The sequence below is a fragment of the Mya arenaria genome, chromosome 5, assembly GCF_026914265.1.
Source record: "Mya arenaria isolate MELC-2E11 chromosome 5, ASM2691426v1".
NCBI classification, from domain to species: domain Eukaryota; kingdom Metazoa; phylum Mollusca; class Bivalvia; order Myida; family Myidae; genus Mya; species Mya arenaria.
In genome coordinates, this window is record NC_069126.1 from 24,058,861 (window position 1) to 24,187,574 (window position 128,714).

Here is a 128,714-nt window from a genome sequence, read left to right on the forward strand (position 1 = left end):
AGTACATTGAAAATATTCATTTGATTCAATTGACTTTATTTTTTTTATAAATATGTTGCAATACATAACATACGTTTTTTTTATAATTGTTTACCCATGTTGAATTTTATTTGGCAAATTTATTAGAGATTTATATATGAAGAAACTCAGTTTTTTAGTATGTGAATGGTTTGGGCCGGCTTCCTCAGCCGCTAAAGGGGATATGTTTATGACATACTTTTTTAAATATTTCGAACTTGAGTTTTTGAGTGAATTTAAGCGAAGCGTACAGGGTTTTGAAAATGCATCTTTTACTTAAATTTTATAGATTGTTATTACGAAATAAAGTATTGTGAATCAAACTAAGAGTTAAAGCTAAGCTATTGATGGCTGGAACCCTAAATTTTGATATGTGCTAAAATATAGTCTTTGAAGTCCAAAATTTTGAAATGCGTTACAAACACGATTCAACAAAAGGCTGTTGCACAATCAGTTGATTGACATAATCTTCGAGTATGTGTTATCTGCACCGGCATGGGCTTGCTCCCATCTTTTTTAAAAATGCAACTGAAGTATAAAAGAAAATCAACCTGGTTACTATTATTTCTGCAAATTCAATACCAATGAGTAAAATAAATATAAGTGTTCAGATGCATTACGAGAAAAAAAATGTCTGGTGTCAAAACATGAGAGAGTCTCTTTAAACAGAAAAGTTTTGGCAGATACTCAGTCAGTCAGATGATCATAATTGTATAAATAATAGCTTTTAAACGTTGTCATTCCTGTTCATCAGAGGTCGGATGATAAATATAATGCATAGCATCATCGCACTGGAGTACGAGAACGTTGTATACAGAGTATGTTTAAACTAAACATGCGTCTGTTTATTTCGACGTTTAAACTGTTTAAAGGAACTATAACATTATGAAACAACAATTCTGATTACAGAAACTCATTGGCTCAATCTTTCAATCTTTCCACATCCGCCCCTCCTTCAGAACAGAAATTGAATGGCTTAAAATGTTGGGCCGGGGTAGGTGTACTCCTCTAATTTATAGTCCGAAATAGGGCATTTTTATCTTAATATTGTATTTTCCCCGATATTGACTGAGAATGTATAAACGGACGATTCAAAGGGGTGGAGGGACCGACCCCCCCCATGAATCTGCAATTGAGTACATGCATTAATCTCCGTAGCCTATTGGTTAAGGCGTAGCCTATTGAAGTCGTAGTCGTGGGTTCATTCCATGGTACATTTAGCTCGATCCCTTTGCCACGTTATGCCTGCCTCTCGGTACTTTAAGGATGAAAGTGGTTTAGTGGTGTAGGTTTCTGCTTCTTACCCACGACTATGTGGGTTCCATCCACACCAGGGGTACTATCTCATGGATGGCCTCTCAAAAATGACACAGTAACAGTTTCTAGCCAGGAAACGGACTCGAGAGTGATTTTATCAGCTTATCACCTTTAGCAATATCGAGCTTGTTTATTTTAGTTAGATTTAACCAATGAAAGTTGTACCCCTTCATCGGTGTTTTGAAAAATAATTAAAGGACCCTGTTTGAAGCAAGTGCTTGCGCTTTCACGGGTAATCCTTGACCGAGTGGTCTTAAGGAATACATTCAGTGTTCTCTAACCTTAAAGTCGATTAAAAATTCAATATTATAACCAAGTACCACCAGGAAGTATCTTTGGATTTTTTTTTTCCGGTTGAACATGGCCGATATTGTTTGAAAAACGTGGTCGTCAAAAACTTGAATATTGTTAACTTTCTGTTTGAAATAACTATCAGTGATTATTGCAGTATGAAGTATAAACTTTTCTCCATTGTATAAGCATATTTAAACATCAGCTCCCGAAAAGGTTCAAAATTCTCAAAGGAAGATCTTGACCAGGTTGCCCAAGCCACGAGGTTGCTTTTGGATTCAAGATTTGATACATTGGAGTCTATGATTGATGAGTGTGCGAAGTCGTCCGATTTGACAAAAGCTAAATCAAACATTTTGGTAAATGTGTACAAAATTGACAATAATGATCAGTATCAGAAAAGGGAAAATATCAGAATTGGCAATTTCATGCCAAGTGGTGATCTCGTTGATGAGGTTGTTAATTTACTCAATCACATGGTTGGCTTGAAGGAAAAGTCTGCTGGCTCCCAACCTGGTGAGAAAAATGAAGCTGTCCAAAGCTCTCAGTCTTTGTTTAATAGCCAGGTCGATTTATCGCTTGAGAAGAGTTTGGACACTGGGTCTCCTTCGGTAGATGGTCCTTTTTCAAGAGTGGACATTAGTGATTGCCATTTCACGAATCCCAAGAGTGGTAAGAAGAAACAGGTGATCATTCGTTTTGTCTCCAGGATGTCTGTAAGAACTGTGTATCGGCAAAGAGGAAGCTGCGAGATTCTCCAATTCCGGCGTATAAATCAGTATTTATTACTGATGATATCACCCCACTGCGGCTCAGGATGAAGAACGTAGTCAGTCAGATTCCAGGTGTGGAAAAAACTTTCTTTAGGGATGGAAACGTGCATTGTATTTTCAAAAAGAAACATTTTAAACTTAGTTCGCCCGATAACATTTTCAAGGAGTTAGGTGTGGAGATGACAGACGGAATGCTGCGTGACCTTGACCTTGATAAGTATGTCTAGGATGGGTCGGAGAGTGATAGTACCACGGTTGTGAAAGAAGTTGTCGGACATTTTCAGCCAACAGAGAGCTGCATCACTACTTCTTGTACTGACTCTTATGTTCACAATGATAGTGTTGATGTTCAACTTGTTGAATCTAATAATCTTACTAGTCAAAATTCTAATTTAAATGATGATATTGATGTTTTTTCTAGTCATAATTCTAATATTATTTTAGAACATAACTATTGTCATTTGTCAAATAATAATGTTATAGTCTTGCATATGTAAATGTTTGTGGTTTATGCTCAAAATTGAACAATCCAGATTTTATAGCATTTGTTAAGCAGTTTGACATTGTTCATTTTGCTGAAACTAAGTTAGACTGTTTTGATAGTCTTTCAGCTGATGGCTATGCATTTTTTGGAAATCTGGAGTTGTTGGTATTTTGATAAGAAATTGTTTACTTAAGCATTTATCTGTACTCAATGTTAGTAATGAAAATACTTTATGGTATAAGTTTAATGATGCTGACAATATTTTTGCAGTTGTCTATATTCCTCCCGAGGGTTCACCTTAAAGTTCTTAGAGATTTTTGATAGCATTGAAAGTAACATTGTTGATTTACATTCGCAGTATAACAATGCATCATTTACTATTTTTGGTGATTTTAATGCACACTGCGGCAAGCTGTTAGATTATGTTGAATTTGACCCTTATGTAGCAGATAATAATTTAGATGATATTGCTACTAGACAAATGTCAATTAAGAATCATTTGGATCTGGGTATTCCATTAGAAAGATTCTCATTGGATCAGAGTAATATTAATAACTATGGTTATCGCCTGTTGTATCTGTGCAAATCTACTGGTCTCTGTATTGCTAATGGTAGATGTGGAAACGATATGTACTTGGGTAAATGTACATGTAAAAACACGAGTTTGGTTGACTATTTGTTATTGTCACATTGTAATTTCCCAAATGTTGATAACTTTGATGTAAATGACTTTGATCCTATCTTATCGGATGCACACTCGTCTATTTCTTTAAAGTTTTGTTGTCATAATTTATCAGATATTACTGATAGTCAGAACATGATAATGACTTTGATGTTGACTTTATAGAAGATGAAGTTAAAAAACCGATCTGGGATAACACTGTAAAAGAGAGATTTTTGTCTAGCTTTGATGAAGATGCCTTATTAAATTTACAGTTAGAAGTTGATTCTATTTTTAACAATAAAAAGTATTGTGAAGATAGTATTAATAGTTTAACAAATAAAGTATCTGAACTCTTTGTTAATGCTGCTGATAACAGCAATCTAATTGTTGCTAAGAAGACCTCTATGTACAAACCACATACTTCTAAGAAGAAATCTTGGTTTGATGCTGACTGTGATACTGCTAGGAAAATATATTTACATGATAAGAATTATTATAGAAGGATAAAAACTGTGGATAGTTATGATACAATGGTTAATGTAGTAAATGTTATAAAAAGACAATTAACAAGAAAGTAAGATTGTTTAATAATGATGTAAGTAAAAAACTTATTAGTTTACGCTCTAATGATCCTAAAGCATTCTGGAATTTGCTAAAGAAGTATTCTGGTGATAGGAAAGATGCCGTTTCATAGATTTCTAGCCAGGTATTTTATGAACATTTTATCAAATTGAACCAGTCTGTTGTTATGATAATGATGTTGCATCCCAAGACTTTGATGATACTTCAGTTGAATATAGCAATGAGTTTTTAAATGCTGTAATAAGCATTGAAGAATTAAAAAAAGTTGTTAGACTGTTGAAAAATAATAAATGCCCTTCTTTGTTTGATAATGTTCTTAATGAGTTTATAAAACATGCAGACATAAATGATATTTTATCTATTATTTGTCAACTTTTTAATGTTATTTTGGATTCTGGTATTTTTCCTGATGTCTGGAGCCGCGGAGTTATATTACCTATGTATAAGAATAAGGGAGATGTTAAAGATCCAAATAACTATAGAGGTATTACTATTTTAAGTTGTTTTGGCAAGTTATTTACAAATATTATTAATGAATGATTAAATTGTTATTTAGAAAGTCATAATTTACTTTGTGAAGAACAAGCTGGGTTTCGTAAAAAGTATAGCACAGTAGATCATATCTTCTCACTAAAATTACAGGGAAAAAGTTATACTGTGCTTTTGTTGACTATAAAAAGGCCTTCGATTCTGTGAATCGCATTCATTTGTGGCAAAAACTTCTTGCACATAATATTGATGGGAAATGTATTAGAATCATTCGTAATATGTATGCTAAGGCAAAATCATGTGTTAAGGTGAATAATACAGTGTCTAACTTTTTAGTAGTCAAACTGGAGTACGCCAGGGTGAGAATTTGTCTCCAATTTTGTTCTCTATATTTTTGAATGATTTATCCCAATTTATGTCTACAAAGTTTGAAGGATTGGCCACTATGTCTAAGGTTACTTTTGAATGCCTTAGTGATGATGATGTTGAAGTTTATCTTAGAATTTTTATATTGTTATATGCAGATGACACGGTATTATTGGCTGAAAGTAGTCATGACTTACAAAATGCTTTAAATGCTATGTTTGATTACTGTACGTTATGGGATTTGCAAGTCAATGAGGATAAAACAAAAGTTGTTCTGTTTAGTAAATCAGAAGTTAAAAATAATGTAGTATTTTTCTATAACAATAAAATACTACAGTGTGTTGAAGAATTCTCTTATCTGGGAATACTTTTTAATTATAATGGCAGTTTTTGTAAAGCTAAGAAAATTAGTTGAACAAGCTAGAAGAGCTATGTTCTCACTTATTCAAAAGTCCCGAAAACTCAATCTTCCCATTTCAGTTCAGTTGCATTTGTTTGATTCTATGATTGCTCCAATTTTGTTATACTCTTGCGAAGTATGGGGTTTTGAAAATATCAAAATAATTGAAAAGTTTCAGCTGAAACATTGCAAATTAATACTCAATCTCAAGGCTTCCACCCCTAACTGCATGGTGTATGGTGAACTTGGTGTAAAACCCATAGCTTTACAAATTAAATCGAGAGTTTTATGTTATTGGAGTAAGATAGTGAACGAAAAAGATTGTAAAATATCTAAGTTACTATATAATACGGTTCTAAAACTACATAATAGTAATGTTATTGTTTCTTCATGGTTATCTTTCGTTAACAATACCTTAAATGAACTTGGTTTGTCTGATTATTTTAGAAGTCAAACAGTCGTTAGTTCTGGTAATTTTAAGTCAATTGTTAAAAGTAGACTGTATGACCAATTCTTATCAAACTGGACTAGTACTGTTGATAGCTCCTCCAAATGTCTTGTATATAGAATGTTTAAAAGTAATCATTGTTTTGAAGATTATCTTGACTTGTTACCTAGTAACCTTTGTAAAATACTTTGTAAGTTTAGGACCACAAACCATTCTTTGCCAATTGAAAAGGCAGGCATTTGAACATTGAGAGAAATCAAAGATTATGTCAGTTATGTACTAAGAATGTTATTGGTGATGAATTTCACTACTTACTTGAATGTAATCATTTTTCAATCATACGTAATTTATTACATTCGTCACCCTAACTCTTTTAAATTAGATGAACTTATGAACTGTAACAATAAACCTAAATTAATTAAGTTGGCATTGTTCTGTAAAATCATCTTACTGAAATTCAGATGACTCACTCTCCATACCCCGATTAACCAAAGATCTATTGATAATTACAATACCATTCCATTGTGCCTTATTACTTCATATATTCACTGATGTTGTTTAGAAAAATTTCTTCTTTTTTTTTCTTGTGTTTGACATGTTTGTTCACTGTTTTATTTGATGTTAATTAATATGTGTTTCATTGTTTTGTTATGTCACATGCATAATATATGCCTTGACAAATAAAAACTTGAAACTTGGAAAATGAAAAATTAAGCAAACAGTTTGATTTTTTAGATTTATTAGTGAAATATGCATTTTGATAAAACAGTTTTCTGAAAAGGAATAATAAAACTACACATCTGACGCAGTTTTATATAATAAAACTGCTTTAGACTGCACACAAGTTGAAAATGCCGATGGTATACACGACATCAGGTAACAACTAACATCTTGCATTGTTATTTTCTTGAATATTCTATCAATATTAAATTAATTAGCAATTATATATGACATATATATATTCCAACTTTTTTTAACCCAGCAGCTGTAATACTGTGGAAATCTTCAACTGGTGATTTCTCCAACTTCTGTGTTCTCCAACTTCTGTATTCTCCAATTGGTGAATTTTATCAATAGAAATTGACTGTGGAATTCTCCAATTGGAAATTTCTCCAATTGGAGAACCGTTTTTACAAAATCATATTTTTTATTTTTTTTTAGATTTTAATAAAGTTAATAACTCTAGTACTCAAAACATAAATAGAAATGTAATTTTCTGTTCCAAATTGTAATATTTGATTTTTTTTCAAATTGCTGATTTTTCCCCCGTTTCGCTTCATATGGAAAATTCTCCAATTGGAGTTTGCCAAAACCCCGCGGGGGACCTAAAATCCAACTGGTGGCCAACGGGAGAAATCAATTTTGGAAGTAAAATTTTCATATTTCTTAAAACTTTTTTTTTAATTTTACTTAAAATATTTCTAATTTAATGGGCAAACTTTCTATGTGTCGCTTTTGAAGTTGATATCTAAGATAATAAAAAAAAAACTAAGTTTGCAAGTAAACCGGATTTGCAAACTTATACCGGATGCTGTTTAATGTTGAATTATTTTTGCCATTAGTGAAACAGCGGCTGAAAGATAATTTCATATAGGATTGGTATGGTAGACTTAATGCATCGAGTAGAGCTAAATTTTATATTAATGTGTCAAGTTTTAGACTTCAGCCATACCTCAAAATATTAAATGTTCAAAGTTCCATAAGTCTATGTCTAAATTGCGGCTATCCTCACCCAGATTAAGCATTGAAACAGGTAGATGGAATAGACTGCAATCAAAACCATTAAACGAACGTATATGTACCATATGTAATTCATTAGACGACGAGTATCATTTCGTTTTGGAGTGCACATTGTATACTGAACTCAAGAGTTAATATCTACCTAGGTATTATAGACAACGTCCCATAATGCATAAAATGGAACTTTTCAATATCGAAAATGAAGCTATTTTGAAAAATGTAAGTGTGTATATTTTTAAAGTATTTGAGTTAAGAAACGCTACGTTATATGTTATGTAATTTGTATAGGTTTGTTGGAATTGTCATTTATTTGTTGGTAAAGAAGTACACAGTAACTGAATCAAGTGCCGTTATGAAGACAAAGATAAATATTAACTATTAGTGCACCCTTTTATATCTGCATAATTATGTATTTATTATTATAATTGATTTATATCATTCTTTTTCATAAATTGTGTTTATTGTGTTATTGCTGCTTTTGTCGCCATTCTATATTTACATTTTATTTTGACAGATGGGTCTATGAATTTCTTGGAAATGTCCTGTTCTGTTCTGTTCTATATCAAATTGTCTAAATTGTTTGATATATCTCTCACAAAAGCGACTTTATACTTGGTATTAAATTTATAATATTTATTTTTAGCATTGCTGCAACTGAAATCCCTGTGTACTGTATTTACATTGAATGAATACGCCAATAGTGTATGATTCGAAAACATATAAAATCACCCACTGAGAAATTCTCAAGCAGATTGAAATTATTATGATGTGTCAATAAATAATCAACAAGTCTAGCCCCATGTTTGATCTAGCTGTATAAAACATCAATAGTATACATATTATGGACCGGCGATGACACCGGAGCAATATATGTAAAGCAAATATATATTTACATCATCATCAATATGGAAAAAAGTATTCTCTAGTTTAACCCAAACAATGCAGTCTATTGAATTTTGTACAAGTTGTACTCGTGTTTTAATATTATCTTTAAACGAATGACCAACAAAAATAAGGGGAAAGAGAGGTTTAATCAAACAAACTAACTAACAGCTCCACTACAAATATATAAAAAGCGCGCATAATTAAAAGTAACATTAAACAAGTATTCAAAACATGTAAAAAGCGCGCACATACAAAATATGACATATTTAACACATAATGCAAAACGTGCAAATGACATTAGGATGAATATAAAACGCATGCCCAATGTATAGCTAGCTGTACTATACTAATTATCGTAAGTCCCAAATCCATAAGTAGGGGTATATAGAGTACCAGAAATAGGTGCCAAGAAGCAGTACCGAGTGACCTATGTTTGATGCTCGGCATTTTGGATTGCACGTTGCATACTTATAAAGGTATATCGCGTTGTGACATCATTGGAGATGTAGTTTTGATAACAATGGGATCGCCAGCCGCCTAGCAATTTAATAGCATCTGGAGAAAGTCCTATTTTAAAACAGAAAGTAGCACCACCACGTCTAAATGAGTGACTAGCAATATCTGAGGTATCTATCCCTGCGAGTCGTAAGGATTCATAAACACGGTCAATAAATTGTTCGCTTGTGAGGGGTCTAATTTCTCCAATATGCCTGTATACAAAGGCGGGTCCATCGATTTCAGATGTGATGACGTGCTGTGCCGCATTGAAGAGGGTCTGTAACGGGTGATCTTTCAGGCGCGGTAGAGGTAAATCAAAAGTTCGTGGCCCAAATTGTATCGTCTTACTCCAGCGAATCTGTAGCAGGGCACCCCATCGATGGTATATTATATCACAGCATCTAAGATGTTTATTGGGGTCGAACGCCACCCCCATGGTAGTTAGCACATTGCTATTACGTAATAATCTATAAAACATGCAGAGCACGGCGGCCCATACTGTCGAATCACGTGATTTTGATAAGTCGAGATGCGCTAGGATGTGATGTAACACGGCTGGAGTGATGGGCTTTTTACGGATCGTTGCATCGCCAAGATGTCGTCGGATACCTTGCAAGGTGCAATTAAGTATCAAATTGTTTGACAATGGATTGGGTAAATTCCATCCAGCGTGAAATATACGAACAATGTTCAGATATTGTTTTATAGAATTAAACTTCATCGATTTTGAGAGAAACGCAGCATAATGGCACAATGTTTGTGTGGATGCAGGTATAGCAAGGTATCCAAGCTGGGTGCAAAAGTTTATGTAAGAGTTTTTGTGTGACGTATACGTTCTTTTCGTATTATCCGAATACGCATTGCTGTAGAAGAACTGCGCAGCTTTATCAAGCTCACCTTCCGTTATAAATACCTGTAATGATAAAATCCGACTTTGGCCATTTTGTGATATTAACGTTGATCACCATTATGTTCATGCAAACGAAAAACATTGTCAGCCAAAATAGTATATCTCCCCGGATAGAACACAGCTTTTATTCGAAAGTTATAGTAAGCGCTCAACCAAAACACGCGCCGTAGAGAATCCATAGCAGTGGGATGTTAAGAAGAGCCTTTATTAATTATTGCACATGCTGCAACGTTATCGCAATGAATGTACACTAATCTATCTTTTCATAGATGAGACCATCTTCTGGCCGCTATTTCTAAGGATAAACTTCCAGGTAATTTATAGTTAGCAAGGCAGTCTTTGGGGCCCATGGCATGTAAATAAAATCTCCCTGATAAAAGGACCAACTCGCTGTCTAACAACGCATCGATACTAATTGACAAGGCCGATCTATCGTCAATAATCTTCATTGTTCCGTTGAACGCTTTCATAAACTCCAACCACCACAACATGTCTAATTTTATGTCCTGCGTAACTCGTCTTCGGTGCGAAAGATACTGAAGTTTATTTGCACTGTCTATAAGTCTCCGCATGTTAAAACCTTCCACCATAAATACAAGATGATAACCAATTAAGTTTGCCGACCACTAGTTGAATACTGCGTTTAATAACTTTCTTTGAACTTAACATAGTTTGTAACAACAGTTGTGTTTCATGAATTTTGATCTCGGGTATGCGTTTTGTCATGTTAACAGAGTCCAGCACAAGGCCAAGGAATGTGAGGTCCTCTGAAGGGCCTTCGATCTTGTTGTAATTAATTTGAAAACCTAATGCGCGCACTAAACGTATTAGTTCATGAAGGGCTTGCTGACATTCTTTGAAGGTATTTCCGAAGATGAGAAAATCATCTAGGTAGACAATTAACGTTTGATATCCCCTTTGTTGCATGATCACACGCACTGCCTGAGTTATTCTATGAAATATCATAGGAGATTTCGATGCACCGAAAGGTGCACCGAAAGGTAATCTTGTTTCTACCATGTATGTAAAGTTCTTATCAGTACTAAACTTCCATTTTAGTCCAGTTGCTTTATATTTGTTGGGTGAATTTTTACACTTCTATAAGCATTTTGCAAATCAAGTTTGGCCATATAGCAGTTTGGCGTTATCAATTTAATTGCGTCTTTGATAGATTGATATTTGAATTGTTCTGGGTGCGCGAAATCGTTAATGGCAAATCCTGGTGGCCGACTGCAATCATGAATTAATCTCACCTTTGATTGTTTCTTAGGAACTGTCCCTAATGCTAAACGGCTTTTCGTCGACAATTTTATAGTGCCCGTTTTCAAGTTCCGTCTTGATTTGGGTTTCCCTTTGCGCGCGCATTTGTATATTAGTGGCCGACGAATAATTTTCCATTTCAACACTGTACGACAATTCCTCCGTATTCACAATGTGAAATCCATGATTGATGCCCGACAGCAGAAATTCACGGTCAGGATAATCGGATGGCATATTTCGTTTCCATGCGTCAAAAATTAATGATGTAGATCGGGTTGGTAGTTTTTTTGTGCCGGAAGAATCCTTTCGCTCAACTTCCGGTGCGGTTGATTTGGAGGAGCGGTAGGGATTGTCTTTGGGCGCCTTAAGATAAGGAGCTGCATTTCCATATGAGGGGTAAACGTACCCCATTTGAATTGGTGTTGCGCTTGCAGTTCGCGGTAGTGAAAGTCATAATTAAGAACACTGTTCCATTCGTAGTTTGCAGAGAATTCGAATATCCGTGTTGAGTATGCGAGGTAAAACTCAATGTCCCCTCGTTCGATTTCCTTGGTGACTAGCAATGATTTAGTAGGCGCATGTTGGCAGCACCCCACTATTCAATCAAGATCCCAAGGTAAGGATGTTCATCCTCGGTTTTCAACACCAAGGTCTCCTCCGCATAGGACCGTAAAACGTGTACTCCTTGCGTCTGTTTTGGCGGCGTCGTTTTGATTTTTCTGATTAAAACTGTGTTATGTGAGCGGCTTTTCGCGACTGAGCCTTCAGTGTTAGAATTGATCGCGGATCCATGAAAAGGATTTCCGCGTTCGTTTGGGGAGGGGCAGTCTCAAGTTGTGGAATGCCGGTAGCTAGTAAATTATCAAGTGACCTACCAGCGCTATCTAGTGTAATCGCGTTGGACGTGCCTGCTGCTACTGTAGCTTTGTCTAAAGTTCGGGTTGACTGTTTTCACTTCTCCACAACTTTACCTCCTGAAGAAGGACTTTGATTGACCCAAATGGTAATCTATGGTTTTTAAATCCGATTCACTAACAAGTGTCAATGCTTCTTTAGTTACCAACTCCTCTTGGCGTAAGATGTGCATCACTTTTCTCGATAGTTTAATGTCTGTGGCCCACGTATCAAAGTTAAACCCGCTTTGAGGAACGTTTTCTTCTTCCATTGTACACTTTATCTTCACTAACAATCACTTAAATTAGTCCAAAATAACCATAATCCATTACATACAAATTCAAGTTGCTCAGTTGCTTAGCGCGCGAAGAATACCCACGCCGGACAAAAACGCTGATAAGCCCGCCAGAATCGCGTGATCCCCAGCAAGGGTACCAAGCAGGGAGCGCTATTGGCTATTCGTTTAAATACAATTAACTCTTAATTACACTTAATATATACAATAAGGCCTCCACTTGACCGTTTCGCTTTTCGATGTTGGTATTTACGGTGAAAATGATTAGGGTTAGACTATCCTTTTATGTCAATAATCGAGTTCGTATTTGTCTATGACTCACTCAGGCATATTATGTCATACTCACAGATGAGATCAACAAATCTTTCGACGACTTTTTTCTGAAGGATAAGTCTTTCTACGTTCCAGGAAAGGAACTTAAGATTATTCTCACATAATTCCTAACAGGGCCGCGGTAAAGGTGGTTGTTGATAAAGAGTTTATCGACCTTGATAAGCGCCGGGCTGGAGCTTGATGGGAATCAGTTTCCGGCGCTGATCCACAACCTGCTTGAGAAACTGTTCAGAGATTCCGTTCTGTGTCTCCTTTAGTTCCTTCGCCGCCCGACGAACTTTCTCACGATCAGGGGATTACTTGAGTAGCATTGTCTTTTTTAAGCTTTTCTTAAATAGTATCAAGTATCTTTTAATCCCAGTTTTCATCTTTTTCCTCAGGAATTTTGTGGAACAATAAATTGTCACACATAATGCGGCATTTTAAATCTTATATCTTAGATTTCAGCGTAGTCTCTGTTACTATGCTAATCGTCAAACGTCTTCATTTATTTGGATAAAGATATCCAAGGCTTTATTTTGTTTACTTTTTTCGGAAAAGGTTTGGCTGTCAAATTCGCGACATCGCTCAATGTACGCACCTTGCACTAGAGATCATTGACCTTTGCATCCCTGCTTTGTATTCGGGTATTTATGGTGTTTACCCTAGATTGAATGGAGTCTAGGCGAGCAAGGTTACTATCCATATTATCTAATCGCTTATTTTGCATAGTAACTATGTCGTTGTTCACTGACCCAGGTGAATTGGGCATTGTCTGTCCGATCCCCAGACCCGGTATGGGCTTGCTGCCATGTTCATATTTTGGGGATGCATGTACCCAGGGCAGCAATACTGTGATGGTGGGGTCTGCGATAGTTAATATTCGCTATTTGTAAAACCACTGTTACTACCATGACCCGTATCATTGCTTTTATCGTTGATAATGTCCATTGCTTGTTTTCGTTTGTGTTCCCTCCGTTTACTTGGAGTCTTTTGTCATTGTTCTCCTTGCAAAGCTTTTCAGTTCTTTCGTTCCCTTGTCATTACAAGTGATTCATAAGTCAATAGAGTACCACAGTAGCTAATTTAAATAAATATATCCTTTATAAAACAATAAGAAATCCATTTTTTATCACTGTTTGAATTTTGAACCGCCATTTTTCACGCATGCGCATACATATCTAATGATGATCGTAGAATAGCAAATTCCTTTTATCTGTCTGTTTTTGCAGTATAAACGATCGGAAGCGCACCTACATACCAACCTACATGCGGCATGAACGCACAACAATAGTAATTATTCCTTAGAAGACACTCTTATTTAATATCAGTCTATACACACATATAACCATCATGAATTTTGAGTGATACAACTTTAATAACTTATTTAATAATGCATTTATAGAAAATGTTACTTACTGATAACAGGATTGTAACCGTTTATTAAATAGCTGAAAACGCACAAATATTAAATGACTGGTGACTAATAAAGGATTTACAGTGATAAACTAACGTCTCATAAGGTAGAATTACCGTGTTGAATTGACCTTTCTTTTAAATTAAACACGGTATCCTTCATAAGATCTATTGTCTTCGTTAATTATTCATCCGTTTAGGTAAGTAAAAACATTTGTATTAATTGTGTTAGATATTTTTTGGGAGTAAGAGTGCATCGTCACAGGTCTTCTAAACATAAAGTCCATTTATACGTATATTTAAAAAAAAAAGTATTGCCCTGATTTCAGCTTGAATTTGAAAGTCTTATTTATAGTGCATTAATATCAAAAGCAACTCTGCATCCTTAACACATTTGGCGAATAATAATAGCGTACTAATTACAAGTTTCTAAAAGATGTCATCAATCTATGTTTACAATACATACATTAATGAAAATCCACAAGTTCTGGAGGCTGGTCACAACAGTTCAGCGTCAGTGTCATGTTAAATAATGATCATGATTTAGTGAGTTTGTAATAGTTGTCGAGCTCGCTTGCGGTTATCTCTACAAATCTGTCACAATGGCTGTTCCGTGGGTTAGTGTGTGTTTGTAAGTGCAGCCGTCCGAACTATATCTTAATCAAGTATAAAGGTTCACCATGACGACCATAGCGCATAAGAGCCAGATTTGTACGTCAGAGGTGAAGGGCACACTATAGGTTGAATGCCAAAATGAATACTGTCGACAAAACTTATTTTGACTGAACCTAGTCCGGTGTTTAACTTTACCATGCATTATAGGAATTTCATCCATCCATCCGGACAGAAACTTTTCCAGGCTTTTTCTATCATTTATAATAGGATTTTCAAATGGCTGTTGCCTTGAAGGTTCACCATTATGAGGCGGCGTGTCGTGCACATGAACAAGTCCTTAAGGTAACACTTAAAGGTCAACAGTTGAATGAGTACTGTTGAAATATTCATAAATTGTATACATATTAAATTACGAGGTTCGTTTCTATACATTACCATGTAGATCGTAATCAAATTAAATGTCATTATAAATATAATATTTTTCTGTTTACTGTTCAACGTAATGTCAGTATGTGTTGCAACAGCATGAAAGAATATTCTGCCTGTGTCTAAGTCTCTATTAGCGGGATTGACATGTATAAATACTGTTAAACTGCGGTCGTTCGAACAGGCGGCCGTTCGAGAACCGGCGGTCTCTCGAGGTAGGAGCTTCGTCCCGAACATCTTTCCTTCTATTTTCATATAAATAGACTAACGCTGCATCGAAACTGCATATAAACATAAATTCTACAAAGTGATTATCGTCTGGTTAAGATATTGAATACTTACAAATTTATGATGATAAATAAAATTCAAACAAATCTTAATTCTCCGTAAACTTATGTTGAAATTATTGTAATTCACTATATTGTGTTGCATGACAATGGCCTGTGTAAGCTTCATTTTAATCAAGAAATGTGTCTTATGCGATCCTTCCTATAAAGTCATAACAATCAATGTATATTTTTTGTCGCTTAGTTATTTTATATAAATACCTATGTGAAAAAATACAGAAACAATCTCAGTAGCCAAAAGTTTAAAAATATTAAACCCCCGTTTAATAGTACTGGGTAAACGCCAAAGACATAAAACACAAAAACAAAAAATCACAAAAAACAACATGGAATGACAGTACAAAACTCCACAAACAGCACAGTGCATATATACTATATAAAAAACACTAAGTATGTTTACCAAGGATTGTTAGGTACCGCCTCGTAACGGTCAATACACTGTAAATTTACTGGGAGTCTAAACCAGTTTACGTGCACAAACCTCACTCTTATCCCAACAACCATGAATAAAAAACCGTAAAAGGTTAATCTTATCAAAGTATGCATTAACTTGAGGAAATAAAAAAAAATATTAATAAACTAATAGATAAACCCCAAGTACTTAATAATATTGGATCCCACCTCTATCTGCATGCGGAGGAATACAATTCACAGCATAGTGCAAAAGCTTTTCAAAGATAAGATGCAGTCATTGTTTGAAACTATGAGCATCACACACAGTTTCATATTAGCTAATATTTTCTTCCAAATGATAACCTTTGTAAAAGATTTGAAGAAAATGACGTCGTCACATGCCAAAATATTCCATGCCAGTCAAATTCAGTATAAAGATAACGTGAATCTGCAAATTTTTCATAAACTCTGAAAGCTTAGTAGATTCAGCTAAAGACGGTTTTAAAGATAACGTGCAAAGCTTTCATTAAATCAAAGGACTAAAAGCTTATATAAGGCTGCTATATTCAATCCTCTGTTTTGTTTTATGAAGGCAAGTAATCTTCCAAGTATTGACTTTATATCCAGGGTTTAAATAATTAAGTTATTTATTGAGCCTACCTGCCCAACTAACGGCACCAGCTGCGCCCCCCCCCCCCCATCCCTTTAAATCTAAGTTTCCATGTTATGTCAATAAAGGAAAACAGTTATAAACTACGTTGAAATGCACCATTTCAGAATAGGAACTGTTAAGAAGAAATTGGGGAAGTAGCATCAACTTCCCATGCAAACACGTTATGTCCTATTGACTTTGGATCGGAGTGTAGGAGACGCAATTCAAAAGGATGCTCACATATATTGCACCTTCTTTAACGACAATTTCCCGATCCGCCTTTGAAACTTTAAACCCCACTAAAACCAGTTTTTTAGCAAATTTGGACAATCACTAAATGCTCATAAGACAAGGCTTATTTTATTCGTTTGGTCTTCTGTGTCTTTGACTGAGTATCGACCCTTGAAATGGTATAAGAAAATATATAAATGCCTGTCAACAACAAAAAATATTAATGTTTTGTAGAATTGACTAGTGTCTTAGCAGTTACTTGATGATAAATGGCTTTCAGACCGTCCGATATAACACGAACAAATTAAGCAAGCCAGTTAAGCACTGTCCTTTATGGGCCTCTGGTTATCATTAGTTTGCAATTATGTATTTTAATGTTAATGCACATAATTTCTATAATTAGTTTGATCATTGAAAAGCTTATGATATAGCTTGCAAAATAACACTATTTAATATTTATAAACATGGTGTAATATGGAAATGTATTACCTTTTAAACTTTTATCAAGTTATTCAAATATTATCATTGTGTACACAATGCTAATAAATATTAGCCAAACTTATACCGGTTAGTAAATCTAAAAGTTTTCTTTTCACAAGTAAAAGTTTCTTTTGTTTTCTTCATTTAAGTATTCACAACGTATGATATTAACAAAAAATATTCGACCCTTTATAACAATGCATATCTGTACTACCACTACAAAAGGAATATTAATAATCAGATTATATATAAACAAACCAAACCATCTTGTTTTTCGCCGTGCACTCTCCTTGCTGCATGTGAAGCAGTTTTTAACTTGTATGTTTTTATAGTTTATGATTTCATACCGAATTTTTTCTCATCATTACACATCAAAGTACTTATTTACCAAAAGTGCTCTGTAAGTGCCTATATAGGGACATTTCTAACATATATAAAATTGCATAAGAATTCTCGATTAAGAACGATTATCCTTTGTTATACTTTTTCTGAAAATGTTCAGATGCATTACAATTAAATGGTTTTTTTTACGATATTTGTTTGGTGTTGGTCAGAAATGTTCCTAATCACGGAGATGTTATATAAAATTTCTTCATAATAAACACTTTCAACATGCTTACTTTCTTGCAAGGAAATACACTGTCGATATATCTGAACCTAGCCTTAAGCTTTTAAAAAAGGTTTATTGAAAAGTGCATAGTAGATGTATCTAACAGTATCGGTTTATCAAATCAGCTACACCCGCGTTTTAAACTTCCTGATTGTGCACTTCATTTGTAGGATCATTTGTCATAGTTTATGAACAAAAGTATATGCAGTCATGTTGAATCAAAACTTACAGTTGATACTGGTTGTGTATTGGATAACAAACTTAGGTGAGAATTAAAACACCTATGATATATTTACGTTGACGTTTAACCTAAAATACTTATGTTCTTTTTAAGTAGATCCACATCGAAAGCTTAACGCTGATGAGATAGGCATTTACATGTTGATGTATTTTATAACATAACGAGGAAGTGAAAAGACAAGAGTAAAATCTTATATTTTGAGGAACAAGACTGTTTTACCTTGCAAAATAATTGACAACAATATAAAAAAAAAACAAAAAAAAAAACATTTTTCTTTATTTAAGTGTAAGGGATTCAATAAAAACACTTTTTGCAGTATGTAATCCAGATGTTTTACCAAAAGGTAGTTAAGCTGTTATGTGAAGAAATTATCTTGTTGTGTTATAGACGCACTAAGTTATATACTTTGTACCTTGCAACTTAGCTATTTATGTTCTATAACTTTTGGTGTTATAATAAATCTATGAATTAGAAATATACATATAGTGCTATTCAATCATTTTTATTCTAACATTCTAAACCTGACAAGTTTGTTTTCTGATTATAATTGTTGTTGAGTGCATATTAAGTTTTGTAAAATGCAAAATGTAACAGAAACTGAGCTTGTTTTCTGTAGCTTTTCGCATAAATATTATTTAGATATGCATTGTTTACTTTCATGTACATATACATATTAATTGATAATAATAATGAAAAGACGGTAACGCAATAAAACATAGGAATCATATTATAAACAGACATAACAAACGTATTATTTACAATGTGGCCTTCTATAAGAACATAAAACCTACCCACCCAAAACATTAAATGACACTAAGGGAAGTGATGCAATAATAAAACACAAATGAGAAATCACAGTTCACTACCGCGAAAATACGTAAAGATAAAAAGCATCATTACAGTTTTTTTTTCATCATGGCCCATAACAGGAATAAATGATCGTTTAGACATGAAAAAATGCTTAGAATGAAAACGTAAGCATCAATTGATGTTATTTTAAAGGTTATGTATTAAAATATAATACGAAAACTTAAAGAAACATGAATGCAATACATTAATTTAACACATCAAAACCTAACAATATATCAATTTGTACCTAAATGTTAACAAGAAATCTCATTAAAATTAAGCTGAGTAAGTAGGACAGTCACCAATGTATTAACACCTTACTCGAAATATGCATAATGTATAAACTATATGCATGGAAATATGGATACAATTCTTACAATGTTTTTTTGCAATTGATGATGTATAAAGAACTTCTTGCTGCAGGCTTAAAATGTCTTTTCCATGTTTGATTTACGTAATCCTTCTGGTAAAAAGTTCCAAACGTTCCCACTGTAGCATCGAACGAGTGCTTCTTGAATTGTTTTTACGTCTAATGTGGGAAATGTCTTGCGTAGAAGATCGTAATCCATATCTTGTATTGTTAGATATCTTAATAATGTATCTTATATTACTCGGTGCAAAATTGTTTATAGATCTATGAACTTCAAATTGGAGATATTTCTTTTAGTGTATTAATAATATATGTGCACTTGCGTCTTCATGTATTTTCTATGTAATTATTTTTGGAAAAATGACTTTCTAGCTTATATATTTCAATGTTTTTTGGGGTTTTTTATGACAAACAAAAAAAAACAATTTCATTTCCGATTACATTCTGTTAAAATATTTGTTTGCATCTTATCAATAATAAAAGAATCATTTTTTTATTAGACTGACATGGTGTTAATAGCAGATTTTTAATCGGATTAAGTAAGTCTAGAAAATAAAACGCCTGTCTGGAGAAAAGAGTACACGTATGAAGACACATTAAAGGCACATACCCGATCGCATTGAATTATTATGTAAAAATAACTTTGAGATATTATCTTATCCCGCGGCAATAGTGATATAAACATGTTTTATTAAATATTTCCCGTTTTAACGTATTTGTCATACGTTGCATGAAATACATACAGAACCCATCTGCATTATTTTCTTTGTATCTCATTTTCAACAAGTTTCTTAAGGTAGTTACTCCTTTAACAATTACATTATATTTGTGGTCGGAATAATCGCATTTATAAAGATTAATTTATTATGTCACGTCCGTTAACAAAACGATAACATGAAATATACTCTTTGAAGCTATTATCTTTAAATACTGATTTATATAAAGCTTTACTGACGTTAACTGTAATTGTACTACAATGTGCTCATTGGCGTTAAACATTTTATATCCATTTAAAACTCAAGCTCAAGCAGAAGGTTTTTAACATTTATTTCATTTTGATTTCATTTATTGGTTGTCTATGCTTGTATTCCTTTCTAGTGGGAATGTTCATGAAAATCCCAGTCCTATATCATCTCTATCGCCCTATTCTTCCAAAGCCTCTACTGCGGTTTATTGTAGTTTAAGTATAGTATATTACAATATGCAGAGTTGTTACGGCAAAAAGACATGTTGTATGCTGATTTACATACCTTTGATATATTAGCCTCAATTGAAACATGACTCGAGCCTAACATTAAATATTCTGAGTTGCCTTTTTCTGTCTGTCATCTCATTTTAGAAGAGACATGTTAAATGACCCCATAGAGGTGTCGGTGTCTTCATTAAATCTGACATATTTGTATAAGAGCGACGAGATCTTGAAGTCAATGATGTAGAATGTATTTTTGCAGACCCCCTAATTCCACCATATGTGTACTTGAATCCATTACCAACCCAATATCACTGGCCGTTGATAATGGTATAAAAGAAGTAGTCATTACAGGAGATTTAAACTTTGAATTGAATTAATCATTATCAGTCCGTATGTCAACATTTCAATCTGTCAGAAGTCAATCGTGGCACTACTCATTTCCTTACTTGGAATATCTTCTCGACTTAATCTTAGTTTCATCATCAGAATTTTTTTTAAATGTTGTCTTTGTGAGCCATTCCAGGATCAGTTGGTTTGCTATCACTGCCCTATATTTAATCCCCCTCCACGGAGTGGGGAGGGGATTATGGGAATGCACTTCGTCCTTCCGTCCGTCCGTCCGTCCTTCCTTCCGTCCGTCCGTCCGTCCGTCCGTCTGTCCGTTACATTTCGTGTCCGGGCTATAATTTACTTATGCATTACCATATTACTTGGAACAAAATTTGTCCTCATTAAGACGATGTGCTGTGACCTTGACCCGGGTCCATACCTCAATGGTCAAGGTCACACGAGAAAATTAAAGGTCAGAGTACACGTGCTCGTGACCACGCCATACATAACTTATGCATTGATGTATTACCATATTACTTAGTACAAATGTTGTCCTCGTTGTGACGATGTGAAGTTACCTTGACCCGGGTTCATACCTCAAAGGTTAAGGTAACACAAGACATTTAAAGGTCAGAGTACACATGCTTGTGTCCGCGCTATACCTCACTTTTGCATTGATGGATTACCATATTAATTGGTACAAATGTTTCCATTACCATATCCATCAGTCCACTCACGTCCAGGGAGGAATGAATGACCACTTATATACAAACATTGAGGTAAACTCTGGAGTGATTCCTTTGCCCTATACAGACCACTTCTTGCCATGGATTTTGCTATTTTACTGAATTAGTGTAATTGGTCAATAGTAGTTCAAACAACTGCAATATCACAACATAATTTAGCAGTGTAGACATGTCAATTCTTACTGAATTTTCTGACGTTATACATTTCATGTACTTTTAGCAACAATTACTGAATTTGATCCAAGAACTCGAACCAATTGCAATTTGTGCCAGTAATCCATCATGAAGTTTCGGGTCCATATTATAGCAATGCTATATAGAGGATAAGATATAAATGTTAATTGAAAGTGTTAAACAAGTTGCACAGATTGATACTTAGCGGACTTTATCAAGCATTATCATTAGGTGCAACAAGATTAATATTTAAAAAACAACAACAATGGACAAAAATGTAATTATATATTTATACAATGTGTTTTCTCTTCAAAAGCAGTAAAACAATGTTATGACGTCACCTCAATGTATATGTATCATTTTATCGAAACTACTTAAGGCTTGATATTTCATCGATGTTATAAATCAAGGATTCATTTTCCTTCTTTTTTAGCCAAAATAACCTTGACATTGATCGTACCTACACAACACAACATCCATAACTTCAACAAATATCCTTTTATAATAAATTTGTATATCCAAGAATAATTAGGTTACCGATCAAACAACTTGTATTTCCTATATTCCCACTCTTGATCAGTGGTTGTGTATAATTTTGGTCAGATTCAACGTACCAGTCAGGTTGCGAGAAAAACAAAATACACTAAAAAAAAAAAACGGCGGGGAATATAGCCGTCCTTTGACTGTCTTGTTTGTATAATAAAATTAAATTAAACGGTCGGATCATCATTTGAATGAAAATCTGATTTTTTTTTACTTAGGAACAATACCGAACTCCGATCGCTTGTGTCATCTTATGGCTGAAATTCCTATTTTCACACAAGTATCGATATGCAGGTTAATAATTCCACTGATATTTTGCGAAAGATGTATACCGTCAAAGCTTATAACGATTCGCACTCCGGATCCCATGGTTTTATAATGAAATTCGAAACTTATTCGTTACTCCGTCAAAGACGAAGATTATATTAAAGAGCCAGACGCTCTTATGATGAACACCACTTGCGAGCTTATTGGACAACACGTAACAATGCCAACCATATCATAAGACTAGCCAAACAAACACATTGTGAAAAACTTGCTTCGATACTTCGGGATAATACCTTCTCCTCTATAAAGTTTAGGAAAACTATTAAGAAATAACTACTCCTACATCGGTATCAACGCCAATTCCCCCTCTCATTCATGATGGCACCGTCTTACGAATCAAACATTCACAAGGCATATCTTTTGAATAACTTTTTCTAATCACAGACCATTCTTACTGTATCTTACAGACATCTTCCTAGTGTTTCTGATATCCGTTCCCTGCAAGATTTTAATATTTTCAGGCGATATGTCTTCGACCTAATAAATGTTCTTAAGACTGGCAACATTGAGAAAGTGGTATTTCGGGTTCCCTTTTAAGCCTTACTGATTATATCAGTGAAAAAAACAGTGTATTGTCTTGTCTGGTACTATGTCAAATACGGTTTCAATATCTGACGGAGTTCCAATAATTGGAATCTTACTCTTTCTTTTCTATATAAATGATATATTTCGTGAAATTAAATCACCAATAAGTCTTTTTTGCAGATGATACAATGATACAATGGGGTTATTGGTACTGCGTTTCGATCCGGGAGGTTGTATTCGGCTCTCGTGGATTTTTGCAGATTCTGGATTTCACGAGGAGTGCCGAATCTGCAAAGATCCACGAGAGTCGAATACAACCTCCCGGATCAAAACGCAGTACAAATAACCCTTTTATTATATACCCATGTCTGCATTAAAAAAAAAAATCAATTTCAGAACATTTTTAAAACGGACTATTTTTATGCTGTAAATTTGTTCCTATTAATTAGCGCGCAAGAATACATTTTTACAATTTCATATTTTGAACAAGACCAATCGTTAGTTTTCTCAAGGAACTGTCTTTAAAGTATAAGCATGACTTTAATGAATATTCAGCTAAATAAATAAGCTATTTCAAAGTTTTATTCCAGTGAAATTATAATATTTCTAAAAACAAACGAAACACGGTGACGTCATTTCGTGGGAAAAACATGTGTGTCAGCCATATTGTTCAGATTTAGTAACAGTGCAACACAAACAAAATGGATTTAACGGTTGTTTCGAGTGATTCTGGTGCATAATTTAATCGCTATCGCTGTCAATAACGCGGATCCTACGACGCGTCTGAGGTGAGGATCTGTACATATGGTTAACAACGATTTGACAGTTGTTTAGGGTTGCATTCTGAAAAATTGGTCCAAAATCATTGAGGGCTTTCATTCCCCAGACACTTTTTGTCACGCAGAGTTTTCTCCTCATCTAGAGATATGAGGTGGGAAACCTTTGGTCTATTTTCCTTGCCATTCATTTTCAGCTGTTTTCTTTTTTGAGGCAAGACTTGTTCTTGATTTACTGATTTCCTTGTCCTGCACCATACTGTTTGCATAGCTATTTTCCCTAAGATACCGGATAATCTCTCTATGATAACTTGTAAGCGTTTCCGGTAAATATTCGGAACCATCTGCTTTCCGAATAGATCCGATATAATTATCCAATCTGCCACCGGTACGTTTAGCATATCCCTGAACTGCAATCGAGGGGAATCTGTCAGCCATCTGCAATATAGAAAGCAATACTTGTCGCGATTCAAGAATAAACAAACATATTAATGTCTTTTGTGAAAATGTCATCAGCTCAAAAATATGCATTATAATACAAAATAAAACATTCACATATCATCATTTCTCTGGCTAAATTGCATTGGGTTCTAATGTCATATAAAAATTATGTTAAAATTTGGTCAAAACTAGTTTTCTTTTTGCCAGTGTCAATTTTTTTCACGCTGTATTTCTATTAATTTATATATTTATCAGATATAACACAAACAAGATCCTAGAATATTTATCTGTTCTACAATTTAATGGTCTGTTTTACATGTATGTATTTGTCCTGTAAGAAACATTCTACACTTCTCTTCTTTTTAAAAAAACAAACAAACTTATTTCTTTGTATTGTTGTAATAGTTGTGGTTATTTTTATAGTCTTAAATATTTACTTTTATCATTTGGAAAGCCTTCAAGATATCGATATGAAACTTGGTACACAAGTTTACAGTGACAAAGGGCAAGTTCAATCACTCTGGATAAACTATTTGTTGAGTTATGCCCTTGTTTAACTGAAAATGGACTAGCTTTGCGGAGCTAGCGTTTGAATCATTTTAATAAATCAATACATCAAACTGAACTACTGATTTAATATAGTTTCCAGTACTATTAACAAATATTGGACTAAAACAAAATTTTAATATTTTATACAGACCTTTGAAATTGCCGAATCGCTGTTAGAGTTTTCTTCATTGTGTTCGGATTCCTCATGTCTTTAATAAATATTTCCTTATCATTTTCATCAACAATGATGAAAATTGGCTGCTTAGATCCACAGTTGGCGCCGTTTTGAGGAGTCTCAGCATAGCCAGATGGTAGGGGCTCTTGAGCACAATTTAGTTCGTATACAACTCCATCTTTCTCTTCAGAATCAGTCGTTAGCCCCTGTTGTTTTGTTTTGTTAATTATCTAAATCATAGTTAGTATAAAACGTTAAGCTATTGATTTTATGATATATTTTTAGACATAAATCACAACTCCAATAGTTTTAACTCGTTGTCGTATTTATTTATTTACCGCTCACTATACATGTTTACTTGGTTTTCCATATTATATAAATAGATCCATGACCTAGTAATGAAAGTAGCATGCGCACTCGTCTTCGACGTCACTGGAGTGGAATACGCCCGTATTGCACTGGAGTTGAATACGGACAACCGTATGTTGACATTTGTATTGCTTGTGGATTCATGATGAGTATATAATATAACCACGTATATCATTGTCGATGACCCATTGTTTGCTGCTCAGTAACTAAATGGTGACATGAACATTATTTATATATGGCCAGAAAGGTGGCTTGTATCTTTCATCCCGACGAAAGCCGAACCTCTTCTCATCTCTATTAAATCAAATAGACATGCACATCCATTTATCTTTATGGGTATTGTTCAAAATGTGGAAGTAACTGCTGATAAACATAATTTATAGACGTCACACCCTCTGCATAGCATGAGCATATTCAGTCCGTCAAACCAAAGGCCTTGCAACATGTTTACTACATAGGTTCATTTAGATACGCCCTGGATCCCAAATCACAAATAGTTAGATATAAAGAATTTATTCAGCCATTGTTGTACTATTTAGATGTGGTTGGGACAATCTTGCTCAAACTGAAAAAAACAACCTTAAGAAGGTTTAGCATGAGGCAGCGGGGATCATCTCCGGAGCAACACGACTTGTTTCCATTTCAAATTTGTATATTGAAACAGGACTTAAATCTATCTTTCATTCCGACGAAAGCCGAACCTCTTCTCATCTCTATTAAATCAAATAGACATGCACATCCATTTATCTTTATGGGTAATGTTCAAAATGAGGAAGTATCTGCTGATAAACATATAGACTTCACACCCTCTGCATAGCATGAGCATATTCAGTCCGTCAAACCAAAGGCCTTGCAACATATTTACTACATAGGTTCATTTAGATACGCCCTGGATCCCAAATCACAAATAGTTCGATATAAAGCATTTATTCAGCAATTGTTGTACTATTTAGATGTGGTTGGGACAATCTTGCATAAACTGAAAAAAATACCTTAAGAAGGTTTAGCATGAGGCAGCGCGGATCATCTCCGGAGCAACACGACTTGTTTCCATTTCAAATTTGTATATTGAAACATGCCTAAAATATCTGAAGGACAGACAGAGTAAACATGTACTCCTACTTTTTACAAGATGTTTCATCTTCTTTCGCGAGCCTATTTCAATTTACTTTTTCCGTCCCGAGTAGGTGTTACAGCCTCCTACAATCTTCGGGATTCTGTTCGTAACATGTCTTGTAAAACTCCATTGTTATCGAATTCATTTATGCCAACTACAATATTCTCATGAAATGCACTTCCGCAAACAGTTGGTTCCTCATCCTTTTAGTACAGTCTTAACAAAAATAAAAGTTTCTTATTTCTACTATGAAAGTGAACGCAAATTGAGTTTTATCTATCCAAGGCTGGGAGTGCATTGTTACAGTAGTAATCTTAACATTTCTTCTATAAATAAAATCATCAAACGTCCAAATTGCCAAAGTTGTGAAATGATGGACAACTAACATTTTTTCTTTATCTGTCCCCTATATCATGCACAAGGGCATCATCTATTCGACCAATTGTCTGCTATTAGGCGTTTTATCACTTTCCTTACTACATTCGGTAAACTAAACGTTTTTGATCTCCTTAAGCTAATTTAAACAACCCTGACACTACAACTTTCTTGACCTATTCTTCTTCTTCCCCCTATTCATGCTCTTTTAGTAGTTACTCCCTTTGGCTACTTTCATACAACAAACGCATACTTCATATATTTGTCATTCACTTTTCAAATCACATCACATTGAAAGATAACATAAATCTTCAAATAGCTAGATAGTTACAACAATAACAGTATTACAAGCAGCTTGAAAGAGTGACAGAAGCGAGGCATAATATAAGTTAACAAGCTTTTCTCTCAATTCTGTCGAAATTATTCTGTTGTTGTTGTTTTTTGTGAATATATCATTGTTTTACCTGCATGTACTATTACCTCATAAAAATCGTTTTTATTGATTATTCTTTAACTTTGTGCATCCTAAAACTGCTCTTATGAAATAATTTTTGTTCAAACCAATTGATCTTATATTCACATTACGCTACATACCGGTTTCTGAACTACAGTGGCAATAAGAGAGTGTTCAGAGCCGAATGCAGTTTACAAAATTATCAAAGGGAACACGGCTGTTGGACTATGGGGTTGGCAACATTATTCCTAATTGCCTGTAGAAAATGTTTGCACTAAATTAACAATGATTGGAACCTAAGAAAACGAAATTGCCTGTAGATGTGATACTAACAGAGGTGGTTTGTTGGCACTATGACATATTTAAACAGCAATTAAATTGAACCATGACAATAACCTATATGATCATAATACTTACCGTACCTTCCATAATTATTTATCTGGGAAAACACGCTGAACATTAAAATCTCAAACTTATATCAAATGCGAAAGCTTAATACTAATGCTCGACTCAGACTGTAGATTGTTTGTAAACTAACTAGAACTAAAGCTTTAAATTTATAGAAAGATACATGTCCATTGATTACGAGCTTTAGGTATTGTCGAAACACAATTTCGTTACGGACTCAAACTGAATTGAAGCAGAGTATAGCAAACAGTGAACATATTGCGCCCATTATGACTAAATGATAATACAGTTATGAGTTAAAAACAGACTGATTAAAAATTGGATAAAACATATTTGTTTATCCACAGGGCAGTAGTTATATATATATATTAGTTTTGTGTTAAAAGGAATGTTTTAATTATATCATAATAATTTCGTCAATATGAGATGAATATATTGTGAGACCACTGTTTAAATAACTTTATTATGAACTGATTTTAATGGTCCTAATATGTAATAGTTAGATGATATGATGGAAATTCTAAATAATTAAGAATGGGCGGCGTGAGCGTTGCGAATGAGCCCTTCTTAACCATTAAGCTATTTCTTCAGGTACATTGTCACCAAAAAAATCTTACGCAATGAGTGTGTATCGGAAGAGTGGCAGAAAGCGGACCTTTAAACACGCGCGATAGTTGACATTTTTAATGAGTAAGTCTACTACTGGCCATTCGCTGAAAATGTAGAGGGTATTCTAAACATTTAAATAATGCATAAATTAAAAAGAAACACTTTTAAGTTTATATGAAATTTCTAAAATGAACGTGTGTTTGTAGCTTATTTGATAAAAAGTGACACAGAGAATATTTACTGTCTCTAATAACGCAAAGACATCTGAAAATATTGGTGAATTTGTAAACAGTCTAAGCTTTGTGAGATTATTGATACTCTTTGTTTGATATTATTTAAGAAAGATCTGCATATAGTCATATCAAGCCATTATGTAAGCAAATATTTATTTCATGATTATTCAAAGATTATAAGTCTGATTTGTATACACATTTAAATATTTAAATAAATGTAGAAACAAATGGTTCAAGCTAGTAGCGAATATGAAAAAAAACTGTTAGAATAAGAAATTCATGTAAGAAATCAAACAGAAAGAGAAGTTAGACCATAGTGAATTGCCAAATTCTAAGGCATATTTCAGAAAGTCAAAGGAAAATGTGAAAAGTATTAAAAATAAAGCTTAAGATAATCATAACCAAGTGTTGTCTATTTCATCATGGACCATAACCAATTGTTGTCTATTTCATCATGTTGAACAATGTGTTTTAATTATGTGGCGAATTGATAATGTTTGATGTGGTTGGCATACAATTTGCCATGTAAAGTTGCGTGTGTATGGTAACTATAAATTAAGAAACCATAACCATTTTGGGCAGAAACTATCAACGAATACGACAGGTATTATATTTGTGTTATATTTCACCAGTTACATGGAGCAAATGGTGTTGCGTAATAAGACAATGTGCACCCCCTCCCCTTATTTCAACTTTGAAAAACTTAATTCACAGTCAAACTTCAAGAATACAATATTAAATGGTATTGATAGCGTGAAAGAATAAGATGAAAACAAATAGAATTGTGTTAACATGTAAGAATGTATTTGTAAAATTGCAGTCATTTCTATGTTGTTGTGTTTTATTTTTGTTGCAGAAAACTAAAGATTGTGTTTAGTGATTTAAGGAGCTAATTTCTATAGTAAATAAATGTTTAGTCAACACTTATCAGTTTGGAAGATGTTTCGATGTGTTTTATTTGTCGTCGTTTAATATGTATTTTAAGACTATTAAAAAGACCACCTGTTATTAGTACATTCAGAATATTAAAAACATTGGTCTGTGAATCATGAACCGTTTGGCTAATGCACGCCGGGTAATCACTGGAGCCATAACATTTTGTTATGTTTTGGAAATGATCCAACGCGTCTTCCGTTATAGTGCCAATGAGTGGAATATGGATGTAAATAGTGAGTATGGTTTCTTATTTTTCATTTTTAGAGGTTTATAGGAGTAAATAAAAAAAATGGAGAATGTAGTTCCACATAGGAATGGCCATGAGTTGTTCTAAAGGTAACAGGTCTAAATAAAATTTAATATCTGATCGTCTAGAACTTGCATAGCTTGCAAGAAAAGGTATTTTACCGTCAATCACCTAAAATTAACAAGCACTCCCTTGCCATCTCAAAAAAAATATTCCTTCGTTTGCATTGGATGATTTTTCTTTTGTGGGTAGATAATTCAGCATGTATTATCGGCGATAGAAACCGTGCTCGTTTAGTAACTATCTTTTTTCCAATGCTGCAAGGGAGGAATATTTTTTTCTGAGATGGCAAGGGAGTGTTTGTTTATTTAGGTGAATGACTGTAAAATACTTTTTCTTGCAAAGTTTGAGCTACTGAGTGATTTATTTTCTCGACATGAATAGCCCCGCCTCCTTTTCCACCAATGTGACACACAATCGTTAGATTTTTGCCTTAAAATACCTGGAAATACATAATAAGGATTACGACGACCATTTGCTATTAAATATAAATTTATTAGACACCAAATGAACCTTAAAGTCCGCGAAGGTGTAGTAGGTCATACTTTAAAAAGATCGAAAATGATATTAATTCAGTTTACTGTTAATTTTCTTGTTATGAAATTACTTCAGTTTGTTCACAATTCGTTTCCTACTAAATTACTATTCATGAGCACCACAACCTATTCATTGGCACCACAACGTTCAGAAAATCGAGCAAGTATAACAAATAAAGTTCTAAAATTTGTAACGCGGCAACCTTTTGTCAATAAAAAAGCCACACACATGTAAAGAAAATGCTTAAACCTAAGGTATGTGAACAATTCTCACGAAAATCCAGATTTTTACGTTGTCAACACTAACGTCTAGCAAGTTATGCAAGTTCTAGACGATAAGATATTAAATTTTATTCAGAACTTTTACCTTAAGAACAACTCATGGCCATTCCTATGTGGAACTACATTCTCCATTTTTTTTAAATTTACTCGCATAAACCTCTAAAAATGAAAATAAGAAACCATACTCACTGTTTACATCCATAATCCACTCATTGGCACTATAACGGAAGACGCGTTGGAGCATTTTCAACACATAACAAAATGTTATGGCTCCAATGATTACTCGGCGTGTAATGGATCAGATCATATGTGTTGTGTGTTTTTTTCTTCGTGCTGCGGACGCATATACTTTTATTCGTTTTTGTTTGAAACGAGGATAAGTTCAAAGGTACAACTGAGTGCTACTGCGTGCATATGGAAAAGTTGACATAAAACAAATAATAAGTTTGTTAAAATTTCACAAAGTCTCGATGTGAAATATCCACGAGGGAAAACAGATTTCAAACAATTTAATTTCTTTTGATTTTCTTCACATTCAAGTTCCACCATCTTTCTTTTATGGCAGCTTTAAGACAATTAATTGATTCAAATATTTTGATGATAATTCTTTAAAAACCTTATCAATTATTTAAAATATATCAAATTGATGAAAATTTACACGTTTTTCAGCTATGGGTGTAACGTTGTCAGGGAACGGTACATCCGGAGGTTTCACAGTCCAGGAGAACTCATCCCTGCAGCTGACGTGCTCTACGTCTACCGATGTGAACTATGTTTCGTATAATGTAAGGCTATTGTCATTAACTAAAATAATAACCGCGGTAGGGTTCGGCCCATTAGGCTGTGCCACCGACCCCGCACCGCCATCCTACCTTAGCTGTTCCTGTGTTAGTCGAAGGGAGTACGTCTGTGTAATCCGGACCGTCACCAGAAACATGAACGGGGACGTTTGGTTCTGTTTACCTCCAGCAGGTGATTCAAACGACAACAGTGGTGACAAAACAATCGTCGTTACAAGTATGTATTGTCGTTGTTACGATATGTTGTATAGTCGTATCACAAATGGGAAAATTAATATTATTTTCAAAGTAACTTTCTTTGTGACAGGTAAGTGAAATAACATCATATACGTGCGTGTATGAGGGAATAAACACAGATCAGAATGCCAGCTAGAATACAATAATTGTTCCCGTGGTTTATATTCATTTATTATAATGATATTATGATAACATGTCAAACGAATAGTTTCTAATTCAATATGAAAGAGGTAATTATCCATTTTCTTGATATCAATTAATATAACTAAATCCTAAGAATACTAACTGTTCGTTTATGATTATTACGGTTTAATGTTTGAATTATTATTCTTGCATTCGGATTAGGAATTATTCTTTTAAGCGTTGATATCCGCGAAAGTTACTTGGAACTTTTTTTATATGACGCTTTTATAAAATGTATGCAGTTATTATTTGAAGTAAAAAACATGTACTAAGTTTAATCCAGAGTAACGTAAACATTTGCTATGACGTCTTATTTTCTCGAAGTATCCTGATAAAAAATAAACAATACGTGGCATTGCCAACTATGGAGAAATCCAGTAAAGCAAAAGTGCCTATAGAGTTGTATAGGGAAAAAATGGTTAAACAGTCTTCACGAATTATTCTTTCAACATATTACCTTACTTCCGACATATATGTTAGGATAATTCTTGCCCTTGAAGATGATGTCTTCGTTTTGATTGTATGATTTTTACATTTGGTCCTTTTTTAGGGTATTGTTGGTCGCCCAAAGTTACATTGAATAAAAAGGAGCTAAAATTGTTTTGCTATTTAAAAGTTATTTATAAACATCCGATCCCTTAGCTTTAAGCGGATTACGGTGAAGATTTTTTCTTTTTCAATTGCACTTTTCGAAAAACCTGAATTTTAAAAAATATTTTGGTCCTTTTTTTAATATTTTTACTATAAAATTGTGTTCTTGTGTTTTTTTGATGAGTGAATAGAGACAATTCCTTTGCGAAAACTATATTTGCTCGCGTTATTTTGTTCATTATGTACATTAAGTTACATGTGTTCGATGTTTTTCTGTTCTTAAGCAATGCATGTTTGATCTTTGTGGTCACACACTCCTTTAAAAACGTTGTGTTACACTTATATTTTGGGGACTATACCATTGTCATTTCGCATTATTGCGGAAATCCGTTCGTTTGCATGATTATACCGTTATTATGTGGCGTCCACAATGTAAATTGTAATGGAAAACATGTAGTGTTACATTCGACCCAAAAAGTTGTACGTTTTGTAATGACAATAGCTATTGGTTGTTATTAACCTAAAGCCCGCTATTCAGCTTCATATTTGAAGTTATGTTTTACGGTCGGCATAACTGCGGTGTCTATGGCTTTCCGGGCGGTCCGTTCCGTCTCTGTCATAGACAAGAAATGGTTAAACAGTTCTCACGAATTATTCGTTCAATATATCAACTTACTTCCGACATATATGTTAGGATAATTCTTGCCCTTGAAGATGACGTTTTTATTTTGATTGTATGCTTTATACATTTTTTTTCATTTTTTAGGGTTTTGTTGGTCACCCAAAGTTACATTAAATAAAATAGGTACTAAACTTGTTTCGCTGCTTATAAGTTATTCATAAAAATCCGACCCCTTAGCTTTCAGCGGATAACGGTGAAGATATATTTTCTCTTTCAATTGCACTTATCGAAAAAAATGAATTTTAAAAAATATTTTGGTTCTTTTTGAACATTTGTGTAAAATGAGTAGAAAATCGATGCCCAGAAATTGTGTACACAACTGTATGATAATGGTTTCATTGCACATCATGCAACGTTTTCACAGCAGGTGGCAGGGTTATGACACTTCGGGTATGACATGTGCAACAAAGTTTGTAATTTAAAGTAAAATCATATTCGATAACTATTTCGCTCCTTTGTTCGATCTGAAAATATTTTGTGATTTAGGCTTGAATGCAGTTTTCTGTTTTCATTGTTATTTGATTGAAAGAATGATACTCGATGTGAGACAGTTAAAAAGTAATTATTTGCTTATAAAATGTTAATGTTTTAAGCTTAATTGGCAATATTCGAAATAAATACGGGCTATGAATGTTCATTAGTAATGCCTAAGTTCTTATTATTTTTTATACATTTTGGTCTTTACTTTTGCACGCAACTCAACTTGTTTTGAAATACTATTTTTTATATGGCCAAAAATTCATTAAAAGGAAATTTTTTAAGCATGTTTTGTTAACAAGTGCACTTGGTGTTCATAACGTGTCGAAATGACATAACATTAAAGTGCTATAAAATAAGCGGTATACCTGTCTAAATGACAATACACAAGATAGAAGTCCAGAAAGCCACCATGAATACATGCATTTGCAACCCTTTTCATTTAATAATTTATTCCGTAGAACACAACTAAATAACTTCGTTTTGAATTATAAAAGTGTAATGATCATGGTAATCCGGAGACGTGGAAATCATTGATTAAAATGTTGAATATTGAAAATATGCTCCTATATCCATTCGTTTGAGGTTAATGTTTTTACGCTGTCTCTGTAATATTTGTTTGACTTGTTATCGCAAAAGACCGGTACTAAATGATAGCGACAGTAATTAATATTAAATTTTATTTGTCCCTTTCCTAAATTTCACACCCAACTTGTGTTAAACACTGTTATGAGAACAAATAAAAAACCGTTAAAGTAATAAAGATGTGGATGTGGCTTTAATTGATTTCGTATTAAAGATCAATTATAGTTTGCACAGAGACATGATTTATAAGATGAAGTTTATTAGAAATGATTTGAGATTTCAGTACTATATCAACGTAAGTTTCTCTAAGAGCTCTGCTCAATTAAGGATAATTCTTAAATCGTACAAATCTGAAATTTTCTAACAAACTTATTAAAGAGCCGGTCAACTTTATAACCCTCATAAATTCTTTAACTCTTATCTGCCTTATTCTAGCATCCTCGGCACCCCAGTGTACCATAATCTATATGATACCCTGGGCAAATTGGCTAGGGAAACTGTTGTTGTTGAGTTTATAAAGGTCTGCTCGCACCCTATAATGGCTGCATTATGGCTTGACCTCGTCACATCTCCAAGTGTCACTTAAATAAAAATTAAAGCTAAAAGGGGAGTTTTACCCCCATCGGTTGAAAGAAAGTCTGTTTTGAACGAAACTTACCTCCATGACATACCGTGTATTTGATTTTTTTTTAAAAACCTACCAACCCTACCTAGATTTGGGGATGTTACCCTGAACAAACATGTTTTGGCCTAAACGATTAAAAAAGATAACACACAAAAACACTATAATATAATATTATGGTTGCTTGAAATTAATTTCAGTTTAATCTATATTATCAATAAATGTTAATAATTGAAAAAGACTATTCACTAGTGTTTTAGAGACACTTTTGCGCAGATTAAGCAAATGTTATGTGACGACAGTGATGTGTTCCTGCTGGCTGTATCTGCTTTGCTTAAAAATTGAAATGATTTAGAAGTTCATTGTACTTTTCTTACTTGATAAATAAAACAAACAAAGAGAATGTATCATTTTGCTTCTTGACGTATTAAACATTGGCAAATATTCAGTTGAATTCGATGCAATAGGCTCGTGAAAGTATATCCTATAACTTATGAGATGAATCACGCATATTAACATTAATGCTAGAAAACTGACTGATTTTCATGTAATAAAGCAAAGGTAAATTTAAAACAAAGCCTGGAAATATTTTCCTCTGAGATGCTGTATTATGCTGCATTTTTTACAGACATACATGATTTTTATATTTTTATTCCCTCCTGTATAATGTACAATCCTGGACACTGTTTCGGCCAAACTCTAAATGTCGACCAAGGACCATTTAATTTTGATACGTCAAATGTATCTGTGTCTGCAAAGTAAAAATAAATTGGACATTCATTAAAATTGTTCAATTTACAAGCAAACGTTTTGATTATTGTAAGCTGAGGTCGACGTAAATGTGCGCGTTCCGCTGTAGAACATTTTACTCTTTATCTTGACGTAGTCTCATGAAAAAAGAACGATTTGCTTAAGTAAACTGAATACAATGCCCTTAAATTGCATACAATGCAAGCATTTGTAGTACTACACTTAATAGTCTGGGAAAAGGATAATAGGGTACTTTCGGAATTCAATTGTAACACATGGATTTCTTTATTATCGTGAAGGTTTTACTATAAAATTGTGTTCTTGGGTTATTTGGATGAGAAAAAAGAGACAATGCCTTTGCGAAAACTACATTTGCTCGCGTTATATTATTCATTATGAACATTAAGTTACATGTGTTCGATGTTTTTTCTGTTCTAAAGCAGTGCATATGTGATCTTTGTGGTCACACACTCCTGTAAAAACGTTGTGTTACACTTATATTTGGGGGACTATACTATTGTCATTTCGTGAGCATAATTATACCGTTATTATGTTGCGTCCACAATGTAAATTGTAATGAAAAACATGTAGTTTCACATTCGACCCGAAAAATTGTACGTTATGTTATGACACTATGCAGCTTCATATTTGAAGTTATTTTTTTACAGTCGGCATAACTGCGGTGTCTATGGATTTCCCGGCGGTCCGTTCCCTCTCTGTCATAGACAACACGGCAAGGCAATTCCGGTGTGCGACATCTGTCGGAAACCCCCAGGCCATCGTCGAGTGGTACAAGGATAACGGTACACCGAACAGAGCGGATGACACGGAAATTACTACCGGGAAGGAAACATACCCCATCCCAAGTGGTTCTCTGATTGTGACTATCGGTAAACTGACGTTGACTGTGCAGAGAAACGATCATGAGGTGGGCGTTTACTGCAGGGCGAACAACGGCGGGGACTGGGTATACTCCGTCAGCGTTTTCTTAGATGTTCAGTGTAAGTAATAATTGCTGATAATTTTAGTCACTTTCTGTAACAAAGCAAAACACAGGTCGTGCGTATTTAGGCAAACATTGGCGGGTTTTAGCTGTATTTTTACAGTGTTGTCTTAGGTGTTTTGTGTAACTATGTTTTTGTTTTAATTTTAGTCATCTTTGTTGTATGCTTTCCAATTATAGTCACACACACACAGGACCTGTGTTACATAGCTTACGGCTGCATACAAGTTGCCGAATTCCTCCAGTATATTTTTACATGGATTAAATGTTTGTAATGTTTGACTTGATTGCACGTTTGCCGGTTATAGTCGACATTCCCAAATGTGTATCTACTGTATAATACTTCAGCTATATTTATAGATGACCCGTCAACTCCGAAAGTATCGTACAAGAATGCCGATGTTACCTCCCAAGTGCGGGTAATATCTGGACGTCCTCTAACACTTACCTGTAGCAGCACGGGGAACCCACCCCCCACTTACATCTGGACGTACCCTGATGGAGACTCACATAGTGGCCCCACGCTCCAACTGGCCAGCGTGCTGCAAACACACACCGGAGGTGTTACATGTACAGCCATGAACACGTTGTCACCTACTGGAGGGACGGCGGTTGATAAGACAAGAGCAAAAACCATCACTCTTCAAGTTCTATGTAAGTGAGACTTAGTGCAACAAAACAGTGTACTATACGATAGAAAACATGTGCATGTCCATATAAACATTCTATAACAACAACTGTGTACTAACCGTGCTTCTTTAATTAAAAATATAGTAACATGTATTCGTTTAAACTGCATTTTCGGACATTTATATTACAACTGAATATGGGCAATATCTATCTCACCTCTTCAAACAATTGCATACTTTAAAATGTATTCAACTTTCTGACCGGAAACTTTGATATCAAAAGCATACTTTAATAAAGATCAAGCGATGTTATGGTGTGTTGTATAAAATATATATTTTCACTTATAAATGTTTTGTTTTTTTGTCATGAAATATTCGAAGTTGAAGTTGCTGTATAAGAAAACGTGCTCAGTGTTATCGGTAAAAGATATGTCATGATATTTGTTTTATTAAATGTGAGAAATTAGTATATTATAAATAATTTATTTTCTGACATGGGCTAATACGTACTCAAAACGACGTAATGAACATGTATTAAACAAATTAAATTATCTAACCAATACAGCAAAATGTTTATATTTACTTTTCGTCTTAAATAAGTAAATTCATTTAAACGCATGATAAATGCAAAACTAATTGTAAATCTTAGATATTTTATTCTGCAACATCAATTCCATGCATTAACTTTTCCGTGTAATATCAGATATGAAATGTGTTTCAGACATAACTGGAGTTCTGTGGTATTAATTGTCTTAAGAAGTAGGTTATGGACTTGTCCTTTTCCATCGTATTATTTGGAGTTAATACGTGGCGGAGACGTCAAGGACCGTTATGAGCACCAGTGTCATTTATCACACAACGGTCCGGCCCGGCTCTGCCATGTGTTAACCCCTTAAATACATAGGCTTCTTCCTTTGTAAGTTACCTATATTTTTAAGTTTATCCAGTTAACCCAGTTGTATTTTTTTTCTATCATGAAACTTGACGACGTCGTCACAACGATGAAGTGAATTTACCGTCAAGTTAAATAAATAGTAATTTTGGTGTAATCCAATAACAAACAAATACTAATGTGTTGAGAACTTGCTAATTTTCCCTTTAATTTCTTTCTATGGGGATAACACTGCTAATATAAGCATGTGCGTTTCACAATACTTATCAAATATATTTACGAATAATCCTTTCCATGTGTTAAATTTCCCAGTTTAAATAAATAAAAGCAACCGATGCAAACAAAGCCCGTTGCTATTCTAAAATAATCAATTACATTAATTCTTAATGTCGAAATGTATAAAGAGTGTATGGAATTACTTCATCGTTCTTGATGAATTTTCCACTTTTGTTATGTTTTGTAAATTGGAAACTCTGAAGAGTAAACCTCGACCTATTAGTCAGCTTGATTATCGCTGCGTTCTACAAGTAATCGCGAAAACCCTGTAAAAATGTGATACATACTAGTAGTACCATACGTTTTAAGACTATTTCAGATAAAACATATACAACATAATTAATATTAACATAGGCGCTGTCTCTTTATGCTTGAACCATTATTGCTGAAAACATTTTTGTTATCTGACTTATTACGTCAAGCGAGAGAAAGGGAGGCGTTTGTCGTATGTTATTAAACTTAAAAATCTTGAAACAAATTCATATAACAAGCAGTTCGGCTGAATTTGACAAGCTAATGAATATACCTACAAACATGTACAAAAATATTTTTTATAGTTTGTGTATCTTTTGATGCACAAATTAAAAAGTGACAGTAATATTACGTAAATCTCATCTTGAAGTAATGATAGCAGGAGGTTATGCAGAAATTGAATAAAAATCAGATTTTTGATTTTGACAAATGCGATTTGCAGCAGGGTGTATCATGTTGAATGAGGGAAAGTAAATGCTGCTGACCCTGTCAGACTTATGAAATGTGTAAGAAACTTTACCACAATGTCTTTATGTTTGACCTAGTGACTTATTGATTGACCCGAGATGACCTATATGCACACTGGTCCTCAATATCATGCTGAGAAATATTCTGACTAAATTTCTCGAGAAAAGATAAACACTGATGAATTTGTAAAGGGAGTAAAAAAACTTAAAACATAATATTTTCCGAAAAGTTGACCTAATGACAGTGTTTTTAACCAGATATGTCTCATATGCACCAATGTATGTTCTATCACAAAAAGGTTTTCTTAATATTCGACCTAGTTTGTAGCCATATATGGCGTATAATTATTCATGATATTCCATATTATGCTGACAATTATTCTGACTTTGTTTCCAAATAAAAAAGATAATCAGTTTTATACAATTGGCTGCTGGTGACGACCCCTGAAACCTTAACCGTTTTTTTTTGTGATATACACGGGGACGTCATATTAACAACGTTTTGTCTGATAGTAAACAGGATGTATTTGTGCTGCTCCATTATTTTTTTTAAAACAATAATATTTTGATAAGAATACAACGCTGTATAGTTGTTCAACCAAATACTGGTATTTGCAGTAGAGTAGGATTATGTCAAACATGTTTTCCAGTCTCAAATTTATTCGTTCTATTTGTATATAAACATCTCTCGATGTTTCTCTATATCGATGTCGATATGGACGGTTAGAGACACTTACACTATTGTAAAGAGGCAGGGGCTTGATTACAGGTTCACCAAACTTAATTTTCTTGTAATAACAAAAGGGCGAGTTAATGACGCAAACTTGAGTAGGAAACAATCGAGTGATAACCATTAAGTTTTAAAATTAGAAATATATACATGCAAGGACAATTACAACATGCACAAAAATACCATTTGCCGAGAACATACGTAAACTTGTGGATAAAATCAACACTTTTATTTGTGAACACTGCATCGGTACCCACAATCTGTTCACTATTTTTATCTTAGAGTAATGATACGAAAGGAGCATACTAATTGAAAAAGATGCTTTTCGGCGTATACCGGGCGCATTCAATGTTAAAAAAATATGAAGACAAAATCCCTAAACCAGATAAAATTGGTCCAGAATTGGTCCAGAATTGGTGCTTTTTCTTATAAATCCGACACTTTCTTTGCAACCGAACATTTTTCTGACTCAATATTTGCATTTGACGATTTTACCTCCTCCACCGGTCGAATTTATTGCCTCCTTAAATAGTAGTTTGTGTCTTTTAAAATAAATAAATAATAAGCACACCAACATAACAGATGTATGCTTAAGCAAAAGAAGCTATTTTCATAATATTACCAATCGTGTCCTTATTTCTTAAGCATTGGTATACTGATTATGTTGTGTACTATTCAGGTATGTTTTTACTGCTTGGTGTACGCTTTCTCATTTTAGGAGAATTCGTTTCAAATTATTTTGTTGTTTTTTATTTCATCTGACAGTCAATAAAATTGACTTCTGAACAGTTTTCAAAAGTAGCTTTATTAATAAGTAGAAAACCGGGAATGTATGCACCAACATATTTATATTACTTTTATCTTAAACTTTTAATTTCAAACAGTTTATTATTTCGAGAAAAAAATTATACATACCTGCAATAAAACATCTATGGCTAAATGCCTGAGAATAAACATTTAAATTGATCTAATTATTGTACCGTGTAGCGATAAGTAAACCAGGTGCCAGTGCATTATGATTTAAAAGGCGCTTACTTCTGAAGACACTGATGTGTTATACCCTATAATCAAACTGGATCTCGACATCATAAAAGTTATTTACTACACAAGACACAAACGTTTTATATTTTAGTTTAAAAGGGCACAACTCTGAAGTTATTGAAGTAATAACCCACGATCAATCTTTAGCAAAACTACGCCTTCAAACTGACAAACGCCGTTACCAAATATCAGTATAATAGGATACAAAAATATCAAAGTTATTGTTTGCACTAGAAAAACACATTGTTCATAGTTCTGGAAAAAGTGACATTTATCCCGCACACCTACTTGACTATTATGTATCAGGCATTATGTATAATAAACCAACCACAAACTTGACAGAGACGTATTGCCCACAATCACTGTCAGAAAGTTTCATAATGTGCTTATGTTTTTTTCTGCACATCACTTACACCTTTTTTTCTATAATTAAATAGCTAATATAGAACGCTGATGTGGCTCCTATTATGCAAAACCACTGCAAATCCTTGGGAAGTTCCTTTTCGAACCCCCTCCATTTAACTAAAGGAAACATCTGTTTTCACCTACTTTTAGTATAACGGATTTCAATCCGGGGTTGTTCAGTATTATCATACCTATTTTGTACAGACTTTTAGTTCTGCTATTGTGTGTGCCTCACGGCAACCATATACAGTCACCTTGTTTAATGGTGCTCCACAATTGGCACTGAAACACTCCGAGTACTTGCATGTGTTATTTCGATCTTTTTAACATGAGTGTCAATAAGTTGAATAACCTGATATAGATGACAAACACTATCTAAAGTAATGCACAATGAAATTTCAGTTTTATCTTTTTTCCACTTCCTTCTTTCAGTAAATGGTTGACATTCGCATTGTTTACTGTTCACTGTACGATACTGGCATTGTCACTTTCGGTCAAACCTTACCTTGTATATTGCAATACATTGTACCTTGCTCTTTACCTTGTCATAATAATCATACGGATCTTAAAGAAGACGGTGTGTAAAAAATGAGGTCGCTAGTGTTCAAATATCAGATATAAATTATCAAATTAAGAATCAATTTCAGATTTACAGTTAAATTCACCGTAACAGGAATTTAACCGATTTGGTTTTATTTGCGATTAGCAACCAAAAATGTGCAATGGTGTTCTCTTGTCTTTTATTGGTGCGAAATGCAGAATAATTCAGCTGATTAAATATTTTGTTGACAAGGTATTTTTAAACTCAGTAGTAGTAATGCTAATCAGCAAGGATTTTGCTTTTTAATCTATTGCAGAGGAAAACAATACAAACACTGATCAAAACTAAACCTCTTAACAACTACCGATGCATAAATATTCATTTTGCATTAATTTATGGGGATTTGTTTTGGTTGGTGAAGAACAAACCATGTTCTTAGATCCGGTCTGAGCGTGCATATACACTGTAAACCATATGGTTTTAAATAATACTGTCCTTAGAATCACTATCAAAATTGGTAAAATCAACTAGCAGGGTAGAACATTTACTAGTGGTATAGTAACCCTGACTCATCTAAAAAGTTTCTTTCTTTTTCAGACTAGATAAAATCTATAGTGAAAATTACAAGAAAATAAATGAAAACAGTTCCACTTTTGTAACGTTAGTAAATTATTTTTTAATTAGGTTATCATAGCGCAAAACATTCTGTATTAATGAAGCCTCCAATACCGGGCGTATATCCAACACAGCCGTTTCTTTTTTTCAATCTCGTGATCGAGAACCAATACCAAAACGAAAATAAAAAATTGATATAAATTGATATAGTTCCTATTTTCATGTCGGTAACATTCCGTCCAAAACATTTTGAGATAAATTTCTTTAGCCTGGGTGGATTATCGGCCAATTCTTTGCGAATCTATCTGACGCTGAGCTGTTGTGTCAGTCTGACTTTAACAATCAAAATGGGCACATCAATTTAGAAACGTCTTATTCTCTAATGTGAGTTGTTTAAGATTTTGAATATTCAGCATTCGCTGACGGTTTGTACACTGGAAATGGCTGGACTGCTTTAGAGGTCACCTTCAACTTTAATTTAAGTGTTACTGAGTCATAAAGGTTCAGTGAACAACAAATTGCACTTTTCTGACTTGTATGATCAATAAGCATGTTTAAACCTTTTTGCTGCCTTATGCAAACTGCGCAATCATATGGTAAATAGTAACATGTTGTGTAACTTATTGTTCTGTTCTTATTGAAGCAACAGTTTGAAATCAATACACAGAAACATGTAAATTTAATGGCGATAAAAACATTGCATACACGTTTACTGTTTTCTTGGTTAAGTAAATCTTTGTCTTTTTAAGCCGTTTTGTTAATACAACAATTGAATAACAATTGTTTAGATCATATTCTTGAAAAAAAAATACAATGTTATTCCGTTTTTTTTTTATAGACTTTAAGATTTGCACTGCTAAAATAAATAAGTCCAACATAATTTACAAACAGGGTATAGAAGGTTGATAAACATAGTTGTTTGTGCGTTTAGTTTACATCACGCTATTAAACAAGGCAAATTTGTTTAGAGATAACGTACCAAACACGTTAATATTGAAGAACAAATTAAAATAGTTCATATCTTCTACATATTAATATTTATTTATTATGTGCCTTTTCATTTTCCGTATTCATAAGTGTAAATACAGCACGCTGTATTGAAATATCTGTATCACGGTACTGTCGCTTTCCAAACTCGTATCTGCATAGCAGCATGTGCTAGTGGTAGTGTTTTTACAATATGATCTAACTATTCAGTAACATTTTTTGCAGGAACGTACTATACTTCCTTTAGAATATTTTGCGTATGTATTTAATTACCGATGTGTGTTATATTCAAGGAAATGCGCAAACTCATGAATTGATTTGTGACGTCTTTTCTGAAATGTAAATTTCGTGATTTTTCATTATCGTTGGTTTAAACAATGGAGCGTTCAAACATAGACATCACCAAAGGTGAAATTTAATCAAATGAATATTACGATATGACACTTTTCTGACGACCTGTATCATGTCCTGTTTGATGTACAAAGATTCATCCGAACTCGACGTGATAAAGGACGTCAGAAAAGCGTCCTGTTAAAATATTCCCTATATATTAAACAATCACGACGAGTATTATAGTTTATTTATAACTACAAGTTGAATAAGGTTCGTCATATTCTGACATTTAAGTGACGAAACAAAATCACCAAAGAGCAACAGAGATGCATACGTCTGATACAAACATGTCCAAAATCATAACACATCATGGTCAAGAAAAAAGATCCAATATCTAGACCAGACAAAAAGCTTATTTTGAAAATCGACCGGATTTGTATCATGTTCAATGCTGTATGAGGTAAGGATACATCAAGACTCTACACTATTACCACCCCAGGTCATTACGATACAATATAACACAATATTACGTTAAATTGTTCGTATGCCCCTTGTGTACACAATATTTTAGTCAGTGAACCCTCTATCTCAACAACGACTATACTGATTAGCAGCTGCACCAAATATTTCAACCTTCCCACATCAAAACACTACATTACATAATAATGTTACATTTTTTTACCACCTGTATTCCTTAAAGCAGATCATAATGTTCCAGCAGTGGAACTTATACCTTAATTACTGTTGTGTTATTGGAGGACACAGGGCGCACTATCAGCTGCACTAATTCCATTGGTCCACCACATATAACAACAATACATTATGACATACTAATACTTTATTGTACAAGTTATCTTTGCAAGCAGGCCCATTCCAGATCAAAACAATTATTTAAATACTATCATACTTTTGTTCTACATGTAGATCCCCCACACACACCATTATGTACCATTAGTGGAACTTCTATCTCGACCACTGTTGTACTCGTGGAGGGCACAGATAGCACTATCACATGCACGAGCTCGGCCAACCCGCCCCTGATCACGTACATTTGGTCAACTCCTAGACGTGGTTTATTGTCTGGAGCTAGTTTATCCCTGATAAATGTCCAGCACCTTGCCGACCAAGGCCAGTACACTCTGACGATTACAAACACAATGGATCCCACAGGAGGAAAGTTGGAAACGGGAACAAACAGCACAATGTTCTCAGTGGATGTTCAGTGTGAGTATTTCAGTGCACTTATTTAAATTGCTGCCAGTTAATTTCGTTATTTTACTAATATAGTCTTTAATATAAGTGATGTCTGAAGTTCAACTTTATCAAAGTGTAATGAAGACTCTCAATCTCTCCATCTCAAGTATCAGAATACGTCGGAAACGACTTCCTCCAAACGGAAAATTTCGTGGCCTAAGTATGGGTATATAGAATAGTCATTCACTCTCGATTTAGTGTTAAACTCTCCAGCGTGAAAGTTGCAAAAGAGTGGAATCATTCCGAGGTAACGTTATCTCGCATTGTACGTTTTCGACGCTCAACATCGACCAAAGAATTTTTAATGTTGATTTCAAGTCCTATCGATAAACCGTTCATCATTATACACAGATATAAAATGAAATCTTAGCTATTTCTTATCTTAAAGATGAACAATTCTCCCTTTAAGATAAAAAGAGAATAAAATTGTTTAATAATAAAAGAAACAAAGTGAGATCATCTGTACGGGTAACATGCGGGTATTCATTAATATCACGGATATATACATTCGATAATAAAATGACTTTATTTACCTTACCAGATTAACCTTCCACTCAAAATGTATCCTACAAGAGAATCGAGTTGAGCTCCCCTTTACGGGTAACATCCGCGCGTTCATTATTATCACGAATGCAAATTCTATAATAAACTGACTATATTTACTTTATCAGATGAACCCTCCAGTCCAAAAGTATCCTACAAGGGATTCGAGGTGAGCGCCTCTATACGGGTAATATCCGGACGTTCCGTGAAACTTAACTGCAGCAGCACGGGAAATCCGCAACCCACTTACACGTGGTGGTACCCTGGTGGAGGGTCACATGAGGGTCAAACGCTATTATTGGCCAACATACAGGCTATACACGCTGGAGAAGTCAAGTGTACAGCAAGGAATAAGCTGTCACCTACTGGAGGGACATTGGTTGATAGGACAGAACAAACAGCTACTTCCATTAACGTTTTATGTAAGTTATGCTAAGTTCAAACAAAAAATGTATTATTCGTAAGGAAAACATATCAAGTCATTTAATATAACCAATTCTGACAAAAGTCAGTAGAGCACGTGCTATCTATAGTTCAAAATATTGTTATAGTTTTTTTACATGCTGAAGCAGTTTTATATCTCTGATCAATTAGTATGACGTATCTGACCACTGTAACTTAGATCAATGTGTTTATCTTTATCAAATCCATGCCAAGTACATATTCCTTCAACAAAAGTCCATACCTGTTTATAAAGAAATAGAAAAAAGTATAAAAAAAGAGTCTATTTAATACTTAAAGAGTGAGACAATATTAGAAAAAAAATCATAAAAACGCAGTAAAAGCCCTTTCGGCCAAATGAAAAGACGCAAATCGATAATTAACAACCATTATTTGTCTGCACTAAATCAATTTCAACCGACTGGAATGGATCAATATGTCAATTTTGTGCTTTTCCAGGCCATTTATATATATTTATCTATGTGGCCATTCTTTATATGCCGCTAAATTATTAAACATTTGCCGTAAATGTCATATGTTTGTTAAATTTAAAAACACAAAAATCCGACAGGGGTGACGTAACATCTTCATTCTCTTCATATATGAGATTCAGTGCTTCAGATCCCGGTTTAGCTTCAGCTTGACCAGTTAAGTAGTCATGCTAGAAGAATCTGCAAATAACATAAAATCATTGCTTTTTAACAGTATAAAACTACCATCTATAACTTCAAAGTATGCAAAATGTCTTTAAACAATCATTTGACACTCTATGTGTAGTCATATATTTGATAAATAGTGCAGATTTCATGCATTCAAATATTTTAAAGACAAAATTGATGAAATATATTATGTTTGGATATTTGGCAATGAGTATTAAACAAATCCAATGTAAAACCCAACTAATTAACTACGAAAAAGCATCTGCGAGGAGTCAAAACTACACATGCATAGAATATCTTCTTTCTTAAATTCCATTTTCCGGAAGCGGTATGAAATTCAAGACAGGTCCATCTTTGAGCAGCTAGAATATATATGTCCTCGAAAGTTCCTCCAGAGTTTAAGCAACCAGGCTGGCTATTTAAAAATTAGCAATACATTTGTGTTTTAACAGAACATTTCAGTGTATTTAGGTGTATTGGGTGAATAGGCACTTATCTTAATGTAACCGGCATTCGCCCTGAAAAAAATCAAATACAAGTAATTTAATTGAAATTACTAAATGATTAACTATGATCGATTACGTGAGGTGAGGTGAGGTGAGGCGAGACGAGACGAAGGGTGTGAGGGAGGAAGCGAACGAGCGAGAGAGCGAGGGGGCGGGCGAGCGAGCGAGTGAGCGGGCGAGCGAGTGAGCGGGGGCGGCCGTGTTTACGAGTGAGTGAGTGAGTGAGTGAGTGAGTGAGTGAGTGAGTGAGTGAGTGAGTGAGTGAGTGAGTGAGTGAGTGAGTGAGTGAGTGAGTGAGTGAGTGAGTGAGTGAGTGAGTGAGTGAGTGAGTGAGTGAGTGAGTGAGTGAGTGAGTGAGTGAGTGAGTGAGTGAGTGAGTGAGTGAGTGAGTGAGTGAGTGAGTGAGTGAGTGAGTGAGTGAGTGAGTGAGTGAGTGAGTGAGTGAGTGAGTGAGTGAGTGAGTGAGTGAGTGAGTGAGTGAGTGAGTGAGTGAGTGAGTGAGTGAGTGAGTGAGTGAGTGAGTGAGTGAGTGAGTGAGTGAGTGAGTGAGTGAGTGAGTGAGTGAGTGAGTGAGTGAGTGAGTGAGTGAGTGAGTGAGTGAGTGAGTGAGTGAGTGAGTGAGTGAGTGAGTGAGTGAGTGAGTGAGTGAGCGAGGGATCGAGGGAGCGAGCGAGTGTTTTTTTTTCGTTGGTTTGGCTTATGTGTGATAGTATGAGTGAATAAGTAGTAATATAAATAAACATTGTCAACAAGGGCAAAAGTCTGATATGCATTGGTGAATAAGAATGCATTTCTTGTGGTAAGCTTTCTTCATCCAAACGATATATTTTATACTCTACCAAATATTTTAATCGGAGTTGGATCTGAATAACAATAACAGTTATTTACTGTAACCATCAAAATCATTTTTTTTCGAGCAAAACAGATTTAATCGTATAAATGTATCAAGTGTCGGCGGAGTTTTGCAGATTATACCCGTTTTAAGAACGCGCGTTTGTAATTCTTCGATCGAATGATCACTCTACGAGTGCCTAAAATCAAAACTCCGCGGTATGCAAAATCTATAAAGTCAGTCTGTTGGCCCTGAAAATCGACTGAGGGACTGTGTCTTTCTCATGAAAGTACTGTATATTGTGGGTGTGGGAGGATGGCGAATGGGTAGGGGTAGTTAGTTCGATAATTCCACAATACTTGCCACAAAATACAATCATTAAGGCCTTCTTTCCAATACACAAGTTAGTTATACGAGTTAGTGATTTTTTTTAGAACTTTTGACGAGATCACTAACACATTGTAACTGTTGTTTTTGTGTGTTATGGATCATAATGCAGATCGTTCAGAATATTCAAAAAGGCAGCGCCCGTAGGCATCATATCAACAATTATTTCAACTCTGGTGATCAAGTATAACATTTCTACCAGCTTTTTACTCCAAACAATCGAATTAAATAGCTACTAAATCGTTTAAAATGACTATATCAAACATCAAATGATAAATATATTGAATAATGATGTGTATTCTTTAATAAAAGCATGTGAATGTAAATTAACCTTGCAAATATTTATAATGCTTTAGAAGCGTGTGGAGAAATGCTTCAATATCGTACCACAATGTATTATACTATGCACGCATATTCTGTCCAGCCAAATCATTGGCGAATGTTAGGAATGATCCTGGTACGATTTTGTAGTGGTAACCTGTACAAAGTCTCCGTAAGTCGGGGAAAACCCGTACCGTAGTGTAAACCTATTTATTCGGGTAATTCACATATGAACAAAAAGTACAAAATTGTATAAGGGAAAGGAAAAAAACAAACTTTGGCAACCTAATGTAAATTCCTATTCAAGAGGTGAAAATTCAAATATAGCAGTTGTCATAAAAAAATGAATAAGGTACAAATTCAAGTACAAAAAGATTATCCCAGTAATAGTAAGATTTAAAAGACATGTGTTTTTATAAAAGAAGCCAGTAAGACAAAGTACTTTATATTTTGAAAGAGAAAAAAATGAGTAGTACAAAAAAATGAAGAAAGCTATAGAAAAAATGGTGGTTTAACGGGAACATGTTATGATATGAATTCATGTATAAGAAAAGAAGAAGTGTTAATACAGATATATGTGTCAAATAAATGTAGCTGGTAAATGATAGGTATAAAATGTTAGGGGGCTCGAGACCTCCACCCATTTAAGTCGGGCAAGACACTGACAATAACGATGTGTCGCCGCAATAAACTGGTGAACTTTTAAGTTAACGTCTTAGTTTGATGCATGGGTTAAGTGATCGGTGAAATATAGTTTATTCAGTGTCAGGGAGAATCGAAGGTTCGAAAATAAGACTTGGCGTAGTTACTCTTCTAACTGCTAAAGTACAGAAGGAAATGGGCTACGGTGTCTGACTGGCCACACGAGCATAAGGGTGAGTCGATGAGAGAACGGCGATGGAGATCGTGTTTTGGTGAACTACAGGAAAGACGAAGCCGGGCGTGAAGAATTTGTTTTTTTATCAGACAAACGTTGAAAAGCGGGTAAGATTCGAGACGCAGAACAGGATTTAAAGCTGATTTGAAAGCTACAAGGAACGGTGGTAAGGTAACGGTTGGAGAAGGGAATTCCATTCACGAATTGCAGAAGGAAGGAATGCCGTTTTGTAGAGTTGGGATTTGCAAGCGATTGGTTGGATGGATTTGTTTTTTCTGAAATTGTACCTATGATTGGGCTGGTCAGGAGGCAATAAGTACGTAAGTCAGATTATGTTCCATTTTATACAAAATAGTAAGTTTAGGTTTTGCGCCTTCTGTTTTTAAGTTCAAAATAAACCTCATTGTAATGTTTAGTTATTTTACAGTATTTTGTGGCACTAGTTATGATTCTTGTGGCCTCGAGTTGTACCGCCTCAATGCCAGCTTTTAGCTGCTCTGACGCATTGTCCCAGATCACGTCACCGTACTCAAGCAAGGAGCGAATGTTTGTAAGATAGAATTTTACGAGACAGTCTCTGTTAAGAAGAAATTTAAGTGCTCGATAGCAACCCAGTCGTTGCCAGGCTTTATTGACTGATGATGTGATATGTGTCTTCCACTTACACTCATCTGAAACGGTTAATTCTAAATGTATGTATTCATAAATAGGATGTAATTGGCTATTATCAAAGAATAACTTAGAATGGTTTGGTTTGTTTATCTTTATCGATATCATTTCATTTTTGCAAGAAAACAAGCCATGCCTTAGACCAATCGTGCACAGCTTGGAAATAACAGTTGAAATATTTGCACAATCAGCAAGATCAGTTACAATCATATACATGCTAGTGTCGTCAGCAAAAAAAATCTAACACGGAAACAGATGTGGGTGACTTTGTCATTGATATAGATAAGGAAAGGTAAGGGGCCAAGGATGGATCCTTGGGGAACCCCGGTTAAAATGGATGACCTACTTGCGTGCACGTTAGCGAAAACTAATCTTTGTGTATGAGAAAACAAATATGCATTAAACGATTTAAGTAGACTACTTTCTATACTGAGATGCTTTAGCTTGAAAAGAGGTCCTACAGCACGGACCTCCTTTCCTTCGTCAATGGTTTACATAATATGTCATTGTAGATATAAATGAGTTGATTTACCGTTGAATCTCCGCGGATGAAGCCAACTTGACAGGATGTAAGAATGTGGTTAGATGTGACATAGGTGTTTGTGAACACATCGTTCCATTAGTTTGCCAACACATCTAAGAAATGAAATAGGCATGTCGTTCTTGATAGCAGACTGGTTCGATTTCTTAAAGATCGGAGAGACATTAGCAAGTTTTCAATTTGAAGGGAAGTGGAAAAGGCAACGATAGGAGAAGCGCAAGAGAATCAGAATCTTCTTTATGAAGTTTCAGTCTGAACATGTCCGGGCCACACGTTTTAGATGAATTGATCGTTGCAATGGCGTCTTCAAATTCTTGTGGGGAGACGACAATCGATGACAAGTTTAACAATAGGAATGAATCAGGAAAAGTATGGTTTTTGTCGTAGACAATGGATTCCATTAGCTATTAGGGTGGGTAGTGAGTTTGATTGTTTTTTATTCAATGGCTTTTTTGTTAACTCTTTTCTTTAATACTTACATTTTCATTGTTTATTCATTGATTAAACTTGCTTTGAAGGTCGAGCTGGGTTTTGCGTATTTCTCTCGTGACCTCGTTACGTTTGCGTTTAAAGTTTGACCATGCGGTTTCAGTGTTTGTCAACTTAGCTTTTTTGTGCAGTCCTTTACGTTTACGGATTGATTTGCGTTGGTTAGAGGTGAACTTAGGAATGTCATTTGGGAAGATGAAACAACTTTTGATGGGATAGTTTTTTTAAGCTGCATTAAGTATACTTTCATTTATTATTTCGGAAGCTCGGTTTAGGTTGTGACTGTTGTTTTAATCAGCATTTATAAGTTCAATTCTAAACAAGTCGAACGTAGATTGCAACAACACCACCTTGTCTACCTAGACGGTCTTTTATAAAGGGGGGTGGGTCAAAATTGTGAATGAGGATATCGTTATTGTCTATGGAATCACGGAGCAAGTTTTCTGTGAAAATAAGAATACCATAGGACTGTGCTTTAATCTGTAGATTATCAAGTTTAGGTAAGATGCTCATGATATTAAATGCATAACACTGAGGCCAGAGTCGATGAGATCCGAAACTGAGGTCACGGGAACTGTTAATGACGTAAATGATGTTGATGTTGGGCCAGGATTTGGATGAACATCACCTACTATGATAGTAGGTAACATTCGAAACATAACAAATAATTTGAGTGAAAATGTGTTTATCGTAAGATTTATCCAATGTGTTTATTCTGGAGCGCTTTGAAACAGCAGTGAATGCACGATAGCTATCTAAACGGAGTAGAGAAGTAAGAACCGAGTCGGTTACGACTGCAGCGTCAGCTATGGAAACTAGTAGTATTAGTATAGTGAAGTGAATATGGCGACAGTCAATATGCTTTACGTATAATGTTACATTTGTAAAAAAGAGAGAAATACAAGTTAGCCAATAATTAAGGGTTGATTGTGATTAAATCTAAGATAAAGAAAACTATATATTTGCTTCGTTTTAACAATAATTGTTGCCCTTGCATGTAGAAAACAAGGGTATTTACATACATAGACAGTAATCAATGATAACTACTAAGGCTATGAAAACCTAATTCATGATAACATGCATGTTAAGGTTTACAAAAACGTTTCTTTTTTCTGGTAAGGGAACAAGATGGTGAAGAATTAGGTAAATCAGGAGGAAAAGAGAGACACATAAATGCATGACAAAAGGCAAACGAGCAGTGACTTGTCAGAAACGTTTTTTGTTCATATTCAGTAAGGATGTAACCCATATAATGTTTATCGAGTAGTAATAGCTATGTGAAGCTCAAAAGGTATAAATAGGTACAAGTATATTTCTAGGAATTAGTCGAGCGACGGGGTTGCAACGCGACGTTTGAGTTAATTAAGCGAATCAGTGGTGTTAATGCGACAGACCGTCAAGTCGTTCACTCTCACAAGGATGTTATTGTCGGCGGTCCAAACACCAGTGACGTTCTTGATCTTTAGTGGACTGCGGGCATGAAAATAAATTGAGATGCGTACCCTTGTCAGATATTCGTTGATGGAGACACTAGCATGACGGGATGCTTTAAGCTTAGTTTTGTTAAGATACAGCTTCAGTCGGGCTCTATATGTGGTGAATTTGCCGAGATTTGCCTGCTCTTTCGCCAGCAGTCGCAGATGCAAAAGACGATGGTTTTCCTAGCATATGGCTCCTGATTTTTCATCAAGGGACATGTCGACGATGACGTCAGTGACCTCACTTGGGGTTTCGGGGATACCAGAGATTCTTAGACAATGTCCGCGACTGTACTGCTCGTCCGCGTCAGCCTTTTGCTCGTGCTCGCTCACGCTTACCCTGAGTTTGGCATTGTCCTCTTCTAATGCAAGAGTACATGGTACCAGTTTTGCTAAGGCCTATGTTCTTCACCGGTTCATGGCAGTGTTGGTGTTGACGTCATCAGATGTCTCATTAATTGAGGACATGGTTAGATGCGGGGATATTGGCGTAGCTTTTATTTTCTTAATCGAATTAGTCAAATTGAGACGACAATTTGCATTTCATGTCTGGTTTAACTTAAGATATAATTGTACTTTTGATCATTTCTCGTCACGCTCACAATTACCATTAGTTTTTACAGCGTGAGAGTTACCCGATTTCCACGTGTCACAATGTATATATCTTTGTCAGTATATCGAGTCAGAATACCGCGACGAAATCTGTTTAAAGGCAGGTTAAGTAAAGTTTTAAAATGTTTTAAAAAGGTCCAACCTGAATTTTCCATACAAGAGTTTATTGAACACTATAATTCATTGTTTTTTATAGGTAAGAAGTACTAGACAATTGCAAATTCTGAAAAATTCAGCCCACGTTCTAAAAAATCAATCTGCCATGACAGGAACCTGTTGTTTATACCCGTATCTTGCTATCAGATTCTCGGCGAGGACCGCGAAGATCGATAAATATGAAGTTCCTAGTGAAAAGTGTTTAAATATGATTTTTTAGCAACAAATAAAATTCATGCATCTCAGTTAAACTCACCTTTACATGAATTAATCAGACATATTTGTGCTGCTTCCAAATAAACAAAATGGCGATCAATATTCACGTCAAGTCTTCATCAAGTTCACTGTAGCGTGAAATGCAGATTCATACATTTAAATCTTATTCCATAAATACTTGTGAATTTGTCAGTTGCAATAACTGTTTAAATGACAAAAACATGTTTGCTTCATACTGAACTGCACAGTAATGAAACATACAAGCCTATAAAATTTAGAATTATTTTAAACGCGTGAATAAAAATATCCTAATATAGAAAAAGCCGATCTTATTGTAAATGTTCCTCGGGTGTATCAGAATGAATTGGTATTGTTTAAAGGGGGTCAAAGCCCGCCCAAAACATGTACAATTTGCTTGCCGGCCTGCAAACGCTTTGTTTTGTTTCACTGGTTTTCCGCAAAAAAAAACATTAAACCATCACTCTGGCAAAGAAAGTAGTCGCATGCACATATAAGCCGTAGCAGGACTTGTTGAGTCAAACAAGCCCGTATAATACTCTAGCCATTTAATCTGGAAGGATTGCTAACAGGCAATTAATTTTCCTTTCCATTATTTTTTGTAGACACTTCTAGAGGTCTATTTAAGTAATGTTTACAGGGGGAAAAATGGACTGTCCCTTATTTCTGCATTATATTATTGCATTATTAAATAAGCTAATTCATGGACACAACTGTTTGGTTTAGTTTTAAGTAGAGGTGTTTAAATCTTAAATATAGATTCTTAAATATAATTTTATTATCATGGTCACAATAGTATTCAATACTATGCGCTTTAATGTGTAATACAAGCCTGTTCCGGATCTACCCATGAAGTTTATTTACTCGTACGTGTATATAATTATCATTTATCTTAATCTGATAGTTTAAAAGTTTAATGTAAACAAAGAATCAGGCTGGTGCCCTAAATAAATCTTATTAAAGATGGCCATTTTCTATAAATGAAACATCTGAATGTTACAGATATTATTGATTAGGAATTGTTAAGGGCATTGTTTTAAAAGTCTCTGCACCGCACTATCGGCTAAACCAGTTTCACATACCTGCTTAAGTAAGCTTACTTCCATTCATCCCGTAGATCCCCCACGTACACCATCATGTAACATAAGTGGAACGTCTATCTCGACCCCTGCTATACTAGTGGAGGGCACAGACAGCATTATCAGCTGCACTAGTTACTCTAACCCGCCCCTGATTACGTACACCTGGTCAACGCCGGGCCGAGGACAAGTGCGTGGAGCACGTTTATCCCTGAATAATGTCCAGCACATCACTGACCACGGCAAGTACATCCTGACGGTCACGAACGACATGGATCCCACAGGAGCAAACATGGAAATGGGAACTAGCAACACAGCGTTCTCGGTAGATGTACAATGTGAGTGTCTTTTTGCATTTAATCAGTTTGTGCTGTAAGTTTGTTCTACCTGTATTGCTACATATTACCAATGTTTTTTTCTGACTAGACGATATTTAGTAAATACATATAACAATGTTTAAGCTGTGTTTCTAGTGAGCGGAAGTAACCGTTTCTGTCACGAACATCGCGAATTATTAGGTATTTTAATGTGTTTGCCATATTGTATCAGTTTAATTATTTAATAACTATACTAATCAGGGTTGTTTTACTCCTGATCTTGACTCCTGATTTTGACTCCTGATTTACTCTTGATATTTTTTCTCGCTGTTACAGCATTCCGTGTTTCACGATTTGTCATTGTCTTCTACAGTATATATAAATGAGGCATAGTAATAAGTTCAGTCAGTTTGAGTAATGCTTCTTTTAGGATTTCATAATATTTAGAAAGGGACTATTAGTTTAATGTTGATATTTTGAATTTATGATAATTATTCTTTGATGTATTTAAATAATGCTAACCATATGCTGAGTATTAAAAGTTAGGAATAATGTCTTCTTTATTGCTGTAAAAGTTTCTCTTTGTGGCTAAAACTTCAGTCTAATACAAATTACAGTCAAATAGCTGAAAGGATTATCGACGAGAATAAATTAAATAAAATTTAAATAAACTCCGCCACAGTTTTCGTAACGGTAATCAAAACGTTCATCATTATCAATACGCTTCCCCTACAAATGTTCCATGTTAATAACCTGGTACGGTAAATAAAATTAATCTCAAGTCTTAGTCATATCTTTTAGCATGTAAGATTCTCATAAAAAAATCTCATCCACAGGTTAAATACGATGAGAAAAAACATATTGGCGAACGGGGCGCTGATTTATAATTTCCCCTCCATTGTGCTCATTGCACGAGGGCTTCAGTCTGAATTTCATTGTCTCATACGCGGGAGGCTTTGTACAAGTGCATTAAAAAGATTGTATCAGAGCATTTTGGGGAGGCTCGACAAAGTCCAGTATCATAGCTTTCGAACAAAACTAACAAACTTTGATAATGCCTTGGATCCCAAAAATAATTTTATTGGTATGGTTTGTTACGATATCTTTCCATTAAGGTACTCATGTTTGTGATTTTTAAAACATTTTATTTCAATATAAACATCAAAATTATCTCATAAACAGTACAATTAACTTGAAATATGTTTGTTAAAATTATTATCCCAAATACGAATTTGTTAAAATATATTTACCCATTTCTTGAAGATATTTAAAGGCTTCGAGTTAAAAAAAAATGATTGATACACATATAATTATGTACATGAATATTTTTTCTTCCGTTTTCGATTTTAATGATTATACTATTATACAATGAAGTGTCTATTCTTACAAAAAAGTTTTATTAGTGATTCGGTTTAGTAAAACGTTTATGACTATGTATGAAAAATGTAAAAGACTCGTTTATGACATGCTTATTGTTTGTTCATAATTTCTCTTTTAATGTCAATACTTTGTTTCTAATATCAAAATACATTTTGTTTCACAATAAATATTAATGAAACATTCCCTTTAACCATTTCACTGACACATATATTGTTTTACTTGTATTGTCGTACAGCCGCCTGCCACACGCCATTTTTCATTCATATTGGTCGTTTAAATTGCATGTAAAGTAAAACGTAGGATTTTTAGCATTCTTCTGAATATTAGTTAGAGTTTTTGCTTTTTATGACACTAGTGTGGTAAAAAAAGATGAAAACGGTCATTCAATAAACGAATAGTAACACTAGGTATACGATGTAGCAAATCAGTATGCGTGTGCACATTACCATTTTCGAACCAGACTTCATAAAACTGTGTATGTGTATCTGTATAAGATATGGGTCAAGGTATTGGCAATTGCACGTCTTAAGGTGGATGGCTAGGTCAAAAGGTCAAATACGCCTTTGATAAACAGGGATTATAATGTGGGCATTGATTTAATATTTAATGATTTCACTTATAATTATTTATTTTTTATTTTGAAATGCATTATAGACTGTCGAGTAACAACTTCTTATTTGCCGGTGTATGTTGTTTCAACATAATCTTTGCAGTTTATGTAATATTTTGAATGGCTACGTTGCACGCAAAAATGTGTGTGTTTTGGGTCCTTTAATCAGTATACAGGTACGTATTACATATGGGTTTCAATATTTTAAAATGTTACATTTTATCAAAGTTAACATTCAGCTATAAACAGTAAGTTTACTTTGCCAGTTTATAATGTAGCCTGCACAATAGTTTTAAAAACAAATGCGTTCGAAATGAACATTTTGAAAAAAAGAAAGCTACTAAATTATTGCAAACTGTAAGCACAGCTTATATGTAATGTTAATATGAAAGCGTACATAATGATGAGACATTAAAATATATGCAAACGTCTAAATGTTGCAATGTTTGTGTAACGTAGACATTCAAAATATATTTGAGTCGAAGTGTTTGCAAACAAGCTGCAAATAAACTGTTGAAAATTCATACACCGGAGGAAAAATAATTTTACTGACAACACGATAGGCTATATCGCATTAAAAAGATATGTTAATATTATCAATCACCGAAAATTTACTGAAAGAGGACTAATATAACTTGAGTCGAGCAGGACACGATCGCACTTGTGTTAATAAAGCAATTCTTGAAATTCTTGAAGAAATTGTTTGAACGAGGTAGCATATTTTAGCCATGTGCTATAAAAGTTGTTCATATTGTTTTTCTCCAGGCAATCTATGTCTTTGAATAAACATCCATGCTAGAATTCAAAGAACAACACTATTGAAAACCCTATAAAAAAATAAACATTATAAACAAAATAAATGTTAACTCAAACTTCCTAAAGTTTGGTAAGAATGTATGACTGTGTCATTGAAACATGATATAAAGTAAGCGTATCGCATATAGTTGAAACACAAAGAGGACAACTAAGTCTATAGGACATATTTGTTGTTATTTATTCTGCATTAAATACAAATGAAACAGATCTTGAACTAATTCTTAATGTTATTTATAAATAATGTCCTTTCTGGAAACAACTGCCTAACGCAACTAATGCCATTAGAATAGAAGCCATTTGGATCTAAGTAAGATCACTATATATATATATGGGCACCACGTTCGAGATAAATTTAGAAAACCGTGACAATCGGAACATTTTATTTAACAAAAATTACAAGATAACATGCAAACTTAGTATGATAAATACTAATATAATTACCCTCCTTAACTTTGATACAATAACACCGTGGTTAGTTTACCTGTACAGGTCAGATCCGGACGTTTATCACTATTATATAAATGTATATATTTATAGATGGACCGTCCAACCCTAATATATCCTACCAGGGTGCGGTGGTAAAGTCTTATGTGCGTGTACTATCCGGACGTTCAATAACGCTCACCTGCAGCAGCACGGGAAACCCGAGCCCCACTTATACGTGGACGTATCCTCACGGAAGGTCACATAGTGGCCCCAACCTCACATTCAGCAGCGTGCAGACCACACACGCCGGAAATGTTTCGTGCTCAACCAGGAACACGTTGTCACCTACTATAGGAACAGCGGTGGTTAAGACCCGACAAACAACCGCGAGTCTCCAAGTTCTGTGTAAGTATATTTTGGATTATGCTTATTTCAAATTATTAAAATCAAGTTTTACATCGAACAACATATATTTGGATTTGGAAAACCAGCTGCTTTACTACATCACTGTCTCGCGCATACTATGAGCAGAAGGTGTATGAAACGATTTAAGAGAGAAACAGAAAGGAATTTTTTAAGCGATTTTACTATTTCAAATGATGCAAACAAAACTTAAACTGTTTTGATGCTTCATAACGGCACCGATCAATTAAATTTGATAAATAATCGTAATAAAATGTTGATTTATGATTTGATTCATTGCACAGTATTGCAGTAAAATGTAAATGGTAAATAAAATGTTACAACAGCTCCTTATCGAACCGACGAAAAAAACTCACGAGGCATTTGCTTAGAAGTGAACACGTATACAAATTTCATGAAAATGGACAATTCTTTACGAGCAATACATTGAGTTTGAATTCGACTTAAACACAATAAAATTGGTATTTATTCACACGTAAAACTAGAACATTTTGCACCATCAAAGTCTCTTACCCAGATATATTGTTGACGATTCGTACCAATCATACTTATCTATGTTTAACATTTAATACGTCTTAAGAAATCTTCTAATTGCGTTCCCTCGCCACTGGAATTTTTGCCTTTAAAGTACGTATTAGTACACACATTATTAACCAGCCTATAAAATTGACCATTTTATAAGCTTTGCAAATATTCTCTGAATACTTCAATTTGTAACCTGAGAAAGTACGGTATCTCCTTGATTTTTCATTTGTAGATCATGGGTTACAGTGCTCTAAAATACTGTCTGCACATTGTTTGTGAATGGTCTCTCCTAAGAATATGAGTTATTAGCTTTAGGAAGCCCTTAGCAAGTTAGATTACCCTTTTAGTTTAAGGAAGGGGAGGGTCTGGTCAACGGTCAATGTCACGGGTAACAGCGGAAGGTTTGTCTGATTACTAAATAGCGGCTTAATGAGGGAAAATTAAGTTACTCCCTTGATCGTTAGATAACTTCTATTGTTTTTGATGCCAGTTTGTCGGACATCAAGGTCGCAATCAACAAAGTAACAAAAACTGTGTATGGTCAATAATTTGAGGAGTGTATGACATAGGACCATGTATCTACATCGGGGCAGACAGGCATTAATAATGAATTTATGTTTGTAGATCTTAACCCTAACGCTAAAATAAAATCAAACATAAATGGTAAAGAGACAGCAGTTAATTCTAGCCTAACTCCATTGCCAATCACTGAATTATCCAATTATGTATGTGAATGAGAGAGAAACATAGAAAGTAAACTCTTGTTGAAACATCTGAATGGATGCTTGCTTACATATGTGGTCATCTGTATGCAAAAGAGAAGGAAAATCCGCATAATTAGATAGTTGCCCAAAAGTCCCAGACCTTATATTATTACGAGGTATGTTCGGAAAGTTCCCGGATTGACCGCATTCCTTTTGAAAGGACCATTGTATTATAATGAAACTAAGAACGGATTTACTATATCTTTTATTCCATTTCACTCTAAAGGTTCGATTCCATACATATAACAGTAAAAAAGTTACAATAAATTTAAAACATGTACCAACGATATGGCGGAGCAACCCGACGTTAAAATTTATAACGTCAACGTCAATTCTGTTTACTCTTTCTCGAAATAGTGGCCATGTGCTTGCACGCAACGTTCATGTCTCCTGACCAATGATGTGTAAACAGTTTGAAATCATTGTTTATCAAATTAAGACATAATTGTCTGCACGTGACAACGTAGGCTCTCGAGATCGTCGAATCGGATTCCGTGTAGCTGGGCTTTGACGGCCGGGAAAAGCGCAAAATCAAGTGGCGCAAGGTCTGGGCTGTAGGGGGCGTGCTCCAACCTGCCGATCCCGAGAACATCCAGCTCCAACTCTGTGTACCGGGCCCTGTGCGCTGGGGCATTGTCCTGAAACCACGTTTCATCCGTTGTGATTATTCTTTGAAGAAATCTGTCCCCATCACGTCGATAGGACCTCAAAAAGTTCAATGATTTATTCACCCTATCCTTCATCTGATTGTCATCCAACAGCCTTGGTATCCAACGTGCGCACACCTTTGTCATCTTAAACTCTTCAGTAATTAACTTATACGCTGTTGCTACCCTAATGTCACATTCCTCGGCCACTTCCCTGTGTAGACACTCGTCGGTCCCTATCAAGCATGGACTTTACCATTTCGCGCTTTTTCACCACAAGTGCCGGCCTCCCACATCTCTCGTCGTCGGATGTTGACTCGCGCCCCTCCTTAAAGCGTCTGTGCCACTCAAAAACAGCTGTGCGACTCAAAGTTTGGTCTCCAAACGATTTCTTCAACTGTATCAATGTTTTCGACGGTGAAACATCTAAACTCTGGAGAAACTGTATCACGACACGCTGTTTTTCAATAATTTCGCGTTGCATGTTTGCTTTCAGCACCTGTTTTGGAGTTTGTTTTGCGAGGCGGTGTCTGTTCAAATGACGTCATGCGTATTTTACTAATGACGTCATGTTATGGTTCGACGTCAAGATGACGTTTCCCGCGTTTTTTAACGTTACAAAATGCGTTTAATGTGAACATTATAGGAAAATATATGGCTTGCTCCACAACAGCATATATTATGTTGCTATGGATACAATATTTTAAGAATGTATTGACTTAGGCAAATGTCCGCTTATTATCAAAATGAATATATATGTGTCTCAACTTGGCCGAAGTTTCAAAGCTCTACGTTGAAAAATAACAAAGTTATTAGTACAGTCCGGGAACTTACCTCGTAAATCAGTAAATTCGGAGAAAAAACAAAGCCCCATCCTTTTAGTTAAAAATGAAAATGACCATTGCCGGTCAAAGGTTACTTTTATCTACCGGGTTTACTAGAAGGAGGAGGCAAACACACAGCCACAGACACAGAGTCACTGATTCAATATGGAATGTTGATATGAATTATCAAATAGTGAGGCATATTGATGTATTACGTTAAAGCACCTGTACCACAGAAGGAATTGCGTATCTTTCCACCTGAAACCGAAACGCAAATATCTGCATCTAGTGTTATTCAACCGTATTGTTTCCTATGGGGATAATGCTGTCTTGTTGATTTTAGTCAAAACAGTTTATGTTTATAAGGATATATCTGACAACGATATTTTTAACATACGGGTGTTCAATGTCAGTCTTTCACAACGCTAATTGTGCTCCATTGTCAATGCAAGCCGATGCCCGAGTGCATTCGCAGTATATTGTGAAAAACTATGAGATGATTGAATCCGAAATAAGGATTGATAAATTGATGTGAAATACCAAATCGGTACCGTATTTTTTTACTTCGAAATAGCGATTTCGGATTATAGATAAAAAAGAAGGAATACATCGAGATTGAAAAAATGATTTCGAAATAGCGATAATTTCGAATTAATGGTGTTCTGAATAGCGTTGTTTAAATGTAAATACAAATAATTTACCTCGTCTGTTGAAGTTTGGTCTGGCTATTTATATTTTCTCATTGTCTCTGCCATCCGTTCTACTCGTTTGCTGATGTTTTGCATTGTCTTGCCAAACACTGAGTTGTTAATTAGATGTTGAAATAATACCCAAAGGCTGAGTATGCCTTTATGAGAAATTTTGTGTAGCGACAGATATATGGTTATATCCAAGTTTAATCATTGAATTATAATACTCTATGTAACAGTTGTTGTATTATACTAAAGAACAGTAACAGCTGTACATTTATGTTTTGCCATTCAAAGCCAGATTATGAAGGTAGCTGGCTCATTGGCTGACCGTTAAGGTTTTTATCTCGGTAGTACATAACGCAGTTATATTTCATGGCTGGGTTATCCATAATAAATTGTATGTGAGTAGAGCATCCTTAGATAAGCCGAAGCTGCGTAGTTGTGTTAACCGAGAAGTTTCTTCGCGTTCATACATGTTTTTTTTCTAAAAGTCCAGACAACATCATCTGTCATAGAGTACATAAATTTAAGATAGAGCTCGTGAAAGTCCCCCAGTGTTTTTGACCTGCTGAATTATTTCCATACGTCTTGTGCTTGTAAGTAATCTTCATTTTTTTTATAATTTTATCTGATATACTGCTGTTTAACGGTACTTAAGGCGTTAGACGAGTTTTATGTAGTTAACATATTCAAACGGAGTATATTTTGGTATTTTTCTTAAGCAAACCAACTTCTGGTTAATGTTAAATCGGCTTAGTCCGTTGCATTTACTTATTATTCTAGAGTAGTTACCATGAAATGAAAGCTGTCTAAAAACCTGATGTTTTTGCTCAGCTTTGCATTCTATGGTGGCTGTTATATATCTGTTCGGTCTTGGGTGTTGTCCTTTCTATTGATGTAAACATTGATGGCAAGGTTGTTGTGTTGTTGTTTTTTGTTTTCTGGATGTTAGATCACCTGTCTGAATGGTCTGATGCAAGAGTAAGGGGTAAGCTTATTACACGAAATTAACATTGATTCAGGTTTATTTTTGCCTTTCAGCTCGCTTACGGTTTGGATAAAGACATATACATATATATATATATATATATATATATATATATATATATATATATATATATATATATATATATGTCGCCGTGTTTGTAAAATATATCTTTATAAATTTGAAAACTAACACATGAACTATACACTTATATTTCCGCATTTAAGAAAATTGATCACTTTTTTTTCAGCGCCTTTAAATAAATTAATAGTGAGACCCAGTTGAAATTGTTTCCATTAAACTCTTTACTTTGTGCTTCCGCGTTGGACTTAACAAGCCCTCCTACGTTAACGTTTGTGCAAGGGACTACTTCTTTTCTTTGCCGGAGTGATAGGTATAAACAATTTGGGCACCACTGAGCCATGCAAATTGTAACCAGAAAAGCATGTTATTCATTGCTCATATAAAGCGCTTGCAGGCCGGCAATCAAATTGTACATGTTTTGGGTGTTTTTTACCTCTGTTGACCAATGAAAATTAATACGGAAACACCCGAGGTACATGTAAATTTAGATCGGCTCTTTCCATGTATGAATAGTTCTGTTAAAGCTTTCCAAATAGATACCCTTTTGATAGGAAAATATGTTTCATTTTTGTTCAAAACAGTATGTAACAAACTGCATTTTGTTACGTAAACAGTCAATGCACCTGACAGATTCACAATTCAAAGCTGTAACTAAATATTTAAAGAATAAAATTTAATTTTATAAATCCGCATTTCACGCTACAATGAACTTGATGAAGACTTCAAGAGAACATTGGACGCCATTTGGTTCATTTGGAACTGGGACCAATAACAAATCCTACTCCCAGTTTGGTAGCAGAACAAATAAGTTTGGTTCATGCTTGTAAAGCCGAGTTTAGGTAACATATATTATTTATGCTTTTATTGTAAATTACATATTTGAACACTCTTCACTACTAGAAACTTCATGTAATATCAATCTTTGCGTTTTCCCCGATTTACGTAGACTTCGTATCATGACTCATTAAAATACCGCTACAGGAGCATTCGTAACATTCGACTTGAAAGAATTACCAAGAATGGTAAGATGAAGTAGTAGTACGATATTAAAGTGGTACGAAGTCTCCGACATACGTTTTACAACGCGCGTTTGACGCAATGTAAATATTGGCGTTTGGACTTTATGTTCACATACTTTATTTTAAGGTTTGGTGTTCTCCATGGAGAAATAAATTTGGACCCACAAACAGTTTGCAAGTGAGCTTCTGGGGAAATCAGAGCGCTTAGAGAAAACCTACTTGTCCCATTTGATGACTACAAACCAAACTTACATTTGCCCAGGCTGGGAATCAAACTTAGGCATGGCAGACATATAAAGAGAAAGTTGTCAAAAAGTTAATGCCCTAAGGTTATTGAATGATAAGATGATAACATAATAATGAAATACTAGTAACTTGAAGTACATTATAATTAATTAGTCTAGAATAATTATATTAGCATATATTCATTATTTACCATAATAAATTCATGTTGTGTTCTGCACAACATCTGCAAAGAGAGAGCCATCTCTATGAACGGCGATGATTCCGATGACGAGAATGATAATGCAGATGGTCAACTGGCACAGGGAGTGCAGCAACCTCCAAATGTGGCGGGGAATATATTCAGGGATCATGTTGCAGCAATATATTTTAGAAATGATTCTTGTTTTGCTGTTGTTGAAAGAACCTACTTATTTTAAAAGCCTTGATTATGTCAATTTTTGCGTCATTAAAATGCAAACATACACTTTGGTAATGTTTACCTCCCTGTTAAATGTACTTCAATAAAATTCGGTACACACTTTGCACAGCAGATATAAATATCTACTTGAAGGTCCATAACTCTTGCTCTTTTATTTTAAAATCATACTCGTGTCTTATTACACAAAATCAGGAATGTGTGAACTTTTTTTTCCTCTGTGGCACTCATGCATACCTCCATTTGAAAGTTAAAATATACGTATATGAATTTAATCTTTTAAATATTTAAATGTAAACTACTGTGTATAAAGACTTATATTTTTGCAAACACTCATGGTCAGTTTCTCATCTGCTTAGTTTAGGAAAGTTGAACCATTATGCTGTCATTGTGTGAATCAGAAATGGCCAAACTTGCTCAAAATTGTTAAGGCCAACTTAAAAGCTAACTTAGACAATTAGTAGTACTAAAGGAAGACTATTTAACGTATATATTGATATAAAAATATTTTATTATAAAAAATTAAACAAAATTATACAAAATATCACCAATAAATGCCAATTTGATATAAATATTTAAACAAAATCAAACAAAATAACACCAATAAATGCCATTATGTCGTTATCTTAGTGCAAGAACTCAATATCTTCTTTTATTTCTATATGCAGTTTTTGAGTTATTGCACTTAGGTGACGATAACATGAATATAACATATTTATGCACCTCTTCGAAGAGAAGGGGTATATTGATTTGAACATGTCGGTCGGTCGGTCCGTCGGTAGACCAAAGCTTGTCCGAGTGATAACTCAACAATTCCTGGACGTATGGTCATCAAACTTCATAAATAGATAGGGTCTGACCAGTAGATGACCCCTATTGATTTTAGGGGCCATCGGGTCAAAGTCAAGGTCACAGTGACCTTAAAATTTAAAAGGATGTCTGATTGGTAATTTGACAATGCCTGCACCTATGTCCCTCAATCTTGACATGCAGGTTGGGTCTGACCAGTAGAAGACCCCCTATTGATTTTGGGGGTCATTGGGCCAAAGCTCAATGTCACATTGACATTGAATGGTAAAAGGTTGTCCGAGTGATTACTCGACAATGCCTGCACCCATAGCCCTCAAACTTGACTTGAAGGTTGGGCCAGACTAGTAGATGACTCGTGTTGAAATTGGGTTTCATCGGGCCAAAGGTCAAGGTCACAGTGACGTTTATCACGAAAAAGTTAGCAAAGCTTCTCCCAGTGATAACTCAATCAAGCCTAGGCCTTTTATCATCAAACTTGACATGAAGGCTAGGCATGACCAGTAGATGGCCCCCTATTGATTTTAGGAGTCATCGGGTCATAGGTCAATGTCTCAGTGACCTTGAATGCTAAATTGTTGTTTGAGTGATAACTCGACAATGCCTGCACCCATGGCCCTCGAACTTGACAAGGGGTTGGGCCTGACCTGTAAATGACCCCTTTTAATTTAAGGCGTCATCGGATCAAAGGTGAAGTCACACTGACCTTTAACGCAGAAGGTTGTCTGTGTGATAACTTGACAATGCCTGCACCCATGGCCCTCAAACTTGACTTGGAGGTCCATGCATTTTTCATTCAAGTGTTCAAATAATCCTGACAACATGGCGCTCAGAGGGGGGGGGGTATAATGTTTAATAAACATCTCTTGTTTGATTAACATCAATAATCAGTTTTAAGGGTTTTTTCCCAAAAGCTAGACTTCAAGCATGAGTTTCCTCGTTTACAGGGCCATAATTTCCATGCAGGTGCTGCAGTGACTGCAGCCATTGTTGTAAGTGTTGTTGCTGCTACTGCTTCCAAAACAGTTGACAATGTAACTTGTGGAATCCTGTACCGGCTGTAGTGGCTCCTCGTACAATCTCACATTAAGATATAAAAATATATGTACACTCAGAGAAAGCTTTCAGTGTTATCATGAAATTCATATGTCATAATTATGTATACATATTTTTTTCTTACTAAATGGTATGCGAAGGTGTCTCGACTGCACTGCAATTCGAACTGAAAACAATTAAAAGCAACTTAAAAGTGATACAAGTGTTTTTAATTCAATTCATTCCATTTAATTTTAAACAGCCTGTAGATAAAAGAATGGTTTACATTTAGTAAATGAATTACCTTTGCATCTGAAGCATGGTGCTGTCCAACCCACTACCTAATACTACAATGTTTGGTGATTTGTTCCCAACAACTGCCATAACTCTTTCTGTCACCTCAGACAGTTTCATAGGATTTGTTCCAGAACCTGAATTATAATCATACTACAACTACATTTATTTGATTACATGCAATTATTAAAGCTTGTTAAAATATGTTTACATAATAATTGCTTGTAACAAAGGATTAATCTAAATACGAATATTCACAGAAGTGTTTGAAATGGTAATGACAATTGTTTGTTGAAACTGTACCTACATATGTGTTTGATTGTGGCAGATATAAACAATAAAATATAATTTTTGCTCCACTGTTTTTAAAGCAAAAGCATTTGCCTAAAGACACATTTTATGCCAATTTGAATCAGTCAACTTTTATATGTTTTCTTTAAAGAATATATACCAGTTCTAGCCATTTCTCTCTTTTACTTTGCCCGGTGGGATTGAACTAGATTGTCCGACTTCTTTGTTAGCTCTGTCGCTGTTCTGGGGTGCTGTGATTCCTCATTGTAGGCGTCATTTATCTTGATCCACAAATCCTTCTTTGTTTCTGAGGTAATTCCTGGAAAAAATGTAAAACTACATGTACATGACGTTTATGTAAGCAGTGCTACATTTACACAATTGTTTCATAAGTATTTGTCTGAAATTCAAGACACCATGTTATCTAATCTTAAGGTAATACTACATATAAAAGTGTACACATAAAACACGTGTATATTTGATATATGAACACGTGCATTCTCAATGTACCTAAATACACAGGTTACTTGACGTGTACTTATGTTCCTGCAACTCGTGGTTAGTTTTGCATGGTCAAAACCTGACACTTACCCCATAATACTAGTTAATAAAATGCAATCTTGCTGCGTAAAAATAGGACTGCCGGGTTTTATTTCCGCCATGGTGTATTCTGTCTATAACGTTCGCGCACTCGACTTCCGTTACTACATTAAGAATGCCACCCTGCATTATGATCCATTTCACACAAAATTAAAACAGTACTTAGTCTACTTCAATAGCATAGACTCGGCTACAATGTCTTATTTTTTTGTATATTCATGTGTCTTATTGATCTCATCAAAACAATTTACTAACTGACTTGTGTATTATATATAAGGGCTTTAATAGTTGTAATTTTTGGTAAGGATTGTGTTGTTGGTGGAATTACCGCAAGCACTCCACCTACGCAATCCTCAGACACATACAATATTCAGGACATTCAATGAGTAAGAATCACTTTAAATTCCCACCGCCGATATGTAAGATTGTACGAGGAGCTATCGCGGCTAACATAACGAATGTATGGATTCTGTATTTCACGAAATTTGGATTTTAGATCCTCAGAGAGTGATCAGTCAACCTAAGAAATGCAAATTTCTTTGAGGGGATAACTCTGCGAAACTCTGCAGACACTTGATAAGAGTCTTCGCTTTAATTGATAATTGTTTGAAAACAAATTTCAATAGATTTGGTGGCTACACTAAATAGCCGTGTTTAGTATTTTTTCAGATCCACTTCCAACAAAATATTCGATAGACTTTAAAACATTACCTTTGCATGAAGTAAGTTTACCACAATAGATGCAGTCTTATTCGCCAATGTATATCAGAACGATTCTTGGCCTTGTTGACAATGTTAGATTATATCATGACTAAAAAACGTCATTTTATTTTGATTAAGTATAAGCATTGATTATACATTATACCCGATATATGTTATGTTACTTTTTTAAGATTTTTGCAAATCTCAATTGAAAGTGACTGAGGTCAAACATGCGCTCATAATAAGCCTCATTAAAGCATTTTATGTATATGATATGATCTTATAATTTTAATAGTTTAAATTGTTTTTATATATATAAATGATTTTCATAATAAATTGGCGCTTGCTCTGTTTTTGCTTGTACAGTCAACATTGAAATAATTAATTATTGCTTTCAAACTTTTAACTATATTATAATATACTTTCGGTTTTGTTGAATGTTCATTGCAATTGCAATAAATGCATTTCTTTTACCAGCGTGTGGGTAAAAACTTTTTGAGACGGTTTTGAGGGGCCATTTGTATATAAAAACGAGTTGATAAGTTTAAACTACTGAAACTTACCGGGCCATAAAGTCATTGAAATTTTGATTTGGTTTCTGACTTTTTCCGTACTAAGTTCAGAATATATTTTCAGTTGTGTTGCATACTTGTTATTGCGATATATACAAGGATGCTTCTTTCATACTGGGGTTAAAAGATGTCAAAAAGGTTAAGAGAGGTCATTTGGCTATCCATACAATTATATTTTACGTTACTAAAATATATTGGGTATTGAAAATTTTAACATGAATTTGTTTATACAATTTTGTTTCCAACCAGATGTAAAAAACAACAACTTTTTTTCTAAGAATGACAAGACAAAAGGTCGACTGTGGATGATCTAAATTTGTAATGAATACATGTGTACACGATATTTAACAGAAAAATGTCTTAAACACATTTCTTTAAGTATATACCTGATTCTAGCAAGGCTGTTTAAAATATTAATGAATTGAAATTTAGTTAATTTTATTTATTAAACTGTTAACATGAAGTTCGTCAAATTCATTTATCATTTTAAACACTTAAAGGCATTTTAAAAGTTTTAAGAAACCATTGTTTAGATTATTCTGTTGAATTGATCATAATGAAAGCAGTATTTGTATTTGCCTTAGTTGATAATCTAAAACACACAACACAATATTTAACATTTTGCAACAGTTTTTTAATATTTTTAGAGTATGTTTTTTTTCATACGAAACAAAAAAGAATATACATTGTATTCTCACTGAGACGTTTTGCAGATGTACTGTAGTGTCAAAACTGCTAAAGTACAAATAGTTCATGTACAATCAATATTTTCTTCAATGTTTAGGGTTAGTGATACTTTTGTGTCATTATAATAAGAATTTAAGTACATGTTTGTTAATGACTTACCACCCTATTTGAAGAGAGTTTTGCCTATTCAAATTCAGTAATTTAAAAAATACAATTACTCTTAATTGTAATATTATTATGTTTTATTGTTATGTGCAATTTTTAAATATTTCCTGTTTGTTACATATTCTTAAATGCGTTAGTGTACTTTATCGGAAATGCTTAGTAGCTTTATTTAAGTTGAAATGTTTAGGAATAATGTATAATATACAATGTATAAAATATCATTGTAGATGTTTATATATATATTGAATAAATTGTCAACAGTAGCAGATCTGCTTGTTATTTAAATGAGGTGAAAGACTTCCAAGATGCATTCACATATATGAAAAACGTTTCCCTTTCACTCCTTGTATGTTTCACTTAGTCATTTAGTTAAATTTAACTATAACATGTCCGGCAAAAAGACTTCAAGCCCGTTGAGGCGGCGCCTTTGTTAATCGTATCGTGTTTATTGTTAATTTAGTGTTTTTTATCCTTCAGCTAAGTTTGATGGTTTTTGTTTGTATTTAGTGGCAGATATCTCAAATACTATGAAATAACCACATTTTGGACTCTCAACCAGTTTTAGGCCTTGAATGTGTTCTTGCCCTTGAGCTTGTTTCAGCTCTTGGGTTTGATTTTTTTCCCGATCTCTTTCTTTTTTGGTTTTGACATTTTGAATATATTTAAAGCATTTTTTTTCGGAATCTGTCGGCCCTAGAAAAATATTCAGTGCCTTACAAAAGGATATTGCCATCTCAATGTTTCCTTTTTTCCGTCTCTACAATATCCATGATTCTCTCGACTTTTCAGTTCAATTATTAAAAAAAAAATAGTAAAAAGTTGAAGGAAAGTTTCCGACAGGTCTGATGTTAACAAATGTGTGAAGTGAAAGTTTGATACTTTAAAGGTCGTTTTAGCTCGTATATTATTCAAACGTGGTATTCTGAACTTTCTGACGCTTCCTTTGCTGAAAAAGAGGATTCATGGCAATATAGTTGGGATTTTAATTTGTTTAAATATGATATACCCTTTTTGTCAATTATTTCAGCGAGCCCAATTTTTTTTTCATTTTTTTTCGTTTCTGCCTTGAATTTTGCTTCCTTGTCTGATTCTACTATATCTGTCTTTGGTTTTATTTATTTATCATTCACTTTCTTAGTACACCTTTTCTACACTTGCAAGTGCTTTTTCCATCGTTAATCAGTCTGGACTAGCTTATTTGGTGGGATTGCATTTTGACCTGTTGAAAAAGCTGTACTTCAACCTAGACGACTGTTTTCCAAGGTATTCGATTTTGGGTAAAATCACCATTTAGGCCCTGATACAGATGTTATTTTTTGTATAACCCTGGTACGGTATCGCCCTCTTCCATGAATCGCCATTATTAAAAAGCCCTAGTCTAGAACTGCCAAAGTCTAGAATCACCATTTATTATAAAGCCCTGGTCAAGAATCGCCATTTTTAAATAGCCCGGATCAAGAATGTCCTGGTCAAGAATCGCCATTTATTATATAGCCCTAGTACAAAATAGCCCTCGTTCAGAATTAATCTCGACCAGAAACGCCTTTTTAATAAAGTTTTGGTAATAAATCGCCTTCATCCGGAATCGCCATTTATATAAAGCCCTTTTTCAGAATTGCCCTCATTCAAAATTGACCTCATCAGCGTCGCCATTTTTATAAAGGCCCTGATTCTAAACCACCCTCGTCGAGAATAAAATCCTGGTCCAGAATCGACCTCGCTGAGTAATGACCTCCTCCAAAATCGCCATTTTGATAGAGTCCTGGTTCCGATTCGTCCTGGTCTATACCACCATTTTTATATAGCCCTGGTCCCTATTACCACCATTTCTATATACCCCGGGTTCAGAACCGCCCTTGTCCAGAATTGTCTTTTGTTTATAAAGCCTTGGTATAGAACCTCCCTGGTCAAGCATCGCCATGTTTAAAGCCCTAAAAGAATTGTTTTGTAATATACCTGATATTGCTCATATATCTGAGCCATGCCTTAGAATAGGAAATTATAGATTCATCTGAAGTACCAACTGTAAAGTTTAGGATGTTGAAAGTGAAAGAAACTGACTGCTATCCTAAAATTATGTTAATTTAAGGATGACAGTTTCGCTACTTGTCCATCAAATGTATTTTTTACCATCATTTTGCTAATAAGATGGGTAAACTTGTCCTAAAGGTTAAATAATTTCTATAAATAAAACAACAGAAAATTAGTTATTTTTTATTAAGATATATATAGTTGAAATTTGCGTCTTTTCTGTATTATTTAAACTAGTATAAGGCACATACAGCTTGAACCAATTTCGCTAACCGCTTTAGTTATCTTACTCCTAATACCCGTAGATCACCCCGTGGACCGTAAGCGCAACTTCAATCTCGACTACTGCTATACTAGCCGGGGAACATACTGAAATTTCAACTGCACCGGTCCACCAACCCGCATCATGCTCACTTATGTATTTAAATATTCTCTAAATTTTACTCTACCCATAGATCCACCAAGTAAACCAGTATGTACCCTCAGCGAAACCACTATCTCGACCACTGCTGTACTACTAGAGGGAACAGACACCACTATAAGTTGTATCAGTACCGCCTTTCCGACATTGATCACATACACCTGGTCAACTCCGAGCCGTGGACTAGTGTCTGGAGCGAGTTTATCATTGACCAATGTCCAACACCATGCTGACCAAGGTCTCTACACCCTTACCGTCAGAAACACAATGGACCCCACTAAAGGAAACACGAAAACGGGTACCAATACTACTGCGCTCTCGGTGGATGTACAATGTGAGTTATACATTACATAATATATTTCTTATAAAACCTATCATGTATTAATTTAAGAATATTTAATCCAACATGATACTAATAACTATTCCATTCTCGATTTAGACGGACACAATAATTGCAAATCTGTGTTAAATGTTGTTAAAATATATCAGCACAAAATCTCGTTGTCAGTCATGAACAGAGCATTTCCTTTACTTAGAACATGTTTACTTATGTAGTTGGACCCAAAGTGCAACTTCCTCAGACTTATGACATTTTGGAGGGCAGTGTATTAAATTATCATTGTCCGTTCATCCCTGGGAACCCTTCTCAGACATCACTTGTCTGGACGTCATCAGTTAACAACAGACAGTGGAACAGCCAGATTGTTAGTATCAGCTCTGTGCAAAAATCTGACGACGGGATGTATACGTGTACCGCCACGAACCAGATGACGCCTACTGGATATCCTGTTCAGACTGGAAGTCAAGGCGGAAACATGCACCTCAATGTTCAGTGTATGTAAATGTTTTCGTATGTCTTGAACTCTCGTGAAAAACAGGTGATCATAGATAGTTATTTCTCCTTTCGTTTGAATTCGTCTACATTGGCTTTGTATCATTTTGGCTGCAAAGTCTTTCCTCGTTGCTTCGCAATTACATTGTGTAGCTTACTTTTTGTTGGTTTGTCGGGAGATTTATCTAGATACCATTGTAGATCTTTTATTACCTAAACTATCTAGCCAATTGTCAGAAACATTGACCGGACTGTACGTCTAAATTCATGCATATGTTTGAATTAGGGTTATATCTGGTCATATAATAGGTCATTAGGTCAGTGGTTCGCTCAGAACTTATCAACAATTAAAGCCAATTTGTCAACACTGTCTTTATAAAATACCGGCAGTGTCATTTCTGGTTGTCGAGTAGGTTATTGGGCTGAATAACCTTATACGAAACATCAAAGAATCAGCAGTTTTCCCATACAGAAAAACTATTCACAGAATGTGTCTTACATGCGTTTTGTAGAATGTTTGAAAACTGATACCACATTTAAGACCGCCCGTCCTTCCATTTTTCCGTTTTTCCGGCACTCCAAAAGCTGATAAAAATTTTATAAAAGTAAAAACATACACAAAGGGTAACATGCATATGTGTTATGCGCGAGAACCATGATTCTAGCTCCAATAGGTTTCGAAATATCTCACCTTCAAAACTTTAGTGTGCATTGATAAGGCAGCTACTTGTCTGGACCATAACTTTTATTCATGTTGTACCTAACCAAAGATAACATGTGGGTATATTTTCCAGTTTTATACAATTGGCTGCTGATATAAAGCACAAGATATGCCATTTATATTATCAGTAATATTTAGATATTATCAGATTATTAGCTATACCAGACTGGCACATGTAATATTATAGATTCACATATAAATGCAAATTTTATCCATCGTCATGAAACCAATGTAAATATGTAAGTGTTTATGGTCAGTTAAGTGTATATTTGGACTGAACACATTCAGTTAATATTGGCATGTTATTTTGATGAAATGAAAGTATTTTTATACTCATTGAAAAATTCTGGAAATTCTTCCAAAACATAAAATACTATTTACCGAAAGGTACTTGGAGATTTATATGAAACATGGGATATAGATAGTAAGTAATGAGAGAAGCAAGTGCATTGCTCATAATTTTATTCCTGCTCCATTGGGAGAATATGCCCTCCATTTTAAGCATTTTAACTAGAATTGCTCTTACTTATGTGTGCACCCATTGTCTGTCTGCAGTATATTCCTCTTACTTTTCAAAACACACATTTAAGGCTGCTCTGTTTTTATTTCGGTGGGGGATATGGCAGTCTTTAACTGCTTCCAGTCAATTTTGCACTTCTCTTGAAAAGGCAATTGTCTTCTTTGCTTTGTTTCCCGAACGTGATTTCATAATCACTTGACACAATTTCACTCATTATTGCTTCTGTATACATCCATCTTTTTTGACATATGAATAACTGTTTAAAAATATACCTTGACTGTTATATTTTCCATATTGCACTTTCTCTTCCGAATAAGTACTCTTAAGGGGAGCGTACATCGTTTTCAACAGTTTATATTTAAAGCAAACTGGTCAGGTTAAACAAACAATATACGATATGCACATACCGCCACAAGAACACTAATGTACATGTACATGTATAGTATAGAACGGTGTTGTTCTTGTTTTACCAATACAGTTGGTAGGGTAAATATAGTATATGTGAGTCGTACAATCTAAATGTAGAGTTTAAATTGAAACAATCATTATACACATTAACAATTATTATAATCGATGAAAAAACACGTTTCCCATTTCGTACCGCTTACTTTTTCAAGTTTCGTCCGAATGAAGTTTGCCCAATGTATAAGTACCGAAATGAACCTACTTTCTGCGTACATCGTATCACATATTAAGTACGGGACCCGCGTACAAAGTGGGGAAGAGGGGGTGATGTAACATGAGTTCAAACAACATGTTCATTGAGTTAATTACATTTATTGTTATCAGCAATACTCAATTGTACTTTTCCAGATGAATCTATCGTAAATGACTTTTACGTTACTGAGTACATCGGAACTTTTAACGTTACACAAACAGAGAACAGCAATGTGACGTTTACCTGCACTGTGGATAGCAATCCTCTAGCATCCATCAATATTCGAAAAGACAGTGAAATGAAAATATCAATCGATCATTCAAGACAGCTGAAATATACCATTGCAAAGCTAACATGCTGGGATACCGGGCTTTACACATGCGATAGCAGGAATGCGTTTAATAAAAAAAATCTTTCAAAGAAGTACTTGAATCTGTGTGTAACGTGTAAGTAAAATACACATTTATATGATGTAAAAACTAGGTGCATTTACGACAAACAATTTCTGGCAATTTATAGTGTTGAAATATGAATGATCATATGAAACTACTAACACGCAGTAAATTATAACAAGAATATGCGGAACATACTATTAATGGTACTATGAGGAAAACAATGTGTTCATAGAAGAAGATGGAGCACTTAATCTGGAATCAAGACATTTATTTTCAGGCACACCAAGGCGTGCTCCTGGCTTGGATATCAAAATGAACTTGACGGCCAGACAACACGAAAATACAACACTGCAGTACACGGTGTTTGCGTTTCCAGTCCCTAGTCCGTCACAGTTTGTTTGGAAAAAATGTACCAGCAGTAAAAAATGTTCCACCTTATCAAATATCTCCGGAAAAACAGAAATTACAACAATTGGATTGTCTAGTAATTTGACCATTTTCGATATTGCTATAGATGATTACGGCGTGTACAGTATTTCAATTGACAATGGCATTGGTGAGGCACTAGTTGAAATGATATACCTTAAACAAGCAGGTAAGCTACTGCAAGTAACATTGTATTGTTTTATACTATATACACTGAAGCATTCCTAATTACTTAAATCTTAACATTGTATTTGAAAATTAATATATGTTTATCCTTTGTTAACTAAGGTTATAACTCGTGCATTATTGTTTTTAAATATTCATTTTACTCTAAGGTGTGTTTGATTAACTTCACCATTGATGACTTTAAAGTTGATTTCCAAATACACTAAGGCAAAATGTACATCAGTACACATAAAAGGACAAACATATTTAAAAATGTACTCTAGTCCCAATATAATTTACATAAGCAATATGCATATATTTGCAAGACATACAACTATATGATCACAACAATACATTTTCATCGTGATGTATAAAATGACGTCGGTATTATTAGGTATATACGATAAAACCTTTCCCTTAACTCCATAGCTTTATACGAGCTCGTCAGAGTACTATTCAAGCTACATGTCTGCGTGTAGCAATATTAGATTACTTTCTTTGAAAAATGCTCCTACTAGGACCCTAAAAAACGTTCATATGAAGGAACAGGTAATGTTTGTTTCACAAATCATATTGTTTGTTTGAATGTCTGATACCAAATATTACCAGATCCTGACCAATATACGTTTGATAGTTTTCGTTATCGCTAAATCAGCCGTTTCTGTTAATTGTATTTACATTAACATTGAACTACGAGAGGCAAAATACTGCCCCAGTAGTTCTCATTATATTCCAAAATATGCTTAATAAATAAAAATATTAATAATATTTGTAAACTCACTCGGACATATAAAATCTTAAGTATACACATATGTTTTCGAATAAAATTAAATCGTATTTACTGTTTTATGAAATATATTCAAACGCTTTGCTAACGATTCGAAACGAAGGTTACTTGAAGATGTGACATTTTTTGATCGGACATTATGTACCAACAACGCATTTATCCTTGATTACCAAATTGATTTAGACTATTGCTAACAAATATATGATGATTTTGTAAACACACATGAATCTGATGAAAGTTGATAATGATTTTGCAACACCATAGCTGATTTTGATTAAAAATATGGACGGGAAATTAGGTCAACACCTTTCAACCTACATTGCTTAATGAGAGACTGAAACAAGAAAGATTTATGGGGAGGGCTGTCCGTCTTGTCAAGCAACGCAGTGAGAGATAGTAACAAAAATACGGTTGGAGAGTGTGTGTGATGGGTAGTTCCAACAAATAGAAGGAGAAGAGGGTCAATTCCTATCGACCAACATCACAAAATGAGTAACTCAAACGGAGGACTGGGAGAATGAAGGAGGGCTGTCAACTTTTGCTAAGCAACATCGCATCTGTGTGAGAGATTTTAACTTAAATCAAGCAGGGACTATGCGAAAGGGATGTTGCCTCACGAACAATATTACATTGTTAGTCTGTCAACTAACGGCATTTTTAATTTAGAAATGGTACATAAAAGTTTGACAGGGTACCATAACTGTTCGATAAATTTTGAATTAAATGAGTAACAGGAAAAGGTGTTTCCTTTCCAAGCAATACCTTGGCTTAAGTAGAGATTGCGTATATAAAAAATGCACGGGGAGAGTGGTGTTCCCACCAACAAACAAACACCGTTGTAGATCAAGATAATGTGACGAAAAAACGGCTGAGCGGATACGAGCGGGTTAGCCGCTAATCACGCGATTTATATATTTAACACATTTAGTGTCACATGTACAACATGATCTTATAATAAGTGTTATCCCCGATCACGAGTTCATTTAGTATATTGTATGAATAATTTGTTTTATCCATTGTATCTTCCGGCCCAATTTTGTTCTCCCCTAAGTTTGTATATATTGTCATGCTCCGACGGAGCATGATTTCTCGCTGGTTTTTATGGTAGTTCTGGCGGCAAATCTTTCTACACGTACTGGGCGTATTTTGCATATGAATTAGACTAAACATTATTTAATGTTAACATGTCACCAAAAAGGATCGATATAAAGGTATAAAAATGATTGTATAATGCGGGTTTAAAGATAATAAAAAGGATAATTAATATGTGTTGTCATAACTTTGAGGTAGGGTTTAGTAAAGTAGTCACGTTTAGTTGTCCCATGAACCAGATAGTGAAATAAGGATGGAATAACAAAGTGCAAAACGTAACAAGAAATTACTAATGCCAAGATAATTATGAGCTGTGACAAAAATAATTAGGATACACATAAGATAATAACCTGCTCATAAGTGTTTAATGTTATTAAGACATAGAGTGGAAAGCTTGAAGATCATTCAAAAGTGTTAATTGAGGCCGTTGTTGATAGTGAAAATTGTCAATAATTTCTGGATGATGGAAATAGTTCAATTGAACTTAAACAATTTATCGGGAATTTGCTGAAAGAAACTGAGCGAAGTAAAAGCAAAACAAGGCAAGCGAAACATAAAACAACGGAAAGGGATAAGAATAATTCAAGTACAATAACAAATGCAACAAGTGTTAATATTTCAAATAAGACAGCAAAGAGAGTTCTTTGAAAGACAGTAGAAAAGGAATTAACCCAGAGAAAATAGTTCGGCAATGATACTTCAATTAGACATAAGTTCTTTCAATGGAAACAATTTAAAAATGGACGATTTCACGGACGCCTTCGAGTGCAATGTACACATAAACCACTAGTTGTCTAACAAAGATGAATTCAGCTATTTGTTAAGGAAGTTGTTTGGTAAAGCTAAACGTGCCATTTATTGAACATCCTTATCACACTAAAATTATGAAGAAGATGTCGACATTCTCAATGACAGATTCGGTAACAAACAGAAAATCGACTTCCATTACAAGGAGTTTATAAGCAGCCACTAATAAAGTTTTCAGCTTCCGTGCATTTTTTAAATGCCACAGAAAAGCATTAGTATATTAAGAAGACAAGCTAGAGGAGGTGCTCGAAGAAAATATTAAACAATATGTGTTGGGTTCGGTGATACGTTCAAAGGTTACCCGAATATTTTGCGGTAGCCTGAATTTTACAAGGAATCTAAAACAGAACTGACTTTGTGTTCAATTATACATCAGAAACGAGAATATGTGTCCGCAGTGTGAAAAGACAGAAATGAAATCTGAGGAATATAAAGCCGGAACAAAGAATATAAACGTGTCAGACAAAGGAATATCAGTGTCTGCTTCTGGATTTAATCAATATAACCATGTCCAACAGCGAAACCACTCATTTAAAAGCAGAATCCTCATTTTGAAACCCTTTAGTTCAATGGAGTCTCTTTTGGCAAGTAAATAAATATGTTTTAATCCATCAAGGAATTACTGGAACCTGTGCAGATACGGTGATAAAATCACTGGAGCCATAAGTGTCGAAAAAAAACGAGGTTTAAAACAAAACATTCTAGAGAAACCTCTAGTGTAAATCTATTTGAGGAAATATGTTCACAAAGAACATACATAACGCAACAATTGACAGATAAATCGGGTCTTAAGAAGGACAAGGATGAAGAAATAAATCTAGTCACATTTGAAAGTAAAGATACAAAAGTCACCCAATTATCGTCGACAAGGCTGTGTTTGAAACTAATTAATGGCCAGTATATAAAAGTGAGTGCTAGCACAGTGCCAGTTTTCGATGGAGACAATTAGACATTTCTTGCATGGGCAGTCTGAACCAACCCGTAAGCAGTTGAGCTTAAGCCGAAATTATTTCAACAAAATACGAAAGTTCCACGATCGAATTTCTGATAGGCAATGAGTTTTACCACGATATTGTACTGCCCCAAAAAAACTAGTCTGGTTATTGACCGGAGGGACAAGTGATAGAGATGCAGTAGAAATACATGAAACCGATATGCTCATTCAGACTTATGGTACAAACGTTACTAAAACAAGTGTCTTTCAAAGTGTTGACAGTTGTATTCCATTGAAGCCCGATTTTGAAGACTTACGGAATATATAAAAAAAAAATAGACAAGTGGAGAAAAGGGAATAACAGTGAAAATAGTGGGTCATGTGTGGGTGAAAACAAGGACCTAAAGAAAACTATCTCTACCATATGTGCTCAGTTCACTGTTCTCCATTTACTGTACAAAGTATATTTCCTTTACAAAACAGCGCTGCAGTAAGATTTGTGTAAAAACTGCGGGGACAGCCGGGTAAAAATGGTTTGTTTAAGACGAAGGAATAACAAAATGAAGAAATATGTGGATATCATTCATACAAAGACAATATGTTGCTGATGTGGTTGAATTGATCCAAACAAAAACAACGTTACGACTTTAATGAGTCGGAGGGGTAGATTAGAACATGCAAGTGTAGGCAACAGGTTGTCACTTTCTGGTTATTCTTCACTTTATTTAAAATACAAGAGAAATTAGTATTCATGACAATTTTAAAAGCATTGCATGCGTGTAAATTAAAGTGTTTTTCCTTTCATAAAATATCTTTAATACAATTTTTTTAGGTTACATGTAGAAAAATCGATAGATACAACAATAACTGTTCCCTTGTTGATGGATATTTATAACCGTTTCGCTAACGATGAAGATAGTTAATAATATATTTCTAAAAATTGCTCAAGTATTGGGCATTTAGGAGACACATTGACATACTTTAATTTCCCAATGATTCCAATAGAACTTTGTTTAAACTGGTTAATGTTTCATAACTTATGAAGAAAATCTTAATTGTAATTTATGTCACCACAATTTGATAAATAAAAGAAAAGCCTTAACTGCTAATTTTGTCCATTTCTAACTAAAACAAATAGCTTTTGTCTTTCACATTTAATAAATAGTCAATTACAACAAGGTAATTATTGGTATTTTTTCGATGATGTTTCATCATTGACGTAGACTGAAAGATAAAATGTGAATCAGCCCATTTAAAATGACAAATTGTCAACACAAAAATCGCTGGCATCTCTCAAACATTGAACGAATTATAAATGCAATATTCAATAACCACAAGTAACATTCTTATCGCAAACAATTCTAGTGTGGTTAATGGTCATTAATTTTAAATTGCTTTCACATTAGTAAAATCATATTTGTTAATTCGATAGAATAAAGTTAAAAATTATTCAAGAGTTTTTTAAACTCATCCAACACAGTTGAAAATTGATGCTTCAATATCTTTCTTTTTTATGTTCTTGTCTTTTTTCCAAGGTAACTTTATTGTCATGGCCATGGTCATGTCGGCTTCCAAAGCGTTAACATTGGCTCTAACGGTTTTAAAACTTCAGGGGCCAGTTGCTCAAATCCTCTGTAAAATACTACGCTATGTTACCTTAACAGTCCGTTAAACCCATAATCCAAAAACTTCCATTCCAAGATGGTGGACTGTCAGATTTCTTCTGAATCTGAAAAAAATATAATTCCTTCTAAAGAAATGTGAATTGAGAAATTAAATGCATACAAATAAGAATTTGAGAAAAATGAAAGATTGGTTTATGAAGAAAGAGTCAAATGACGAAGGGATAGGTAGAAAAAATAATACGACAGAAGATTGTTGTATTGACATGAAAATGGACGTGAATTAATCGTCGGCAATTTGGAACTCCTCGCCCATTTTTATTGAAAACAACCTCGGATGCATTTGGACGGTTTACTCAGAAATTGGTATGTTCAAGTCCGCTGCAAGTAGATCGCGTAGTAAATTATTTTTTGCAGTTTAAAATGGTGACTTAACTCTTAATAATCTTAATTATGTTTGCAATAATACACTTTACTGGCAATCAATTTAAACTTAGATCAACAAATATAAGCTTAACTACTACATTTAATTAATTATCAAAATTTTACGAAAATTTACGAACTACCTCTACTGATGTACCGGCATACATCCGAGGTTGTTTTCGATAAAATGTCCGAAGAGTTCCGAATTATCGTCGGCATTCTGGGACCAGTAGCTATTGTGTAAGAAATTAATATCAGTGATATAAAACTAACTACATATTAACCTTCAATGGAAATTTCATTATCAAGAATCAAAACAATCCATTGCCAACTAATGTATTTCCACTATAAAATGTTTCGTTCAGCCAGATGTCAAATATGCAACTTTATAACCTTGTAAAATTTACAAAGCAAATAAATCAATACGTCCAGTTAATAAGTTGGTATCTGGATATCTGAAGCCCATTGCACTTAAACACCAAAAAAAACAATATTTAAACCCCATTTATTTTAATCAATATTAAGTAACTTTAAATGTTGTGCTATGCTGTATTAGGTTGAATGGATTTTAAGAAGTTTTCTTTATGTGTTACTACCTTGCTCACTCTATCAGCAGACGGAATAATACAATTCAGAGTACCTAATGCAAGAAAACTTTTCAAAGACACGATGCAGTTATTGTTTCAAACTATGAGCAACGCAAACATTCTGCGTTAGAAAATAAAAGGTTTAAGACTGTGTGATCATAGAGTTTCATACTAAAAAGCATCATTGTACTAAAACTGGAAACAAATAAAGAGAACATTATTAAAAATAAAAACGACATGTATTAGCTAAACTTTTCTTCCAAATGATTACCTTATGTAAACGTTTTGAGGAAAAAGAGGTCACATGCCTTGAACATGCATTGCCAGCCAAAGACAGTTTTAAAGATAAAATGATTCAAAGGACTGAAAGTTTAGTTTTGTTAGGATGTTCTATTCAACCTTATTTTTTGAATAACATCATCAGTAATGAACGTTAACATTTAACGGATCATTAGCTAGTAAACGGTCTGTTAAGCCTAATGCAGGTCTCGAGCAACCGGCCCCAGATGAACACAGGTTACAGGTGACATTATTCACATGTGTAGTTAGGATTATACTTTTGGATTGTATTGTTGTGGAGTTACGACCTTTTATCGTTTACAAAACAATATTTCATTTACAGTACTTTACAAATATTACAATGTTTCCAAGGTTTTAACATGAACACCTTGTAAAAAGAATACCAGTAATAATACTCACATGTTTCAAGACCCAAAGCATACTCGTTAATTGAGTCTGAGTTCTGACTTCTGCAAATAACTAAAAGGATAACAAACAAGTAAATGTCGTGATAAACAGATACAAATGCGGGCCTATTAGTCAGTAATGTCGAAAGAGAGATCATTTAATGTAGTGTCTAATTTCATATGATTTTACTTAATTTTACAGAAATCTCCCATGTGAAGCCACAAACATCTACAATTGCTGGTGGGGTTACAGCTGGAATTTTAACAGTACTGGGAATATTGGTAGTCATCCTTGTTCTCCGAAGGAAATATTCTGTAACGTGTGCATTCAAGTTCACACGTAAAGAAGGTATGAATACAGTAACAACATTAAATATCATGAATCTAAGACGTGGGTAGACTTATACTTTACTCATGTTGTGGTGAACTTATACTTATTGTTTAAGTTAGCTGCACTTAAGTGAAATAAACATGACTCTTTTAATAGGTTACATGCATATGTTTGTTTCTTTGAATATCTGAATTTCCACACATTTATTGTGTATCGAACACTATTGAAAATATAACAGTGAAACGTTTGAAAGAATGTTTTATGGCTTAAGCGAAATGGTCACGTTGACCTTGAAAGGTCGAAGGTTCACCCGTCTTCCGTGTGTCTGGATCGTCACCAAATGTGTTTTAACATGCTAGAGGATACAATTTTAAATCAATGTTTATATCACAATAATTGTCTTGGTGTTTTGCACATAAGTATTGGTGAAATCCCAGACAGTCGCGAATATAGATCATGTCTATGAGTGAAAAAGGTCACCAATCGAATGAAGTTTATGCAAACATTTTTTTTCAGACCCGTTAAAACTATCGTTTCTAAGCAATAAATTGTAAAATAGTTTTGAACGTTGGAAAGAATACCGATGTGATAATTTCTAAAATGAAATGGATCATCTAATAACTGACAAGAAGAAACGTAGAAAAGAAATATATTGTCATTATTTTTGGCAAAAATACAATTATAAAAATGATATCAATGCAAAGTTTCACATTATAATTAAAATATATGAGTACCTTCAAACATTATTCACTTGCATCGGGAATCGATTCGTAGTCTCTCGGTCTTTTTTCGATCACTATGTTCTCTGAACCATGGAATTTATAATCATGGAATAATTTGACCACACTGCAACGATACTTAGCTTTGAAATGATCATATTATGAAGGCAGGATGACCATGTAGAGTTATATATTGTCGACTTCTTTCAGACATAAGGCAATGAGCTTTGTTCAAAGTGTTTATTCCAACCAGAAGTGTCCTATTTCAAATGTAAATATTAAATAAATACAATAGGCAAAAAATTAATTGAACTTTACAGTCAAGCTATTTATTTTAACATTAGTAAGGTAAGCTTTACAGGGCCATTGTAGCCCTCTTGTTTAGATATTCTTGTAAAAGGCCGACATTTCCAGTCAATAAAAAGTCGACGTGTAGGGTTCGGGAATAATGCCTAGGTGGATTAAGACGCCAATATATTTGCATAAGATGCGTATTCCATTTTTAATCGTCTTACAATCACAACCGTGAATATGATATATCTTTTATATAATAGCATACTGAAAATAGACAATGGAATAACAATAAATACATTGTTTTAATTATACAATCCATGTTTATACATACTATACTATTATTATACTATTAAACAGGCTACTTCAGATAGCCTTGTACACAAATAATACTGAAGTCGAAATACGTCTAGTGGCCTTAAGAATAGATATAATGTTAAAATAGTATGACATGACCTTAACATAAACACAATGGTATGTGGAACCAAATGTCCTATAAATTTCACGATCGTCTCCAATCTAGCCCCATAACCGTAGTGTCAGTGTACTCTTAAGCTGTTAAAACAGATTAAAAACATATGCAAAATGTGCAACAAAGACAAGAAAAAGACATCACTGCTATCTTGAACTAGTATTTAATCAGAACCACGAAAGTATTTGAATTGCTCCAAAAATACAAAGAAAGCATCCAAAACAACTCATTGCACCAAATGCAGAATTAAACAATGAAGGATCAATACATATCAAATCTCATAATGCTAAAATTCATAACTTAAAAAGAAAAATTCAAGATGTCTCCCAAAAGTAATCTTTGAAGTGAGAACACGAAAATCTCCGTGCACGGAAACGCTTATTTCACAACATTATATTATATCAAGGAAACAGTCAAAACGGCAAATCAGCACCGGGTTACACACATCCCTGCCTTGAAGAAAATGACGACCAGTCATTTACCTGTACTTTTAAACTATACTACACACTTCTCAATACCTCCAAACTCGACATAATAATAGCATACTCTACAGAATAGCCTGTCACTATACTTTATACCTTAATTAATCATCACACCTCAGATTACCTCATTATCACATTGAATAATCATCCACTTTTCCAAATGATTTCAAATGTTTCTTGCAAATTCAGACAAATACAAATCAGTTATAAATGTCTTTTAACGAAACAATCATGTTTTTACCTTTTCTACGCCGTTAATAAAATAAGCTTACACGCTTTTATTAGATTCAATATAAAAAACATTATTTCAAGTCCCATTTCCAAGTTAATATCAATATGAAAATTCCAATGATAAAAAATAAGTTTAATACCCTAGAATCAGTCGGGCGTGTTACCATAAAATGCATATAAAAATCTTCATAATTTGACGGTAGTTTCCTCTGTCTAGAAGATCTTTTAAATGCTGTCATCTTCATTATGTTGTCTCTGCACTGACGTTTCTCTTCTTGCTCCGCTTCTACCTCTACTAGGTCTTCCAGAACCTCTGGTTTTTGATCTACTCCTAGATCTTCTTCAGGTTCTCTATCTTGTTTTCTGACCCCTGAACTACTTCTTCATCGGGCCAGTCTTGTGTGATGTCCGTCAGTTTCTCTAGAGGTTATTTGATCTTACTCCTTGTCTGGTTCTGTACCTGCATTTCGATGTCCGGGTTCTTCTGTTATTCTTTTTTCAAAAGTTTCATCTCTATCTACATGTACTATAATTCCTGATTCACTGTCTCCTCATTATTGTTTCCACTTATACTCAAGTTATCATCGCGTATCACATTACGCACTTTGTCCTCTGGAGACTCAATTTCATTAGCTCAGGCGTGATATCTGGCGTCTGTTCTTCTATAATAGCACTATCTGCCCTAACTACTTCATCTTCGACAACTATATCCATGTTCGCATCTCCTCTTCTCGCAAGCTGACGGGCATCCCTATCTCTATATGTAGAAGGTACTTAAAAGAAGAATCTTACTTCTTCATCAGAATCTGATTCTTCTCTTGTGACGTTATCTTTCTTCTTCTTCTCTTTTACATCTATTTTAACTTGTTCTACTTTCTCTTCTTATCCTGTCTATACACCACTATAACTCAATGCCGATGTATAACCAGTTTCCTCTGCTGAAAGGTCTCGATCTTCATCATCCTAATAATCTACGAGAGCAATATGGTTTCTATGCAACATCTTCTCCCCCTAGGTGTTCTCGCTTCTTATTTTGAACACAGGGATGTCTTCTCTTGGTTGATCAGTGACTTTGTACATCTCTTCTTCAATATTGTCCCGTATCTTATGGTTTCAAACATGTGCTAAGATCTTGTCTATGACTCTGTCTCCAACCTTGATCTTCGCAACCTTCGCTTCTTCTTTTCTTAAGCCTTATCTTTGTGATACTTCACTATAACACTTGTTTTCTTCATTCTATCCCTCATATCTTCGGGATACTCTCTGATAGATTGGGCCTTTGTTCTATTGTCTCTCTCAATATCAAAGGCTGCGTCTTTCGGTAGCTTTGTCTTTTCCCGAACATGAGTTCAAAAGAGGAAACTTTGGTGGTCTCGTGTGGCGTACAGTTATATGCATAAACTATTGGTGCTTTATACTACTTCCAATCATCCTTCTGTGTCGGTTCTAGCATCCCAAGCATTCCAAGCAACGTCCTATTCATGCGCTCTGTTATTCCGTTCCCCATCGGGTGGTTAGGCGTTGTTCTTGATTTCCTTATGTTCGTTAACTTGCAACGTTCCTGAATTATTTCTGATTCGAAATTTGGTCCTTGGTAATATCGTAGGTATTCTGTAATAATGTAAAAATGTGTTATAAAGAGCTTTAGCTGTCGTCTTTGCTGTTGGATGGCTTGCGCGAATTTCGTGTAATGATCGGTTATGACGAGGATGTTGGCTATCCCGCCTTTGGAAGGTTCGAGTGTCAAAAAGTCCATGTAAATCATCTCTAGTTGGTAGGTTGTGGCAATGATGACTAGCGGTGCTCGTGTGTCGATTGGAGACTTCCGCTTTAGGCATGCTCACTCACTTGTCAACAGCATTCGTCATGTTTGGCCAGTAGTAACGCTCCTTCAGAAGCTACAGTGATCTTTCCCGTCCGGGGTGTACCACATCGTTGTGTAGTCCTCGCAACACTTCACTTGTGTACACTTTTAGTAGTACCAGCTGCTCTTTAATGACATCTTCTGCATGCATTCGCTTGTTGAGTACTCCTCGTTTCATTTTAAGATTCTTGAAGTGTCTTTTCATAATGGAGTCTTCTTTGCCGTTGGTAAATCTAGGCAAGTTTTCGTCAATCACTGCTCTTTGCCACCTTTCTATCATTCTATCTTCCCTCTGTTTCCTTCTAACTTCTCGGAGTTCTTTATGCTCCCTCGTCTGTTCCGGGATCTCTGTTGCATCGATGATACAGAGAATGTTACATAGTATGGTAATCGTATTACTACACAAATAGCTTTCCTTGTCTTTTCTTCTATCTGTATTTCTTTACCTTGTTCTGTCTCTACTTCTCTGTGCGGGTACCTTCTCAGACCATCTGCATCGGCGTTCTTCAATCCTGCACGATATGTTTTCTCGAAATCGTATTGGGCTTACGCTGATGCCCTTCGCTGTCCTATTTCATCCAGCTTCGCCAAGGTAAGTATGTAGGTAAGCGGGTTGTTGTGTGTGAGAACTTTAAAATCCTTCATCTTTGGGTAGTCTGAAAACTGTTCTGTAATGGACCACATTAATGCCAAATAATCGAACTTGTGAGCAGGATAATTTTTCTCTGACTTAGTGAGAGAGCGGCTGGCGTATGCTATCACTTTCCTCTTGTTGTCCTGATCATGATACAAAACTGCCTCCAATCCTTGAAAAAAAGCGTCGGAGTGTAACTCAAACGGTAACCTGAAATCAGAGTAGGCGAGTATATGAGGATTTGTCAGTATCTTCTTAAATCCTTCAAATTATCCCGTTCAATCTGGGTCCATTGCAACTCCTTGGTCGGCTTCTTGTTTATGCTATTCTTGCCCTCTTTCGTTGCTGTGCCTGGTAAAAGATCAGACAGGTGTCTTGTTATTCGGCTAAAGTCTTTCACAAACCTTCTGTTATAGCCAGCGAACGCGAGGAAGGATCAAAGTTGATCAGTTTTGCGGGCTGTCGGCCAGTATTTTACCTTTTGAATCTTTGCTAGATCAGTTTCGATTCCTTCGCTGCTGTCGACATGGCCTAAGAAAGTCACTTTTTATTGTATTGAATGAAATAACATTTTTCCGGATATGGTTTAAAATTGCATTCAGGTAGACGGGTAAGTTATGTGTCAATTCTTTCTAGGGGTTTTAAGTATTAGAGAGTATTATTAAATTGTCGAGATAGATGACACATATATTTATATTCAGGTCTCGCAAGCATTTCTCCATAAGCCTCTTGTAGGTCGCTGGGCTGTTGCTAAGGCCGAGTGGCATTTCCACGTTTTCCCAAAAACCTAACGGTCCAAATTTAAATGCAGTTCTCTGCTTGTGTTCGTCCTCGAGTTCAACCCTGCCTTCATATCAATGATTGTAAAGTAAAGGATTCCATGTAGACTGTCGAATACTTCCTCAAACTCATACGCATCTTTCATAGACCGGTTGTTTAATTGACGGTAGTCAACGCACATTTTTAACTGTCCATTCTTTTTTATTACAAGTACCACGTTTGATGACCATGGTGATGTTGGAACCCCATAATCATAATGTTTTAGCCCCTTATGAATACATTGTCTTGAAATATCTTCATCAGTTTTTCTAAGTCCGCCTAATCTCACAGCTTTATTAAAAACAAAAAAAAATATCTGCTCTTGTGTAATAACTGATCACATTATGTCTATCTTGTTGAGATATCGAATTTAACTATCCACGTATTTATTTCTTCCAGTGTCTAACCTCCCATAGTTACACTCCAGTTTTTCTATTTTCTCCCTTGCTGTAGCTCATTTTCCTGCTCTCCTTATATCATTTAATGCTTTACCCTTTAGAGACCTCCTAAACCCCTGAAGTATTTCTTGTTTGCCAAACATTTCTCCATCCATGAGCATCTCCAGCTCAGACTTGTAGCTATTCCAGCATGCTTTATTTTCTCCATCAACACCACAAAACATGGGTAACCTCGGAAAGATGAATGTCTCATGTTCCCATTCGTAATCACTGTCACTGTCATCAAATTCAACTTCAGCCATTGTCTATCAATGTTTACCTCATATTGTTTCACACGAAATGTAGTTTAACGATCAATGTTCACTTCAATAAGATCACTGATCGTTTATCACCATGATACTATCACATGTTTCCTTACATAAATCTATCAAAGGTCACTATATACTATCACATAAGTGTTGATAGTATCACTTTTTAAACAACTCATGTTAATTATTACACAAATATTAAAGCATCAACTTTTCACAATATTCACCTAAACTTGTACATTTAAGGAACAAATGTCCCACCATATCTTACGTTACTAAGTTCTAATTCATCTCAATGCTCTATTAACTTATAGCATGCCTTCACAACACTAATGTCATATGCTTCCATTTTCACTAATGTCGAAATGCACTTATAAAATGTAACTATGTCTCAACTGTATCACCATACAAAGTGTTTACTTTCACTAAGCTCTTTATAAGCGTAAAATTCTTTCTTCACCACTTCCACAAAATTATCCATTCAACACTGAAATTCTTTAAAAATAATTAACATCAGTTCACTTTAGGACAAAAATAATGCACCTTATTTTTCAAAACCTTTATTTTACAATTCTCAAATCAAAGATAGTAGTCACAAGTAGTCATCATCATGACACAAATAGTATCCCATAGTTTTGTCGTATACAATGTATTCACTTAATATGACAAAAACAGTACACCATAGATTTAGCGCTCACTATACACAATGCTTGAATTCCAAATAACCGTCTCGAATATATATCATCACATCTCAATTCATCCTTTCGCTCGTTAGCGCAACGGGTCACTAATGATAATCCAATATTAATCATGAACTTCAAAACATTCAAACACTTTCAATAAAGTTCCAGTCTTGTTACTTTAAAAGATGCCCCCTACGCAATGCAGGATACCACCATAGCCACCACTATGAGTCAGTTTGGTTATGTCATCGATGGAAGCTTAGTAAGAGATAAAATAAAAAAAACACAAACATCTCCAATGGTACAATGTACCTTAAAATACTGAACTGTATTCCAATTCTTCCTCCAAGCATTGAAATATGAAATTTCAAAATCAGACTATTTGCGGACAATAACCGCACAAGGTGTAAAATTTGTCAGAAAACTGACCATCCGAATCTGTAGTGCCCGGACAGGTATCAACGACCGAGGCAATCATACTCGAGGCAGTGCGGCTAAAGAGTATAAAAGCATGTTTCAACTGCAAAGAAAACGACCATCTGCGCAATGACTGTCCAGATGTATGTATATATGTCACTACTGTAAGGAGGAAGGGCACACACAGGCAGAATGTCCTATGGAAAATTACGGCAACTATGCCGCCGAGATAATGGAAGGCCAGCGCTCCCTCAACGTCAGTCGTAGTTCGTAGTGATGAAGATTCCACGGTGGTCCCAGACAAAACCGGATATCCCCGTACCGGCGAGCAACCCGCTACCAAAGGGTTAGGAGCCTCCCCCGCCGAAAGTTACGTCACAACCCATTTGGGCGGGTAAATCTAAAGTGCACATTATTCACGGCGACTCAATACACGTGAAAGATTCAGATATTTGGATCGTTTCTTTCTGTGGTGAATCAGTTACGTCTGTAGACAGATTGATTTCCAAGGTGAAAATTGGAGATAATTAGGCCGTGGCATCGGTAGTCATGCAACTCGGCACGATCGCAGACACTAACCGCGCATTGATCACCATGGCCGAAACATGGCCGGAAGTCCCAGTAGCGTTTTCCAGTATTCTGCCGCGCAAAGGCACGAATCATCTTGTGAAAAGTATGAACTCTGATGCTTAACTGATTAACACGGATATACTTAGACTGTTTCAGTCAAAAAATAACTTTCACTATCTAGACAACGATACGCTCGTTTATCATGAAAACAAGTTTAATAAAACTTTCTCCGAGGGATCCCACAGGTGTTATTGTTTCCGACGAGGCGCGGAGGAGCTATACGTTACTTCCTGGCTTTCGTCTATGATGGCGATCGGACAATTTAGTAGGGGTTCCGTCTACTCCTGGCTCTGGGAGAAAGCGGGGCAGGGGCAGCAACTCCTCCACACCGCCTTCGGCATACAGGCTGCAAAAAAAGCAGATTAGAAATTTGCAAATAGTGGCTCTGTATCATTTTAAAACTGTGAACAATATTTAAAAAATAAAATAAATACATATAATAAAAATATTATATAAAATGTTCAGTTTCCATAAACGTGAATGGATTATGAAAAAAACTTAAAACGAAATGCAGTATTTTATAAGATCAAAGACAATGACTACGATTTTGCGCTCTTACCAGAGACACATTGTAGCATTAACTTTGAGGCTAAAATTTGGAGCTCTCAGTGGAACGGAAACGCTTTCTGGAATAATGGAGACATTACCTCTAAAGGCGTAGCTATTCTGGTTAATAAAAAGTTGTCACATGTGTGTGTGGAGATTAAATCACATATGATTACGGGTCGTTTTCAAACAATTAAAATTAATGTAGAAGAAGACAAAACATTCACCCTTTTAAATGTATAGGCGCCGAATAATACGGTGGATAGAAAGATTTTTTTCACTGAAATTTATAGAGTACCTAAAGCAATACCAAATGAAAGGCATATCATTTGGGGAGATTTCAATTGTACCCAAAATGTAACATTGGACAGGAAAACTGTATCTATAGACATTAAAGAAATTCAAAGTGAAAGCCTCCCTTCTATGAATCAAATAATGTTCGATAATGAATTAGAAGATATATGGCGAAGGCGGCACCCAACAACTAAATTGTACACATTTAATAGAAACAAATCATACTCACGATTTGATTATATCAAACATCTAAATCCATAGGAATCCATAGGAAATGAAGTTGACAGTTGTACTATACAACATTTTCCTCTTTCAGATCATGGTGCTATCTCAATCAAATTAGTAATGGAAACTGAAACAAGAGGGCCGGGCTTATGGAAAATGAACACTAGTAAACTTGAAAATCCTGAACAATTAATATTACAATTATTAGAACGTGTTTGGAAAGTATGGACGAAACAAAATGCAACTTTTCAACATGAACATCATGGTGGGAAATTGCAGAAATAAGAATTAAAGAAATATCAATAGAATTTTGTAAAGAACTTAATAAAAGTAAAACTGGCATCAAACAATTGGAAAAAAAACAACTATGGAACAGTTAAAGAAAAAACAGCTGACAGATGACATTTGCTCGGAAATACAATTGTTATCAGAAAAAAAATCAAAGATCACTATAAAAATCAGGCAAAGGCTGCCCCAAAAAGGTCAAGGGCTAAATTAACAACAGAAAATGAAAAATCAACAGCCTATTTCTCTAACTTGGAAAAAATAAGGGGGACAGAAAAAATATGGTCAAAAATAAAGACTGAATCAGGAGAAACTAAATATGGTATCCTATATGCAACTACATGAGCAAAAGAGGTTTTATGAAAAATATTTGATTCAGAGGGCGTTGACATGAAAGCAGCAACATAAATTTTAACAGATGTAAATACATCATTGGAGTATAATGGTAGCAATAATTTAAAAATTAAACTAAATATTAAAGAACTAGAACATTCAATATTTAACTTTAAGAAATCAAAATCTCCAGGAATAGATGGAATATCAGCAGAATGGTACCAGAAATATTGCTATACAATTAAATATGACTTTGTAGAGCTAACAACTGAAATTTTGTCGACAAACAAATTATGTGATACACAGTATAATGGAGTACTTACATTAATTCACATAAAAGGAGACCGAGGGGATCTAAAAAAAAACTGGCGTCCATTAAGCATTTTGTGCGTTGATTACAAAATAATCGCAAAAGCTCTTTCAAACCGAATTAAACCCATTAAATCAAAGAAAATACATTTTGACCATAAAAGGGGTATGTTGAGGGGAGGAACATAAATGAAGCAAACAGATACATACAAGATCTAATAGAATATTCAGATCAAAATAAAAATGAAACACGCAAAAAATAGCAATCCAAACAAATGGTTTTGTATCAGATTTCTTTCCCATATCACGCTCCATTAAACAAGGGTTTCCAGTAACACCGTATTTGTATATACTTCAGGCCGAGCCAATTGCGTGCTGTATAAGAAGCAATATAAATATAAATGGTATAAGCATGCCCGATTATAATGTGAACATCCAACATGCAAAAGTAAATCAATATGTTGATGATACGCAGCTACTCCCTAAAAATGAAAGTTCATTTCCATATATTATTCAAGACCTAATATATATGCAAAAAGCTACAGAAACATGCTCAGTAGCAAAAAGTTTAAACATAAACCCGGTTTAGTGGCAATGGGCAAACGCCAAAGACATAGAACACAAAATCACAAACAAGAAACATAGAACAGCACAAAACTCTACAAACAGCACAGTGCATAAATACTATATATATGTATAAATAATTGATATGTTTATCAAGAATTGTTATTTACCGCCTTGGAACGGTCAGTAAAATGTAAATTTACTGGGGGTTTAAACCAGTTTATGTGCACAAACCTCACTCTTATCCCAACAATTCTTAATAAAGATGAAACGCAAAAGGTAAATCTTATCAAAGTATGCATTAACTTGAGGAAACTTATCAATAAAACAAATAATAATAAAAAACGAAAAGGTAAACCCCAAGTACTTCAATGATTAGAGATCCCAACTCTATCTGCAGACGGAGGGAAACAATTCAGAGCACCTAATGCAAATACTTTTCAAAGATACGATGCAGTCATCGTTAGAATCCAAAAACATCACACACAGTCTGCCTTATAAGATAAAAGGTTAAAAACTGTGTGTTCATAGAGTTTCATAATAAAAAGCATCATTGTACTAAAACTGGGAACAAATAAAGATAAACATTATTAAAAATAAAAGCGACTGGTATATGCTATTCTCTCCTTCCAAATGAATTGAAAACGTAAAATATTTGAAGAAAATGAAGTCACAGCCAAAACACTCGGAGTCAGTCAACACGTGTCCGCCAAAAAAGGATTTAAAGATAACATGAATTAGCAAATTCTTCATAAAAATCAAAGCACTGAAAGTTTAGTTGTGAAATGATGCTATATTCAACCCAATATTTTGTTTCAGGTATTCATCTTCAAAAACAAGAAGGCATGTGCTCTTCAAAATATTGCCTTTATATCCACGGTTTAAATAAAAACCAAGTAATTCATTAAGTCTATCTGCCCAACTACCTGCTGGAAACATTCTAATTTTACGAATTTTCTTTAAAACATCACCATAAAAATCGGGATGAGCAATACTATCAGCAATGAGCGATTTAAGACTACTATTGTACTTTGAAATGAGATTATAATGACCATTAACAAAATTTGAGAAAGTTTTCCTTAATTAAAAATATCGGAAACCCTGTTTTAGAAGTTTTTGCGTCATAAGTTTACTGCGAGAGCTGAAATTTTTTACATCTATACATATTCTAGCAAATCGTTTCAACTAAGCCTGTATGAAAAAGTATCAGGTGCAAAAATGAATAAAAATAAAACCATAGGATTATTCATCGGAAAATTAAAACATGAAGTTCCAAACTTTAAAGAAATAACTTGGACCTAGAAATATGTAAATTTAAACTGTGGGGATTTGTCATGGATATGATATTCTAGATGATAATGACATTTGGCGTAAAAAATAAGATAAAATCTTGTTTACAAGTATGGAAGTCAAGCGAACTAACTATACAAGGGAAAATACTTCTCGTCAAAACATATATCTTTTCAGCAATAAACTTTGAAGTAGAAACAAGAGGTATTTTACAAAAAAAGCGAACGACTTACTAGAACAAATAATAAATAATTTCATTTGAAATGGCAAAAAGTCGCAGGTAGCCAGAGATACGCTGAAGCGAGAAAAAGATCAAGGAGGAGTAAATTTATGTAGCATAACTGAATATAAACAAGGATTACAAATAAAAATGATACATATAATTATTCACTCAAAGAATGAAGTATGGAACAACATAGGGAAGTATTATCTTGGACTATTAGATAAAAGCTTCAATACAAATCTTTTCATTTGTAAATGCTCAGAAATAGAAAATAGGTTTATAAAAAAAAATACCAAAATATTACTTCGAAGCAATTGAAACTTGGGGAAAATTCTTACAGACTTTTACAGCTATTACTACTGCTGAAGTTTTTAACACTCCATTATTTGGGAATCACATAATACAATTTAAAAGAAAGCCACTTTCTAATGCAAATTTTAGTAAAAGTGGGATTAAAAGAATTAAAAATATATGGATTTATCAAAAAGTGATTATGTATCTACTAAAATTTACTCGGTAAATTAAAAAGCAAACACAATAGGATAGCAGAATGGACAATGATAAAATAGAGCATTCCCATGACAGTTATTGATACAGTAAAATTGGGGTGTTTGAATCAACACAGACTTCTTACCTAATAACTGATATGGATACTCTCAAAATACTAAATAAAATAAATAAGGACATTAAAGGTAGTGAACTTAGAGTTAAAACTATTATTAAACAATTTAAACTCCAACGGCAAAGTAAGAAAATTCCAAGCGAAATAAAATGGGAAGCGCGTTTAAACAATGCAAATTTAAATTGGAAAAAAATGGAACCATATTTAAAGCTCAAATGCATCTTTAAGTGCTCGGCAATTTCAATGAAAGTACCGATTAAACATAATCTTCACAGAGCATCGCCTTACCCCTATGAAAGTATCAAGATGATGGTTATGTTATATATGTCTTAAAAATAGAAAGACATTATTTCATCTCTTTTGGGATTGTTCAGTTGTTAAACTTATTTGGAACAAAATTAACAAGATACTCAAATATAACAATGAAAACAGTATTCAATTGAACTACGACTGTATTGTTCTACGGGTTGAAAAAGCTAAAATAAAAGACATTATAAATACTTTTATCTTTGAAACAAAATGGCAAATATTGAAACAGAGAAATGAATGTAAATTTAATGGGACAACAGGATTATCAGATGAAGCTGCGTTAAAAAAAAAGGTGGAATATTAGAATATTGTAAACGCATAATAAATCGTACGAAATATCAAAGTTTAAAGAATTCATTTAATGTACACTCATAAAAAAAGATAAAAGTGTTAGCTAAAAAAAAAGTTCTAAAAAGATAAGTGTAAAAGATCTTTCTTTAATGATTTTTTTTAAATACTCACAATTTTACTTACTAGGCCATTTTTTTATTAATTGGTTAAAGGATTATTTTTTTTAAATGTTGGACGGGTGGTGCGAAAAAAAAAGATTTCATACTCGTACTTATTCTTTTAACATACATGTACATGTATTTTTCATAGCGTTTGTGGCGAAACCCAAAACCAAAAGATCAAAATAACAACAAACAGGAAAGACATGTTCATAGATACATATGAATGATATTTAAATGTAATAGTATGTTTTGATTTCTATGCAACACAATGTCTTCAATACCTCAATATTATAATGAATATTGATATGCTCAAATGCTCACTTTGTAATACACATATGTTTGGCTTTATAGTCCAATTTTCTCTCCTACCAATTTCAAATACAAATTAATATAATCATTATATAGCAATTTTATACACTTCCACATTATAATAGTGTCACATTTAAAGTCAATAGTATTAAAAACTTAGGCCGCTAGGCCTGCAGACATTTATAACCGTATCTCGGAAATCGCATCGGCATCTCGACAAAACATTTTTAACTTTAAGCGAATAATGCGCGCACTAGCGTATCAACCCCAGCGCGGTTAGAAATGCGTGGGTCAACTACCGTATTTACATTAACATTTACATCGAAAATACCTAGTAAGCAATCTGCTCTCATTGCTACGGACTGCGTTCTGCATATTGATCAGCTTGCTAAAAGTAGCGCCGTAATGAGTCTTCAGTCTATGTTATGCGGTTTATATAGTCTGGAAACGCTGCGTTTTCATCATATAACGCACTTGATATATATTTTGATATCGGCGAGTTACAGAAAGCAATAAAGAAAAGCAGAATCCGCAAATATTTGCAAAATTAACGCGTACTGAATCCAATAAATACATGTATTGTGGACCTGTGTTTAGATTTTGCTTCGGCCAGGGACCGACAATATCTACATAGTACAATGTAGTTAAGAATAGAATGTGGGTCATCGCATTCAGACAGGTTTATTCCCCGGAAATAACCTCTTAAGTTAAGAAGAGAAGTTTTAAAAGACCAAAAAATATGGATCGTATTATGATGCTACAAATGCTAATTAGGCGTAAGATATCAAACCATAATATTTTAAATGAAATTATGATAATTCATTTTATCCTACAATCAGTTTTTTCAAGTATAATTTCTTCGTTTTAAATTGCCTAAATCGGCTATTACTTGACATATTTATTGAGATTGTTAGTTTTTAATTGTGTTTTTAAAATGTGTGTCGAATAAAACCATTCTGTTGTGTAAGTACATACCAACAACCATTAAGACATTTACGAAATGAATATTATACACTTTTACAATACAATCAAACAGCGTAAAGCGTTGACAGGCTATCGACCTGCTACAAATTTTGTCATAGTCATGTAATGCCGAATGAAACGGAAAGTATGTGAATAAGTTTTTCTCAGTAATTTCAGTCCAATATCTTGAGCATGTAGCATGTAGCATAATGCATATGCATATTTAAAAACAAAACTGATATAAATCTGTTCATTTTGTCCACGAGAGACATATGTTGAGGGCATTATTAAGATACATGTACATAAAGCATACAGGGAGAGATAGTATGTGGGTGATTCGATCCAGAGGCATAAGGCGTTGTGGAAAGAAGCCTTAAACATAAACCTAATTAATATGCCCAATGCATTTTGTTGGGATGCATTTGATAAAGCCTGCATACCCTGTTAGTAAATTAAATACGCCTCAAGTCAAGTTTGAAGTGTAGAGTAGATTTGACTAAAAAATCCTTTATGCTTTATCCGTGGCAGTGCATTGTTTATGAAACAAAAGCTCCAGATAAGGTTTTATATGATTTTGAGTATAACTCCATATCTTATAAGTAACTATTTGGCGTATTCCACATTTCAAGTAACTTAATATACTTCATGATCTTATTGAGAATCAACATTAAAAATTAAAGTTTTTGCAAAGGAAATTATGAGCGAGCATATACTATCTTTAGATGTTTATGTTGATACATACGTTTTACAATTACTTGACTTTATTCACAAAATGTTGCAGGCCGAAAGCCATTCAACGCTTTAAGCGCTTTGATTATATTTCAACACTTTTTCCACATATCAACCTTAAAATGAATTTGCCTGCGTCTCCTTATTGCTAGGCACTACTTCTTCTCAACAGAAAAAGCACAACAAATTTCACTGACTAAATTATTTATTAAATGGAATATGAAAAGTAGATAATAAAAATGACTTTATATTCAGTAATGAATTCTTTGAGGTTAACAAATATCTCTGCAGCTTTAACAAAATTTAAGTTACCCCAGATTTTGATTACTTGAGTAGTAGTCTCCATATAATTTGTTTAACAAGTTATGCCCCTTGGGACAAACACAGGACACTATATTTTATCAATTACTATGGTTTATATGTGATTTGTTACCATTGATACAGACATCAGCCTTGATGTCAAGTATTCCAAAAAAATATTTTAAATGCAGATGTTATGTTGAAAATGAGAATTTATTTTTTTTATTTTTTTTATTTTTTTGAGTTTTCGGAAATATTGGGCGGCGGATCCGTAAACCAATTTATTAAAAAAAGGCCTTAGGTTAAGTGTCACAAATCAACGCCTTCAATTTGTTTGTTTTCGTTCCATACCTGAAGGCAGCGACAAGTGTCAATACTCCATAAAGTAAATTTGTTAATTTCACCATTGCTTTTGTTTTTGATAACTAAAACAACGGCGAAAAGAACCAAAGACTCAAATGAAATTTAATACTTAAAATGATACATAGCCACAAAATCTGATCTTAGCTTACATATTTATGATACTCTGTAAATATTTTATTATTGCTTGAAAAATATCAATGTCTTAATAGCACAATATACATTCTCTATGACAATGTTAAACTGTTAAATGTTGATACATTTCGTATTACAATTAAAGTTATTACTCACAAAGATATTCAGTAGATATTAATGGACGGAGTCGATCCAAGTATCCCTCTAGTCCAAATAATTGTACGTTGACGGATTTTTTTTTTAGATTTTTGATATGGCAAATCATTCACGTACAAATTGTTTAGTATCAAAAGTGGGTAGTTGTTCCGATCAGGATTCCGGGTTAAAGCATATAGCGTCTATAAAATATCATAAAAACAAAAAATATTACCAGATAATGTTATTTTATATTAGTTCCGTACACAAAAATTAAATATCCAACTTATAATAATGAGTTTGACGGATTTTCTTCATTTCATTCTGTCAAAACATAACGATATATACATGAAGGGCACCTGCAAGGCTTTAGGGCACAGTTTTAAATCGCTCGAAACATTTCGGCCGTTGGCCGAGTTGTTACGATTGTATAACGAGGTCTATCTCGAAGCTTTTTCGGAGGAGGCCGAGTTATTACGATTGTATCGAGTTGTACCCCTTCGCATAATTGTTGTCTGTGTCAGTCAACTTTCGTTTTATTGGAAAGGTAAACAACTTGTTTTAATGCATTAAATGCTTGTTTAGTGCAAAATAGCATTTCACTAACATGGTAAAATATGAATATAACTCTTTATGATCAATTTCAACCATAAAATACTTCACTTAAAACAATTTCAATATTTTTAAAACACCCCCGTTTTTTGCACATTCCCGTTTAGACGTTAGGGATTGGAAGAATCCCGTATAACACGTCTATTATTTTAGACTAAGTATCCCTCCTGCGTATTCCATTTTAATTTTTGCATGACAAACGAAAATAACATCTAGAACTTGACAAAAAGAACAATGTACAAATTCGAAGCACACGTAAATTTTCACGGAAGTAGAAATGTTCAAGGTAAGGGAGGTAAACCATGAATGGGGCTACACTACACAATATTTATTGCACCACTGCATTGATGTATTGCTGATACAATATATATGTATATCTGAAATATTCCTTTGAAACACTTCCTTTGTTGAAACACTGATTGGTTGTATTTATTGTGTATAATTGTAAGTGTTGCCAGGGGTTTCCCCGATCCTAGGTATCACAAATGTTTCGGGGAAAATAAAAGGGACTCCATTTAAGTCTCAAAATTAAAATAATAAAGTTCCAGTCAATCTATCACTTATCAAATATCAATGTCACTGAGCCTTGAAACCATTGTACATTATGCACAAGACACAAAGTGTACATAGGCAAAATATTTAGATTAATAAATTCTTCAAATGCAGTTCAGAAATATACAACAAATTTACAATTTTACATCAAAACTTATCAAGACTGCAAGTTGTAAAAGAATATCAAACTATAAAATATTAACCTTTTAAATAAAAAAAATATTTTTAATCAATGCTATTAATTAAGTGGAATATATAATGAAATTATCTAATGCCTGAAGAACTGAGACTATTTAATTCCTTAAAATATATAATTTATTAATGTGAACGAAGAACCGTCTTTTAAGTCCAAATGAATCAAAATGAAAATGAATTAAAGTGTGAAAAATAACAATACGTAGCAACCTCAATTCAACAACCCTAAGTATTCATTAATGTTAACACGAATGAAACCAAATTTTCAACATATTATATTATTTCCGGTATGTTGTTCAACAAGGAATACAGAAGAAATTCATTTCTTCATTATTCCAAAACCATTCTCAAAGAATACAGAGGAATGTCAGATAACATCTTATTATTCTCAGCAACTGTTTTGTTCAAATTCCAATAACTTTATAGTACTTAAAATTATTGAAAAGCTACAATAAATGTTTCAAATGCAAATAATTAATACTCCTTCTAATTAAATTATATTTGACCAGTAAATCTAAATTGTAGTACTGTGAAATCATTAATGTGTGTGGGGCATTAAAGTTCGTGGTTTTCGTGGGTTGGGTGATCCACGAATTCAAGATCCCACGAAATAAAGACCCTTTATTCACTGTTTCAATTGCCGTTTTATGTACATACTCTAGTATTTTCTTAACAGGGGTCACAGTATACAGCGTAAATACAGAACTCAATGTATATCTTACTATTATTGTTTTGTTAATATATTATATCTGCCTTTAACAAATAATAAACCAAATCAATTCATTGTGGGTTTTTTATGAACCAAATGTCAGAAACACGTGCTGTAACGTGTTTTGTTCATGAAAATCTCCAGGTTTACAAGATGTGCATGTTGAGTGTCGGTATTCGATTTGTTTTTGTTAATGAGATATTAATCGATTACATTGCTTGTTTACTCAAATATACGCACCTTCTCGGTGTTTTTACAGTTTGCAAAATTCTAAAATGATATTCAATGGCTTCGCCTAACTATATCTTTGATCAGGGTGCATCATTTTTTAAGACCTTAACTTATAATTAAATCGATAATTGACATGGGTATATGTACTAATTGGCATGTCGTACCACTATAGCGAGTGTCATAAACCGTGTGACGTAGATGACGGAAATAACGTGCCCAGCGCGTGGTGATTTTGTAGACGATTTAGGACGATCGCAGTTTCGGATTATTTTTAACAAAATTAAATTAAAGACGAATTCAAGTACCCACGAAAATGTAATTTATCGGAAAGCCACAAAATTTCATGCCACCGAATATAAATGATTTCACAGTATTCAAACACTAAGTTATCTGACACCCTGAAGTATCATAAACTTCACTATACTGTGTGCACTACACTGTGTTTGAAATATTTATTACAGTTCTGACACTGTGTTTGACCTACTTCCAAATACGGTACTACTACTATACTAAGCAAGTTGTAAACTAGGGGTGTGTATCCGACGATACAACGAAATTTTGCAACTGCCTATGACATCACGGGACTTTCCCAAGTTTGAGCCAGTGGAAAAAATAGTGTTACATTAAACAATAATGGCAGACAAATTTATGCAAAACAGCCCGATTTGAAAAAGAATTCCTGTCTGCACAAAAACTACATTTTTAGCAAAATGCAATATGGTATGCAGTTAAATATAACTCGGACAACAAAATGTCAATAAAAGGTATTGAATGCCATTCCAATTTTCCCAAATTTATCCTCTGGTAAAACAAAACTTCATGTGAACAAAAAAAAATGGGACTCAAAAAGTCGATTTGAAACCGGTGTCACGATAAAAATCAAAGTCAAATTGAGAAATTCTGTAAACAAACGAGCAGAATACCTATCAAAATAGCAGCATGTATCAGATGTGATAAATGTTAAAACTGGTAAAAGGAAAAGAAATTAATAGATATTTATATTGTAAAACCATCACCAGTCTGTTTAATCAATCAAGTGAAGCAATGCTTTCAGACTCAATTACAAATGCACACTTGTAAACACTTACTATGAAATGTCTATCAAATAAAAAATAATGGTTAAAGATGAAATATGCACAAACAAAACAAAATCCTTAAAATGACAAATTATTATTTTGAACTCACAAATCTGATGAACCTCTGATTACTGGATGTTGGCCACTAAATACTAGTCTTAAAGTTTTAAGTATTACAAATATTGAAATAACTGAGTGTAAGTCCTAATATTTACAATTGGCATGATAAATTGTCCTTATTCTCACTGATGAGCCCAATAATGTTCAGCAACATGATGCCATTCTCTATGAACATTCCGATTGTCTTTGCTCCTCTGGTCCTGGAACGACGTCTGCGGCGTTCCACTGGTAACCGTAACAATCCTTCCGCGTTTCACCTCATCCTAATTCCAACGTTTATTGCAGAACACACATGGCTTCATGGCAATATGGAATTTCAGTACTTGGTTAATACTAAATGTTTTGCAATAAGATGTTTCACAATGATAGAACATTACATTATGTTCGCTTAATCCACAAATTCATTAAATATGAATGTTCACTAATTATATATCCACTAAAATTCAAAATAATTAACACACTCGGTTGGGCGCCATTTGAAACAGGCCGACATTTTCAGGAAATAGAAAGTTATAGTCGACGTGAAGGGTTCGGGAATAATGTCCAGGTGGATTAAGGCTGAAGTGGATAAAACACCAACTACAATATCTTTGCATCATATGTGTAGTCCATGATTAATCGTCTTACAATCACAACCTTGAAGATGATATATCTTGTTTATAATAACATACTGAAAATAGACAATGTAATAACAATAAATACATTGTTATAATTATACATCGCATTTTATACATATACTATTGAACATGCCACTTCAGATAGTATTGTACACAAATAATACTGAAGTCGAAATACGCCTAATGGCCGTTACAATAAATATAATGTTAAAACAGTATGACATGACCTTAACATAAACACAATGAACACTTACAGGTATGGGGAACCAAATATCACGATCGCCTCCAATCTCACCCCATAACCCTGGTGTGAGTGTACTTTTAAGCTGTAAATAAACAGATTATAAACATGTGCAAAACGTGCAACAAAGACAGAAATATACATCACTGCTATCTTGAACTAGTATTTAACCAGAACAACGAAAATACATGAATTACTCCGAAAGTACAAACAAAGCAACTAATTGCACCAATTGCAGAATTAAACAATGATGGACCAATACATATCAAATATCATAATGCTAAAACTCAACATATTCAAGTTTTTTGGTCAAATATAAAACAACTAATCAGTAAAAATAATATCCCAGAACTAATTAATTATAAAACAATATCATTTGGTGTAGAGCCCAAAACAGATTATTCCGTAATAACTGACTTCATTATATTAGCAGCAAAATACTATATCTACAAGTGTAAGGTGAACCAACTTCAACTTAAATACGAATATTTTATTAAATTCGTTAAAGAAAGAAAATAAATGGAAGCACATTTAGCCTTACCTAAAAACAAACTGAACATACATAATAGAAAATGGAATCGACTGGTCTTGGAATAATCACATAAAACTCAAGTTTTTTCTTTGCAAAACATACCCTCTGCCTCTTTCTATTTTTAAAAAAAAGTATATACATGAATAAACATAGCAGTTCTACGTACAAAGCTGACTGCGATCATTTTTGTTCAGTTTTCAACCGGAACCGGACTATCTTTCTCTTTTTCTCCCTTCTTTCTATAATAAATCTACCTTTAATCTCTATCTAACATCCTCCTCAACAGCATTAAATATTGTTAACATAACATGTATATGTTTCTTTGTAATATATATATATATATATTTATATATATATATATATATATATATATATATATATATATATATATATATATATATATATATATATATATATATATATATATATATATATATATATATATATATTCATGGATATTAATAACATGTAACTAGTTCAATAGTATTATGTGTATACTATTTACTGATGTAATAATATATACAAAAGTTAATAAAAAAAAAAACAATGCTAAAACTCCTGACTAAAAAACTAAAATTCAAGATGTCTCCCAAAAGTTATATTTGAAGTGAGAACATCTCAAGAAAATCTCCGTGCATGAAAACGCTAATTTCACAAAATAATATTATATCAAAGAAAAAGTGAAAACGGATAATTAGCACCGGGTTACATATACATAAATAGTGTTGGTATAAACACTGTTAAAAATGACATATGTTTAATTTACAGGTCCACGCTCAAGGCACATCGCGTAAGTTTTCAGGAATACATAGTCATGAATACAATTAATTATAAATATGATATCATCTTTTCCTTTAAATACAAGTCGTTCAGTTATATTGTTTAACATTACGAATAACCATGATATTTCTGCATACATTGTCATGTTTAAAATTGGCAGATATTCTTGTCACCACGACGTACGAGCAGCTGTTACATAATTTTCTTTTAACAAAATGTTATTGGTCTTATTTTTATTTTGTCATGTTGACATGTCAAAAATACATGTTGCCCTGGCAATTGCAGTCATGGTGCTGAAAACCCAGGATATGACGTCGCCGCTACGTACGAAGAGGTGTCCATGACAAGTGACAAGACTGTTTACGAGGCTCTAAGTATGGCCAACATAAGGAATGGCTATTATTGTACTTACATCTGTTCAATTATTTCCTTTATTTATGATCTACTTTTTTATGTTTACATTGGCAAGACAAATTTATTACAGGACACTTAAAATTTTGTCATTGAAAGGCAAAGCTACTTTTTTTCATTTACAGTGATGAAATAAAGTAAAACAATATTTCTAAATTTAACAATGTTGCGCATTTTAATGGACAAACTACGGAGATATGAATACTAAAGTTAACTCGAATGATGTGGTGCCTGAGAAGCTAAACATTCTTTTTTTTGCGTGTGAGCTTTATTTGAGAGTAAATTTAATTTAAACACTTTTTCAATTACCGCACTACTACTATTTCATGTTTTCGCAAATCGTTAAGTTAAATTCTGCCAAAATTGTTGTCCAACCGCAGGAATTGAGAAGACTTAGAATTAGTATTTTGTTTTGTTTCAGATATTGGAAACGAGGGGTAAGTAGTTTAAGTATACAATTTATGGATTAATGTCTTATTATAAGGCACATGATATGCTTTCAAATAGATACATGGCCTTTTATTATTAGGATTTTTCTCTGATTACAGCTTTTCAATGTTTTAAACTTATTTTGAATTTGAATCTTTTAAATGTTGAGACAAAACTATTTTAGGGATAAACTCGTACGAATTCTGGTAGCTTTACCAAACGCACTTATAATCGAATAACTTTTACAAGTGCAATATAAAAAATCGTTTCGCATGTTATTTAAAGTGATAGGCTAGATGTTTGCAAAGAACATTATAGAAATAATCTACATCCAATTGTTAGAAACAGCGAATGTGCAAAATGATTGTGAAAGAGTCCATTTGCGGTTATTACACATGCACATGTCAGCACCACCCATAAAAAATACGTCATTAATTTCCGATTTGTTATTCAAATTACAACTTCCATAAGATATGTTCAATTTGGGCATCATACATGTATGCACGTATCCTTTTTTTAATGGGGACGCGGTTTTCTGCCATAACGTTTCAGGTCCTAAGTCATATCTTGGTGACCAAATATCTTAATTTCACAAACTAGATTAAAGTAAACCTGTGGACAACCCAAGCATTTCTTAAACAATATGCTCCCGATAGAGAATGTTGAAATTGCTACATAAACAGGTATATGGATGTTTTAATGTTTAAATAAATAGGTCATCTGCTTTCTGTGCATGCTTTTTGCTTAATTTATTGTATAACCGTCTCGAAAATAGTCGTCATTGAAAAACGTCCAAAATATGTAGATGCAGTCAAATAGAATCCATAATTTATATCGATGTTATCTTATAACCTCCATAATTTATGTACATATAATAACTTAATATCAATTATTTATATATTTGACTTTCAGATCCAATAAATCACACGTGTACACTACTTTGGATGATTCGAATTCAAAGCCCAATGCATACTACGAGAATGTCAAAGAAGGTACATTATTGCATTCTTTACCTTTACTTTGTCTTGAAATATTCAAGACACCCGTGGATGATTTATAATGCAGCTCTGTTCTATAGCTTTGTCTGGCATAGCAGATTTACTTGGGTATATTTTAACGTTAAGTGACATTAGATAAAAACATATTTGCCGTTTATAATTCATATTCATGCAATGTTATGCAATGTTTTAAAATTAGAGTTCTTAAATACACTATGTATGAATTACATTTTATTTCTTATTAGCTTATCAACGTAGCAATTATAAATTTTGAAATCATTTATTTGCAGAGGATCCCGTTTACAAAAACACGTCACTAAAAACGCCGGTGCAGACAGTGCTTTAGTGGGCATAAAGCTGAATTCCATGACATAAGATAGTGAAGACTATTATATATTTTTCCAAGTGATTAAACTCATAGTTCTATTCAGCCAGATCGTTGTACGGTCAAAATCAATAAATTATTGTAAATTGTAATTATTATTAAATAATCCATGCCGGTCTCAATTGCTAGTATATAAGCGGAAGTTCTAAATTTTGCAAGGGCATGATGAGATTAAGTTTATGGATAGTGTCTGTATATATTTGCTTCTAAATGCATGTTTTAATAAGGCATATGTTCTTAGTCAAGGTGAAATATTGATATCTGCTTACAAGCTTTGACAATATGTAACTATAACTATTTTGTTATAATTTACCTCTAGTGTGTATTGTTTCAATATTTTCAGTTCGCCAAATTTCAGAGATGCCGTGTTCAGTCAGAATATTTTAAACTTGGTTTACCCAGGTTTTATTTCATAACAATAGGTTTAATTTTTAGAATCGTCTGTTAACGTAATGGCTTCTTTTTTCAAAAACTTTTTTTACCTATGTATTAGCTATTTCATGTTCACTACATAATGCAATGATATTAAACATTTGATAGACATATAAAGTAAACAAGTAGTCGATTTGTTTACCTTTCAAGATTTCTGTTCCTTTTTGGTTCGTTTTGAAAACACTTTAAGTGTCACAATCCTCTGGTACGTTTCTGAGAAACTTTTTATTTAAAACACTTCTAGTTATTTGTACAAAACATGTATATATAACATGAAGTTAAAATTCACCGTTTTTGTCCCTTACTAGATTTTGAAAAAGGAATAAGAAATTAATAAAAATAACTCCTTATTCGACTTACAGCGCTTTGTTAAGTATTTGAATCACTTGATCGCGCAAGAATAAACAATGAAGAAATAGCTAGACACCTTGAAAGATATATTGAAGATATTTGTACAGAATAGTGTTCCATTCTCAACCCCACTCAAATAAACAAGCATTCTTATAAACGGTTTGTCTAGACCACTTTTATATTTATTTCTTCAAAAACAAATTAAGTAAAAAAAAAAAAGGAAAGTCACCGTTTCTATTCCTTTTTCGACTTTAAGGAACAAGGAGCCGTTTTTAGATAACAACGTCTATGAAGAAAAATCACATGTTAAGCCAAATTCTTATTCAGCAGGTTTACTGCATCTTAAGGTAAAAGTGTCAGAGCGTTTAAACAACGGTGCAAATGAAATGTGGTCAACGGTGCAAATGAAATGTAGTCAACGGTGCAAATGAAATGTGGTCAACGGTGCAAATGAAATGTGGTCAACGGTGCAAATGAAATGTTATGAATATTGCATAGAAGTTCATACATTTCGGAGCCGGGCTATTACATAATAATTGGCTGTCTTACGCAATATTGATTCTCTTTAATCTATTGCTGTCCACTTTTTGTTAAGTCACGCAACGATATTGGGAATTTAAAGTAAAAAGTGTAAACGAAAGTAGAATGGTAACATCATTCAACCTATCAGTAAGAGAGTGCATTGTAGGTAAAACCATTTTCGAGATTGTTAATGTCATATCTTTGATATTTAAACAATTAATACAGTGTTTTCGAGGATGCCTTCCTGAAGATCGCTAACTACTTTCATATTACATAACCACAATACAGGGCGCGCACGTGTTTGTGTGTGTAGAGGTTAGCAGATCGTTAAAAATAATACCAAAAACGTCATTCTTAAAAATCAGTTTAAAGCATTTAATATGTGCCTAATGGATTGCAGATTATCAAATAACTTTCAGAACGAGCAATCAGCATTGGATTAAAACACTTAAATTATTTATTAGTTTGTTCAATACTATAAGTCTTAAATCATAGTACATAGTGTTGTTCTACCGAGCTTGTTTAAAATTAAATCGATGATTCAATTCCGTACAAATATATACAGATATTCATTTACATATAATAATTAAGTCATTCTTGCAGTCAGAAGTATTCCCTAGTATATATATGGACCAAGCCCAGCATGCCAATTAACCATAGAGAATAATATTTTGGGTCTTTAGCAAGAGAACACATCTGCTTTGTACAACAGCTGGTCGTCCAGCGATAGTTGTATAGACCAATGCCGTCAGCACCTAATGAGTTAAAATGGTCAAAACGCTTTTGGTCAAAATCCAAACATGCTGTTTTTACACAAACAGTCCTTTCAAGTAACAAGACAATACTATGGGGTCTCTAGGCATTTATATCTTGAATATTCACAGTATATTACTGTATAATTTATTTAGAGTAAAACCATGATGGTTGATTTATGCTAATCAGAACTACCGTCACAGCAAAATTAATTTTCACATTACTTAGAACGCATGGATCGTTCGTTTGAACCCGGTTTAACTGTTTTAGTATTACAAACGAATCTACCACAAATGGCTTCGTAACGACGGTATATTAGTAATGCTATGAAAAAAATCACTGTGTTTTATATAATTCTATGACAACTATTCACGTTATTTGAGATGTGATTGCATTATATTATGGTGATTGTATTTTGTCGCAATGGATATCTTATAATATTACAATATTGTTTTAGCAAAGGATGAAGGGATATATGAATTGAAAAATGGTACACAAAATTGTGTCACAAAAGGTATGGTAGATGAACATGTTTTTTTTAGCTTGACAGTACTTTCATGAGCTCTCACTTTTGAAGTGAACCATTTCTGGTGTATCAAACTCTTTGTTTTCCAATCTTCTTTACCACCTTATGCAGACTCCAATATTGTGAGGCTATGGAATTCTCCACTGAAGAAAACCTCTATACGGAATCTTAACTTTTCATTTATTACTTATCTCCGTGTATTTTTTTTCGTTATTCAATATCATAAAAGCAATAAAATATTAAATAAATTATCCCAACCTAGTAATAACAGAAGAGTTGCTGCAGTCGGCCTCTGTTTTTCTTTGGTGTACTCTGACAAGAAAAGGACAAAAGGATCTCAGGTCCGACCTGCACCGACTCTTTCATTTATGTCGGATCTCCCACTTCTTATGGCCTCCGACGGTCCTGTAGACACCAAAGTCTGTTATAATGTGATGTCCAACAATACGTTACAATTCTAGGTCGCATAGCTAATTTTCCTAAAAGAACGGTTTCCTACTGTTCCGCGGATATATCAGAGAGACCTTATAATTTTAGCCATCAACTATGTTTTCTTGCACGTGTGAACGACCCTGATATCTGAGAATGGACGAAAAGGAGAATTTTATATTAGAAAAAGGGGTAAATGTTGTCATAATTTATCTTGTCATATACTTTTAATTGGAAATTTCAAGACTCGTTTAACAGAATTGTATTACATTTCCTATCCACACTTAAACTGGGTGTCATGTTCGTGTTTTGTTTTCTATGGCTTTAATCGGCAAGAATCGTGCCATCATTTGTATATTTGTAGTGCATCCGTTGCCATGATGTCTGTTGTGTCATCGTTTGCTTGGTCATCTACTTACATATAGGAATTGACTAGCATATGCATATGGGCTACTTTATTAAATATTTTATATCTGGATAGTGTGGGAAGTTTGCTGAGTTATGTGATCTTTAAATCTCACAATAAGGAACGAAGAATGCTTAACTTAACCCCTTTCAATTCTAGTCAATGTGTGATATCTTTAAATTCGTTTATTACGATCACAGGAAGAACGAAATCTTGTCATGACTCATGGTTAAATGATAAATATTTTTCAGAGGTAAGGATCAGTCTTATCTTAAAGGTAAGGGGCAGACTTATATTGAGAGGTAGTAATCAGTTTGATCTTATTAGAGTAAAGGGACATACTTATCTTGAGGGGTATTGGGCAGACTTATCTTCTGAGGTTAGGTCATTCTTATCTTCAGTGATATGGGCAGACTTATATTCAGAGGTAAGGGGCAGTCTGATGTTCAGAATTAAAGGTCTGTCAGATCTTCAGAACCAAGGGGCAGACTTATCTTCAGAGGTAAGGGTCAGTCTTATTTACAGAGGTAAGGGGCAGACTTATTATAAGAGGTTATGGGCAGACTCATCTTCAGAGGTATAGGGCAGTCTTTTTTTTCAGGGGTAAGGGTCAGTCTTATCTTAAGAGGTAAGAGTCAGTCTTATCTTCAGAGGTAAGGGTCAGTCTTATACTCCTCAGAGATAAGTGGCAGACTTATTTTCAGATGTAAGGGTCAGACTTATCTTCAGAGGAATAGGGCTGGGGCAGAATTATGTTCAGAGTTAAGGGAAAGTTTTATTTTCAGAGGAAAGAGTCAAAGGTGTCTTCAGAGGTAAAGGTCAGTTTTATATTCAGAGGTGAAGGTCAGACCAATTGTCCGAGATAAGAGGCAGAATCATTTAAGGGCATTCTTATCTTCAGAGGTAAGAGTCAGTTTTATCTTCGGAGGTAAGGGACCTAATCATATTCAGAGGTAAGAGTTGATATAAGCCGTCATGAGCCGCTTCGATGTTCTTAATTAGGGTTGTCAAATATTAGTCTGCGCAGTGATTATGTGGACAGATCAGATATGCTGGTGTATTCACCTCCCTAATATGCAAAAACCTGTTTGCAGTGAAACATGTACTACGGTCGACAGTACTTTATAAAGCACATTACATGTGTTCCAGATGCTCGTTCCACTGGTCTTGCGAGTCCTTGGTGTAGTGTGTTATGGCTCTACCTGATAATTAACGGATGGATAGTGTCGCCTCCGCTTTATGTAATTCAAGTTATTAATAAAGTGAAGTAACATCTTTTAGTCAAAGTTTCTGTCTTATTCAGAGATGACCTGAAAAGGGTATCTAAACCTTAAAAATATATTTTAAATCTATTTTTTGCTGTTTGTTATTGTAATAACAGGCATTACATTATTTTATCCATTTCTTAATTTTGTCAGACACAAATATCACGTGCTTGTTTCTCCGGGCTAAGACGAGCCAATAGATACATATTCGTATTTTCTATTGGAGCGCTTTCTTCTGCTTACAAGCTGCACACGTTGAAACATAGTTTAAGAAATCTGTACCCATCATATACCAGTAAAACCTTTGTTTGCGCAACACACAAATGACTGGCTGAAGGCCATCATCAATAAGCAGAAACTGTTATGAACTCATATACGGGCTCACCAATTCGGTTGAATGAGTAAGCAAACTATGCAAAAATAAGATCAACATTGGTGCCTACAGCTGGCGCCTGAGTGAGATCACACAGGGTGAACCCCAAAATGGCTCGAACTGGACTGGCTGCACTCTCCTATGAACGTTGACGCTGACTACATTACCCGTCTTCCGGTAATCGATGAAAATAACGTCATGAACACTTGGATCCAATGTTCTGCTTCAATATGCTCGAAATAGAAGTCAGTGGACTATGCTAAAACTGTGACTACTAGAAAGGTTCCAGAAACACATTTTTTGTGGAGAATCCTCACGGCTTATCAGCTTGCAACTGCATTTTTGAGTTATGATGTGACAAAAGCCCTCAGTCCCTGACTTTCACACCCGGACACATGATTCACGACCTCAATTAACCTAAGCCTCAAACCTTGTCATCGAAGCTTCATTTTTTTCAGGGAAAAATGTCCCATGGGTTTTCAGCTGTCACGCAATGTTTACAACGAAGTAAATGACCCTTCATCATTCGACTTAGTAGACATAGATTATTGCTAATAAATTTAAAATGTTCGGAATAAGCTGCTTCATTGACTAACGTACGCAACAATCACATGCCGGCTTTGTTGAAAAGACAATACATATTGTAATTGCATTCACTCTTTAAATGCCCAATCTATCAGAAATATGATTTCATGTATCTTCGTCACATAATGTAAACATGACTACACCTAGTTTCAGATTTCCAAAGCGATAATTTGGTACAGAATCCAGAAAAGCGTTCCATCTACGCTCAGTGGATATTAAAGATTTGCTTCCTTTCCATGGCAAAACATGTGTACACATGTGAATGAACTAGAGGAACTAGCAATGAGCAAGCATCAGATTAATTTTATAATGACCATATTGACTATTGTTGTAAAATTAACCAAGGGCGACCTGCGTACACAGTTGAATCACTACAGGGGAATGTTGCGAACACGTTGGACGACATTGATAAAGTTATTTAGTTCAGTTTTCTAGTCATTATCATCTACACAAAAGACGACGTCACCCCAAAATTAAAAAAGTATTGAGTGTATATGCCTAATTAAATATCTGTAGCCTTGGAATTCTAACACTACATCATATGATAGGAGTGAATCGAGTTTACAAACAGAAAATTCCACAAATCCAGGAAATCAAAGAACCAGAAAACACTTAATAAAAAATATATATATATATATACAACATGATATTTTGTGTGAGGGAGTGGTGAAACCGGGGTTCATACTATATTTTGTGGGAGGATAGAATAACGTGCGTGAGGGGGTTGGGGTAGGGAGGGCAAACAAGGAGATTCGGGTTCTATATCAGGGTCATAAATACAATTGTAAATGCATTTTTATTTTCATTATCCTATACAGAATTGGGAGCACGGGGGAGGTGATGTCAAGGGTTCATACCAAACCTACTATATGGGATGGGTCGATCATAAGGGAGGCTTGGGAATCTGGAGGGGGAAGGGGGCTATAAAAATGACTCAAATGCTACAGCTTGTTACTGAATAAACAATATACATTGTTGTGCGCGAGGAGGGGGGGGGGGGGGCAGCGTTTCATAACATATTGTATTAAAGGATATATATCTTTAGTAGGGGGAAGGGGTTGGGGAAATATGAGTGAGAGGTAGGGCTTTAAAACTGTCTCAATCCCTACAGCCAATTACCGGATTTATTTCCCCTACCATATACATTATTTTACGCAAGGGGATTGGGGGAGTGTGGGGTTCTGACTAATATACTCTGCGTAAGGAGGGTATACCGTGTGTGAGAGGTGGGGATAATATGCGATAATAATACGCCTTACATGACGTTAAATCTACATGTTGCCATAAAACATCAGGATAAAATACCTGGTACAGTAGCTAAATCGAACAAGTTGTCAAAACAAATCATAAATATATCAGTACCTTTCTTGTGCTTATGAAATAATAGTAACAAACTATAAGCAAACCTCGTTTAAATGTTAATGCAGGTTATGTTTATTTTTAACTTTAACTTTAGTTAGGCGAGAGCTAACGTTATTGTTCTTGCAAAATATCAAACCAGCAATATAATACTAAATGTTATAGAAAACGTTGTAACATAAATATAATGTAAAAGGCATCAATGATCACAAGAGTTTGTTTGTCAGAAATAGACAAACGCTATTGGACAATTTCCAGACATTCGAAAAATTCGGTCAACATGCAGTGGTTCAAATATAACATTTTTTGTTTGAGCATGAATACGACTTAAGCTATAAAAACATTGAATTTTGAACTTTATTACAAATGTAGATAACTTAAAGAGATGCATGAATCTAAGGTCCGATCATTAGTTTAATGTGATGACTGGTCAAAGGCTTGTAGATAAGAATGTATTTTACTCACTCTTTTTTCGCGAGAAAAACAATTAATCGCTTATCAAAATTCTTTCAAACATCCGAACAAACGACCAACACAAAACTAGAAGTAATGTGTATTATTCGCATCAATTTTCACATTTGAAGATAAAAAGATTGAATATGTGCCTTTTTGTTTTGTCGTCTTAATAACTTCTCCGGATATTTCGTATGTCGATCCGGTGCCTCTCACATTTGCTCCCTTCGGAATTCGATATGGAGTTAAATCTGACCACTTATGACACCAGTACCATAGGTGTTATACTGAAACGATACTATATTCAATCCTGAATAAAACTATATGTTTTGCGATGTCACCAATCTGAAACACTAAAGACTGCTTTGCAGAAAATTGAAAAGTATTTCTGATAAATGTGTAAGCATAAATCATCTCAGCATCTTTTGCAGCCTTGAAGAAATAAAAACATACATACTGGGAGGTTGGGTGGGACAAGTTACTTTCATGCGGCCATTAAAACATCGAGTGGCGGTCAACGCCCCGCAAGCTCCTTTTATACGGAGCATAAAAAACCTAGCTTGAGCACATTTCCCCCTAACCAAACCGGCTTCCTTAACAATACAGTAGAAATAGAAATCACTTTGAAGCGCGAATAATATTATACATTTATGAATGAGAGATTTCTGCAACTATCATTAAATGAACTATGCAGTAACTCTAACGATCATTTAAAAAAAGCATACTGTTTGTTTAAGAGTAAGTTCATTATATATTCCACCGTTATGTATTTTGGTTAGGCGTAAACACGAGTGAATTAAATACATTAAGTGTTAACGGGTCGAGAATATGCGATCTAACATTGAAACAAACATATTTGTATATTTTTAACTTGGCGCTTTTTAATAAATAAACTTAACTTTTTTTAACGCATTTAATAAAAGTTAAGTTTATTTATTAAAAAGCGCCAAGTTTTATGTACGCGTAACATTTTTCGGAAATATGGTAGTAAACATTCTGTTCCAGCCCTTTGAGCGCTAATGATAAATTAAGAAAAAATAACAGGACGTATACATTCATTTACAGAGTTGATTTTACTATGGAGAATATTATGCATGTATATCACCTCCCTTCGCAGATTCCATCGCAGCAGTGGAAATAATCAGTGATGAAAGCTGTATGGAATAAATAATGAGTAGAATCGGTTACCAGACAAAATTTAGACTTGTCGATACTAGAACTTATACTGCCACGTACTAAACTAAGGACCTGTTGACTGATGAGTATATGGAAATATGGGAATAATTCAATCGACATGAAGAAGGATTTCGAAAAATGATAATCAAACAGATAAAACGGATTTTCTTTATCATCAAAATAATAACATTTTGAAGAATAAGTTATTTTATGTATTATTTTAACCCGTATAGTTTGTTTATTTTTGTGTTTATTTTAGAAATATTGTTTATTTTAATTTTTTCCAAGTAACTAATAATATTGTATAAAATTACTTGCTTGGTTCGGCTATTGTATAAATGTAAGAATTTAACACGCATTTAATGTATTTCCTTATATATTAAGTGGTTCTTAATGTGCATTTAGCTAGAAACTATATCTTACCACCTGTGCGTAACTTTTAAACCTTTATCAAATGAGCATTTAAAGTACGTAGTTATATGAGGTAAATATAGTCTTTTTATGCTCACGAATCTGTCAATATCACACTTAAATTAAACCGTTATTTCGTTTATAATTATTCTCTGAGCTTTATAAGTATTTCAGTTTCCCAATAACCTTTTTTGAAAAAAAGCGTGTTTTTTCTGGTTGATGTAAATGATATAGCAGAGTCACTCAATAGCGTTACCAGACTCTTTGATGATGATAGCTCTTTAGCAGTATCCCGTTACGATACCCAGGTAGTTCAAGAAACTTTCAATCATGATCTTGATATTATTATTCAATGGTCCAAACAATAGCTTGTTAACTTTAATCCAATGTTTTCATTTTGTCAGAGAAGCTTACAAAGGCTTACCTTTCATTCTAAACTATCACATTTGTTAAATCCCACCAACATTTAGGAGTAACACTTAGCCAAGATCGTTTATGGTATCACACATCACAAACATTGTATCAATTAAGGAGTAATTAAGGAGTAATTAACAGAAATGTATTTTTCCATCGCTTTAATTCCTGAATAGCTCTAAATTTCTACACTTCATACCGGAGCAATTAGGAACACTTTGGAAAGTGATGTGTATGGGCTTAAAGATCAGGGATTAAAGTGACTGTGTTCTTAGTTTTGTAAACAACATCATCATGAATGGAAAGGGTCAAGGCTAAATACATACACAAAAACAAACAGTAAAAGGAAATTTAAATGCAGAACCTCCAAACTAAAGATCCTTCTCTGAAGTCAGCAATGAGAGTGATGGAGACATTTCCGAAATTAATATTCATCAATATGAAATATCCAATGAAATAACAATACTAAGGGATGATGTTATAGAAAAAGGATGACATTGAAAAGCTAGTGACGGGAACTGTCACTTCCATTATGAAAATTGTTGAAGTAAAAATGGAGAAAGAAATAGCCGAACAAGTCAAACAACAATGTAAATAATTGAAAGATCAGATAGACTCTCTAACTTTTGACAAAAACAAAATGAAGACAAACTTGCAAACACAACTAAAACCTACCAAATACAAATTTATGAACTTAAATGGAAGGTCTTGTGTAATGAAAGAAGAAGTATTGATGCCATCAAGATGTCAAAGTACAATGAGCAGTATTCCCGCAAAACTAACATAAAGTTGATGGATGTGATCGAGGGGAGGGACGAGACGGATACGAGACTTAGCGAGATGATATACGTTATCCTGAACGGCGAGGGGACGGAGCTGAGGAAGGACGAGATTGTGGCGATCAGTCGGATTCAAACAAGGGCGGGAGGGGTGAGACCGGTCCTTAATAAATATAAACGATAAAGTTAAATCGCGTATCATGAGGAAGAGGAAAGAGCTGTGAACATCGGACCACAGAGCGACAGCAGATGACATAACACGTCTTTACACTGGACTAATAAATAAACTCTTTCAGCATGAGAAAATTGAGAGTGCATGTTTTTTAATGGATCTGTGTATGGACAAACTCATAGACGTGAAAGCGTTTAGTGTGACATAGCTGATGATATCTCTGAGGTCATTACAGATTTTAGGGTAAGACGCACCAGGAAGCAGTAAGTTGAATGTATTTGCTTTAAATATTGCATATTATCTACAATTGTTTGGCTGTTTTTGGTGTATGTTACTCTATATTAAGTTGCATCTCATTGTCTGATTTGTTGTTTGTTGCCATATTGCGTTGACCAGATGTTTGCCATAAGCTTGCTTGTTAAGTAAAGTTCTATTTTTCAGTTATCGCTTACCATATCTTATATTTACAAATAAAAATACTCTTAAAAAACTGGTTGTAAGTTTATTATATATTAACTCATCAAATAATGAAATCCGATATGAAATAGCTGGTAATCTCATAAATATACCAGGTTATCAAATGTAAGATGAATGGTTTGGGTGCACTCCAACCTTAAGACTAAGCATTTAAGGTGTAACGTTTTACCTACTTTTGGTATTATTTTTGTTTTCTTTTTGTCAAACTTTAAACACAAATAAGTGTTTCAGTTTAGTAAGTGATGTTACAAATTTTAACTTTCATTTACACAACTTTAAAATATGATTTTTTTTCTACTTAATACATAACTCAGCCCCACAGTGTAAAATCATAGCTATGTGATCACACTGAGATTAGAGATTAAATTAGCTATTCTATTGTAGATTTAGGGTGGATGGTTTGTACATTCTAGGAAAGCTTGATACTGTTATGATTAAGATAGGGTTCAAAGCTCGATATTGATTGTAAATATTTATTATTCATGTCATTTAAGGACATTTTTGTCATTTTGTATAAAACAAACTTCTATTTGGCGAACACTAGCCAGTATATTTGATGTTTTTCAACTTTGGCTTTCTTTTTCACTTCGTGCTCTGGTGAGCTATTGTGATCGGTCTTTGTCCGTCGTTCGTCCGTCCGTCAGTCCGTCCGTCTGTCCGTCAACAATTCCTTAAAATAACATCTTCTCTGAAACTACCTGGCCAAATTCAATGAAACTTCACAGGAACCTTCCTTGGGTGTCCCTCTACAAAAATACAACAAGGGATCACGATTGATTAACAACAACAACAACAACAACAAATTGGCCGACATTCTAATTTGCTTTAAAAAAATCCTTTGAAACCACCAGTCCATATTCAATGAAACTTTACAGGAAGCTTCCTTGGGTAACCTTTTACAAAAAACAACAAGGGGTCGCGATTGATCAACACCAACAACAATCAGGCCAACTTCCTGTTTTGATTTAAAAAATCATCTCCTCTGAAACTACCAGGCCAAATTCACTGAAACTTAACAGGAAGCTTCATTGCATGACCTTTTACAAAATTACAGAAGGCATTGAGATTGATTAACAACAACATCAAAATGGCCGACTTACTGTTTTGCTTTAAAAATATATCTGAAACTACCAGGCCAAATTCAATGAAACTATACAGGTAGCTTCAATGCATGACTCTTTACAAATGTAAAACAAGGCATCGTCATCAGAAAAGATATATTTAAATTGCAACATTTTTATCAATGCTTTATCACAGAGTTGTGGCCCTTTGCATAGGTGAACGTTTTATGGCAATCATGGCCCTCTTGTTCTACTGCTGTTCTTTCTTACATGCAATGTATGTCTGTTGTTAATGTAATAACCTGTGTTAAGGTTGATATACTTCATTGTAGTTACAGTCTTAATAGCTATGTAGCCTCATTAAGTTATATTCATGTCTATTTATACATATGGTCTTACAACTGTTGAGGGTTAAATAATGCCAAAAATCGCATTGATCTTTTTAATATACTTAAAGATAAAATGTTTGATATTGTTTGTATTCAAGAAACACATTTTTATAAATGAACTTGAAAAATCAATATATTCCGAATGGAATGGTGAATGTATTTTAGTAATTGGAAGTGAAATGCTAGAGGAGTTTCTATCTTAATAAGAAATTCTTTAGATGTAAAAGTTAACAATGTATTAAAAGATACTGATGGAAGTTTTCTTCTGCTTGAATAATTATGTAATGGTATGTGTTTTATGTTAGCCAATATATATGCACCAAACACGGGCTGTCCATAATTCTTTAATATGATATTTAATCAAATATATACGCTAAATAAAATAGATAGATATGTGATTTTGGGAGATTATAACATTGTGTTAAATCCATATTTAGATTACAAGAGTTATAGAACAATTAATCATAATGTCAAATAGATTGTTGAAAATAATCGTTGATAGAGGTTTGTAAGATCCATATAGGGAACTGCATGGAGAGATAAGAACTTACACTCGGACAAGACTAAACCCTCTCCAACAGGGTAGACTTGATATGTTTTTAGTAACAGATAATAAGATAAGCATTGTCAGGAAATGTGATACCGATATATGTTACAAATCTGACCATTCAATGGTTGTTTTAGAATTATGTTTTTCTGAGGTAAAGGCTTTTGAAAGTTTAATAACTCTCATCTATTGTATATGGAATATTTAGAGTGTATAAGAAAGATAATTGACGATCTAATTTTACAATAGTGTGTCCTATTTATTATCGTAATGCAGTGTTAGAAATAGATAAAGAAGAAATAAAATTTCTGATTAACGATTAATTATTTCTGGAAACTTTGCTTATGGAGATTAGAGGTAAAACTATTTCATATGCTAGTTATACGTCAAACGAGAGATGTAAACAAAAAGAAAACTGTTAGTTGTTATATTAGATTTACAAAACAATTTGTCAGAAAATAACAAGGAATGTTTATTAATTTGAGACGCTGGGCTGAATGGATTAATTAATAATAAACTTAAAAGTTTTGTTATTAGATCAAGATAAGCATGGGTATAAAATGGGGAGAAAGCCACCTCATACTTTGGTAATTTAGAAAAGAAAACAATTGCTGACAAATACATGCCATTCATTGAAAAAGATTCAGCTCCAATGTTTTTGAACAAGATGACATTTTGAAAGAAGCTTACGAATTTATGAAAATCTTTTTAGTTAAAATGTCAATAATTGATGTTGATTTAAAGACAGAAATTTAAGATTGTGTCTACAGGGTTCTAAATAATCAGCAGTCAGATTCTTTAGAAGGTATCTTATCATATGAGGAAGTGTCATATACTCTGAAATGTATGAACAACGATAAAAGTCCTGGGTGTGATGGCTTTACAGTAAGTGTTTAGGAAATATATTGGACAATTTGCTGTTAGAGCAATAAATCAAGCATTTTTATGTAATTCATTTTCTATAAGTATTAAATTAGGAACAATGTTGTGTATTCCAAAAGGAAATAAGCCCAAATAGTTTATGAAGAATTGGAGACCTATTACTCTGTTAACTGTTGTGCAAATTTGCTTCAGGTAGTATTGCAAATAGGCTGAAAACAGTTTTAGTTTCTTAAGACTAAACTCGATTTGTTAAAGGTGGGAATATAAGTGAAAATACAAGATTATTGTATGATATAATGAAAGTTTGTGATGATAAGCACATTCCGGGGTTGATTGTGCTAATTGCTTTTGAAAAAGCTTTCGATTCTATATTGTTTAGACTTATTGAAAAAAAATTGTCACTGTTTAATTTTGGTGATATGTTGTTTGTACAATACAGATTTAGCTGTTCAATTCAATGGATATCTTTATGATTTTTTTTAAAGTAGGAACAGGTTGACGACAGGGTGATCCAATTTCTGCATATTTATTTATTCTTTGTGATGAAATCATTTCTATTAAGATAAATCAATGTAAATATGTAAAAAGCAAATGTATTGATGGCGAAGAATTTAAGATTTCAAAATTCGGTGACGATTCATCATTATTGTTAGATTGTATAGAGAAAACAGTAAAGACTGTGGTAGATATGTTGTTCAGATTGTCACAGTTATCTTGATTAAGAGTAAATTATTATAAAACAAAATTAGTTCAAATTGGAACACTAAAGTACACTTCTAGGTCCATAAAATCATTTTAAATTATTATGGGGGGGGGATAGCAGATTCAAGTTACTTGGGATACATTTTGATGAAGATCTTGATAAAATGAGTGTATTACATTTTGATGAAAAATGCTAAAAGAGAAGAAATGTATTGGTTATTGGAAAAAAAGAAAACCTATAGGCAGACTCACAATTGTTAAGTCAATCTTATTACCATTGTTTACACATCTTTTTATTAGTCTACCAAATCCACCAAATGTTTTTGTTAAAACTCTCATTGAGATTTTGTCAGAGTTTGTATGGAATGGAAATTCAAAAATAAAGATGTACTTAAAACATATATACTATACATAGATAAAGTTCGCATAGCAGATGCAAATGGTTTCCTACATATGCTTTTATTTCATAACTATTGTTTTATAAATGGAAATTATGTATTTATGAAGGCCTTATATAACAAAGGAATACGTTATATAAAGGTATTTTTGATATAAATGGTAATATGTACATCACTTACAGGTACATGAACCATACATCCAATGCAGCCAGACAGAATAAAAACGTTAACCGTTCAAACGAAACCAAACAACCAAAAAGTAAGTATATATTATGATCATTATAGAAATGTTAAGGATATTCAATTGCTTATGATTAAAATGTGCAAACTCCATATGTTTTACGGTTTGTGTTTCAAACTTCATGCACTTATTGAATGCGATGAAATGAAGTGTTGTGTATAAGAAATAGAGGATATTTGTTTATTTCAGTGTAAGATCGTAGTTTATTTCACGAGAGTCATAGAAAAACACCTTTTCACGAGTGGCAAAGCCACGAGTGAAAATATAGTTTTTCTATGATCACGAGTGAAATAAAATACGATTTTACACTGAAATAAACAAATTTGCGGTTTCTTATATGCATATTTTCGGAGTTTTATTAGTTTTTAATTTGTTTCTTAATTTTCCCATTTTTTGAAAAAGTTGTTATTTACGCCGCTACCCGTGTGTCGCCCCTCACGCAAAATTATAGCTGTCAACTTTTCTATTTCCGGTTTATGTGGAAAAGTACTCTGCTATTCCTTCTTATAGTTTATTATTCGCTTGTTATTACTGCAGAGCTTTTATGAACAGTAATTAATGAAGTTTTGTGAGTGCACATATGTTCAAAAAAAATTAACGAAAACACTTTTGTTTTAAGCGGGGCATGAATACATAACCAATATTAATACGCCGCCTTTTAATCAATGAACAAATATGTTGACAAAACAAATGCGGATAACCATTGGATTTTAAACATTTTTTTAGACTGTGTTTCATGATACATGAAATTTCAGTCATCTTATTGTCAGAGACCAGTCTGTTTCGCTTCAAAACAGGTTTGTTTTCCAGGTAAAGAGTGAATGCCACGCTAGTTTGTTGACAAATCTTGAGGCGTGGGTGGGGTAAAAAATATCAGTTCATCTGTAACTTGTTGTGTAAATTTTCCGTGAAGCTAGTTTTACGTTTCACAACAACAAACAGTTTGAAATACGTTTGAACGAAGATATAAAATTATATTTATGTTCGAACAGTTGTTTTCGTCTGTAATTTGTTTGGAATGAAAGCATATGTTCGAACATTAAGCTTCAAGATCAAGAAAACGTTTAAAAAACGGGATAACCGGTAATAAACGGTGGGTTGTTAATTTCCAATTTCCAAATTTATTTAGATTTTTCAAATATTTCTTTAAATTTTGAACTTTTTTGCCAGCATTTCCTGGTTCAAAGTTAAGTGTTCTGTTTTGATCAAGGGGAAGTCACTACAAAGGATTTTAAAAGTAGTTCTGAAAGTTGATATTTTCACTCCTTATTTTGCAGTTATTTTCACTGTTGTTATTACACTGATAAAAGCCCATATTTCGAAAAGCATGAATTAAACATCTATAAACGATGTATAAATATAACTTCACATTGTTAGTTACTTTGGTTATTTTCCCTAAACCTTCGTATCGACTTGTTTTTTGTCTTCTATGTTTGTGCGAACAATATGGTTTATCTTACAATGTAGGCAGTAACCTTTGTAATCTCGAAGCAACAAAGGCAGAAGGAATGTTCACATTTACATTGTTTCCTAACGTGTATGCAAATAGGCATGTTACTGAAGTCTCCACACGAGTAACAAGCTTTGAAACATGTTCCGAGTCTCTAAGGTGTTTTTGGGTATTTGTAAGGAGTCATGTGATGAAATTGTAATGATTTCACCTTGTTTGGTCAAAATTTAGATATAGAGACAACCACTAATAAGGGAAAACACTTTATTACCAAAAGGAACGTAGAGGGGTTTTTTCAAAGGAGAGAGGGGGTCGTTTTTCATCAAACATACTCATTTCAATCTTACTTCTTCAAGCAAGAAAACCACTTGCCAGTTCCTGTATTTAACATTGATTCTTTATTTCAAATATTGTTATATGTTACCATCATATATTTTCAGAAATAAGCTAAAAAATCGTTTTAACAGTTATTACACCCTAGTATAAACATGTGTAGTATAAATAAAGACACATTGTTATCATAATTATCATAATCATTACGACTGTCAGCATATATTTACACCTCAACATCCATTCCCAAAATGAACTGCCTTTCGACAATTGCGTTTATCAATCGATGACGCAACATCTTCGGATATGTTTGGACCGCAATTCATCGCATGAAAATAAACATGAAAAAAAATATTCTTGTTATTGTTTATATTGTGTCAGCATGTGCCGTAAAATATAAATAAACATTTTAGAAAGTGTTAAATTATGATATGTTAAATGTATCGTTTCCATAAGAGTTTTAATTTTACGTTTAAAAGTGATTGCATGTGGTTGATCTTTTCCCTCGTTTTCGTGACGTCATTTAATAGAACGTTTCCGGTTACAGTCGGTTCGTTCTATTCACAGAATGAGTAGGAAAGGATTAAAGTAAGGTTTTCTTAAATAGAATAAAGTATTCTTTTAACATTTCTTGAATGAAATAATGCAATATTATCGTAAATATAAGTAATGATTGCAGGATTAATGTCATTATCGGGGATATGAACGCAATTTGATTGGTCAAAGTACGCGTGGACTCCACACACTTTGACCAGTCCAATTGCGACCATGCACCGACAATGACATCAATCTCGCAATTCATTCCTTAAACAATTATATGCAAAATAAACCTTTAGCTCATTTATATTTGTCACGATGGATTCATTTTGAATTAGCGGTAGGTTTGGTAGATTTTACAGGCGATCTCCGTAAAAAGTTTAATGGAAACATGACTTAGAAAATGAATTAATATTTACGCCGTTTCCATTTGATTCGAAATAAGTAGTTTTGCAGATTATCATTTATATAAATATAATCGAGGCCATGCCGCAAGAATCTTATTCTCTTCGGCGGCGTGTAATTGTTTAAAATTGCCGTTTAATTCTTTTCAAAATAAACTAATTTTCTCTGTAGAACATATTAAACTTTTGTTCCTGCCGTCCAACCAAAGTAGAAACATGTAAACTATCTAAATGAAGAATATTGTATAAAACAGTATTGATTGTGTATACTATTCATAACTTGGTTGTATCACGGACCTTTAAACAGTGGTTTATTGGCCCTTGGTTGTATTGACAGACATGCATTTAAACATATAAAAAAATGAAACATATAACTCTTTAACAATTAAAATGTACGGTACGGTTGACGTCGGCCCGGCTTTGAGAATGACATCTGAGGAAGTGTAGTGTAATTGTATTATCCCTATAAAGCCGAAATGATTTTTGGTTAAACTTGATAAATTCTTCTTAAGGAAACAGCTTTGAATCTCTGGTCATTTTAATGGTTGAAGTTAACCCAAAAATTATCTCCTTTCAATTCTTATTCCTTTATATACATGACTGATAAGAAAAATCGTTGGGATTTTGGTCTTGCTTGTTTAAAGGTTCTAATTGATAATCTTGGCTGGTGTGCTATATTGGTAAGCATTTGAATAAATATGTTTAAGTTCATAAAATATACAATGTTTTATTTGCTGTGGTATTTTGATATATTTTTTGTGAAGTCTATATATTTTAATATACAGTTGTTTATAATAATACAGATCACTAACGACCTTACAGCGTGTTATTTTTTAAAACATCTGGGAACATTTTTGTTTTTATAAGATTTGAAAGTAAATCATTTCTAAGTTGAACCAAACCTAGTTTACAAAGAAATATTGTGTTGATATTTACACTCTCGAAGTCACTTACAACAGTTTCAGAAGATAGTGGAGAGGTTATCAAAGTACTGACAAAGGGTAGCATGTCACTTAATTTTAAATAACAAGTGTATTTCACATAAATATACAAGTTTGTTCATACATTTGTTAAGATTATTAAATACTCCAATGCCTTCAAGGTATGGTATAAAGTATACACTGAACACAACAATTTAGTATACATGAGAAAAGTGATTGAACTGACAATAATAGGTAATTAAACTAATCAATCACAGTTAATCAAAAGTAATCAGAGCTTGACTAGACTTGTACAGGTAAAATTTGAAACATGCATATAAATACTGACTTCAAATCAAGTTATAAGCGTATGTAACAGCAATATTATAATCGGAGAATATCAAAAATATAATCAAAGTTTACCTGGACCAGCCTAGGTAATTTACTAATCCATGTTTTTTGTATGTGTCATTAAGCCATTTTTTTATTTTCTAATGTTGAATGTAACAGGGAAACAGAAAATTCAAGTTAACTTGAAATTTACCACTGTTATGGCCTGAATGCTACCCAACTCGTCTACTGGGTGGAGAAACAACGTTACTTATTGGTCAAATGTACAGTAAAAATGTTAATGAAAGGTTTCGACTCAAGTAGGTATTTTAATGATAGGATTCTTAATAGCTGGATAATTTTTGTCTTATAAATACCATAAACCCTGCAATAAGGAGCACATTCCAACATTAAAAAAACTTCGTCGGTCCGAACTTTAAATGCGTTCATTCTTTAATATCCGCTTCATTAAATGCGTATTCCTCATATAGGGACCAACGTTAACTAATAAGTAATGTTAGTAATGTTTATAATAACGCATTTAAGCAGCCGTCAGTGAAATACCAAGGATTCTAAGGATATTCACTAAAGGTTCCAAAATGTCCATGTACTTTATCAATTCTGTTTTTATTCATTTTTCGATTTGAAATAGGTATTAGAATTAAAACCATAGCCTCTGAAACCTATTCAATGCATACAGCGATATTATCACCGTATGAATTGTGTACGGCTAACCCAAATTTTAGTAATATGTGGATCAGTAGCCGTGTTTTATGCCGACAGTTTTTAACTCCGAGAAATCAGATGGTCAAGATTTTTCAAAACAAGTTTAGGGAATTAGAGATTATATAATCGTGAAAAGTGTTTTTTTATTGCGGGATAAATGGACTTTATATGACAGAATTTTCCCAGAATTAAGAAAGTTCTTTAAAAAAACTACTTGTAGAAAGACCATTAAATTTCAATCATTGCCATACACTTGACAAATAAATCACATAGTTACTCAACCCTGATCTCGGACTATTCTGATAATATTCAAGTTGTATGACCAATGGGCAGACCCACACTATCAGATACCTTTTAAACGTCTGCGTTGGTCTATGACCAGGTCATGGACAGTTTTATTAAACGTCTCAAGATCTGGCAACCAAGCAAAGCAGGCTTCTATGTCTACAATTTTAGTGGTTCACTATTATTTCGGATTGACGATCTAAAATTGGCGGCTTAATCGGGTAGGCATGGTTTCCCTTAATTACACAATTTTCAAGCAAAACGGTCATTGACAAATTACATTACTGGAACTGGTTCACATGCACTTACCTGAAATGTATAGACTAAGTTATATTATTAAACTGATTTGAGTATAATGTTTTACAGAGAAAAATGAGGTAAGATATCACCGAACTGGCTTAGACCTATTTTGTATAAAAGTTTTTGGTGTTGCTTCAGTTGTCATTTCAATAATGTGTCTCTGTTCATCCCTCCTGAAGGCATACATAGCCGAGTTTGTGGATTTACAAAGTTCCGTAAAATGAACAGCAGTGATTCTTTGCTGAAACTTATTCCTATGCCATTTCATTAAAGGAAAAGATGCGCAAAAAATCCCAAATTTAGGAAAAATATCAACCCGGTTATCCAACCATATAATCATGTGCCTTGCTGATGTTTTCTTTAATTGATTTAAACCGTCGGTTTATAGAGATTTATCAGTAAAATATTTTTGAATTTTTAAAAATAATTTATTCAAACAGTAAACATTTGAAAGATCACTGTTTTTAAAATACGACCTATATCATTTACAGTATCATCAATTACTGCACA

At 34.0% G+C, this 128,714-nt stretch overlaps 1 protein-coding gene across 5 annotated transcripts; it reads left to right on the forward strand.

The window, feature by feature from the left end:
* The first annotated feature begins 17,928 nt into the window (after positions 1 to 17,928).
* On the forward strand, positions 17,929 to 108,658 carry LOC128236006 (hemicentin-1-like). 5 transcript variants are annotated; one of them, XR_008261216.1, is made up of 18 exons: positions 17,929 to 18,061; positions 31,330 to 31,677; positions 36,256 to 36,588; positions 36,951 to 37,244; positions 44,683 to 44,982; positions 45,684 to 45,977; positions 54,875 to 55,174; positions 58,497 to 58,790; positions 72,649 to 72,948; positions 73,170 to 73,448; positions 75,501 to 75,791; positions 76,018 to 76,335; positions 83,472 to 83,618; positions 105,585 to 105,606; positions 105,882 to 105,984; positions 106,427 to 106,444; positions 107,349 to 107,428; positions 107,725 to 107,792. XR_008261216.1 is itself a non-coding variant. In XM_052950789.1 (18 exons), the coding sequence occupies exons 1-18, from the start codon at positions 18,007 to 18,009 to the stop codon at positions 107,778 to 107,780; spliced, it is 3,846 nt and encodes a 1,281-aa protein (XP_052806749.1). In that variant the 5' UTR covers positions 17,929 to 18,006; the 3' UTR covers positions 107,781 to 108,658. The 5 variants fall into 5 exon arrangements, 4 of the variants coding, with proteins under 4 accessions (XP_052806749.1, XP_052806750.1, XP_052806751.1 ...); XM_052950789.1 differs by having other exon boundaries at positions 105,882 to 106,000; positions 106,429 to 106,444; positions 107,725 to 108,658; XM_052950790.1 differs by having other exon boundaries at positions 105,882 to 105,991; positions 106,429 to 106,444; positions 107,725 to 108,658.
* Positions 108,659 to 128,714: the final 20,056 nt, after the last annotated feature.

Bases quoted from the DNA above. Each gene is read 5' to 3' on its own strand.
- LOC128236006 (XM_052950789.1), top strand. From the start codon at position 18,007: ATGTTGAATCAAAACTTACAGTTGATACTGGTTGTGTATTGGATAACA. The intron at 31,678-36,255 runs GTATGTATTGTC...ATTTTTTTACAG, and splicing joins CAAAACAATCGTCGTTACAA to TCGGCATAACTGCGGTGTCT. The intron at 73,449-75,500 runs GTATGTAAATGT...GTACTTTTCCAG, and splicing joins CATGCACCTCAATGTTCAGT to ATGAATCTATCGTAAATGAC.